This window comes from Eptesicus fuscus, chromosome 25, assembly GCF_027574615.1.
Source record: "Eptesicus fuscus isolate TK198812 chromosome 25, DD_ASM_mEF_20220401, whole genome shotgun sequence".
Classification (NCBI taxonomy): domain Eukaryota; kingdom Metazoa; phylum Chordata; class Mammalia; order Chiroptera; family Vespertilionidae; genus Eptesicus; species Eptesicus fuscus.
Genome location: NC_072497.1, coordinates 1379465 through 1521051, shown reverse-complemented (window position 1 = coordinate 1521051; position 141587 = coordinate 1379465). Strand labels below are relative to the sequence as shown.

Sequence of the window (141587 nt, the reverse complement as noted above, 5' to 3'; positions counted from 1 at the left end):
GGCCAGCCCCACCCCCCGGTCAAACGCCTGGCCCAGGGGACAAATTGCATATTAGCCTTTTATTATATAGGATCTGTATTCCCTAGATCATTTGCTTAAGCCTGAACGTGATTAGGATGGGCAATAACCTCCTCAAATATTAAACAACTCCTTCGAATCAATAGAAACACCTTTTCCTGTGAAATGCAATGTCATCACCTGTATCTCTATTTACCTGCTATGCTCCTGTGACTATTTCTATGGGACGATGACAGACGATGATGGACTATGAACCGTCCCTCCATGTCCTGTGCTCCTGAGCCTCGTCGTTCCGTTATCCTATCTAATAAAAGAGTAATATGCAGATTGACCATCACTCCAACACACAAGATGGCCGCCCCACATGGTCAAAGATGGCTGCCCCATGTGGACAGTAGAAGGCCGCCACAAGATGGCCAGCAGGAGAGGGCAGTTGGAGGTGACCAGGCCTGCAGGAGAGGGCAGTTGGGAGTGACCAGGCCTGCAGGGGAGGGCAGTTGGGTGGACCAGGCCTGCAAGGGAGGGCAGTTAGGTATGACCAGGCCTGCAGGGGAGGGCAGTTAGGGGCAAAGAGGCTGGCAGGAGAGCAGTTAGGCGTCAGTCAGGCTGGAAGAGGGTGATCAGCCTGGCAGGCAGAAGTGGTTAGGGGCAATCAGGAAGGCAGGCAAGCGAGTAGTTGGGAACCAGCAGTCCTGGATTGTGAGAGCGATGTCCGACTGCCCGTTTAGGCCTGATACCACTGTGATTGGCCTAAATGGGCAGTCAGACATTCCTCAAGGGGTCCCAGATAGGAGAGGGTGCAGGCTGGCCTGAGGGACACATATACACACACACACACACACACACCCGTGCAGCGGCCTTAAGTCCTATATGATAAAAGGCTGATATGCAAATTGTCCCCTGACCTGGAGTTCAACCGGGAGTTTGACCAGGGGGCAGGGCTGGCCGGCTAACCTCCTGCAGCTCTGCCTCCCAGCCGGCCCGGCGGCCTAATCGGCCCGGATTGGGGTGGGTTGGCGGGACGCCACCCGCCGACGAATTCATGCACCAGGCCTCTAGGTAAGTATATTTTCCCATCATCTGCCAATGCTTTATAATGTCCCCCCTCCCCCCGGTAGGCACTAGCTTAAGCTATTTTTTTACTAAGCAACTGTGTGTGTGTGTGTGTGTGTGTATAAGATGTTTTTATTTGTATGTTTTGTTTCTATTTCAGAGAGGACAGGAGAGGGAGAGAGAGAGAAAACATCCATGATGAGAGAGAATCAAGGACCGGCTGCCTCCTGCATGCCCCTCACTGGGGATCGAGCCCACAACCTGGGCATGTGCCCTGACTGGGAATTGAACCCTGACCTTCTGGTTCATATGTGAATACCCAGTCACTGAGCCTCGCAAATGGGGCACAACGTGTATATCCTATAGATAAAAGGCCGATATGCAAATCAACCAAACAGCTGAACGACCGGTTGCTATGACTTGCACTGACCACCAGGGGGCAACGGCTCAAAACAGGAGCTGCCCCCTGGTGGTCAGTTCGCTCCCACAAGGGGAGCGCCGCTCAGCCAGAAGCTGGGAACACGGCTGGCGAGCTCAGCGGCGATGGAGGTAGCCTCTCCCACCTCCACAGCAGGCGGACATCCCCCGAGGGCTCCTGGACTACGAGAGGGTGCAGGCCAGGCTGAGGGACCCCCTCCCCCCAAGCCAGTGCATGAATGTTGTGCACCGGGCCTCCAGTTTTTAATAAATCAAACCTAGACATCGACTCCTTGCTGGTCTCAAGCAGCAACGGTAACAGCTCTGTTCTGGGGAGAACAGGGTGCTGAGCCAGCGCAGGGGGTGGGGGGCCTGGATCCCACTCGGGGCCGGGAAAACCCTTCTCGATGTCAGAGCCTGGCGGGAGGGAGGCTTCCCGTCTGGAGTCTCCTTCCCTGGAACCCTCTGTACCTGCCGAAGCCGGTGTCTCCGTCCTTTCCACCCTCCCCGGCTCCAGCTGCTCTTCCTTCTCCCGTGGGAATTTGAGGATTCCCGCCCCCGCTGCTGTGGCTCAGTGGTTAGAGCGTCAGCCTGCAGACTGAAGGGTCCCGGGTTCAATTCCGGCTCGAGGCATATGCCCGGGTTGTGGGCTCCATCCCCATTGGGGGGCGGAGGGGGGTGGGTGTGCAGGAGGCAGCCGATCCACATCGCTAGATAAAGCTCCGATGCCGAGGATGCTTTTTGGAGTGTGCACCCGTCCGGTGAGCACGATGAGCATTGATCTGCCCTGGCCGGGTGTCTCATGCAGGCGGCAGCAGGTCGGTGTTCCTCACTCTCTTCCCCTGTCTCTCTCCCCCTCGCTTCCTCTCCCGCTAAATGCAATAAAAGATCTTTTAAAAAGAAAAAGAAAAACGAGAGTATATTTGAGTTCCTCCTTAAAAAAAAAAAAAAAATGCCCATTTGTCCAAAAGCTTTACCACCAACAGCTATTATGGCTTTCAATATCTGTATCAACTTTATAATTCAAAATGGCATTTTATTGTTTAAATCTGTTTATTTGATGCTAGAGGCCCGGTGCACGAATTCGTGCACGGGTGGGGGTCCGGCCAGCCCCGCTCCCTGGTCAAACTCCTGGCCCAGGGGACAAATTGCATATTAGCCTTTTATTATAGAGGCTATGTATTCACTAGATTGTTTTCTTAAGCTTGGAAGTGATTAGAATGGACAATAACCTCCTCAAATATTAACTCCTTCGAATAAATAGATACACCTTGTCCTCTGAAATGCAATGTCATTACCCGTATCTCTATTTCCCTCTATGCTCCTGCGGCTGTTTCTATGGGACGATGACGGACGATGATGGACTATGAACCGTCCCTCCGAGTCCTGTGCTCCTTGGCCCCGTCATTCCTTTATCCTATATAATCAAAGGCTGATATGCAAATTACCCCCTGACCGGAGTTCAACCAGGAGTTTGACCAGGGGGCGGGGCTGGCTGGCCAACCTCCCACGGCCCCTCCCCCGGCAGGCCTAGGGATCTGATCAGCCCCGATCAGGGGGGTTGGCTGGACCCCACCCATCCACGAATTCATGCACCGGGGCTCTAGGTAAGTATATTTTTCCAACATCTGCCATATGCTTTTTTTCTTTAATATATTTTATTGATTTTTTTTACAGAGAGGAAGGGACAGGGATAGAGAGTTAGAAACATCGATGAGAGAGAAACATCCATCAGCTGCCTCCTGCACACCCCCCACTGGGGATGTGTCTGCAACCAAGGTACATGCCCTTGACTGGAATCGAACCCGGGACCCTTCAGTTTGCAGGCTGACGCTCTATCCACTGAGCCACACCGGTCAGGGCTGCCATATGCTTTATAATGTCCCCCCTCCCTCCGGTTGTCATTAGCTTAGGCTATCTTTTTACTAAGCAACTGTGTGTGTGTGTGTGTGTGTGTGTGTGTGTGTGTGTGTATAAGATGTTTTTATTTGTATGTTTTGTTTCTATGTCAGAGAGGAAGGGAGAGGGAGAGAGAGAAAAACATCCATGATGAGAGAGAATCAAGGACCGGCTGCCTCTTGAACACCCCGCACTGGGGATCTAGCACGCAACCTGGGCATGTGCCCTGACTGGGAATTGAACCCTGACCTCCTGGTTCCCCTGTGGATACCCAATCACTGAGCCTCGCCAGTGGGGCACAACTTGTATAGCCTATAGAATAAAAGGCCAATATGCAAATCGACCAAACAGCGTAATGACCGGTCGCTATGACATGCACTGACCACCAGGGGGCAGACGCTCAACACAGGAGCTGCCCCCTAGTGGTCAGTTCGCTCCCACAGGGGGAGCGCCGCTCAGCCAGAAGCTGGGCACACGGCTGGCGAGCTCAGCGGCGGTGGCGGGAGCCTCTCCCACCTCCACGGCAGAAGGTCATCTCCCAAGGGCTCCCGGACTGCAAGAGGGCGCAGGCCAGGCTGAGGGACCCCCCCCCCCCCCCGCCAGTGCATGAATGTTGTGCACTGGGCCTCCAGTTTTTAATAAATCAAACCTAGACATCGACTCCTTGCTGGTCTCAAGCAGCAACGGTATCAGCTCTGTTCTGGGGAGAACAGGGTGCTGAGCCAGCTCAGGGGGTGGGGGGCCTGAAAGCCCCTCTGGGCCAGGAAGACCGGTTCCGATGCCAGGGCCTGGCGGGAGGAAGCCTTCCCGTCTGGACACCCCTTACCTGGAACCCTCTGTGCCTGCGGAAGCCGGTGTCTCCGTCCTTTTTACCCTCCCGGGCCCCAGCTGCTCTTCGTTCTCCTGTAGAAATTTGAGGGTTTCCACCCTGGCCAGTGTTGCTCAGTGGATAGCACGTCGCCCTGTGGACCGAAGGGTCCTGGGTTCGATTCCCAGCCAAAGGCACATGCCCGGGTTGCGGGCTCAATCCCCAGTGGGGGGGCGTGCAGGAGGCAGCCAATTGGCAATTCTCTCTCATCATTGATGTTTCTTTCTCTCGCTCCCTCTTCCTTCCTCTCTGAAACCAATAAAAAATATAATTTTTTTAAGTTAACACACACACACACACACACACACACACACACACACACACACATTTGAGGATTCTGTTGTCAGGTTCTCCAGAAAAGCCTGTTGTGGGTTAGATGGGAATCCCACTAGCCTTGCCGACATATAGGAGCCATCACGGACCTTGTCGTGTCTAAACCTGGTACAGGGTTCGAACGTGTCTCATATGGACGTGGCGTTAAGTTCCCCGCAGGTACGTAATATATTTCGGGCTGTTTTAAACGGTGTCTCTCTTTTTTTAATTGCATTTTAAAACCTCTGACCCGACTCATCAAAGTAAGGTTGGCTTTTCATATCCTGGTTTTGTGCCCAGCCACCCGGCCGCGTTATTACATTGAGTAACCGGTAGCTAGGCGGGCCCCGATGAGCGCCATTCATTGCACGTGAACTCGGAGGAGGAATTTACCTGCTGAGACAGACTCTCCGTGGTCAACCGAGGTCCTAAGTATTATCTATACTAATAAAAGGATGATATGCTAATTAGACCGGGAGACCTTCCAGAAGACCTTCCGGACATCCTTATGGACAAAGCCATGGTGGCGGGGTCAAGGGTTAGGGAGACCTTCTGGACATCCTTCTGGTCAAAGCCATGGTTGCAGGGACAAGGAAGAGGCAGTTAGGGGTGATCAGGCCAGGAGGGGGAGGACAGTTGGGGGCAAGCAGGCTGGCAGGTGGGGGAAGTTGGGGGCAAAAAGCCAGTGGGGGGGGGCAGTTGGGGGTGAGCAAGCCGGCAGGCAGAGTTGTTAGGGGCAATCAGTCAGGCAGGCAGATGAGTGGTTAGGAGCCAGTGATCCCAGATTGCGAGAGGGATGTCCGACGGCCAGTTTAGGCCTGATCCCTGTGGGGGGGCAGTTGGGCGACTAAACAGGCAGTCGGACATCCCCCGAGGGGTCCCAGATTGGAGATGGTGCAGGCTGGGCTGAGGGACATGTCCCCATGCACACATTTCGTGCACATGGCCACTAGTCTTTTATAATAAAAGGGTAACATGCTAATTAGACCGACGTCTTCCGGAAGTCATTCCAGCCATCCTTCCTGATGATGCCAGGCCTGGAGAAAAGCCAGCCTGGGTGCTGGGTGCTGGAGGGAAGCCGGTGTCGGCAGCCAGGGGAAGGAAGGACTACTCTTGCACGAATTTTCGTGCACAGGGCCTCTAGTCAACATACAATCAACCAAATCATTGTATTAAGCAGCGGCTAAGCCTCCCTTTGGGGAAATAGCAATCCCGTCTCCTTTTCCCGCTGCAAGCAAATAAAACTACCTTGCAACAACCACGTCTCAGTTTTTTAAAAAATATACATATTTTATTGATTTTTTACAGAGAGGAAGGGAGAGGGATAGAGAGTTAGGAACATCGATGAGAGAGAAACATCCATCAGCTGCCTCCTGCACACTCCCCGACTGGGGATGTGCCCGCAACCAAGGCACATGCCCTTGACCGGAATCGAACCCGGGACCCTTCAGTCTGCAGGCCAACGCTCTATCCACTGAGCCACACCGGTCAGGGCCACGTCTCAGTTTTTAATGGAACGCCCCAGGCTTCGGACCCCTTGAGTACGGTCACAATGCAACGTTGCTGTATTCGTTTCAGGTTAAAATTCTTCTTAAGGTACAATCTATACTAATAAAAGGGTAATATGCTAATTAGACTGGGAGACCTTCCGGACGAAGCCATGGTGGCGGGCCCGAGGCAGAGGTGGTGAGGAGCAATCAGGCCAGGAGGGAAGGGCAGTTGGGGGTGAGCAGGCTGGCTGGGGGGGGCAGTTGGGGGCAATCAGGCCAGCGGGGGTGGGGGGGCGTTGGGGACAAGCAGGTTGGCGGGGAGGTGCAGTTGGGGGCGATCATGCCAGCAAGGGGGGCAGTTGGGGGCAAGAAGGCCAGCAGGCAGAGTGGTTAGGGGCAACCAAGCCGGCAGGCAGGTGAGCAGTTAGGAGCCAGCAGTCCTGGATTATAAGAGGGATGTCCGACTGCCGGTTTAGGCCCGATCCCTAAACCGGCAGTCGGACATCCCCCGAGGGGGTCCCAGATTGGAGAGGGTGCAGGCCGGGCTGAGGGACAACCCCCCCTCCTCCGTGCACGAATTTTGTGCACCGGGCCACTAGTCTATCATAAACTCCGCCCCTTTTATGGGCACATCTGAGTGATTTTTCTGGAAAATTTAGTGAGTTGTGAAACTACAATAGCCTGGTTTTTAGACCACATTCATCCCTTTCCCCCCGCCTTATACAGTGTTCGTTGTTTCGACCCTCCTGCACGTGTGCGGGGCTTTGTGGAACGTTGAGGAGACGCGAGGGAGGTGGGTACTCAGGCCCAAACTCCATCTACACTGGAATAATGGCCCTGACCGGTGTGGCTCAGTGGCTAGAGCGTCGGCCTGGGGACTGAAGGGTCCCGGGTTCGATTCCGGTCCAGGGCATGGACCTTGGTTGCGGGCACATCCCCAGGTGGAGGCGTGCAGGAGGCAGCTGATGGATGTTTCTCTCTCATCGATGTTTCTAGCTCTCTCTCCCTCTCCCTTCCTCTGTAAAAAAAAAACAAACAATAAAATATATTAAAATCAAAATAAACTGGAATAACTCGCCCCCTGTTGAGCCACTCGCGGCCATGCTCGTTGTGAGGTCATCTCTCTGTCTGTTCCCATCTCGTCCTCGTGGGAGAAGAGTTCTGTTTGGTTTCTAATTGCGAGCGGGACATGGAGGCCCCATCCACTAACCCCTTGGAGTCTATCAAGGTGACCGCCTCATGTCCCCCTAAAAGCGGCCATTGTCCAACTCCTCTCCCCTCCCCGGAGGGAGCGTGAGGATTGGGCGTCAGTCCCCTGAGCTCCACCGGACAGGAAACCTGGTTCGGCCAATTCCTCCCAAGAGAAAACAGGTTTCAAAGCACCTCTTCCCCCTGGTTCCCAACTCTACTTGGCACGTGCCCTCCACCCCGCCCTTAGCCTTTATTTCCTCACCAGCTCAGGCATCCACTCGGGAAGATTTCCTCATTTTATTCGGTGGCCTCAGGGTTTTTTCCACCCGAAGCGTTGGTCCATGTCCCAGAATGCACTGCCTACCCTACGTGGGTTCCACCTGCCCTTTCCTGCTAGCCTACCTAATAAAAGAGCAATATGCAGATTGACCATCACTCCCACACAAGATGGCCGCCCCCATGCGGTCAAAGATGGCCGCCCCCATGTGGACACAAGATGGCCGCCACAAGATGGCCGGCAGGGGAGGGCAGTTCGGGGAAACCAGGCCAGCAGGGGAGGGCAGTTGGGAGGGACCAGGCCTGCAGGGGAGGGCAGTTGGGAGGGACCGGGCCTGCAGGGGAGGGCAGTTGGGAGGGACTGGGCCTGCAGGGGAGGACAGTTGGGAGGGGACCAAGACTGTGGGGGAGGGCAGTTGGGGGAAACCAGGCCAGCAGGGGAGGGCAGTTGGGAGGGACCGGGCCTGCAGAGGAGGGCAGTAGGGGGTGACCAGGCTGGCAGGGGAGGGCAGTTGGGGGTGACCAGGCCTGCAAAGGAGGGCAGTTGGGGGTGAGATCAGGCTGGCAGGGGAGGGCAGTTGGGGGTGACGAGGCCAGTTGGAGGCAACAGGGCCTGCAGGGGAGGGCCATTGGGGGTGAGATCCGGCCTGCAGGGAAGGGCTATTGGGGGCAAACAGGCCGGCAGAGAAGGGCCATTGGGGGTGACCAGGCCAGCAGGGAGGGCAGTTGGGGGCAACCAGGTCAGGAGGGGAGGGCAGTTGGAGGCCGTAGGCAGGCAGGCAGGTGAGAGGTTAGGAGCCAGCAGTGCTGGATTGCGAGAGGGAGGTCTGACTGCCGGTTTAGGCTGATTCCTGAGAGGGATCAGACATCCTCCAAGGGGTCCCAGATTGGAGAGGGTGCAGGCCGGGCTGAGGGAAACCCCACCCCCGCCCATGTGTGCACGAATTTCGTGCACGGGGCCTCTAGTATTATAAAAAACCTGTGGTCGTGACAACCACATGCCGTCACGACCGATCATCAGGAGGCTGCGTGCGCAGCAGGCACGTGCAGGTGGGCGGGGCTGCGTGCACAGCAAGGCGCACATGGGTGGGCGGGGACTTGACACTGCGTCCCCGCGGGCGCCAATGGGGACTTGACCAGTAGGTACATTGGGGGAGTCCCACATGGCACCGGCGGGCGCTTGACGTTGCATCCCCACGGGCGCGCCAGGTCTCTGTCTCGTGTGATTTCGCTCGCTGGGTCACTAGTATATATATATGTTAGAGGCCTGGTGCATGGACTCATGCACCGGTGGGGTCCCTCAGCCTGGCCTGCACCCTCTCATAATCCGGGATGCCTGGGGGAAGTCGGGCTGCCAGTTTCGTCCCGAGCCCCGTGGGCCAGGCTGAGGGACCCCACCGGTGCACGAATCCGTGCACCGGGCCTCTTGGATGCATATAAGATTTTTGGTTAATCTCTTCACGCCCTCCCCACCTTCCCTCTGAGATTCATCAGTCTGTCCCACGTTTCCATGCCTGTGCATTCAGTGTCTGCCCCCTGGTGGTCAGTGCGCATCATAGCTACCGGCCGAATGGTCACTTAGGCTTTTATATATATACTAGAGGCCCGGTGCACAAAGTTCAGCCCAGCCTGCACCCTCTCCAATCCAGGATCCCTTGGGGGATGTCCAACTGCCAGTTCAGGCCCGATCCTGCAGGAATAGGGCCTAAACCGGTAGTTGGACATCCCTCAATGGGACCTAAACCGGCAGTCAGACATCCCTCTCGCAATCCGGGACCACTGGCTCCTAACCATTCACCTGCCTGCTAGCCCGATTGCCCCAACCCCTCTGCCTGCCTGATCGCCCCTAAGCCCTCTGCCTGCCTGCCTGGTCGCCCCTAAGCCCTCTGCCTGCCTGCCTGGTCGCCCCTAAGCCCTCTGCCTGCCTGCCTGGTCGCCCCTAAGCCCTCTGCCTGCCTGCCTGGTCGCCCCTAAGCCCTCTGCCTGCCTGCCTGGTCGCCCCTAAGCCCTCTGCCTGCCTGCCTGGTCGCCCCTAAGCCCTCTGCCTGCCTGCCTGGTCGCCCCTAAGCCCTCTGCCTGCCTGCCTGCCTGGTCGCCCCTAAGCCCTCTGCCTGCCTGCCTGGTCGCCCCTAAGCCCTCTGCCTGCCTGCCTGGTCGCCCCTAAGCCCTCTGCCTGCCTGCCTGCCTGGTCGCCCCTAAGCCCTCTGCCTGCCTGCCTGGTCGCCCCTAAGCCCTCTGCCTGCCTGCCTGGTCGCCCCTAAGCCCTCTGCCTGCCTGCCTGGTCGCCCCTAAGCCCTCTGCCTGCCTGCCTGGTCGCCCCTAAGCCCTCTGCCTGCCTGCCTGGTCGCCCCTAAGCCCTCTGCCTGCCTGCCTGGTCGCCCCTAAGCCCTCTGCCTGCCTGCCTGCCTGGTCGCCCCTAAGCCCTCTGCCTGCCTGCCTGGTCGCCCCTAAGCCCTCTGCCTGCCTGCCTGATTGCCCCTAACCCTCTGCCTGCCTGCCTGGTCGCCCCTAAGCCCTCTGCCTGCCTGCCTGGTCGCCCCTAAGCCCTCTGCCTGCCTGCCTGATCGCCCCTAAGCCCTCTGCCTGCCTGATCGCCCCTAACCCCTCTGCCTGCCTGATCGCCCCTAAGCCCTCTGCCTGCCTGCCTGATCGCCCCTAAGCCCTCTGCCTGCCTGATCGCCCCTAACCCCTCTGCCTGCCTGATCGCCCCTAACCACCTCTGCCTGCCTGATGCCCCTAACCACCTCTGCCTGCCTGATGCCCCTAACTACTCCCCTGCAGGCCTGACCGCCCCTAACCGCCTCTGCCTCGGCCCACGCCACTGTGGCTTTGCCCGGAAGGACGACCGGAAGATGTCCGGTCTATCCGGTCTAATTAGCATATTACCCTTTTATTAGTATGTATATATATTTTGAGCTTTATCTTTCATTTCAATTTATTTTTACTTTTTTTTTTTATTTCAGAGAGGAAGGGAGAGGAAGAGAGAGATAGAAACATCCATGATGAGCGAGAACATCCATCTGCTGCCTCCGGCATGCCCCCCCCTACTGGGGATCGAGCCCGCGACCCGGGCACGTGCCCTGATGGGGAATCGAACTGTGACCTCCTGGTTCCTAGGTGGATGCTCAACCCCTGAGCCACACCGGCCCGGGCCCGCTATGCTTTTTCTCTCTGAGCTTCTTCCAAAGACTTCTAAACTGTCTTGTCCGACCAACGCCTCTCCATCCCTTCAGGGCGGCAGCGGACTGTGGAAGCCCCAAGGGTTTCCTCGACATCGGGACAGGACGCATGGCTCGTCGTCGTTACTGTTCTCAGAGGGCGAGAAGGAAAACGCAGGCACGGGCCCAGCCTCTGATCCATGCATCCTTTATTCCGTGACCTGCAGCCGCCGAGCCGCGTCCGAGCCACGGGGCGCGGCCCGGCGACCGGCCGCGGTCCCGCTTTATCACGGCCGGAGGCTGACAGTACATTTAAGGCTTTTACATTTGAAAAAACAAAAGAGGAAAAAAAAAAAATCAAAACGAAAACCCCCCAACACACCTCCAAACCCAAACCCCCTCCCAAGACGCGCGTGCGGCCACGGCAAACGTCTCCGTGTCTGACGCGTACAAGGTGCCGCTCCAGTGTCAAAACCCACCACCCGGCTGGAATCCAAAGATGCGCGTCGTGGAATTTTAGGGGCATAAATTCTTCAACGCGTCAGCTGGTCCTTTTCTTATTTTCTTTTCTTCTTCCTGTTTGTTTTGTTTTGTGTTTTTTTTTTTTTGGTCTTGGAAATGGTATAAAATTTTTTTTTTTAATAGCAAAACCGAGGAATAAAAACCTATTAACAAAATGTATCCAATCATTTACATTACAAAGGAGGGACCCGCAGTTCATGGACGAATCCTGACGGGGGCGGGCGGGGCGGGGGGGAGGGGGGTGGGGCCAAGTACCCATGAAGGGATCGATGCGTAAGGTGATAGCACATACCCACAGGACTGTGTCACACGCCGACGGGAGGGTCTGCTGGGAGGGAAAGGCGGGCGGGGCTCTGGTTAGGCCAACCCGTCCATCAGCACGGGGAAAGGTCTGTGGACGGGTAACGAACAGACACGTGAAAAAAAATAACAAAACAACAAAAAAAACAAAAAACCACACCCCATTTCTTTCTGTTGACGAATATTCCAGTGTTAACGGCGTGGCCAGGGCGGATCCAGTCGATTGCCCTTACGATGATCCGGTGTTGGGGGGCGGGGAGGGGGAAAGGTCGGCGAAAGTTAAGGGCCCCGGCCGGTGTGGCTCAGTGGGCGGCGCGCCGGCCTGCGGACCGAAGGGTCCCGGGTTCGATTCCCGGTCAAGGGCATGGACCTCGGTGGCAGGCTCCTCCCCGGCCCGGGCCCTGGTCGGGGGTGGGTGCAGGAGGCAACCCATCGATGTGTTTCTCCCACATCGATGTCTCTCTCTCTCTCTCTCTCTCTCTTCCCTCTCTCTAAAAACCAATGGGAAAATAGCCTCGGGCAAGGATGAACCAAAAAAGAGGAGAGGTTAAGGAATTGTTGTCACCAGTGTTCAGTAGCTCTAGCACAACTTCCCCCACGGACGGACCCCGTGAATGCGGAGGACATGGTGGGGGGAGATGGGGGAAGGGGGTCCTGCCCAAATGAACCCCGAGCGGTGCGTGAAGAAGAGACGCAGCTGGGAGCATCCTTACCCAGCATCCCCGCCCCCCAGCCCTCCTTCCCGACCCCCCGCGGGGCCACGGGCTGGGAGCCACAGCAGGACCGTGTCGGGAGGCGTGTGAATTAGTAGAAATTCTCTAGCTACGCGGCCGAGGCCTCGCCGGCTCTCGGGTGAGGTCGCTCGCGTCCCGGCCAGGTGCTTCCTCCCGGTCGCCGGCCGTGACCTTGACCTTGACCTTGACCGTGGCCGTGGCCGCGGCCGCCCCCCGGGGAGGGCGTGTGCGGGAGCGGAGGGCCTGTGCTGGCTGTCACTGAGGTCAGGCAGCGGGGCGCCCTCAGGAGTTGGGGAGCTCGTGGGAGATGAACTGTTTTAGCCGCTCCAGGTACTGAGCGTAGAGTTCGATGTCGTTGTGCCCGGCCCCCTCCACCCACAGCGGCTCCACGGCGCGCGGGCAGCGCTCGTACATGGCCAGGCCGTGCGAGAAGTCGATGACCTCGTCCTCCGTCCCGTGAATGACCAGCACTGGGGAGGTGACCTTAGAAATCTTGTCGATGCTGCGGAGAGAGAGGGGGCGGGGGAGAGAGAAAGGACTCGTTAGTGAAGCTCACAGACGATGTCACCAGCCTCCTCCTCTTTTTCTAGAAATCCTATTTTTTTAAAAATCATTCTTAATACATTTTTACTGATTTTATTTTATTTTTTTACAGAGAGGAAGAGAGAGGGAAAGAGAGCTAGAAACATCGATGAGAGAGAAACATTGATCAGCTGCCTCCTGCACACCCCCCACCGGGGATGTGCCCACAACCAATGTACATGCCCTTGACCGGAATCGAACCCGGGACCCCTCAGTCCGAAGCTCTATCCACTGAGCCAAACTGGTTTCGGCCATTTTTATTGATTTTAGAGAGGAAGGGGGAAGGGAGAGAGAGAGATTGAAGCATCCATGATGAGAGAGAATCATGGATCAGCTGCCTCCTGCACGCCCCCCACTGGGAATCGAGCCCACAACCCGAGCATGTGCCCTTGACCGGGAATCGAACCTGGGACCCTTCAGTCCGCAGGCCGACGCTCTATCCACTGAGCCACACCGGTCAGGGCTAGAAATTCTTTCTTAATGTACTTTTTATTGACATCACAGAGCAGTGGTCGGCAAACTCATTCGTCCACAGAGCCAAATATCAACAGGACGACGATTGAAATTTCTTTTGAGAGCCAAATTTTTAAAACTTAAACTATATAGGTAGGTACATTGTTATTAACTTAATGAGGGTACTCCTCAGCTGGCCTCTGCTAAAAACTCAAGGGGCCAAAGAGCCGCGTGTGGCCCGTGAGCCGCAGTTTGCCGACCATTGTCATAGAGGAAGGGAGAGGGAAGAGAGAGAGAAACATCCACAATGAGAGAGAATCACGGATCGGCTGCCTCCTGCACGCCCCACACGGTGGGATCGAGCCCACCACCTGGGCATGTGCCCTGAGCTGGAATTGAACCCGGGACCCCTCAGTCCACAGGCCGACGCTCTATCCACTGAGCCACACCGGCCAGGGACATTGATATGCAATTTTTAATATATTTTTTTATTGATTTTAGAGAGGAAGGAAGAGAGATAGAGAAACATCCACGATGAGAGAGAATCACGGATGGGCCGCCTCCTGCACGCCCCCCACTGGGGATGGAGCCCCCAACCCGGGCCTGTGCCCTGACCGGGAATCGAACCCTGACTTCCTGGTTTCTAGGTCGACGCTCAACCCCAGAGCTGGGCGTCTTAGGGACCTTTCTCTCCAATAGCTCAGGTGGGTTAAACATTGACCAGAGCCGGGAGCCTTTCGCCCTTTGCACATGAAACCTCGTGGAACGTGGGACGGGGGACGTGGACGAGAAGAAAGGTCACCTGTTTAGCAGGGAGGGACCGAAACTCAGGGAGACAAACCCCATCGCCGGGCCCCCGAGACGGCGAGGGGCTCTGACATCACCCGCATTCCTCCCGCCTGCAAACAGCTGTCCCAGCGAGACGCCAGGAGGATGGCAAAGCCTCGCCCGGGCCGTGTCCCCGGCCAAGATGAGAGCCACGGCGGCGGCAGCCACAGCCTCGCAGGTTAAGAGGCATGTTTATAGTCCTGGCCGGTGTGGCTCAGTGGATAGAGCGTCGGCCTGCGGACTGAAGGGTCCCGGGTCCGATTCCCAGTCAAGGGCACATGCCCGGGTTGCAGGCTCGATCCCCAGTGGGGGGGCGTGCAGGAGGCAGCCGATCCAGGATTCTCTCTCATCATGGATGTTTCTACCTCTCTCTCTCCCTCTCCCTTCCTCTCTGAGATCAATAAAAATATATTAAAAAGAAAAAGAGTCATGTTTATAAACTACCTTCCCCCGCACATAACGTTCAAGGGACTTCTTCTAAGATGTGTGAGTCCGATGACGGTCCATTTAAAAGATGCGTCCCGGCCCTGGCCGGTGTGGCTCAATGGATAGAGCATCGGCCTGCGGACCGAAGGGTCCCAGGTTCAATTCCCGGTCAAGGGCACATGCTCAGGTTTTGGGCGGGATCCCCAGTGGAGGGCATGCGGGAAGCAGCCAATGGATGTTTCTTTCTCATCAATGTTTCCATCTCTTTCGCTCTTCCTTTGTCTCTCTCTAAAAATAAAATAAAATAGTATTTTTTAAAAAAGTGTGGAAGTCCCTGACGGTATAAAAACATTTTTTTTTTAAAAAAAAATCAAGGAATGAATGCATAAGTGGAACAACAAATCGATGTCTCTTTCTCCCTCCCTCCCTTCCTCTCTCTCTAAAACAAATAGGTAAAAAAAAATTTTTTTAAAGGAGGAGGTGGGGCAGGCTAGAAGGGGTCAATGGAATAAAAAAAGAGAGACATTCTAATACTTTCAAAAAAATAAAGATTTTTTAAAAAAAGAAAATGGGGCCCTAACCGGTGTGGCTCAGTGGATAGAGCGTCAGCCTGCAGACTGAAGGATCCCAGGTTCGATTCCGGTCAAGGGCATGGACCTTGGTTGCGGGCACATCCCCAGTGGGGGTCGTGCAGGAGGCAGCTGATGGATGTTTCTCTCTCATTGATGTTTCTAACTCTCTCTCCCTCTCCCTTCCTGATTTTTCCGAGAGGAAGGGAGATGGAGAGGGATAGAAAAACATCGATGAGAGAGAAACATCCATCAGCTGCCTCCTGCACCCCCCCCCACTGGGGATGTGTCCGGAACCAAGGTACAAGCCCTTGACCGGAATCGAACCCGGGACCCTTCAGTCCGCAGGACGGAGCTCTATCCACTGAGCCACACCGGCCAGGGCTGTGGCTGTGTTTTGCGATCCGTGCTCACTGAAGGGTCATTCCAAAACAGCTGTTCCCTCTGTTGCCAGGGCAACCCCTCGCCTGGCTGCCCACACGCACCCTAAGCACCTCCCTTTCGGCCACCGAGCGGCCTCTCGTTCCCAGCTCAGCGCCAACCTGGCGGCCCGGGAGGCGCCCGCCGGCCACTCAGCATTCCGGGCCGCAGCCCTGGAGAGGGCAGAGCCGGGCGCTCCCAGGGCACGGAGTGCACCCAGTCCTGGTACCCACCTCTCGGAACTGCCCCCCCCCCTCCCGAGGGGTCCCCCGGCTCCTGCCTGGGAGCGAGGCAGGCCGTGTCAGGCACAACTTCGTGACCACACTTCACCCCCGGCGACCGCCGAAGGACCGTCGGAACCCTCACACCCGGCCGGCGTGGCTCAGGGGCTGAGCGTCGGCCCGTGCACCAGGAGGTCCCGGTTCGATTCCCGGTCAGGGCACAGGCCCGGGGTGCAGGGTTCGATCCCGGGTCGGGGAGCACGCGGGAGGCAAGCGATGGATGTTTCTTTCTCACATCAATGTTTCTCTCTTGCTCTCTCTCTCTCTCCTGTTCTCTAAATATCTATGAGGCCTGACCGGTGTGGCTCAGTGGATAGAGCGTCGGCCTGCGGACTGAAGGGTCCCAGGTTCGATTCCGGTCAAGGGCATGTACCTGGGTTGCGGGCACATCCCCAGTAGGGGGCATGAAGGAGGCAGCTGATCGATATTTCTCTCATTGATGTTTCTAACTCTCTGTCCCTCTCCCTTCCTCGCTGTAAAAAATCAATAAGATATATTTAAAATAAATAAATGAATATCCATAAAAACGCCCTCAGGTGAGGATTGAAAAAAAAAAAGAAAAGTTTCTCGCAGGTAGTGCTCAGTGCCGAGCGCGCCAGCCCTCGGACGGAAGGGTCCCGGGTTCGATTCTGGTCAAGGGCACGGAGCTTGGTGGTACGAAGGCTTGCTCCCCGGTCTTGGCTGGGGCGCCTGCAGGAGGCAACCTATGGATGTGGCTCTCGCATCCGTGTTTCTCTCTCTGTCTCTCCCCCTCCTCCCCTTCCTCTCTCTAAAAACCAATCTGGCCCTAACCGGTGTGGCTCAGTGGGTAGAGCGTCGGCCTGCGGACTGAAGGGTCCCGGGTTCGATTCCGGTCAAGGGCATGGACCTTGGTTGCGGGCACATCCCCAGGTGGGGGGCGTGCAGGAGGCAGCTAATGGATGTTTCTCTCTCATCGATGCTTCTAGCTCTCTCTCCTTCTCCCTTCCTCTCTGTAAAAAATCAATAAAATCTATTTTTTAAAAATAAGGTAAAAAATGAGTAAAAACCAGCCCGTGGAACAGGGTCCTCGGGGTGAGGGTGAACAACCACAAGCAAACGTGTGGGCGCTGGCCGTTTTCCTCGGCGTGAGCGGCCCACGCTGGGCGCCTCGTCCCACCCCGTCTGCATGCACGTGGCTCCCCCGGGGGCACGAACTCCGACCCCTGGGAGCTCGGCATCCCACACAGACGGCCGGGAGGCGGGTCCGAGCGAGCGAGGCCCTCCGGCGCCACCGGGTCCATCCGGCCGGCGGACCACACCCCGAGGCCCACGTCTCGCCCGGTGGGCGCGTCCCGCTCACCTCCACGGCCGGGGTCGGAGGGGACGGGGACCGGGGGGCGGGCGGGCTCACCTGGGGAACACGTCGAAGCAGTACGTCTTCCGGGTGTCGGGGAAGGCCACGCGCAGGCCGGACATGAGAGGTGAGTGGAGGATGACGGCCGCACACTCGTACCGCGAGGCCAGGTCCACGGTGGGCACGGTGCCGATGCTCTGCCCGTACAGGATGATGTTCTCGGGGCTCACGCCGTACCTGCGGGGCCAGAGGAGCGCGCCGTGAGCCGGCGGAGGGAAGAGGGAGAGACCAAGACCACCCGGCAGCCGGCGCGGCTCCGTGGCGGAGCGCCGACCTGGGAGCCAGGAGGTCGCGGTGCGATTCCCGGTCGGGGCACAGGCCCGGGTGGCGGGCTCGATCCGCAGTGGGGGGCGTGCAGGAGGCGGCCGATCGGTGATTCTCTCTCATCGTGGATGTTTCTCTCTCTCTCCCCCCTCTCCCTTCCTCTCTGACATCCATCTATGTATATAAAAGGCTCATATGCAAAGTGTCCCCTTGGGAGTTCAACTGCTCGCTATGATGTGTGCTGACCACCAGGGGGAGGTGTGGAATGAAGGAAGGGCCCAGCCAGCAGCCAGGGAAGGGAGGCCCCAGCTGGCATCCGGAAGGCCCCAACTGGCCCTGATCGCTGGCCAGGCCTAGGGACCCTACCCGTGCATGGATTTCATGCATTGGGCCTCTAGGAGGAGGGAGAGGAGGGGGAGGAGGAGGAGGAGGAGGAGATGGAGAAGGAGGAGGAGGAGGAGGGAGAGGAGCAGGAGGAGGAGGGAGGAAGAGGAGGAGGAGGAGGGGGAGGAGGAGGAGGGGGAGGAGGAGGAGGAGGAGGAGGGAGAGGAGGAGGGGGAGGAAGAGGAGGAGGAGGAGGAGATGGAGGAGGAGGAGGAGGAGGAGATGGAGAAGAAGGAGGGGGAGGAAGAGGAGGAGGAGGAGGAGAAAGAGAAGGAGGAGGAGAAGGGGGAGGAGGAGGGGGAGGAGGAGGGGGAGCAGGAGGAGAACAAAAAGAAAGAAAAGAAAAGAGAAGAAAAGAAAAGCTATGCCCGACCTAGAAAGTTAACTCGGGGAAGAGGTCACACAGCTGAAGACAGGATGTCGGACAAGCCGGACGGAGAGATGGAGCGTGGCAGGGACGAGGGGAGAACCCAGGAGTCTGGGTGACAGAGGCGGGGAGAGCAGGGCCCGGGGGACCCACCCCCTCCAGGCCGCAGGGGACGCGGGAGAGCTGCGGGGAGGAGGGGAGGCGGGCTCAGGTACGGGAGATCTTGGAGGCAGAGGCGGGATGAACGAGCGCATTACTTAGCATCGCAAAGGCTGCCTGCGGGGACCCAAAAATAACCCTCCGACCCTGGAAATAGCAGAGGAAGCCAGCGGGGAGGGACGGCCAAGATAAACCATCCTGCTTCTCCGCAGAGCGTCAGCCCATGGTACTCTGAAAGCCGCCCGCCCCCGGGTGCTGGGGGAGGGGGGGAGGGGCCACGGTAGCTTTTATTTTATTTTTATTATTTTTTAAAATATATATACTAGTGGCCCGGTGCACGAAATTCGTGCACGGGGGCGGGGGGTGTCCCTCAGCCTGGCCTGCACCCTCTCCAATCCGGGACTGCTGGCTCCTAACCACTCGCCTGCCGGCCTGCTCGCCCCCAACTGGCCCCCCCTCCTGGCCTGATGACCCCTAACCGCCTCTGCCTCAGTCCCGCCACCATGGCTTGGTCCAGAAGGACGTCCGGAAGGACATCCGGAAGGTCTCCCAGTCTAATTAGCATATCACCCTTTTATTAGTATAGATTTTTTTTATTTCAGAAGGAAGGGAGAGGGAGAGAGAGAGAGAGAGAGAGAGAGAGAGAGAGAAACATCCATGATGAGAGAGAATCATGGACCGGCTGCCTCTTGCACGCCCCACACTGGGGATCGAACCCGCAACCCGGGCACGTGTCCTGAGTGGGGAATCGAACCTTGACCTCCTGGTTCCTAGGCCGACGCTCAGCCCCTGAGCCACGCCGGCCGGGGTCTCTGTTAGCTTTTAGTCCTCATTGCTTCTGTCTGACTTATCACGGCGTGAATACGTTATCCGGGTGAAAATGTCAAATTCTGCCGTTAAAATGGAACGCACCTCTCCTGTCATGTTAAGTTTTTTTTTTAATTGATTTGGGAGAGAGAGAGAGAGGAAGGAAGGGGAGAGAGAAACATGGATGTCCGAGGGACGCGTGGATCGGCGGCCTCCTGCACGCCCCACACTGGGGATGGAGCCCGCAACCCGGGCCTGTGCCCTGACCGGGAATCGAACCCTGGCCTCCTGGTTCATAGGCCGATGCCTAACCACTGAGCCACACTGGCCAGGGCTCCCCTCACGCCATTTACTAAGCTGCTCCCTGACACACACGCATCACCGGGTGCCTCGTGACATACCTGACTGTACCTAACGGAGATTTATTCTCCATGATGCCCCACGGGCACTCGAAAAAGGACCGGGTCCTGGCCGGTGTGGCTCAGTGGATAGAGCGTCGGCCTGCGGACCGAAGGGTCCCGGGTTCCATTCCGGTCAAGGGCACGTGCCTCGGTGGCAGGCTCCTCCCCGGCTCGGGCCCTGGTCAGGGCGGGTGCAGGAGGCAACCCATCGATGTGTCTCTCTCTCTCTCACATCAACGTTTCTCTCTATGTCTCTCCCTCTCTCTTCCATTCTCCCTGAAAATCAATGGAAAAATATCCTCAAATGAAGATTAAAATAATCTCTATATATAAAAGCCTAAAGGACCCAATGACCGAGCGCTGTGATGCGCACTGACCACTAGGGGGCAGACACTCAACGCAGGAGCCGCCCCCTGGTGGTCCGTGCGCTCCCAGCAGCCAACCTCCCGCGGCCCTGTTCGCCCGCCAGGCCGAGGGACCTGACCCGTGCATGAATTCGTGCACCGGGCCTCTAGTAACAACAACAACAACAACAATAATAATAATATCACGCGGGGCCGATCTTCCCAGTCCCACAGCCTCAGGACCAGGACGTGAGGCTCAGCCGGGTGCTGAGGGGTGGTGTCTGCGGGGAAGACGGAGGATAGCAGGGGGGGCAGGGCCGGGCCCACCATCCCCACCCACCCCAGCGGGCCAGCGGCCTCGCTCCAGATGGCTCTCTACCACTCTCCCTAAAAATTAATGGAAAAATACCCTCGGGGGAGGATTCACAAGAACAACAACAAAAAACGGTGAAAAAGAATCAGTATTTCCCCCGCCGGAACCATACAAGATGCCAGTACACAGGCCCTGCCCGGCCGGCGTGGCTCCGTGGCTGAGCGTCAACCTAGGAACCAGGAGGTCCCGGTTCGATTCCCGGTCAGGGCACACGCCCGGGTTGTGGGCTCCATCCCCAGTGGGGGCCGTGCAGGAGGCAGCTGATCCGTGATGTTTCTCTCTAGTCACGGATGTTTCTATTTCTCTCTCCCCCTCTCTCTCTCTCTCTCTCTTCCTCTCTCTCCCTCCTTCTCCCTCTCCCTTCTTTTCTGAAATTAATAAAAAATGCATTAAAAAAAACACGCAAGACTCCAATCTGGGATTCCGTGGATAAACCCTTATGAGAACGGCTAATGCCAAGCTCGCGAGCAGCTGGCGTGATGAATCGCACGTCCCTGGGCGGGCACGGCTCGGGGAGCCCCCTTCCTCGAGGCCCCACGGACATGGGAGGGGGGGCGGGCGGGGGTGTTAGGGATGTTCACTCCCCATCGCGAAAGGGAACTCCTGCCATTCGGGAGGAAACGCTGGCCCGATTTTATTATTTTTAAAAATATATATATTTTATTGATTTTTTACAGAGAGGAAGGGAGAGGGAGAGAGAGTTAGAAACATCCATCAGCTGCCTCCTGCACGCCCCCTACTGGGGATGACCCCACAACCAAGGTACATGCCCTTGACCGGAATCGAACCCGGGACCCTTCGGTCTGCAGGCCGACGCTCTATCCACTGAGCCACACCGGTTAAGGGCCCGCTGGCCCGATTTTAAATGCACGGGCCGACGCGTTTAAAATAGGTCACCCTGGCTCTTTAAGACCCACTTCAGGAGGGACTGACGGGGGAGTGAGAAATAAAACTGAACAGCACGGAGGGAGGGAGGGAAGTCCCGGAGGGAGGGAGACGCGGCTGGACCGCGCGCACACAGCGGACCGAATCATTCGAAAGCCGCGGCTCACGTGCGAAAACACTCCAACCTGCAGAGGGTTTTCTGTGGGTTTGTTTGAGCCGACAACTGCCGGGAAGCAGAATTCTCAGCGGATGGGGGGGATGACGCTCCGGAGAATGGCTGTGTTCCGCCTATTTTTACACATTGCCATCAAAGGAGGGGACGTAGGTGGGTGACAGGAAATCCACAGGGGATGGATGAGGGAGGCGGGAGGAAGCAAAGCGGGGGAACCCCTGGGATTGGATAAAAGGTAAGATGATGGACACCTGCTTCTTTTTCTTAGGTGGGCGCGGGAGAGTTAACAGTCAGCAATCCAACCCTATGTAATAAAGAGGTAATAGGCAAATTGACCATCACGCCCTCACAAGATGGCTGCCTACGACCAGGCCGGCTTGGGGGGGGGGGGGCGGTTAGTGAGGGACGACCAAATGACTGAACAGCAGGCTGCATGGGGCGACCAGGCTGGTGGGGGGGGGGGGCATGAGGGGCGATTAGGCCAGCAAGAGGGGCAGTTGGGGGCGACCAGGCCAGCAGGGGGGGCAGTTGGGGGTGACCAAGCCGGCGGGGGGGGGAGGGTAGTTGGGGGCGACCAGGCTGGCATACAGAGGCAGTGAGCGATTTCGAATTATTATTATTATTATTATATAACCTATATAATAAAGAGCTAATATGCAAATGGCCGTCACACCCTCACGCCCTTGTGCTGGAACTGCTCAGACACTCAACACTGGGGAGAGAGGAATGGGGACCAGCCGGGCTGTGGCCTGGGAGAGGGACAAGCCACCCGCCCCACAGTCCTGGGTGCCTGCAGCCGTGGCTGGCCGCAGGGAGGGAAGCCGGGGTCCCGGGTGCCTGCAACCAGCTGGAGGAGGAAATCCTGGGTCCCAGATGCAGGGCAAGGCAGAGGTGGTTAGGGGCAATCAGGCCAGCAAGGGAACAGTTAGGGGCGATCAGACAGGCAGGGGAGCAGTTAGGGGCGATCAGGCAGGCAGGGGAGCAGTTAGGGGCGATCAGACAGGCAGGGGAGCAGTTAGGGGCGATCAGACAGGCAGGGGAGCAGTTAGGGGCGATCAGGCAGGCAGGGGAGCAGTTATGAATGATCAGGCAGGCAGGGGAGCAGTTAGGGGCGATCAGGCAGGCAGGGGAGCAGTTAGGGGCAATCAGACAGGCAGGGGAGCAGTTAGGGGCGATCAGGCAGGCAGGGGAGCAGTTAGGGGCGATCAGGCAGGCAGGGGAGCAGTTAGGAATGATCAGGCAGGCAGGGGAGCAGTTAGGGGCGATCAGACAGGCAGGGGAGCAGTTAGGAATGATCAGGCAGGCAGGGGAGCAGTTAAGGGCGATCAGGCAGGCAGGGGAGCAGTTAAGGGCGATTAGGCAGGCAGGCAGAGGTGGGTTAGGGGCAATCAGGCAGGCAGGCGAGCAGTTCGGAGCCCGAGGTCCCCGATGGCGAGAGGCAGTCGGACATCCCCTGCGGGGTCCTGGATTGGAGAGAGTGCAGGCTGGGCTGATTTTTCTTACAGAGAGGAAGGGAGAGGGATAGAGAGTCAGAAACATCGATGAGAGAGAAATATCCATCAGCTGCCTCCTGCACGCCCCCCACTGGGGATGTGCCCGCAACCAAGGTCCATGCCCTTGACCGGGAATCGAACCCGGGACCCTTCCGGTCCGCAGGCCGACGCTCTATCCACTGAGCCACACCGGCCAGGGCTAAATATATTTTTATTGATGTCAGAGAGGAAGGGAGAGGGAGGGAGAGAGAGAAACATCCATGAGGAGAGAGAATCACGGATTGGCTGCCTCCTGCACGCCCCTCCACTGGGGATCGAGCCCACAACCCAGGTACATGCCCTTGACCGGAATCGAACCCGGGACCCTTCCGTCCGCAGGCCGACGCTCTACCCACTGAGCCACACCGGCCGGGGCTTATTTGTTGATTTGAGAGAGAGAAGCATCGCTGTGTTGTCCCCCTTTCCGATGCGCTCACCGGTTGATCCTTGTCTGTGCCCCGACTGGGCATCGAACCCGCCACCCTGGCGTATTGGGATGAGGCTCTAACCCCTGAGCTCAGGGCCGGGGGGCTGACATTCACTTTTTCACGTGCCAATATCGGCACCTGGGGAACAGTTCCTCGCTAGTGTTGTTCACAGCCAACGCGACCTGTCCGTTCACCGGTTTACAGAAGGGTAAACCGAGGCACAGAGCAACAGCAAGGGCGGGGGATTCAAACCCAGGCGCCGCCCCCCCCCCCCCCCCCCCGCCCGGAGGTCCTCCCTCCCCCCCAGCCCCAGGGCTCCCTGGACTAATCCTTTGCCACCTGCATCTTATCAGACCTCAGGGGACAAAGGGCAAACTCCGCAGAGCCATGGGGGGCGGGGAATCCCCCCCAAAGGCATTCCAGGGGCCACCTCCTTAGAAAATTCCTTCCCTCCCCTTTCAATGGATTTGCAGGGGTTCACCGGGCATTCTTCTCCTTCAGAAAACCCTTGAGACAAAAACACGGAATTCCATCGGAGGGGGAGGGGGGACGCGGCTCTCCAAGGGTATTCAAAGTCATCTTTCAAATGCAAATTGGAGATTTTTTTTTTTTTGTGCCATAGAAAACCTGGGAACAATGAGAGACTTTGCAAGCCATTAGCCCAGCACCCAATGCCCGCCCGCCTGCCTGTGCATCAGGGGCTGGGTTTGTTGGAGGACTGAAATGTGTAAGATCTTTCATGCCTCCTCACGCTCAGATCCTGGGATTCTGAGAAAAGAAACCCAAAAAAAATATTAGGGAGCCCGGCCTCTGAGCGTCGACCTAGCAACCAGGAGGTCAGGTGTGGACGAAAGGGGCCACGTGCTGACCTGACAGCTCAGGGGAGGCCTGCGTGGCGGCCTTGCAAACTCAGAGACCTCACGTCACCCCACAGGATGGTCTGAAATTAAACTTGAACGAGAAGCAGGGATGGTGGGGGGTCGCCTCCTAGGCCGGTGTCTTCCCGGACAAGGTCAGCCTTTGCCCTCACGGAGCCTGTCCCATACATACTAGAGGCCCGGTGCACAAATTCATGCATGGGTGGGGTCGGGCCGGCCCACCCCGATCAGGTGTGTGTGTGTGGGGGGGGCGATCAGGGGTGGGGCCGGCCAGGGGAAGGGCCGTGGCAGTAGGCAGGCTGGCCCCGCCCCCTGGTCAAACTCCCGGCTGAACTCCCGGTCCGGACTCCTGTTCAAGGGGACAATTTGCATATTAGCCTTTTATTATATAGGATTTTAATGTTTTACTTATTGGCTTTAAAGAGGGATGAAAGGAGAGCGAGAGGAACAGGGATGTGCTGTTCCACTTACTGATGCATTCGTGCTTGTACGTGGGCCCTGACCGGGGGTCGAACCCACCACCTGGGTGTATGGGGACGACGCTCTAACCAGCTGAGCTACCGGCCAGGGAAGGTGTACAGATGCAAATGGCAGGAACGTTTCATGTTAGGAGGACGCCAGGGATCACTGAAAAACGCAGCGATGACAAGCACAGACCCCCGAGACTTCCTGGAGCTCTTTCTGACAACGGGGATAAATCAGGAAGTCGAACCCGCGCACAACCATCTGGCATCGCACAACTTTGCCGTCCACCTAATTACACGCCCCCTACCCCTACCTCCCCTACCCCCGTCTGGTTCTGCCCAGGACAGCCCCTAAAAACAGCTTTGGAGCAAGACGGATCTTACACCCTGGCCAGTGTGGCTCAGTGGATAGAGTATCGGCCTGCAAACTGAAGGGTCCCGGGTTCAATTCCAGTCAAGGGCACATGCCCAGGATTGTGGGCTTGATCCCAAGTAGGGGGCGTGCAGGAGGCAGCCGATCCATGATTCTCTCTCATCATGGATGTTTCTATCTCTCTCTCTCTCTCCCTCTCCCTTCCTCTTTGAAATCAATACAAATATGTTTTTAAAAACCTATACTGATAAAAGCGTAATATGCTAATTAGACTGGATAGACCGGACGTCTTCCGGTTGTCCTTCCGGACAAAGCCATGGTGGCGGGGGCCAAGGCAAAGGTGGTTAGGGGCGATCAGGCTGGCAGGGGAGAGCAGTCAGGGGCGATCAGGCTGGCAGGCAGAAACAGTTAGGGGCAATCAGGCCAGCAAGCAGGCAGAGGGGTTAGGGGTGATCAGGCAGGCAGGCAGGCAGAGGGGTTAGGGCGATCAGGCAGGCAGGCAGGCAGAGGGGTTGGGGGGATCAGGCAGGCAGCAGGCAGAGGGGTTAGGGGCGATCAGGCAGGCAGGCAGAGGAGTTAGGGGTGATCAGGCAGGTAGACAGAGGCAGTTAGGGGTGATCAGGCAGACAGGCAGAGGCAGTTAGGGGCGATCAGGCAGGCAGGCAGAGGGGTTAGGGGCGATCAGGCAGGCAGGCAGGTGAGCCGTTAGGAGCCAGCGGTCCTGGATTGCGAGAGGAATGTCCGACTGCTGGTTTAGGCCCGATCCCTGGGGGTCCTGGATTGGAGAGGGTGCAGGCCGGGCTGAGGGACCTCCTTCCCCGCTCACCCCTGTGCATGAATTTCATGCACCGGGCCTCTAGTAAATAAATAAAAATAAAAAGCAATGGAAAAAAATATCCTCGGGTGAGGATGAACAAAAAAAAAAAAGGAAGACGGATCCTGCTATAGTTGCCGCCCGCAGCCTCCCTCTGTGGCTGTGGCCTGAATACAGGGCTTGCTGGTCCCTTCAGCTCAGCGTCTCCGCCCGCGTTTCACCGTAACCCTTTAACGAAAAGGCGGGCGGAGGAGCCGTGGGATCACGCGTGTCCTGGACGCCGTCGGGGCTCCCTGTTTCATTCCCGTGAACGAGACGCCCCGAGGCGGCGGGTAGCCGCTCGCCTGCGCGTGAATGGCCGGGGCTTCCCAGAAACAGGCGGTTTCCAGGTTCCCGCGGAGCTCCGGCCTTGAACACGCTCCGGCTGATCAATACCGAGGAAGTTATCAATGAGCGGCAGGCGGTCCAGGAGCCCCGAAGACGCGACAGGAAGCCGAGGGACCAGGCATCGGGGGAGCATTCGTAGATTTGTACAAATCATATATATATATTTTTAGCCCTGACCGGTGTGGCTCAGTGGATGGAGCGTGGGCCTGCGGACTGAAGGGTCCCAGGTTCGATTCTGGTCAAGGGCATGGACCTCGGTTGCGGGCACATCCCCAGTAGGGGGTGTGCAGGAGGCAGCTGATCGATGTTTCTCTCTCATCGATGTTTCTCACTCTCTGTCCCTCTCCCTTCCTCTCTGTAAAAAAGTCAATAAAATATATATTTTTTAAAAAGTTACTAATGCATAGCCCTAGCCAGTTTGGCTCAGCGGAGAGAGCATCAGCCTGCGGACCGACGGGTCCCGGGTTCGATTCTGGTCAAGGACACATGCCCGGGTTGCAGGCTCCATCCCCCGTGGAGGGCGTGCAGGAGACACGGATCGATGATTCTCTCTCCTCATGGATGTTTCTCTCTCTCTCCCTCTCCCTTCCTCTCTGAAATCAATAAAAAATATATATATTTTTTAAAAATACGAATGCGTCGGCCGTGCCCCAAAGCTAAAACAGGACAGGCCGGGCTCACTCAACGACGCTCTTTCCTCTTCACTGCAAATGAAGCAAACATCCATCGGGCCCACACCCACCGAGCGAGGCTCGCCCTGGTATTATCTGCATGTGTGTGTGTGTGTGTGGGGGGGGGGGGGGGTGAAGGAAGGAAGGAAGCGATTTCTTTAAACACTAGTGGCCCGGTGCATGAAATTCGTGCACGGTGGGGAGGGGGGGGCTCCCTCAGCCCGGCCTGCACCCTCTCCAATCGGACATCCCTCTCCCAATCTGGGACCGCTGGCTCCTAACCGCTCACCTGCCTGCCTGCCTGATCGCCCCTAACCGCTCTCCCCTGCCGACTTGATCGTCCCCTAATTGCCTCTGCCTGCCTGATCGCCTCTAACTGCCTCTGCCTCGGCCCTCGCCACCATGGCTTTGTCCGGAAGGAAGCTGGACGTACGGGAGATGGCCGGTCGACCCGGTCTCATTAGCATGTTACCCTTTCATTAGTATAGATTCCTTCAGATGGAAGCACCCGGTGCTCCCCGTGATCGGAGCATGCCGCCCCCACAGCCCTAATTATCTAATAAGAGGATAATGTGCAAATTGGTCGGGACGAGTCGCGTAACGACCGATCAGCAGGCTGTGTCCCCGCCCCCTGTGCCGGCCCAGAGACATGAGGCTCGCATCCCCGACCCCCTGCGCCAGCCCAGGGGTCTGCAGGCCTCCTGCACTGGGACGGGGCACAGGCCACGCTGGGGGATCCCCCACCCGCCGCCCCGAGTGCACAAATTTCGTGCACCGGGCCACTAGTTGTACTGATCACGCTAAGCAACGCTGACAGCCCACTGCGCTCTTACTAAGTGGAAGGCATGTGCTGGAGCATGCATCAGGAGGCGGTGGTGGTTATTATTTATCACCAGAGGCCTGGTGCACGACATTCGTACACTGGGGGGGAGGGGGGTCCCTCCGCCCGGCCAGGGCCCTCTCGCAGTCCAGAGCCCCTTGGGGGATGTCCGCCTGCTGGCTTAGGCCTGCTCCCCGCGAACCCGGCTTCTAGCTGAGCGGCGCTCCCCCTGTGGGAGCGCACTGACCACCAGGGGGCAGCTCCCGCATTGAGCGTCTGCCCCCTGGTGGTCAGTGCGTGTCATAGCGACCGGTCGTTCTGCCATTCGGTCAATTTGCATGTTAGCCTTTTATTATATAGGATTATTATTACTGCCATTATCATTTTTTTAAAATATATTTTTATTGATTTCAGAGAGGAAGGGAGAGGGATAGAGAGATAGAAACATCCATGATGAGAGAGAATCACGGATCGGCTGCCTTCTGCACACCCCCTACTGGGGATGGAGCCCGCAACACAGGCATGTGCCCTTGGCCAGAATGGAACCCAGGACCCTTCAGTCCACAGGCGGACGCTCTATCCATTGAGCCACACCGGCTAGGGCCATTATCATTTTTTCAAATACATTTTTATTGATTTCAGAGAGGAAGGGAGAGGAGAGAGAAACATCAATGATGAGAGAGAATCATTGACCGGCTGCCTCCTGCACGCCCCACACTGGGGATCAAACCTGTAACCCAGGCATGTGCCCTTGACCAGAATCGAACCCGGGACCCTTCAGTCCTCAGGCCGACGCTCTATCCACTGAGCCAAACCGGCCAGAGCATCATTTTAAAAAATATATTTTTTTATTGATTTCAAAGAGAAGAAGGGAGAGGGAGAGAGAGAGAGAGAGAGAGAGAGATAGAAACATCCATGGTGAGAGAGAATCATGGATCGGCTGCCTCCTGCACGCCCCACACTGGGGATGGAACCTGCAAACCAGGCATGTGCCCTGACCGGGAATCGAAGCGTGATGCCGCAACCTTTTACGGCGGGGGTTCAGGATCTGAAGACGGGGCCGTGAACCAATGAAAACACTCGACAAGAAATGCGAATTTAGAAGGCACGGGGGGCGGGGGCCAGTTGAAACCTCTCTCTCGGAGAGGCACGGCCAGCAGGCAGCAGACAGACCGACTCAAAGGCCAATAAAGATCAGTAAACATTTACTTCGGGGCTATCAGGTCGGGGACATCGCTTCGAGCCACCGCTATCTCAGCACGGAACAACCCGGCGCGCCGCGCTGGCCCTGCCAAAGCTCAAGGTCCATCAGCCTTCCGCGTCCCTCGGTGCACTCTCACGACGGCCCGGACCATGGACGGACGGCTCCCCGCCGCGTGACCTCCCGGCCCACAGGTCGACGCCCAGCCACGGAGTCACGCCCACGGGGCACCTCCCTCCGTCTCCACGCACCTGGCTTTAACGTTAAGCTCTTCCTCGCGGGCCGGTCTCGTACAGGGCGTCGCCTGTTTTCTTTCCGGAAGGATCCGCGTGCTTTCTCGCCGGACGCCGGACGCCCTTCCTAACAGGTTCCCTTGCCCATTCGGAGTCCGTAGATTCCCGGCACTCTCCCCTCGCTGGCCTGGCCGGTCCCTCGGAGACCACAGGGCCTCAGAGATGCCAGGTCATTCACTCCAGCACGTCCAGAGACGCCAACCCCAGAGAGCCCTAACGGTAAACGTCGCTGGCCACCGACAGACGCTCTTCCGACCCGGGGTACCCGGCCACCGTCCCGGGACTCACGGGTTTTCCTATTCCGGATCCCACGAAATCACACGAACGCCGCGACACGGCCCCGCGTGGTGACAGATTCAAAATGCCGCTGAGATCGAACCCGCACTTTCACAGCTCGCAGGGTCAGCGTGGGGTTCGGGACCCTCCGGGGGACCTACCACAGTGTCCTACCACACGGAATCGCTACATGTGTGCTTAACGGATCATGGCCGGCTGGTCCCATGAATGAATGAATGAATGAATGAATGAATGAATGAATGAACGGGAAGATGAAATGTTAAACCTTCCGAAATCTGCCTTTCGCACTCAGGCCATGAGTCTCTTGTTTATCAGCGGTGAGCGGAATCGCGAATGCCCCAGCTCTCTCGTTGCTCTAGATCCGTGGTCGGCAAACGGCGGCCCGCGAGCCACAGGCGGCTCTCTGGCCCCTTGAGTGTGGCTCTTCCACAAGACACCACGGCCTGGGCGAGTCTATGTTGAAGAAGTGGCATTAGGAGAAGTTTACGTTTAAAAAATGTGGCTCTCCAGAGAAATTTCGATCGTTGTGCTGTTGATATTTGGCTCTGTGGGCTAATGAGTTTGCCGACCACTGCGCTAGATTAAAACATTTACATTGGACCCTGGCTGGTGTGGCTTGGTGGGTAGAGCGTCGGCCTGCAGACTGAAGGGTCCTGGGTTCGATTCCCGGTCAGGGCACATGCCTAGGTTGTGGGATCGATTCCCAGTGCGGGGCGTGGAGGAGGCAGCCGGTCCGTGATTCTCTCTCATCATGAATGTTTCTATCTCTCCCTTCCTCTCTGAAATCAATAAAAATATATATGTGGTTTTTTTTTAAATGTTTCATCAGAAATACTCTCAGCTTCGTTCTCCAGGTTACTCACCTGCGTGGGTTTATACTTTCAAACTAGTTTGATCTGCTCCCTCTGGAGCCACAGGTCCCAGTTCCTTTTTTTTGTTTGTTTAAATATATTTTATTGATTTTTTTTTACAGAGAGGAAGAGAGAGGGAGAGAGAGTTAGAAACATCGATGAGAGAGAAACATCGATCAGCTGCCTCCTGCACACTCCCTACTGGGGATGTGCCCACAACCAAGGTACATGCCCTTGACCGGAATCGAACCCAGGACCCTTCCGTCTGCAGGCCGACGCTCTATCCACTGAGCCACACCGGTTAGGGCTTCTATTTTTAATCCTACCTAATAAAAGGCTAATATGCACATCGACCAAACGGCGGAACGACCGGTCGCTATGACGCGCACTGACCACCATGGGGCAGATGCTCAACGTAGGAGCTGCCCCCTGGTGGTCAGTGCGCTCCCACAGGGGGAGCGTCGTTCAGCCAGAAGCCGGGCTCCCGGCTGGCGAGCTCAGCGGCGATGGCAGGAGCCTCTCCCGCCTCCACAGCAGTCGGACATCCCCCGAGGGCTCCCGGACTGTGAGAGGGCGCAGGCCGGGCTGAGGGACACCCCCCCCCCCACTAGTGCACGAATTTCGTGCACCGGGCCTCTAGTGTGCAATAAAACAGAACATATTCTGCCATGTGCACCGCCCTAGGAAACATCAAATACTGTGTTGAACCACTTGCTTCAGATCTAGAGACATCCGTGTGTGTGTGTGTGTGTGTGTGTGTGTGTGAATCAAGATATAAAAATGTGTTTCTTACTGTGGGGGGTCACCATCCAAAGGGTCTGAGGCCCTGGCCGGGCAGCTTAGTCGATTAGAGCATCGTCCCAATACGCCGAGGTTAGGGGTTTGACCCCCCGGTCAGGGTACATACAAGAATCGGCCAGTGAATGCAATAATCCTACATAACAAAGAGGCGATATGCAAATTGACCCTCATGCCCTCGTACAAGATGGCCGCCCCCATGTGGTCAAAGATGGCCGGCCGGGGAGGGTAGTTGGGGGCGACCAGGTCTGCAGGGGAGGGCAGTTGGGGTGACCAGGCCTGCAGGGGAGGGCAGTTGGGGGCGACCAGGCCTGCAGGGGAGGGCAGTTGAGGGGGACCAGGCCTGCAAAGGGGAGGGCAGTTGGGGGCAGTTGGGGGTGACCAGGTCAGCAGGGGAGGGCAGTTGGAGGGGACCAGGCCTGCAGGGGAGGGCAGTTAGGGGCGACCGGGCCTGCAGAGGAGGGCAGTTGGGGGTGACTGGGTCAGCAGGGGATGGCAGTTGGGGGTGACCAGGCCTGCAGGGGAGGGCAGTTCGGGGTGACCAGGCCAGCAGGGGAGGGCAGTTGGGGGTGACTGGGCCAGCAGGGGAGGGCAGTTAGGGGCCAACAGGCTGGCAGGGGAGTGGCTGGGGGGTGATCAGGCTGGCAGGCAGGGAAGCAGTTAGGGGCAATCAGGCAGGAAGGCAGGTGAGCAGTTGGGAGCCAGCAGTCCTGGATTGTGAGAGGGGTCCCAGATTGGAGAGGGTGCAGGCTGGGCTGAGGGACACCCCCCACCCATGCACGAATTTCATGCACCGGGCCTCTAGTAATAATAATAATTTTAGAAGGTGTGACAAGCCCAGGACAAGAAGTCGTGTACGATTTCTTCGAATCCTAAGACCCTCCAGTTGGACAGGCGTGCCTGGCAGTCGAGGGTGGCGTTCCGGCTTCATGTTAAACACATCGTGTGCAAAATGTAGATACATCATCAGATAATTCAGAGCGAAGCCCTATTCCAGAACCACGCCATGCGTTCAACTGAGCGTGACCCGAGCCTCCAGGAAGCAGCTACGCCTCACAGATGTTGTAACGCAGACACACCTGCCTCCGCGGGCAAAGGGCGGGCCTGGTCCCTCCATGCGGACGCTCAGGTAGGGAAGGACAGGGCGCTACAGGCATCTTATTATAAAACCTACTCAAGGGAGAACTTCACTCTCTCAATTAAGAAAGCCTAATGCCAAACCCTTATTTCATATCCATATATATATATGTATATATACTAGTGGCCTGGTGCACGAAATTCGTGCACTGGAGGTGGGGTCCCTCAGCCCGGCCTGCACCCTCTCCAATCCGGGACCCCTCAGGGGATGTTTGACTGCCGGGATCGGGCCTAAACCGGCAGTCGGACATCCCTCTCGCAATCTGGGACCGCTGGCTCCTAACCGCTCACCTGCCTGCCTGCCTGATTGCCCCTAACCACTCTGCCTGCCGGCCTGCCAGCCTGCTCTCCCCCAACTGCTCCCCCTGCCGGCCTTCTCGCCCCCAACTGCCTCCCCTCTGCCAGCCTGCTCCCCCCCAACTTCCCCCTCCCCTCCTGGCCTGATTGTCCACAACTGCGCCCCCCTGCCGGCCTGCTCGCCCCCAACTGCCCTCCCCTCCTGGCCTGATTGCCCCTAACCGCCTCTGCCTTAGCCCTGCCACCATGGCTTTGTCTGGAAGGATGTCCGGAAGGTCTCCGGTCTAATTAGCATATTACCGTTTTATTCGTACAGATTGATTTCAGAGAGGAAGGGAGAGGGAGAGAGAGAAACATCCATGATGAGAGAGAATCATGGATCGGCTGCCTCCTGCACGCCCCACACGGGGGATGGATGCTCTGACCGGGAATCGAACCCTGACCTCCTGGTTCCTAGGTCGACGCTCAGCCACGGAGCCACGCCGGCCGGGCCCAACCCCTTCTTTTGAATACCTTCGTCACCGACAGCAACGCACAGACCGTGTGCAAAACATACCTTTGACACCCTTTCCCGGAACAGGTGGCTCTGAACAACCTGTGGCTTCTGACTCAACGTATTTGCATACGACATCCGTGTCTGCCCGGAAAAGCCGGGATCCCAGTGACACGGGACTTCAGCACTCGGAGAGGCCACATGCATGACATCTTAAGGACTTCCTGGTGTCCAAGCCATTTTTTCCCCCCCCAGAACAGCAAAGGGTATAACGTACGAGCTCCTTTAGGCTCAGGAATGGGGACAGGGTCTCCTGAATAAGTCCCGCAAACACATTTTATTTTTATGTTTATTTTTTTTTAATATATTTTTACTGATGTCAGAGAGGAAGGGAGAGGGAGAGGGAGAGAGATAGAAACATCCATGAGGAGAGAGAATCATGGGTCGGCTGCCTCCTGCACGCCCCCCACTGGGGATCGAGCCCGCCACCCGGGCATGCGCCCTTGGCCAGGAATCGAACCCGGGACCCTTCCGTCCACAGGCCGGCGCTCTACCCACTGAGCCTCAGCAAACACGTTTTAGGGAAAACCTGTGTAGGGAGGGGTTAAGGCCACAGGGGTGCCCACAGACATATTCTGCGACCCTGTCCCCTGAGGATGTCCCCGCAGACACCCTCCCCGGTCTGTCCACCCACCTCTGACCTCGGGCGGGGGAGGGAAGGTCACAGACAGAAAAAAGAAAAAAGAAAAAAAAAAAGGGCGCCAGGTGAAGTGACTGGCCCAGTTTTGTCCAAGCGGAGAATGGAACTCAAGTGTTCTGTTTGCCCTGGCGGGATGGCCCTCAACTTGAGCCTGGCCCCGTCCAGGGCCCTCCCTCCGGTGGATGCCAATCCAAGGTAAAGAGAACCCCCAAACCCCTGGAACACCCATGAGCACCCTGAGTTGCTTGCCCAGGCTCAGGGAAGGCTGCCAGGCGGCGGGGGGCAGGTGGGCACCCCTCGCGTCCTGCCCGCGCGGCTTCTCTGCCCACCAGGGCACCAACTTCACACCCCCAGCCAAGCCTTTGGGGGGCGCGGGGGGGGGGGGCGGCCCATCTCACTCCAGAGCTTCCCGGGAACCAGGCAGGCAGAGGTCTCCAGGCGCCCTGTGCCCGGCCCAAGGTCACGGGAGCCCCAGGGACCTTCCGTCTCCGGGCTGCAACTCACACACACACACACACACACACACACACACACACACACACTCCACGCCAACCCAGCCGCCTTCTTCCAGCCGGGGAGCACCCCACGCGCCACTTGGGGTGACCAGAGCCACAGAAGACGCAGCCAGGGGGAAAGGCCGGGGGCACCCAGCTGTGCGCGCCCAAGCGGGCAAAACCCTCCGGAGTCCGGGCTCTCCAGGAACCTCAGGGGTGATGGAAGGGGGGGGGGGGGACAAGGCCAGGACGCACCAGGAGGCGAACGCACAGCCCAGGAGGCACCCCCCTACCCGACCCGTCTCCCTGCCCCGCACGCAGCCCAGGCCGGGCCGGGCCGGGCCGGGCCAGGCCGGACCGTCTCTCCGCCGCCCTCCCCCTGCCCCCCCCCCCGGGGGCGCGCGCGCGCGCGGGGGCTCACCGGGTGCGCAGCGCCTGCCAGGCGGCGTCGATGTCCGCGTAGAGGTTCTGCTCCGAGGGCCGGCCCGAGCTGACGCCGTAGCCCGAGTAGTCGTAGGAGAAGATGTTGCAGTTGATGCGCGAGCCCAGGCCGATGTAGAAGCTGCACATCTGGCCCAGGTCCACGGCGTTGCCGTGCGAGAAGAGCAGCGTGTAGCGGCCGGCGGGCGCGCAGCGCACGAACATGCAGCCCAGCCGGTTGTCGCGGGCCGTGCGCGAGAAGAAGACCTCGACGGCGTCCAGCTCGCGCTGCGAGTACTGCCAGTCGGCGCGCTCGCTCAGGTGCAGGGAGCACGCGCCCGCGCCCTCCTCCGCCGCCGGGCTGGCCGCGGGGATCGGGGTGGCCGCGTGCGCCGGGGCCGGGGCCGGGGCCGGAGCCGGAGCGGCCGGGGCGGCGGGGACCGGAGTGGCCGAGGCGGCCGGGCCCGGGCCAGCGCGCTGCTCGGGCGCCAGCACCGTGTAGGTGGGCTCGGGCGGCAGGAAGGCCAGCTTGGCGGCGATGCGGCTCGGGCAGGGCGGGCAGCAGAAGAGCCAGCACAGCTCGCCCAGCGAGAAGCCGTTCATCCTGGGGCCGGGCTCGGGCATCGGGGCGGCTGGGCCCCCGCCGGCCGGGCAGGCGGGCAGGAGCGAGGCGGGCGCGCGGGCGCGGGGAGCGCGCGGAGGGAGGCGGGGCCGGCGGGCGCGGCGGGGCGGGGCGGGGCGCGGCGGGTCAGCGGAGGCCCCGGCGCCGCTGCCGCCGCCGCCCGGGGGAGGCGCGGACGGCCCGGGCCCGCGCGCGGCGCACAAAGCCGGCGGCCATGGCGGAGGCGCCCCGTTCCCCCGCGCGCCCTCCGCCCTCCCTCCCCCGGCCACTTCCGGGGACCGCGCGGCGGCGCCGCCCCGGGACGCGCTCAGGGCGCGCGCCCTCCCCGCCTGGGAACCGGCCGCCGGGGGGGATCCCAGGGCGCCCGCGTGAAGGGGAGCGGGTGGCCTCCGGGGAGGAGGTGGCCCCGCGCTGCCCGCCCCCTGGGGTTCCCTTCCCGGATCCCCAAGTTCTGTGCGGCACGGAGGCCCTGGGGAATCCAGCCGAGCAATGGCTGGGAGAGCGTGGGAAGGGCCTGCTGCGTTCCGGGCCGCCTCTTCCTGGGTCTCTGTCCCGGGAGGCGTGGGTCGTGGGGCCGGGGGGTCGTGGCTGTTTCCTCCCCGCCCCCCGACAGGGTCCCCGAGGCAGCGAAAGGCAGGCGGGCCCGCGTGCGCCCGGCAGCCAGCCTCCCCGAGTTGCCATTCGCGCGCCCACGCGCACGGGACACCCTGCGGGTAACTCCAGGCCCTTGGCGGGGCGACTTCCTGCCCCCCGGTTTCGGGCCACGGTTTGGAAGCGGTCTGAACCGCCAACAAGATTTCCTTCGGCGATTGAAATCCACCGCGTGCGCCCCGGCCGGTGTGGCTCAGTGGATAGAGCGTTGCCCTTGGACGGAAGGGTCCCGGGTTCAATTCCGGTCAAGGGCACGTACCTCGGTTGCAGGTTTGGTGGAGGTGCGTGCAGGAGGCAGCCAATGGATGGGTCTCTCTCGCACATCGATGTTTCTCTCCCTCTCTCTTACACTCTCTCTAAAAAATCAATGGGAGGATCGACAACAACAAAAAAATACAAATGAAAAATAAAATAAAATGGAGACACCTTTATAAGGTTAGTTAAAATAAATTAAATGGCCCTGGCCGGTGTGGCTCAGTGGATAGAGCGTCGGCCTGCGGACTGAAAGGTCCCAGGTTCGAATCCGGTCAAGGGCATGTACCTTGGTTGCGGGCACATTCCCAGTAGGGGGTGTGCAGGAGGCAGCTGATAGATGTTTCTCTCTCATCGATGTTTCTAACTCTCTCTCCCTCTCCCGTCCTCTCTGTAAAAAAATCAATAAAATAAATACTAAAAATAATAATAAGTAAAAAAATAAAATAAATCCACTGTCATCTTGGCACTCACCTTTACGTGACATTTTTTTTTATTATTTTTACAAAATACAAAATACACTGAGTGGCCAGATGATGATGATCTCTGAACGCATAATAATCTGGCCATTCAGTGTAAATCTATTACCAGATTGTAGATACAAGATAATTGCCATTTACATGCAGCAAACATTAATATTTCAAGAAAAACTTTTAAATATAATAATATTACATGCAATAAACAATATTTCAAGAAAGACTTTTAAATATGACTTTTTGACATGTTGCCCTGGCTGGTGTGGCTCAGTGGATAGAGAGTCGGCCTGCGGACTGAAGGGTCCCGGGTTCGATTCCAGGTCAAGGGCATGTACCTTGGTTGCGGGCACATCCCCAGTGGGGGGTGTGCAGGAGGCAGCTGATCGATGTTTCTCTCTCATCGATGTTTCTAACTCTCTCTCCCTCTCCCTTCCTCTCTGTAAAAAAATCAATAAAATATATATATTTTTAAAAACAAACAATCTGACATGCAATAAACAGTCATATTTCATAGGTGACTTTTTTAATCGAACTCAGCGCCTTGACCCTGAGCATGCCCCGTGCCAACTGCCCGGAGCCTCCTGGGCGCCCTCATGCTTCCTGGCCTGGCAGCCAAATTCCCTCTCAGGAAGGGGCAGGAGGGACTCGCCTGGATGGACAGCAGGGCGGCTGCGGACGGACAGGGGGAGCCAGGCCCATCGCCTCTCTGGCCCTTCTGCTGTCACTCACGGGTGCCCAGAGAATTAAATTAACTTTTATTGTGGCTCCTTGGAGGCCTCCCCTACCTGGACTCGCCCACACTGATCTCAGTAACCCGGCAGACCTGCCTTTCAAAGACCATTTCTTCATTAAAATAATCCTAAGCCCGGCCAGTGTGGCTCAGTGGTTGAGTGTGGACCTAGGAACCAGGAGGTCACGGTTCCATTCCCGGTCAGGGCACACGCCCGGGTTGCGGGCTCGGTCCCCAGTGGGAGGCGTGCGGGAGGCAGCCGATCCGTGATTCTCTCTCATCATGGAGGTTTCTCTCTCCCTCTCCCTCTCCTTTCCTCTCTGTAACCAACAAAAATATTTGTACTTCTTTAAAAAATATATTTTATTGATTTTTTTACAGAGAGGAAGGGAGAGGGAGAGTTAGAAACATCGATGAGAGAGAAACATCCATCAGCTGCCTCCTGCACACCCCCTCCTGGGGATGTGCCCGCAACCAAGGTGCATGCCCTTGACCGGAATCGAACCCGGGACCCTCCAGTCCGCAGGCCGACGCTCTGTCCACTGAGCCACACTGGTCAGAGCCCGTGTATTTATTTTTCATTTCTTTTCTTCTTTTGTGCAAATACGTTTATTTTGGTGCTTATTCTAAAGCAAACATGGTCACAGCAAGAAATCTGGCAAGCGCAGAAAAACAAAGAAGAAATAGAAGTCACCCGTTCATTCCACCATCCGGAGGCACCCTCCGGAGGCTGTTACTGCCACGTGGCCTGGCGTGTGGGCAGCATACCTAGGTGGACAGAGCCCTTGACTAGGGACAATAAAGGCATTCGGTGTTCCGGGTCAGACAAGACCGCTTCCTTTAAAAAAAAAATCCTATATAATAAAAGGCTAATATGCAAATTAACTGAACGGCAGAACGACCGGTCGCTATGATGCGCACTGACCACCAGGGAGCAGACGCTCGACGCTAAGCCGGGCTCATGGCAGGTGGGTCGAGCAGCGGTGGACTCCGACCTTAGTGCTGCGGGGAGCGGGCCTAAGCCAGCAGTCAGACACCCCCCATGAACTCTCAGACTATGAGAGGGCACAGGCCGGGCTGAGGGACCCCTCAAGTGCGTGAATTTCGTGCACCAGGCCTCTAGTGTATATGTATTTATATACACACTGAGTGGCCAGATTATGATGATCTCTGAACACATAATAATCTGGCCACTCAGTGTGTGTGTGTGTGTGTGTGTGTGTGTGTGTGTGTGTGTGTATGAGAGGCCCGGTGCATAAATTGGTGCATGGGTGGGGTCCGGCCAGCCTGGCCAGGGGGAAGGGACATGGGCAGTTGGCCAGCCTGCCTTCTGGTCGAACTCCTGGTTGAGGGGACAATTTGCATATTAGCCTTTTATTCTATAGGATGTACACTGAGAGGCCAGATTATTATGCGTTCAGAGATCATCATCATCTGGCCACTCAGTGTATATATTTTTTAATTGATTTCAGAGAGGAAGGGAGAGGGAGAGAAACATCAGTGATGAGAGGCTCATCGATCAGCTGCCTCCTGCACACCCCCCACTGGGGATGGGGCCCCCAACCTGGGCCTGTGCCCTGACCAGGAATCGAACCCTGACCTCCTGGCTCATGGGTCGACGCTCAACCACTGAGCCACACAGGCTGGGCAAGACCATCTCCACATACAAGGTAACACCAAGTCAGCCATAAGCAGAATCCTATTTTTTTTAAATATATTTTTATTGATTTCAGAGAGGAAGGAAGAGGGGAGAGAGAGAGAAACATCCATGATGAGAGAGAATCACTGATCAGCTGTCTCCTGCACGCCCCCCACTGGGGATCAAGCCCACAACCCAGGCATGTGCCCTTGACCAGAACCGAACCTGGGACCCTTCAGTCCACAGGCCAACGCTCTATCCACCGAGCCAAACCGGCTAGGGCCCTATTTTTTTTTTTTTTTTAAATCCTCACCCCAGGACACGTTTTCCTTGATTTTAGAGAGAGAGGAAGGGGAGAGAGAGAGAGAGAAACATCGATGTGAGAGAGAAACATCAATCGGGTGCCTCCTGTACATGCGCTGACTGGGGACCAAACCCACCACCTTTTGGTGTACGGGGAAATGCTCTAACCATTGAGCCACCCAACCAGGGCACGGATGCTCCCCCGCCCCCCTTTTTTTTTTAATTGATGTCAGAGAGGAAAAGAGAGGGAGGGAGAGATAGAAACGTCCATGATGAGAGAGAATCATGGATCGGCTGCCTCCCGCACGCCCCGCACTGGGGATGGAGCCCGCCCCCCGGGCCTGTGCCCTTGACCGGGAATCGAACCCTGACCTCCTGGTTTGTTTTTTATTAACCGGAGGAGAAGAACATTCGTGCTTAAGACCGGCTCCGGCTGTTTGGACGGGAGGTCAGACAAGCCTGAGGTGCACTTCCCTGCTTTGTGCTCGTGTTTATGTCGGCCCGGATGCTCTGTGAAGGCCCGGACGCCGGGTGAGTATACATGAGGCGGGTGAATGAACGCGGGAATGGGCGACGCGGTGCGTGCACAGGAGGCCAAGCCTGTTCCTTCCTGGGGTGGAGGCGGAGGCACAGCAGCCCCGGCAAGTGCCGGCAGCTCCGGGCGTGGGTCTCCCGCACACGTCCTCTGGCTCAGCGGTGGCATCGTCTGATCTCTCTCTCCTTTTTTATTATATACATATCTATATAGATATATATATACACTCTAAAGGCCCGCAGTATATAGTATATTATAAATAGAGTCCCTCAGCCCGGCCTGCACCCTCTCACAATCCGGGACCCCTCGGGGAATATCCGACTGCCGGTCTAGGCCCGATCCTGCAGGGACATGCCTCAGTCGGACATCCCTCTTGCAATTCGGGATTGCTGGCTCCTAACCGCTCACCTGCCTGCCTGCCTGATCGCCCCTAACCCCTATGCCTGCCTGCCTGATCGCCCTAACCATTATGCCTGCCTGCCTCATCACCCCTAACCACTCCCCTGCCTGCCTGATCGCCCCCTAACCCTCTGCCTGCCTGCTTGATCACCCCTAACCCTCTGCCTGCCTGCCTGATCACCTCTAACTGCTTGCCTGCCTGCCTGATCACCTCTAACCCTCTGCCTGCCTGACTGATCTCCCCTAATTCCTCTGCCTGCCTGCCTGATTGCCCCTAACAGCTCTGCCTGCCTGCCTGATCAGCCCTAACTGCTCGCCTGCCTCATCACCCCTAACCACTCCCCTGCCTGCCTGATCGCCCCCTAACCCTCTGCCTGCCTGCCTGATCGCCCCCTAACCCTCTGCCTGCCTGCCTGATCGCCCCTAACTGCTTGCCTGCCTGCCTGATCACCTCTAACCCTCTGCCTGCCTGGCTGATCTCCCCTAATTCCTCTGCCTGCCTGTCTGATCACCCCTAACTGCTCACCTGCCTGCCTGATTGCCCCTAACCACCTCTGCCTGCCTGCCTGTTCGCCCCTAACTGCTCGCCTGCCTGTCTGATCGCCCCCAAACCCTCTGCCTGCCTGTCTGCCTGATCTCCCCTAACGGCCTCTGTCTCTGCCCCCGCCACCGCGGCTTCATCCGGAATGACGTCCGGAAGGTCGGTCGGCTGTCCGGTCTAATTAGCATATCCCGCTTTTATTGTTATAGGTGCCTGCAGAGCGGGGAGAGTCTCAGGGGGATGTCTACGAAAGGCACCCGTCTGGAACGTACGGGAAGGAGAGCGGACCCTTCAAAAAGAGCGTGAACGGCGCTTGGAGGCTATGGGGGGGGGGGGGTCTGTGTCAGGGTTAACTGAGGAGGGCCCTGCCATTCCACCAAGACCTGTTCTTGGCAAAATAGCTTTTTCCCCAGAACCTTTCTCAGCCTGAGGGCTCTTAGCAAACGTGTTGTGAGAATGAGGTCAGCGGAGGCCCCCGGGGACAGCTCCCAGCCACAGCGAAAGGTGGTAAGGCACAGGGGTGGGGGGTAGGGGGACGGGGGGAATTAAAACCCCAGCCGCCCACATGCAGCGTCCCGCCGTCCCACCCACCCCACGCATAGGGGTCCCCCAACCTGCACGGCTTCCTCGGCCCATCCTGCCACCTGCTCCTGGGTTCCGAACGGGAGGCCCGGCGCCCCTGAAACCGATCACCGAATTCGGGGTTTGGTCAGCGACTTGAACACAGGGGCCGTGTCCACGCTGGCTTCCCCTGCGCCGTCAGCAAAAGCGCTACGTCCCAGCAAGATCATACGAACCCAACCCGTACGGGTCAGTGGGTTGAAATTCCACTTTTGGTCATTTCTTTTTTAAAAAAATATATTGATTTCAGGGAGGGAGAGGGAGAGGAGAGATAGAAACATCCATGATGAGAGAGAATCATGGACCGGCTGCCTCCTGCACGCCCCCTACTGGGGATCGAGCCCGCAGCCCGGGCGTGTGCCCTTGACTGGGAATCGAACCTGGGACCCTTCAGTCGCAGGCCGATGCTCTATCCACTGAGCCACACCGGCCAGGGCTATTTTATTTTTTAAAATATATTTGTATTGATTTCAGAGAGGAAGGGAGAGAGAGAGAGAAACATCCATGATGAGAGAGAATCATGGATCGGCCGCCTCCTGCACGCCCCACTACTGGGGATGGAGCCCGCAACCCAGGCCTGTGCCCTGAGCGGGAATCGAACCCTGACCTCCTGGTTCCTAGGTCGACGCTCAACCACGGAGCCACGCTGGCCAGGCTCCAATCCCTTCTTTAAATGTGCACAGATGTACCAGTTAGACTAGGTTACGCAGTAATATATATTTTTTAAAAATATATTTTATTGATTTTTTACAGAGAGGAAGAGAGAGGGACAGAGAGTTAGAAACATCGATGAGAGAGAAACATCGATCAGCTGCCTCCTGCACACCCCCTACTGGGGATGTGCCCGCAACCAAGGTGCATGCCCTTGACGGGAATCGAACCTGGGACCCTTGAGTCCGCAGGCCGACGCTCTATCCACTGAGCCAAACCGGTTTCGGCAGGTAATATTTTTAATGTAGAAACTGCTGAGCTTGCAAACCTAATTTTAACGTGATAACGAACAACCGCGTGGCATCCATTTTAAGGCTTTTGTGAGTTTTGCTTTTTAAGGATTTGGGTTGACAGTTTTCTTACAGCACTTTTAATAAAAAACACAAAAACATGAGTTTATTGAGTTGAGAGAGAGAGAGACAGGGAGAGGGGGAGGGAGAGAAACATCCACGAGAGAATGAAACACCCATCGGTCGCCTCCCACACGCACCCGAACCCGGGATCGAACCCCCGCCACCTGGGGATGCGCCCTGACCGGGAATCGAACCCGCCCGCCACCCTTTGGCGTACGGGACGACGCCCCAACCAACGGAGCCACACGGGGGCGGGGCAATTTTACGGATTTTTTTAAAAAAATAATTTTGGATAGCGGCACCTTAAAGCGGTACACATGGATGATTCGCCCACACGGTTACTCCGCGGCGGCGTTGACGGTAACACATGTTAGACAGCAAACTCCCCAGGGTCGGGGATGCCGGCAGAGACCAGCCAGGCCTCGCTGTGTGTGAGTCCTTCGTGGACGACTCATCAGGAGGGATCCCGTTCATCTCCCCACCCGGGTGCAGAAGACGCTTCATTGAAATCTGGGGACGAGAAGAGAGATCTGACCACATGTTGTTTTCCGGGGGGAGGGCACTGCTTTATCTTAAAAATATATTTTATTGATATTTTTTACAGAGAGGAAGGGAGAGGGAGAGAGAGTAAGAAACATCGATGAGAGAGAAACATCCATCAGCTGCCTCCTGCACGCCCCCTACTGGGGATGTGCCCGCAACCAAGGTACATGCCCTTGACCAGAATCGAACCCGGGACCCTTCAGTCCGCAGGCCGACGCTCTATCCACAGAGCCAAACCGGTTTTGGCTGCATTGCTTTTTTTAAGATAAAGTTTGACACGAGGTATTTTGCAGACACAGTGAGAAGGAACTGGAGAATCACAAGGGGATGGGAGGAGGACGGTAGAGATTTAAAAGCACCAAGGGTCTGGCCAGCATGGCTCCGCGGTTGAGCGTCGACCTAGGAACCTGGAGGTCAGGGTTTGATTCCCGGTCAGGGCACACGCTGGGGTTGTGGGCTCGATCCCCAGTGTGAGGCGTGCAGGGGCAGCCGATCCATGATTCTCTCTCATGACGGATGTTTTTCTCTCCCTCCTCTCCCTTCCTCCCTGAAATCAATAAAAAATACCCTATACTAGAGGCCCGTTGCAAGAAGATTCGTGCAAGAATAGGCCTTCCTGCCCCTGGCTTCACTCTCCGCCACCTGGGAGCCTGCAAGTCCTCGCTCCCGACCAGAGCGTCACTCCTGTAGCTCCCTCCGCCCCCCCCACCCTCCCCCTCAGAGCAGGCATCCTGCCCCGCCCAGCCGCTCTGCGCCTGCGTATGCAAATTAACCCACCATCTTTGTTGGGTTAATTTGCATACTCACTCCTGATTGGCTTGTGGGTGTTGTGGAGGTACGGTCAATTTGCATATTTCTCTTTTATTAGTGTAGATAATAAAAGGCTAATATGCAAATCGACTGAACAGCAGAACGACCGGTCGCTATGACGTGCACGGACCACCAGGGGGCAGGTGCTCAATGCAGGAACTGCCCCCTGGTGGTCCGTGCGCTCCCACAGGGGGAGCGCCGCTCAGCCAGAAGCCGGGCTCACGGCTGACATGCGTGGTGGGAGCCTCTCCTGCCTCTGTGGCAGTCGGACATCCCCCGAGGGCTCCCGGATTGCGAGAAGGCGCAGGCCAGGCTGACGGACTCCCCCTTCCATCAGGGCATGAATTCCATGCACCAGGCCTCTAGTATTTAACATGAGAAGCCAGCCTGGCTGAAGGCCCTGTGAGCCCCGTGGCCGCTCTGGGTGGACAGAAGAGTGGCTGCCAGACCCAAAGATTCCACCGATCGGACCTGGCAAGGCTGGTCCTCCGACATCAACCACAGCATCCTTCTGCTCGGAGCCCAGCGTCTTGGCGTCCCCACGACCTCCGCGTGTCCCGCAGGCCTCGACTTTGGTACGAACGCCTCACCACCGCCGGCCTGCCCGTGTGACCCCGGCGTCACGCCCAGGTGCTGTTTGTGGGCACAGGTGCACAGGAAGGCAGCCCATTCGCAGCAGGGATGAAGAGCTGTGAGACCGGCAGACGCCGTGAACACGGGTCATATCCCGAGAGCCGAGGGGCAGGGGGAGGCCCAGGCCCCTTCCCACACCCCTCCAGGCAGCTGGCCTCCCATCCTGAGTGTCACACGTTTCTGGGACAATCCCTAGTTGTGGGGGAGAGAGAGAGAGAGAGAGAGAGAGAGGAGAGAGAGAGAGAGAGAGAGAAACATCAATGATGAGAGAGAATCACAGATCGGCTGCCTCCTGCACGCCCTCTACTGGGGATCGAGCCCGCAACCCGGGCCTGTGCCCTGACCGGGAATCGAACCGTGACCTCCTGGTTCCTAGGTCGACACTCAAATCACTGAGCCACGCCGGCCAGGCTGTTTTCAATTTTAAAAATTTCTTGATTTGAGAGAAAGAGAGAGAAACATCAATTTGTTTTCTCCTTATTGGTTGAATCTTGTATGTGTCCTTGGTGTATCCAGACGAAGACCTAACCAACTGAGCTACCCTGGCCAGGGCCAAAAAGTCCATTTTATTTATTTTTAAAATATATTTTATTGATTTTTTTACAGAGGAAGAGAGAGGGATAGAGAGTTAGAAACATCGATGAGAGAAAACATCGATCAGCTGCCTCCTGCACACCCCCGACTGGGGATGTGCCCGCAACCAAGGTACATGCCCTTGACCGGAATCGAACCCGGGACCTTCAGTCCACAGGCCGACGCTCTATCCACTGAGCCACACCGGTCAGGGCTCTCCATTTTATTTTTAAAATAATACCTGAGATACTTTTTGAAACTCTAACGAGATAAAGCTTATTTGTTCTCTTCAATAATCTCGGAAGGAATCACTAAATCCATCAAATTCTAAGCCACATGTTATCAGGGAAATCATGTGCACAGTATCTCGCTCTTTGCCATGTCAAATAAAGAGAGATTTTTTAACCCTCGCCGAGGATATTTCTCCATTGATTTGTAGGGAGAGTGGAAGAGAGAGGGAGAGACAGAGAGAAACATGGATAAGAGGGAGACACATCGATGGGTTGCCTCCTGCACGCGCCCAGACCAGGGCCCGGATCGGGGAGGAGCCTGCAACCGAGGTACGTGCCCTTGACCGGAATCGAACCCGGGACCCTTTGGTCTGCAGGCCGACGCTCTATCCACTGAGCCACACCGGGCAGGGCAAGGAGAATTTTTATTAAAATATAATCTTATTGATTTCAGAGAGGAAGGGAGAGGGAGCGAGAGAGAAACATCCATGAGAGAGAATCGCAGATCGGCTGCCTCCTGCACACTCCACACTGGGGATGGAGCCTGCAACCTAGGCATGTGCCCTTGACCGGGAATCGAGCCCTGACCTCCTGGTTCCTAGGTCGGCGCTCAGAGGCCACGGAGCCACGCCGGCCGGGCTGAGGAGAAATCGTTTAAATAACACACCCACACCCTCCACGAATGCGGAGAGGGAAGTCGTAACAGAGTCACTTTAGAGGCCAAAGGCTTCGAGGACCGAGAGGATGGAGATGCTGGCGTCGAGCAGGCGATGCCATCGGAGGGAGAGGACTTTAAGAGGTTCTGGTCTCGCCCTGACCGGTGTGGCTCAGTGGACAGAGCGTCGGCCTGCGGACTGAAGGGTCCCGGGTTCAATTCCGGTCAAGGGCACATGCCTGGGTTGCAGGCTCGATCCTGGGAATGCAGGAGGCAGCCAATCCATGATTCTCTCTTGCTGTCTTGCTGATAAGGGATCTCAAAGTCTCAAAGTCTCGTGGGGCCACCCCCAGACACTCGCTCAGACCTGCCCCCTCCTTCGAAAGGGGACGGAGTATCTTGGGCCACAGCGCACTGTATCTGGGTGAGATCTGTCTCTCTAGGGGGGGCCGTTCGTTCCTCAACGGGCCCTCCGTCCCGCTCTGGGGAGGAATGCCTCCACCTTCCGCTCCCCGCAGCCTCCTGAGCGGCCCTCAGGTCCCCAGCCCCAAAGCCAAGCACCCAGGCCCCCTCGGGGCAGGGCCGAGTGGCCGAGCCTCAGCGAGCAGGGGGCCTCTCTCCACTGGCTCCCCAGAACCGTGGCGCCCGCCCGCACCCAACGTCCAGGCCTGGCTGCCTCCACGGGGAACGTCCACGGGGAACGAGGAAGGAGACTCGCGGGCGGACTGAGGGTCCCCGCCACGCGGCCTCAGGTGCTGTGGTTCCTGCCGGGGATGCTCAGCTCCGTGTCCGAGAACAAGGGAGGCGGGAGCTGGCGTGTGGCTGGGGCTGGGGGTGAAAGGTCAGGGAGACCAGAACCTCTTTCTTTTTTAATATGTTTTATTGATTTTTCACAAAGAGGAAGGGAGAGGGAGAGAGAGCTAGACACATCGATGAGAGAGAAACATCCATCAGCTGCCTCCTGCACGCCCCCCACTGGGGATGTGCTCGCAACCAAGGTCCATGCCCTTGACCGGAATCGAACCCGGGACCCTTCAGTCCACAGTCCGACGCTTTAGTGTCACTGAGCCACACCAGTTAGGGCTTATATATTTTTTATTTTTAGAGAGAGAGGAAGAGGGAGAGAGAGAAACATCGATGATGAGAGTCGTGGATCGGCTGCCTCCTGCACGCCCCCTGCTGGAGATTGAGCCCGCAACCCAGGTATGTGCCCTGACCGGGAATCGAACCCTGATCTCCTGGTTCCTAGGTCGATGCTCAGCCCCTGAGCCACACCGGCCGACCCCAGTCGTCTCTAAAGCACCTTGAGTTAATGTAATGATTGCCTACCCTCTTCCATCCCCTTGCCCCCTCCCCTCCAAAGTTAAGATGCTGTTTCTGTGCCCTGGCCAGTTTGTTTTTAATTAGTTAATTTATTTTTATTGCTTTCAGAGAGGAAGGGAGAGAGAGAGAGATAGAAACATTAATGACGAGAGAGAATCACGGATTGGCTGCCTCCTGCATGCCCAGGATTGAGCCTGCAACCCAGGCATGTGCCCTTGACTGGAATCGAACCCGGGACCCTTCCTTCTGCAGGCCGACGCTCTATCCACTGAGCCACACCAGCCAGGGCACAGTAGCTCAGTGGGTAGAGCGTCGGCCTGCGGACCTAAGGGTCCCGGGTTCGATTCTGGTCAAGGGCATGTACCTGGGTTGCAGGCTCCTCCCTGGCCCGGGCCCTGGTCGGGGCGCGTGCAGGAGGCAACCCATCGATGTGTGTCTGTGTCTCTCCCTCTCTCTCCCACTCTCTAAAGATCAATGGGAAAATATCCTTTCAGAAAACAAAAAATTAAATAAATACCAAAAAATAAAAATAAAAAACAGCTTTATAAAAGAAAAAGATGCTGTGTTTGTAAGCGGCTCTGCCGGGAGCGACCTCGGTTGACAAAGTCCTGAGAGGGCAGGTTTCACAAAGAGGCCTGCCTGTTCCCAAGGTCAGTCATACCTCCTGCCCCCCTCTTACTTAGAGACCCCTAAGCACAATAGTTAGTAATCACACGTGCAGCCCCCTAAAGCTTAGTTAACCTTCAAGCACAGTTAATGTATAAGCGTAATTACCCTTCAGCAAGAAGCATGGCTAGACTACAGGATGGTAAGGAATTTAGGGGGCGTCAGAGGTGTGTGCAGAGGTATAGCTGTTAGGATCTTAGACAAGATAAGGGGCTTTGTGTAAAGGTCAGTGGGAAACCTTAAACAAAGGGGTACAATCACGCTTACATTATAGGAATGATGTAATGTATGGAATGTAACTGGCCCTGTATAAAAGTGTGGAGAAAAATAAACTCAGGATGGCAAGCGGGAAGTGCTTCCGTCCTCCCGATCCCATCCTGTTCTCTGTCTGTCATTTCTCATCCTCACCCCCCTTGCAGGCACTGTGCGACGGATGCCGGCAGGCTCCGGCATGGCTCTCCACTGATTTTTTTAAAAATATATTTTATCGATTTGTTTACAGAGAGGAAGGGGGAGAGGGAGAGAGAGTTAGAAACATCGATGAGAGAGAAACATCCATCAGCTGCCTCCTGCACGCCCCCCACTGGGGATGTGCCTGCAACCAAGGTACATGCCCTTGACCGGAATCGAACCCGGGACCCTTCAGTCCGCAGGCCGGCGCTCTACTCACTGAGCCACACCGGCCAGGGCTCAACTGATTTCGTTGGGGGTGAATATCTGGGTCCTCAAGGAAATCCAGACTCTGCCAGCGCGTTGCCCCCCACATCCCCACACCCCGCACCCCCCCCCCCCGCCCCCCTCCCTGCAGCTGGGCCAGACGCCGGTTCCGCCCTGCGATTCCGGGCCGGGCCCAGCATCCCGTGGGAGAATCCGTCCACAATCCACGGAGGAAGGAAGGACGACTCCCAGAAGACGTGCTGTGTTTACGGGCCGAGGCCTCGCCGGGGCCCTCTGGCATCGCTCCGCGCCCGCGCCGAGCCCGGGGTCCCCCCTTCTCTCTCTCCGTCACAGGAAGGCGGTGAGTCACGGCATCTGACCGTGTCGCTGGCAGGGCTCCCGCAGGGGCCCCCCGTGTGCCCACGGCCCTTTGCGGGGACGAGGGGGGGCGTGTTTGTGTTTATGTCTCGTTTCCGTCACGCCCCTGAGGACTGTGGTTTCCGGGGGGGAGTCAGTTCCGCTGGACGAAAAAGTGGAAAATCCGATGGTTCGTGCCGTGACGAACCCCGGCTCTCGTAAGAGCTTCTTCCCAAAGCCAGTGAGCTGTTCGGCCCCCCACGAGGGTGCCCTTCCCCCGAGAAACGCCGGCCCCCCACCTCCCTCCCCCTGGCATCTCTGCCCGTCTTGTATGTGAACAAATAAGGAATCAGCCGGCCGGCGTGGCTCCGCGGCTGAGCGTCGACCTAGGAACCAGGAGGTCACGGCTTGATTCCTGGTCAGGGCACATGCCCGGGTTGCGGGCTCCATCCCCAGTGTGGGGCGTGCAGGAGGCAGCCGATCCATGATTCTCTCTCATCATGGATGTTCCTCTCTCTCCCTCTCCCTTCCTCTCTGAGATCAATAAAAATCTATACTAATAGAAGGGTAATATGCTAATTAGGCCGGGAGACCTTCCGGGATGTTCTTCTGGACACAGCCATGATGGCGGGGCTAAGGCAGAGGCGGTTAGGGGTGATCAGGCCTGCAGGGGAGGGCGGTTGGGGGCGAGCAGGCCGGCAGGCAGTGTGGTTAGGGGTGATCGGGCAGGTAGGCAGGTGAGCGGTTAGGAGCCAGCCGTCCTGGATTGTGAGAGGGATGTCCGACTGCCGGCAGTCGGACATCCCCCGAGGGGTCCCAGATTGGAGAGGGGGCAGGCCGGGCTGAGGGACAGCCCGCTCCTCATGCATGAATTTCGTGCACCGGGCCTCTAGTCTGTCTATAAAAGCAAAACAAAAACACACTTCCCTCCTTTCATGTATTTCGGGGTGAGGCACATGGACTGACATCCCCGGGCACGGCGGGAAGGCGGCTCTGTGAGGTCTGAGCTCCGCACGCGGAAGACCGGCCCACGGGCCTCGCAGAGCCGCTGCCTGGAAAGGCAATGAGCTCACGGCTGCAGCAGACACACTAGGGGGGGCGTCAGAAAAGGGGGTGTCTCCAATCTCCGGGCGCCAGGATTACGGGAATCGGAGAACTCAGGGGCTAAGGGGCAGCGTCCGGGGGACCCGGACACGGGACGCAGAGGCGAAGGGCGTGGGCTTTGAGGTCAGCGCTGAGCGAGGTCCAGTCCCGGCTCCGTGGCTTCCCGGCCGCTCCCTCGGTCACGCCCGTCGGGGTGCATCAGCTCCCCCCTGGGTAACGTGCAGAGCGGGGTCCTGGCCCCGTCGAGGTCCCGCGAGGGGTGAGCATCCCGTGGGAGAATCCGTCCACAATCCCGTGCACAGTTAGCCGCGACACCTGGTACCTGTTCCATTTGTTACAAGAGACCGGGGCCCCGGCCCGGAGGGCAGCTGGTTGGAGCATCGTCCCGAATGGCCAGCGTGGCAGGTTCGGTCCCCGGTCGCGGCACGTCCAAGCATCCACCAAGGGGAGCATAGATCAGTGCGACGAATCGGTGTTTCTCGCCCGGGCCGGTGTGGCTCCGTGGATAGGGCGTCGGCCTGCAGACGGAAGGGTCCTGGGTTCGATTCTGGTCAAGGGCACACGCCCGGGTTGTGGGCTCAACCCCCAGTAGGGGGCGTGCAGGAGGCAGCCGATCCATGATTCTCTCCCATCGTGGATGTTTGTCTCTCTTTCTTCCTCTCCCTTCCTCTCTGAAATCAATAAAAACATATATTTTTAAAAATCTATGTTTTTTTCTCTCTCTCTGAAATCAACAATTTTAAAAAATTTTTTTAAAATATATTTTATTGATTTTTTTACAGAGAGGAAGGAGAGGGACAGAGAGCTAGAAACATCAATGAGAGAGAAACATCCATCAGCTGCCTCCTGCACACCCTCTATTGGGGATGTACCTGCAACCAAGGTACATGCCCTTGACCGGAATCGAACCCAGGACCCTTCAGTCCGCAGGCCAACGCTCTATCTACTGAGCCAAACCGGTCAGGGCAAACAATTAAAAATTTTTTAAAAAAAAATCTTGCCCTCCCCGGTGTGGCTCAGTGGATAGAGCGTCGGCCCGCAGACGGAAGGGTCCCGGGTTCGATTCCGGTCAAGGGCACGTACCTCGGTTGCAGACTCGATCCCCGGTCCCGGTCGGGCAAGTGCAGGAGGCAACCCACCGATGTGTCTCTCTCACATCGATGTTCCCATCTGTCCGTCTCTCCCCCTCCCTTCCGCTCTCTCTCTAAAAATCAATGGAGCCGGGCCGGCGTGGCTCAGGGGCTGAGCGTCGACCTAGGAACCAGGAGGTCACGGTTCGATTCCCGGTCAGGGCACAGGCCAGGGTTGCGGGCTCTCTCATCGCTGATGTTTCCATCTCTCTCCCTCTCTGAAATCAATTTAAAAAAAAATGTTTTGTAAATAAATAAGTAAATATCAATGGAAAATGTCCTCGGGTGAGGATTAAAAACACACACACACAAAAAAAAAACCCACAAAAATCTCCCTGGGTTGCTGACTGCCTTCGGCACGGTGACTCCCAAAATGGGAAGGAAAACTTCTCTTTCACTCTTTTCCAAAACTCCCTCAGGGACAGAGGACATGAAGAATAAATGGCCCTGGCCGGTGTGGCTCAGTGGATAGAGCGTCGGCCTGCGGACTGAAGGGTCCCGGGTTCGATTCCCGGTCAAGGGCATGTACCTTGGTTGCGGGCACATCCCCAGTGGGGGGTGCGCAGGAGGCAGCTGATGGATGCTTCTCACTATCCCTCTCCCTCTCCCTCCCTGTCTGTAAAAAAATAAATAAAATGCATTTTTTTTAAAAAAAAAAAAAAAAAAAGGAGAAGAAATAAAACAGCTCTCCTGGATGAAGCACCAGCCCCGAGCAGGAGGTGGCAATGGTCCCGTGTGTGTGTGTGCGTGCGTATGTATGTATGTGTGTGCACATGTGTTCATATGTGTGTATGTGTGCATATGTGTATGTGTGTGTCTGGCGTGCGAGTGCGTATGTGTGCACGTGTCTATGTATGCGTGTGTGTCTGTCTGTCTGTCCTGCTGGGTCAGTGACATCAGCGTGCACCTCGGTGGAAAGTCGGCTCCATCGGGGGCCGGATCGCTGGCCAGGACTTATCTAGGCCGTCGGATGCCAGGCTGGCAAATCCATCCGCACAGAGGACGGCGTGCGGCTTCATCGGGGTTTTTTCTTTGTTTGTTTTGGTTGTGTTTCCCCCGAAATGCGTGCCAGAACTGCTCATCCAGAAACCGGCTGGCGGACGGACAGCTGCTGGCGGTGAGTCAGGGGTCCCGGCTGCCGTCACATCTGCCCTTTTCTGGGAGTTTCCGAAGTTCGGGGCCGGGTGAAGCTAACCCCCCACCCCCAAGCCCCACCCCCGGGGAGGGAGGCCTTTTGGTTAATCCGCACCTGAGGATAGATGTTTCTATTGCTTTTCACAGAGTGGAAGGGAGGGAGGGGGAAAGAGGGAGAGAGAGAGAGAGAGAAACATCCGTGATGAGAGAGAATCATGGATCGGCTGCCTCCTGCACGCCCCTCACTGGGGATCAAGCCCACAACCCGGGCATGTGCCCTGACCAGGAATCGAACCCTGACCTCCTGGGTCCTAGGTCGACGCTCACCACTGAGCCACGCTGGCCGGGCTGGAGCCGGGTTGACAAGCACAGCCCTCGGGGCAGAAGGAGACGGCAGCCGTCCGGGTGGGTGGCTGTGGGGGCGGAACCGCGGTCCCCACAGGTGCCCCCCTGCTGCCCCCGGAACCCGTGGCCGTGTCACTCACCTTGCGTGAAATAAGTCGCTGGCAGGTGTGATTAAGGATCTTGAGACGGGGTGTCCCCCGGGTCCTCTCAGTGGCCAGATGGAACCCCAGACCCTACGAAAGGGAGGAGGGAGTCGGGGTCAGCGTGGCAGCAGATGTGACATGGGAACAAGACGGGGAAGGATTCGAGGAAGGGCCAGGAGCCACGCATGCAGGAGGCGGCCGATCAACGTCTCTCCCTCTCTTCCTCTCTTTCTAAAAAAAGTCAGTAAAATATCTCTTGCCCTGACCGGTGTGGCTCAGTGGATAGAGCGTCGGCCTGCGGACTCAAGGGTCCCGGGTTCGATTCCGGTCAAGGGCATGTACCTTGGTTGCGGGCACATCCCCAGTGGGGAGTGTGCAGGAGGCAGCTGATCGATGTTTCTCTCTCATTGATGTTTCTAACCCTCTCTCCCTCTCTGTTAAAAATCAATAAAATACATATATTTTAAAAAAAGGTCTCATGGGAAATAGTTGGACTTACAAAAATCAAGGTGGGGGGTATGAGTGTGTCACACACCGCACACGCGTGTCCTCTTACCGGTCTTCTCGTGTGTGCGCGGGAGCTCCCTGGGTCAGGTGCTCTGAGCAGGCACCGCTGAGTCACACGCCAGTCCGTCCATGACGTCCCGGGATGTTGCCCAACATGCTCTGGCGCCGCCGACCCGTGTCCACCGGCCGGAGTTCCCGCCGCCCACATCCTCAGGCCCAGACTCGGCGAACGCCAGCGACACCCTCCCATCCTGCCGCGGGGACCGGGGGGGGGGGGGGGGGGGGGTCTGACACCCCCCCCCCCGACCGTGATTTCCCGGGAATGCACGGGCAGACCCCGCAGCCACACGTCCAAGGAGCCAGCTTTCCTCGCTGGTCTGCATGACGCTTTTCTCCCGACACGGCTGGAACCTAAGCCCCGTACTTCCGGCCACGCTATGGGCCGTCACTGCGTTTCTTCACGCAGAACTTTATTTCTTTTTGTGAGTGTAAACAGAGCCGTGTTCTATTTTGTCTTGTGCAATTGGTGCCTCGTTTAAGAAATCCCTCCTCGCTCAGCTGGCGTGGCTCCGTGGTTGAGCATTGACCTCTGAACCAGGAGGTCAGAGTTCAATTCTGGTCAAGGGCACAGGCCCGGGTTGCGGGCTGGATCCCCAGTGGGGGCGTGCAGGAGGCAGGCGACCCATGATTCTCTCTCATCATGGATGTTTCTCTCTCCTTCTCCCTTCCTCTCTGAAAATCAATAAAAATATATATATTTCAATCCCGCCCGAACCGGATTTCATGAATCTGTTGGTGATTTCCCCCTAAATGTTTTACAGACTCGGCTTTTGAACACTGAGCTGTTTCGATCCCCAGGGAGTTGTGTGTGTGCGTGTCCTGTTCCACATGTGAGTGAGGCCGGGACTGCCTGCTGCTTCTCACGCTTCCCCGCCAGCGCCCAGTAACAGCCTCTTTCCTGAGTGTGTGAGTGCGTGTGTTTGCATGAGTGTGTGTGCATGTGTGCATGAGAATGTGTGCGTGTGTGTATGCCTGTGCGCATTTGTCCGTGTGCGTGTGTATGTGTGTATTTGTGTTGTGCATGCGTGCATGCATATGTGTTTGTGTGAGTGTATACATGTGTGTTTGTGAACGTGTGTGTGAATGAGTATGTGCTTGCGTGTATGTGTGCATATGTGTGCATGTATGAGTATGCGTGTATGTTTTTGTATGTATGAGTATGTGTGGGTTGTGTGTATGAGTGTGCATGCGTGTGAGTATGTGTGCATGTGTGTGCGCGTTTGTGTATTTGTAAGTGCATGTATGAGTGTGTATTTGTGCTTGTGTGTATGAGTTTGTATGTGAGTGTGTATGCACGTGTGTGCACGTGTGTTGTGTGTATGCGTGTGAGTGTGTTTGTGTGTGTGCGTGTGTCTAGGCCTCTGTGGCTGTAGGTCCTACAGATCCGCTCCCCGTATCACACTTATAATCCGAGGGCCCAGCAGGACCCCTGCCTTCCCTACAGGACCCCCCCAGCCCCCCCACGCACAGGTCCCCCTCACTCAGGCACCCCCTGCCCAGGGCCCCCCCCACCCAGGCACCCCCCGCCCAGGGGCCCCCACCCAGGCCCCCCTCACCCAGCCCCCCCCCCCCGCCCAGTCCCCTCCCCCCCCACCCAGGCACCCCCCGCCCAGGGGCCCCCACCCAGGCCCCCCTCACCCAGCCCCCCCTCCGCCCAGGCGCCCCCGCCCAGGGGCCCCCACCCAGACCCCCCTCACCCAGCCCCCCCTCCGCCCAGGCGCCCCCGCCCAGGCCCCCGCCCCCCCCCCCCCCCCCGCCCAGGCCCCCGCCCAGGGCCCGAAGGACGACAAGGCAGCCAGCCGGTCACAGTTCCGAGCGAAGAGGCTTTTACTGCAGACGTGTCAAAGGCCGTTACATTCGCGACACACGTGCACCACGGACGGAGTAACAGCCGTTAGTCACCGAGAACGTTCCAGCAACACCGATGGGACGGGATCGGGGGCGGGGGTCACAGCGCACACGCGGAGGGAGGACAGTGAGCAGAGACCAGGGGGGCTGAGCCCGTCCATCCCGTCCCGTCGGCCGAGGCTCGTCCGGAAGCGACCGGCTTGGGAGGAAGGAGATGGTGACACGGAGCAGCTGTCCCGTGGCGGCCACTTCCCCGCCGGCCACCAGCTCTGCCACGGGCCCAGGCACACGGGGGGGGGGACACGGGGTCCAGGCACACGGGGGGGGGACACGGGGCCCAGGCACAGGGAGGGGGACACGGGGCCCAGGCACAGGGAGGGGGGGACACGGGCCCAGGCACAGGGAGGGGGGGACACGGGGCCCAGGCACAGGGGGGGGGGACACGGGCCCAGGCACAGGGTGGGGGGGACACGGGTCCAGGCACAGGGAGGGGGGGACACGGGGCCCAGGCACAGGGAGGGGGACACGGGGCCCAGGCACAGGGGGGGGGGACACGGGCCCAGGCACAGGGAGGGGGGGGACACGGGGCCCAGGCACAGGGAGGGGGGACATGGGGCCCAGGCACACGGGGGGGGGGGACACGGGCCCAGGCACAGGGAGGGGGGGACATGGGGCCCAGGCACAGGGAGGGGGGGACACGGGCCCAGGCACAGGGAGGGGGGGACACGGGGCCCAGGCACAGGGAGGGGGACACGGGGCCCAGGCACAGGGGGGGGGGACACGGGCCCAGGCACAGGGAGGGGGGGACACGGGGCCCAGGCACAGGGAGGGGGGACATGGGGCCCAGGCACAGGGAGGGGGGGACACGGGGTCCAGGCACAGGGAGGGGGGGACATGGGGCCCAGGCACACGGGGGGGGGGGACACGGGCCCAGGCACAGGGAGGGGGGGACATGGGGCCCAGGCACACGGGGGGGGGGACACGGGCCCAGGCACAGGGAGGGGGGGACATGGGGCCCAGGCACAGGGAGGGGGGGACACGGGGTCCAGGCACAGGGAGGGGGGGACATGGGGCCCAGGCACACGGGGGGGGGGGGGACACGGGCCCAGGCACAGGGAGGGGGGGACACGGGCCCAGGCACAGGGAGGGGGGGACACGGGGTCCAGGCACAGGGAGGGGGGGACATGGGGTCCAGGCACAGGGAGGGGGGGACACGGGGTCCAGGCACAGGGAGGGGGGGACACGGGGTCCAGGCACAGGGAGGGGGGGACATGGGGTCCAGGCACAGGGAGGGGGGGACATGGGGTCCAGGCACAGGGAGGGGGGGACACGGGCCCAGGCACAGGGAGGGGGACACGGGGCCCAGGCACAGGGAGGGGGGGACACGGGGTCCAGGCACAGGGAGGGGGGGACATGGGGACCAGGCACAGGGAGGGGGGGACACGGGCCCAGGCACAGGGAGGGGGGGACACGGGGTCCAGGCACAGGGAGGGGGGGACATGGGGTCCAGGCACAGGGAGGGGGGGACACGGGGTCCAGGCACAGGGAGGGGGGGACACGGGGCCCAGGCACAGGGAGGGGGGGACACGGGGCCCAGGCACAGGGAGGGGGACACGGGGACCAGGCACGGGGGGGGGGGACACGGGGCCCAGGCACAGGGAGGGGGACACGGGGACCAGGCACGGGGGGGGGGGACACGGGGCCCAGGCACAGGGAGGGGGGGACACGGGGCCCAGGCACAGGGAGGGGGGGACATGGGGTCCAGGCACAGGGAGGGGGGGACACGGGGCCCAGGCACGGGGAGGGGGGGGGACACGGGGCCCAGGCACGGGGAGGAGGGGACACGGGTCCAGGCACAGGGAGGGGGACACGGGGCCCAGGCACAGGGAGGGGGGACCCGGGGCCCAGGCACAGGGAGGGGGGGACACGGGGTCCAGGCACAGGGAGGGGGGGACACGGGGTCCAGGCACAGGGAGGGGGGACACGGGTCCAGGCACAGGGAGGGGGACACGGGCCCAGGCACAGGGAGGGGGGGACACGGGGTCCAGGCACGGGGAGGGGGGGGGACACGGGGCCCAGGCACGGGGAGGGGGGGGGACACGGGGCCCAGGCACGGGGAGGAGGGGACACGGGTCCAGGCACAGGGAGGGGGACACGGGGTCCAGGCACAGGGAGGGGGGGGACACGGGCCCAGGCACAGGGAGGGGGACACGGGTCCAGGCACAGGGAGGGGGACACGGGTCCAGGCACAGGGAGGGGGGGACACGGGTCCAGGCACAGGGAGGGGGACACGGGGTCCAGGCCCCAGGATTGGGGGACACGGGGTACAGGCCCCGGGACTGGGGGACACGGGGACACACAGCAGGGGTTGGTGGAGGAAGGAGAGACGGGGAGGCCCCTGGCCGGTCAGGGCGCAGCGACCTCGTACCGAACCCCCACTTTCGGGTAAAACGCACAGCGTTTGGGCCTCTCCCGGGCCCTGTGACTGCCGGGCTGCAGGGACCCGCGTGGCCTTGCTCGGGGCCAGGCCCCCACCCCGCTCTCGGCAGCACCCCGGCTGCAGGAAGTGGGGGTGCCAGACAGGATTCACCCCGAAACTGTCCCACTGTTAGCGAGCCGGCGGGTGAGAATCCCGTCACGTCCCGGCCCCATGAGGACACGGACGAGATCATCACTCATTCCCCGGGGCCTCCCTCCCTCCTCCCTCTCTCCCTCCCTCTCCCTCCCTCCATCCTCGCCTCCAGGACGGAGACCCCAGCTGTCCGCACCCCGACCTCCTCCTCCTGCTGCTCTCCCCGCTCCCCCTCAAAGCCAAAGGCTCCTACGGGAGACCCACAGCCCCTGCCTCGAACCCGGGACCACTCGGCCCGATGCACACAGGGCTCGGGCCCTGGCCGGTGTGGCTCAGTGGATAGAGCGTCGGCCTGCGGACCGATGGGTCCCGGGTTCGATTCCGGTCAAGGGCACGGACCTCGGTGGCAGGCCCCTCCCCGATCCGGGCCCTGGTCGGGGGGCGTGCAGGAGGCAGCCCATCGATGTGTCTCTCTCCCATCGACGTTTCTCTCTGCCTCTCCCTCTCCCTTCCTCTCGCTCTAAGAATCCACGGGAACATGTCCTCGGGGGAGGATTAACCACACACACACACAAAACCCCACAAAGCCACCCTGGAAGCTAAAATCCGTGTTAATTTGGAGGCAACCCGAGGGCACCCCACCCACCAAACCATCGCTGGGCCTTAGACGTTACAGCTCCCCACGCCAGCTGGGCCCCCGGGGGTGCAGACAGGCCTCACCCCGAAACTACCTCCAGAGCCACTGAGCAGATGCACCCCACCTCACCCCACCCCCAGAGGCTGGTCGGGAAGCTGCCTGGCGTCCCAGGTTCTGGCACCCCCTGGTCCCGTCCGCACCCCCGTCTGCCCCCCGCACCCCCCCCCCACACACACACAAGGGCCTCTGTGACCCCAGGCGCCTCCTGCAGGCTCCGGCGGCGGGGTGAGGTCCACTCCCATCAGTGGAGCACGGAGGAGACGCCCCGGCCCCCCTGCCCGGCTCCTGGGCCCCCCTCCTGCAGCCGGGGTGCTGCCCTGTGCAGGGGGGCGGGGCGGGGGGGACACCTCGGGGCTCACTCACACATGCCCTGGACTCAGACACTCACTCAGCCCACACACAGCAGACACAGCCACAGACGGAGGGCACGCGGGCTGGGGAGCCGGGGCGTGGGGTGCGCCCACCCCCCGACCTGTGCCCTCCCGTCGGGTTCACGGAGCACAGGCTGTATACACCCCCCTATCGGGCGCCCCTGATCCCCACGTACCCACAGAAGACAAAGGCCAGGAGAGCTGGTCCCAGCCTCCTGGGCGGGCCCTGGGGTGGGGGTCCAGAGTGGGGTACGGGGGGCGGGGCGGGGGGGAGGCTGTAAGCGAACATTTACAAGTGAGAACGGTCGGCGGCGAGGAGATCAAACACAACCGGATTCTGGGTACCCACAGAGACAGCACAATAAATACGAGGGACCCCCAACGTCTCCGGGGGCCCCGGGCGGCGGGGAGGGAGGGCTGAGCGGTGCAGGGCCGGGCGCACGCGGGTGGGGGTGAGGTGCCTCGCTCTGCCCCCCGCTACTCAGAGAACGGCGGGAACATGCCCAGGTCGGCGAAGTCCTCGATGTTGTAGCTGCCGGTCCCCTGGGCGGGGTCCCCCGGCATCGGCAGCATGTCCTGGGGGGGGAGACGGGGGGCGGCAGGGCAGTGGGCACCCCACGGCCCACTCGGGCTCTGGGGCCAGTCTCTAACGTGGGGGGGCAGGGCTCCCCGATGTCTGAGACCCGGGGGGACCCGTCCTTCCCACAGTGAGCAGCCTTTGTCAGTGTGAGGCCGAGCCAGGACGCAGGGGGGGCAAGACCCCACAGGGCCCGGCCGGCGTGGCTCAGGGGCTGAGCATCCACCTGTGAACCGGGAGGTCAGGGTTCGATTCCCGCTCAGGGCACAGGCCCGGGTGGCGGGCTCCATCCCCGGTGGGGGGCGTGCAGGAGGCAGCTGATCGATGTTTCTCTCTCATCAATGTTTCTAACTCTCTCTCCCTCTCCCTTCCTCTGTGTAAAAAATCAATAAAGATATATATATATATATATATATATATATATATATATTTCTTTTTTAAAATATATTTTGTTGATTTTTTACAGAGAGAGAGAGGGATAGAGTTAGAAACATCGATGAGAAAGAAACATCCATCAGCTGCCTCCTGCACACCCCCCACTGGGGATGTGTCTGCAACCAAGGTCCATGCCCTTGACCGGAATCGAACCTGGGACCCTTGAGTCCACAGGCCGACGCTCTATCCACTGAGCCACACCAGTTTCGGCAATAAAGATATATTTTTTAAAAATTAAAAAAAAAAAAAAGAATCACCACGTGGCCCTGGCTGGTGTGGCTCAGTGGATAGATCGTCGGCCTGCGGACTGAGGGGTCCCGGGTTCGATTCCCAGTCAGGGCACATCCCCGGGTTATGGGCCCAATCCCCAGTAGGGGGCGTACAGGAGGCAGCCAATCCATGATTCTCTCTCCTCATAGATGTTTCTATCCCTCTCTCTCCCTCTCTGTAAAAAAAATCAATAGAATATATTTTAAAAAAAAAGAAAAGAAAAACCGACGGAGACTGCCAGGTGCCCAGCCTCCCTCACCCGGACCTTCCAGCCCAGGGCACCCTCATCGGGGGCAGGGTACCCACCGTGGCCGCAGCGGCAGTGACGGGGGGGTTGGGGGGGCGGGGAGGAGGCGCGGGGACGGAGGGAGGGGCGCCGGGTGTACCTGGAACACTTCGGTCTGGCCCGGCTGCGGGTGGGCGTGCTGCTCGCCGCTCGGCTGCCCGTGGTGCTGCTGGCTCTGCCACTGGGACCAGACTTCCGACGGCCGGCCCTGGAACTGCCCGCCGCCCTGGCCGCCCTCAGCTGCCAGACCGGGGGGAGCAGGACACGCGTCACGGGGAGCTTCCGCAGCCCCTCCCTCCTGCTGGGGCCTGGATCTGCGCCCCCCCTCCCGCCCCCCATTCACAGAAGGAAGCCCTACGGCCCAGCTTCTCAGAATGGAACTGTACTTGGAGTTAGCGCTTTTAGTTTATTTATTTTCATTTTTGGGGAGAGGCAGAGAGAGAGAGAGAGAAACATCGATGTGAGCCCCGCTGGTGTGGCTCAGTGGATAGAGCGTCGGCCTGCGGACGGAAGGGTCCCGGGTTCGATTCCCGGTCAGGGCACATGCCCAGATTGCGGGCTCAGTCCCCAGTGCGGGCCGTGCAGGAGGCGGCCGATCCATGATTCTCTCTCATCACTGATGTTTCTCTCTCTCTCTCCCTCTCCCTTCCTCTCTGAAGTCAATAAAATATATTTTTAAAAAGAGAGAGAGAGAAGTGCCCTGACCGGTTTGGCTCAGTGGATAGAGCGTCGGCCTGCGGACTGAAGGGTCCCGGGTTCGATTCGGTCAAGGGCATGTACCTTGGTTGTGGGCACATCCCCAGTAGGGGGCGTGCAGGAGGCAGCTGATCGATGTTTCTCTCTCATCGATGTTTCTTTTTTTTTTTTTATATATTTTATTGATTTTTTACAGAGAGGAAGGGAGAGGGATAGAGAGTTAGAAGCATCGATGATAGAGAAACATCCATCAGCTGCCTCCTGCACACCCCCCCACTGGGGATGTGCCCGCAACCAAGGTACATGCCCTTGACCGGAATCGAACCCGGGGCCCTTGAGTCCGCAGACCGACGCTCTATCCACTGAGCCACACCGGCCAGGGCTCTCATCGATGTTTCTAACTCTCTCTCCCTCTCCCTTCCTCGCTGTAAAAAATCAATAAGATATTTTTTTTTTAAAAAAGAGAGAAAACCCCACCGCGTGTACCACTTACACACCTGGCCATCGCGGTAACGATTCTCTCGTTTTCCGAAACGGGGCGGCAGGGTTTTGGACGTGGGGGTCTCGAACGTCCTCGCCAAGGCCCACGGAGGGTAAGGTAGCGATCAGACCACACGGGGATGGAGCCCGGGGGCCTTGACCCCGGCGCCTCAGCCCACCGCCCAGGTCTACGCAGCCAGTCGCTGAGGCCCCCCCCCCCCACCCGGGCCGCCTCAGAGCCAGGGAGAAGAGGCGCTGAGAGGCCGCCGCCAGGATTCCGGGGCGCGGGGCACGGCCCCCCGAACTCGGGATGCTCCAGAGGCATGACTGCACGCTCTCCCCGGATCCCCGCCCCGGCCCCCACCTACCGAAGCTGGGGGTCCTGCTGGCCAGGCCGGAGTAGGCGTTGCCGCTGGGCGAGGAGGTGGCCGGGCTGGACAGGGGGCTGTAGGAGGCGGGGTCGGCCGGGTAGCTGTGGCTCGTCCCGATGCCGAAGGGGGACGACTGGGCCTTGCTGGCCTGAGGGGGCACGGGCCGCGGTCAGGGCGACGCGGAGGGATGGACGCGTCCCCGCAGGTGTGGGAGCCCCGACAGGGCCTGCTCCGGGCTGACGGGACCCCCCCCTGGGCCCTGCTGGCCGGCCGGGCCCACGTGGACGGGCCGCAGAGCAGCAGGACGTGGCCCCGGATCTGGGGGGCAGGTCAAGGTCACCCCGGGCCTGCCGTGGCCTGGCCCCTCTGGCTGCCGGCGACCGGGCCTCGCCGTCTCGGACACGGACCGCCGTGGCGTGGGGTGCGGGCGCCCGGCCGTGTTCAGCGCCGCCCAGGGCCGGGATTCCGGGCGCCCCGTGGGGTGCTCCGCCCGGGGCAGCCGTGGGCGCCCTCCCAGGCCGTACCTGTCCGGGGAAGGGCGGCCGGCTCCCCGTCCAGGCCACCTGGCTCTGGCTCAGCTGCCGGGAGATCTGGGACAGGTTCTGGCCGGACGAGGACGAGGACTGGATGTCGTTCACGCCGGGCACGTGCACCCCGGAGGAGCTGCCGGGAGAGCACGCGTGTGTCCCGGGTGCCCGGCCCGGCCCGGACCACCCCACGCCCCGCCCTGCCCAGACCACCTGCCCCCTCTCTCCTGCCCGGACCACCTGCCCCCTCTCTCCTGCCCGGACCACCTGCCCCCTCTCTCCTGCCCGGACCACCTGCCCCCTCTCTCCTGCCCGGACCACCTGCCCCCTCTCTCCTGCCCGGACCACCCCACGCCCTGCCCTGCCCGGACCACCTGCCCCCTCTCTCCTGCCCGGACCACCTGCCCCCTCTCCTGTCCCACTTGAGCATCTCAACTCCTCATAGGTTGAGCGCCAACCTCTGCAGCAGGAGGTCCCGGTTCGATTCCCGGTCAGGGCACATGCCCGGGTGGCAGGCTCAGTCCCCAGTGCAGGAGGCAGCCGATCCATGATTCTCTCTCATCGTTGATGCTTCTTTCCCTCTCCCCCTCTCTCTCCCTTCCTCTCTGACATCCATAAAAAAGATATAAAAAAGGAGTCAATGGACCCACAGCGTCACGCCATCACGCCATCACGCCACCTCCTGGGCTCTGCTCAGCCTCCCGGCGACCTCCCCAGTCCAGGCTCCGGGTCCCCCCACGGGCCCGGGCTCCAGGCTCCGCCGGGGCCTCCTCAGGGCTGAAGTGCCACGGGGCCCGGCCGGGAGGCTCAGTGGCCGAGCGTAGACGTAGGAGCCAGGAGGTCGCCCACTCGATTCCCAGGTTGCGGGCTCCATCCCCAGTGGGGGGCGCAGGGGGCAGCGGATCCATGCTTCTCTCTCATCATGGATGTTCCTCTCTCTCCCTCTCCCTTCCTCTCTGAAACCCATAAAAACGTATTTAAAAATAAAATAGAAAAGCGGCCTGGAGGCCAGGACCCCGCCGGGGAAGGAAGGCCGACCGCAGGCCTGACGGGCCGCGGGGTCCCCTCCCCCTCGGCGGAGGCTGCGGCCTCCGGGGCCATGCAGTGCCTCCTCCAGAGTGAAACGGGCACCTCGTCTCCATGGGAACCGGGCCCCCGGGGCCTCAGCCCACCCCGGCCTGCCGCCGCCCTCCTCTGAGATGTGAGGGGCACCCCGCCCCACCGCCCCGCACGCACCTGAAGGCCTTGCCCGCGTGTCCGGCCGGGAAGGGGCTGCCCTGGGAGTAGATGGCCTGGCTCCCCGCCGCCGAGGCCGAGCCCATCATCTTCTTCTCGGCTGGGGACAGAGCAGGACACTGATCCGGTTCCCGCCGGCAGGCCAGGGCAGGCAGGCCGGGCACAGGGCGGGCGGGGGGGCAGTGGGGGCGCTGGGCCGAGCAGCACATCCCCCCCCCCCGGCCCGCTGTCCCCCCGCCACCTGCTCCGACAGCAGCAGGCCCCCCCACCTGGGCCAGGACACACCCCCACCTGGGCCAGGACACACCCCCCCACCTGGGCCAGGACACCCCCCCCCCACCTGGGCCAGGACACACCCCCCCACCTGGGCCAGGACACACACCCCCCACCTGGGCCAGGACACACACCCCCCACCTGGGCCAGGACACACCCCCCACCTGGGCCAGGACACACACCCCCCACCTGGGCCAGGACACACCCCCCACCTGGGCCAGGACACACACCCCCCACCTGGGCCAGGACACACACCCCCACCTGGGCCAGGACACATACCCCCCACCTGGGCCAGGACACACCCCCCCACCTGGGCCAGGACACACCCCCCACCTGGGCCAGGACACACCCCCCACCTGGGCCAGGACACACACCCCCACCTGGGCCAGGACACACCCCCCACCTGGGCCAGGACACACCCCCCACCTGGGCCAGGACACACACCCCCACCTGGGCCAGGACACACCTCCCCACCTGGGCCAGGACACAGCCCCCCAACTGGGCCAGGACACACACCCCCACCTGGGCCAGGACACACCCCCCCCACCAGGGCCAGGACACAGCCCCCCACCTGGGCCAGGACACACACCCCCACCTGGGCCAGGACACACCCCCCCCACCAGGGCCAGGACACACCCTCCACCTGGGCCAGGACACAGACCCCCACCTGGGCCAGGACACACAACCCACCTGGGCCAGGACACACCCCCCACCTGGGCCAGGACACACACCCCCCACCACCTGGGCCAGGACACACACACCCCACCTGGGCCAGGACACACACCCCACCTGGGCCAGGACACACCCCCCCCACCTGGGCCAGGACACACACCCCCCACCACCTGGGCCAGGACACACACACCCCACCTGGGCCAGGACACAGCCCCCCACCTGGGCCAGGACACACCCCCCACCTGGGCCAGGACACACACCCCCCACCACCTGGGCCAGGACACACACACCCCACCTGGGCCAGGACACAGCCCCCCACCTGGGCCAGGACACACACCCCCACCTGGGCCAGGACACACACCCCCACCTGGGCCAGGACACACCCCCCACCTGGGCCAGGACACACACACCCCACCTGGGCCAGGACACACACCCCACCTGGGCCAGGACACAGCCCCCCACCTGGGCCAGGACACACACCCCCACCTGGGCCAGGACACACACCCCCCACCAGGGCCAGGACACACCCTCCACCTGGGCCAGGACACAGACCCCCACCTGGGCCAGGACACACCCCCCCACCTGGGCCAGGACACAGACCCCCACCTGGGCCAGGACACACCCCCCCACCTGGGCCAGGACACAGACCCCCACCTGGGCCAGGACACAGACCCCCACCTGGGCCAGGACACAGACCCCCCACCAGGGCCAGGACACACCCTCCACCTGGGCCAGGACACACCCCCCCCACCAGGGCCAGGACATACCCTCCACCTGGGCCAGGACACAGACCCCACCTGGGCCAGGACACAGACCCCCCACCTGGGCCAGGACACACCCCCCCACCTGGGCCAGGACACACCCCCACCTGGGCCAGGACACAGACCCCCCACCACCTGGGCCAGGACACACCCTCCACCTGGGCCAGGACACACCCCCCCCACCAGGGCCAGGACACACCCTCCACCTGGGCCAGGACACAGACCCCCACCTGGGCCAGGACACAGACCCCCCCCCACCTGGGCCAGGACACACACACCCCACCTGGGCCAGGACACACACCCCACCTGGGCCAGGACACAGCCCCCCACCTGGGCCAGGACACACACACCCCACCTGGGCCAGGACACAGCCCCCCACCTGGCCAGGACACAGCCCCCCACCTGGGCCAGGACACACACCCCCCCACCTGGGCCAGGACACAGACCCCCACCTGGGCCAGGACACACACCCCCCACCACCTGGGCCAGGACACACACGCCACCACCTGGGCCAGGACACACACCCCCCACCTGGGCCAGGACACACACACCCCACCTGGGCCAGGACACACACCCCCACCTGGGCCAGGACACACACCCCCACCTGGGCCAGGACACACCCCCCCCACCTGGGCCAGGACACACACCCCCACCTGGGCCAGGACACACACCCCCACCTGGGCCAGGACACACCCCCCACCTGGGCCAGGACACACCCCCCACCTGGGCCAGGACATACCCCCCCACCTGGGCCAGGACACACCCCCCCACCTGGGCCAGGACACAGCCCCCCCACCTGGGCCAGGACACACACCCCCACCTGGGCCAGGACACACCCCCCACTTGGGCCAGGACACACCCCCCCCACCTGGGCCAGGACACACCCCCCCCCACCTGGGCCAGGACACACACCCCCACCTGGGCCAGGACACACCCCCCACTTGGGCCAGGACACACACACACACCCCCACCTGGGCCAGGACACACACCCCCACCTGGGCCAGGACACACACCCCACCTGGGCCAGGACACACCCCCCACTTGGGCCAGGACACACCCCCCCCCCCTGGGCCAGGACACACACCCCACTTGGGCCAGGACACACCCCCCACTTGGGCCAGGACACACCCCCCCCACCTGGGCCAGGACACACACCCCACCTGGGCCAGGACACACCCCCCACTTGGGCCAGGACACAGACCCCCCCCCACCTGGGCCAGGACACACACCCCCCCCCACCTGGGCCAGGACACACACCCCCCCACCTGGGCCAGGACACAGACCCCCCCCCTGGGCCAGGACACACCCCCCCACCTGGGCCAGGACACACCCCCCCACCTGGGCCAGGACACAGACCCCCCACCTGGGCCAGGACACACACCCCCACCTGGGCCAGGACACACCCCCCACTTGGGCCAGGACACACCCCCCCACCTGGGCCAGGACACACACCCCCACCTGGGCCAGGACACACCCCCCACTTGGGCCAGGACACACCCCCCCCACCTGGGCCAGGACACACCCCCCCCACCTGGGCCAGGACACACACCCCCACCTGGGCCAGGACACACCCCCCACTTGGGCCAGGACACACACACACCCCCCCCACCTGGGCCAGGACACACACCCCCACCTGGGCCAGGACACACACCCCCCACCTGGGCCAGGACACACCCCCCACTTGGGCCAGGACACACACCCCCCACCTGGGCCAGGACACACCCCCCCCACCTGGGCCAGGACACACACCCCCACCTGGGCCAGGACACACCCCCCACTTGGGCCAGGACACACACACACACCCCCACCTGGGCCAGGACACACACCCCCACCTGGGCCAGGACACAAACCCCCACCTGGGCCAGGACACACCCCCCACTTGGGCCAGGACACACCCCCCCACCTGGGCCAGGACACAGACCCCCACCTGGGCCAGGACACACACCCCCACCAGGGCCAGGACACACCCCCCCCACCTGGGCCAGGACACACACCCCCACCTGGGCCAGGACACACACACACCCCCCCACCTGGGCCAGGACACACACCCCCCACCTGGGCCAGGACACACACCCCCACCTGGGCCAGGACACACACCCCCCACCTGGGCCAGGACACACACCCCCACCTGGGCCAGGACACACACCCCCACCTGGGCCAGGACACACCCCCCCACCTGGGCCAGGACACACACACACACCCCCACCTGGGCCAGGACACACACCCCCACCTGGGCCAGGACACACCCCCCCACCTGGGCCAGGACACAGACCCCCACCTGGGCCAGGACACACACCCCCCACCTGGGCCAGGACACACACACACCCCCCCACCTGGGCCAGGACACAGACCCCCACCTGGGCCAGGACACACCCCCCCACCTGGGCCAGGACACAGACCCCCCACCTGGGCCAGGACACACACCCCCCACCTGGGCCAGGACACACCCCCCCCACCTGGGCCAGGACACACACCCCCCACCTGGGCCAGGACACACCCCCCCACCTGGGCCAGGACACAGACCCCCCACCTGGGCCAGGACACACACCCCCACCTGGGCCAGGACACACCCCCCCCACCTGGGCCAGGACACACACCCCCACCTGGGCCAGGACACACACACACCCCCCCACCTGGGCCAGGACACACACCCCCACCTGGGCCAGGACACACACCCCCACCTGGGCCAGGACACACCCCCCCCACCTGGGCCAGGACACAGCCCCCCACCTGGGCCAGGACACACACCCCCACCTGGGCCAGGACACACACCCCCACCTGGGCCAGGACACACACCCCCACCTGGGCCAGGACACACACCCCCCACTTGGGCCAGGACACACACCCCCCACTTGGGCCAGGACACACCCCCCCCACCTGGGCCAGGACACACACCCCCACCTGGGCCAGGACACACCCCCCACTTGGGCCAGGACACACCCCCCCCACCTGGGCCAGGACACACACCCCCACCTGGGCCAGGACACACCCCCCACTTGGGCCAGGACACACACACACCCCCCACCTGGGCCAGGACACACCCCCCACTTGGGCCAGGACACACCCCCCCCACCTGGGCCAGGACACACCCCCCCCACCTGTGCCAGGACACACACCCCCACCTGGGCCAGGACACACCCCCCACTTGGGCCAGGACACACACACCCCCCCCCACCTGGGCCAGGACACAGACCCCCACCTGGGCCAGGACACACCCCCCACCTGGGCCAGGACACAGTGATGTGTAAACACCCTGGAACAGCCGAGATGAAACAGCTCACACACTGATGAGAAGTTTCGGCCTCGCACCGCAAGCCCCAAACAGGCCCAGGTCTTCGCCGAACTGATTTGATTCCGTTATTTTTAATCGAATGGAAAGACTCGGTTTTAAAACTGATTCTGCTCCTGACCGGTGTGGCTCAGTGGGTAGAGCGTCGGCCTGCGGACTGAAGGGTCCCGGGTTCGATTCTGGTCTAGGGCATGTACCTTGGTTGCGGGCACATCCCCAGTGGGGGGCGTGCAGGAGGCAGCTGATGGACGTTTCTCTCTCATCGATGTTTCTAACTCTCTCTCCCTCTCCCTTCCTCTCTGTAAAAAAATCAATAAAATATTTATATGTTTTTTTTAAAAGAGCGATTCTGTCCAGGTGGTGGCCAGCAGGCCAATTTTGTCTCCCTTTTCCTTGCAGATTTCTCTTCTACAACGTGGTCTGCTCCAGGTGAGGGGTTACGCTGAGGTGTTTATTTTTATCTTTTACAGGGACCCCCCTTCTGCCTCATAACGCGAAAATGTCCCTCCCCTCCCCCCCCCCCCCCCCCGCCGCTCCCCCGCCATCCGTCATCACAGCTCGCTTATTCCAGAACTTCCAACGTCGATCTGAGAGGGGACGGTGGGAAGAGGCCAGGCCTGGGGTGACAGGACCGGCCGACCCCACCCTGCACCGTCCGTGGGCGCTGCCCGTCCGGGCCCTGGCCCCACGGCGGGGCGGGGGGGGGGGGCTGTCTGCGTCTCTCCCAGGCCAGGCACACGCACCACCTCCGCCCCCCACCCCGTCCGGGCACTCACATGCTCCGATCCCCGCGAACATCTCCGCAAACCGGGGGTCGCGCTCCTGGGAGAAGAGGGCGTCGGCCTTTTCCACGCCCTTCCCGGCCTCGTGCACGCCCGCCGGCAGGCTGGGGACCGGCACCTGCTGGCATCAACCCCCGTGGGAGGCTCTGATGGTCCGCTGGCCAGCCCCAGCCCCCACCCATCCCTCAATGGCCAGGGCCCGGTCTCTGGAACCACCCATGACTCAGGTGGCAGAGAGGAGAATGGGGTCACACGGGTGACTCAGAGGAATAAAAATAATCCACGTACTCTACCGGGAAAATTGCATTTGAAGTTTAAATTAAAAAAATATATATTTTTTAATTTTATTATTATTTATTAAAGTATTTTTATCGATTTGAGAGAGGAAGGGAGAGGGAGAGAGAGAGAGAAATATCAATGATGAGAGAGAATCATGGATCAGCTGCCTCCTGCACGCCCCACTACTGGGGATGGAGCCTGCAACCCAGGCCTGTGCCCTTGGCCGGAATGGAACCCAGGACCCTTCAGTCCACAGGCCGACACTCTACCCACTGAGCCACACCGGCCAGGGCTAAATATATTTTTATTGATTTCAAAGAGGAAGGGAGAGGAGAGAGAATCATGGATCGGCTGCCTCCTTCACGCCCCGCACTGGGGATGGAGCCCGCAACCCAGGCATGTGCCCTGACCGGGAATCGAACCCTGACCTCCTGGTTCATAGGTCAATGCTCCACCACTGAGCCACACCAGCTGGGCAGTTTAAATTTTTTTTGTTTAATTTATTGCTTTTAGATAGAGAAGGGAGAAAAGAGAGAGAGAGAGAGAGAAAGAAACATCCATTTGCAGCCCTGGCTGGTTTGGCTCAGTGGATTGAGTGTCGGCCTGTGGACTGAAGGGTCCCGGGTTTGATTCCTGGTCAAGGGCATGGACCTCGGTTACAGGCTCAATCCCGGGCCCTGGTCAGGGCCCCTGCAGGAAGCAACCCTTCGATGTGTCTCTCTCTCTGTCTCTCCCTTCCACTCTCTCTAAAAATCAATGGGGAAAAAATACCCTCGGGTGAGGATTAAAAAAAAATAAAAAGGGGGGAGTGGCAGGTGCCGGGTGGGGGGGGCACTCGGACCGCTGCAGTGTGGGCGGAGGGCCACAGCACCTGCTGGGTGAGGGGCGGGGCTGAGCCGAGTCCCGCCCTCAGCCCCAGGCCCCGGGTTCGAGGCGGTCCCGACACTCACCTGTGCCAGGTCGTAGGAGGACAGCCCGTCTCTCTGGTGGACTTCCAGCTCGGCCTGCTGCTGCTGGAGCTGCCTGCGGACGGAGGGCGGTCACTGCCGGGCCAGCCGCCCAGCACGGGGGGCGGGGGTGTGGGGAGGGCAGGTCTCCAATGTTCATTCATTATCATTCATTTTTTAAAATACACTGAGTGGCCAGATTATTATGATCTCTGAACAGCATAATAATCTGGCCACTCAGGGTGTGTACATATATGAGAGGCCCGGTACATGAATTCGTGCATGGGTGGGGTCCGGCCAGCCTGGCCAGGGGGAGGGGGCATGGGCGGTTGGCCGGCCTGCCTGCTGGTCGAACTCCTGGTCGAGGGGACCATTTGCGTATTAGCCTTTTACGATAGAGCAGTGGTTCTCAACCTTCCTAATGCCGAGACCCTTTAATACAGTTCCTCACGTTGTGGTGACCCCCACCCATGAAATTATTTTCGTTGCTACTTCATAGCTGTAATTTTGCTACTGTTAATGAATCGTAATGCAAATATCTGTGTTTTCCGAGGGTCTTAGGTGACCCTGCTAGCGGTTCTCAACCTGTGGGTTGAGACCCAGAGGCTGAGAACTGCTGCTGTAGAGCAAAATTACAGTTATGAAGTAGCAACGAAAATAATTTATGGGTGGGGGTCACCACAACGTGAGGAACTGTATTAAAGGGTCGCGGCATTAGGAAGGTTGAGAACCACTGCTCTATCGTAAAAGGCTAATATGCAAATTGTCCCCTCAACCAGGAGTTCGACCAGCAGGCAGGCCGGCCAACTGCCCATGTCCCCTCCCCCTGGCCAGGCTGGCCGGACCCCACCCATGCACGAATTCATGCACCGGGCCTCTAATATACACACACACACACACTGAGTGGCCAGGTTATTATGCGTTCAGGGATCATCATAATCTGGCCACTCAGTGTATATTTTTATTGATTTCAGAGAGGAAGGGAGAGGGGGAGAGACTCCTGCACACCCCGCACTGGGGATGGAGCCTGCAACCCGGGCATGTGCCCCGACCAAATCGAACCCTGACCTCCTGGTTCCTAGGTCGATGCTCAGCCCCTGAGCCATGCCAGCTGGAGGGGTCTTCCCCCACGTTCCCTCACGAGGCTGCCTACGGCCAGGGAAGGTCAGTGGGGACCGTGGGAAGGGCCGGGCTGTGGGGCTCAGGGCTGGCACCTCTGGCCCTCCTTCCGTGCAGCAGTGTGGGAGAGAGAGTGGGGTGCCAGGCCCCCGCATGCACGCCTGGGGGAGCTCAGGCACGGGATGGGGAAGTTAGGCCGACGGAAGGACCAACAGGGGAGACAGGGCAGGATCCTGCGAGCAGGCAGCTCTCGCCAACACCCAGGCCACACACGGGCACCGAAGGGGGAACGTTCTAGAACAGTGCCGGGCCCGCATGCGTGACGAGGGGCTCGCCCATTCCCAGGGCTCCCGCACGGGCAGTGAGGGGCTGTGACGGGCGGCAGGAGTCTGGGGGTGGGGATCCCGCGGCCTGAACAGGGGCCCAGCCGATGGGCGGGAATGTCCCCCAGCCTCCCCCTGCAAGGAGCCATGTGAAGGCGGAGAGCGGGGACAGAGACGGACACCCTCCGGACAGGAGGGGTCCACGGGGGCCTGGGAGACCCCAGGACCCGGCCAGAGTGAGAAGAAAGCGGGGCAAAGGCCCGGCCGGCGTGGCTCCGTGGCTGAGCATCGACCTAGGAACCAGGAGGTCAGGGTTCGATTCCCGGTCAGGGCACATGCCCGGATGGCGGGCTCCATCCCCAGTGTGGGGGGCGTGCAGGAGGCAGCAGATGGATAAGGGGGAGCAGCAGAGACCCTGGGGGTACCGTGGGCTCTCGCTGTCCTGCCCGGCTCAGTGGGACCCAGGACCCTGGCATCACCCTCAGGGGACGGGAGGCGGATGGGACCAGGGCACCCTGGGCCCACTGAGGCGGGGTCCTCCCTGCGCCTGGGGTCTATGGACCTGCCAGTGAGGGAGGGGCCCACGTCCCAGGTCCCTGCTCTGGGCCTGCAGGGGTGCTGAGGGGAGGGGCCCACGTCCCAGGTCCTTGCTCAGTGCCTGCAGGGGGGGCTGAAGGGAGGGGCCCACGTCCCAGGTCCTTGCTCAGTGCCTACAGGGGGTGCCGAGGGGAGGGGCCCACGTCCCAGGTCCCTGCTCAGTACCTGCAGGGGGGGCTGAAGGGAGGGGCCCACGTCCCAGGTCCTTGCTCAGTGCCTACAGGGGGTGCCGAGGGGAGGGGCCCACGTCCCAGGTCCCTGCTCAGTGCCTACAGGGGGTGCCGAGGGGAGGGGCCCACGTCCCAGGTCCCTGCTCAGTGCCTGCAGGGGGGGCTGAGGGGAGGGGCCCACGTCCCAGGTCCTTGCTCTTCGCCTGCAGGGGGGGGCCGAGGGGAGGGCCCCACGTCCCAGGTCCCTGCTCTGGGCCTGAAGGGGTGCTGAGGGGAGGGGCCCACGTCCCAGGTCCCTGCTCAGTGCCTGCAGTGGGGGGGCTGAGGGGAGGGGCCCACGTCCCAGGTCCCTGCTCAGTGCCTGCAGGGGGGGGGCTGAGGGGAGGGGCCCACGTCCCAGGTCCTTGCTCAGTGCCTGCAGTGGGGGGGGCTGAGGGGAAGGGCCCAGGTTCCTGCTCTGGGCCTGCAGGGGGGGGCTGTGGGGAGGGGCCCACGTCCCAGGTCCCTGCTCAGTGCCTGCAGTGGGGGGGCTGAGGGGAGGGGCCCATGTCCCAGGTCCCTGCTCAGGGCCTACAGGGGGTGCTGAGGGGAGGGGCCCACGTCCCAGGTCCCTGCTCTGGGCCTGCAGGGGGGGGGCTGAGGGGAGGGGCCCACGTCCCAGGTCCTTGCTCAGGGCCTACAGGGGGTGCTGAGGGGAGGGGCCCACGTCCCAGGTCCCTGCTCAGGGCCTACAGGGGGTGCCGAGGGGAGAGGCCCACGACCCAGGTCCCTGCTCAGGGCCTGCGGGGGGGGGGGGGGCTGAGGGGAGGGGCCCACGTCCCAGGTCCCTGCTCTGGGCCTGCAGGGGGGGGGGGGGCCGCGGGGAGGGGCCCACATCCCGGGTCCCTGCTCTGGGCCTGCGGGGGGGGGGGCTGAGGGGAGGGGCCCACGTCCCAGGTCCCTGCTCTGGGCCTGCAGGGGGGGGGGCTGAGGGGAGGGGCCCACGTCCCAGGTCCCTGCTCTGGGCCTGCAGGGGGGGGGCTGAGGGGAGGGGCCCACATCCCGGGTCCCTGCTCTGGGCCTGCAGTGGGGGGGCCGAGGGGAGGGGCCCACATCCCGGGTCCCTGCTCTGGGCCTGCAGGGGGGGGCTGAGGGGAGAGGCCCACGTCCCAGGTCCCTGCTCTGGGCCTGCAGGGGGGGGCTGAGGGGAGGGCCCACGTCCCAGGTCCCTGCTCTGGGCCTGCAGGGGGGGGCTGAGGGGAGGGCCCACGTCCCAGGTCCCTGCTCTGGGCCTGCAGGGAGGGCCGCGGGGAGGGGCCCACGTCCCAGGTCCCTGCTCAGGGCCTGCAGGGGGGTGGGGGGGGGCCGAGGGGAGGGGCCCACGTCCCAGGTCCCTGCTCAGGGCCTGTGGGGGGGGGGGGGGGCGAGGGGAGGGGCCCACGTCCCAGGTCCCTGCTCAGGGCCTGTGGGGGGGGGGGGCTGTGGGGAGAGGCCGACGTCCCAGGTCCCTGCTGGGGCCTGCGGGGGAGGGAGGGCCGCGGGGAGGGGCCCACGTCCCAGGTCCCTGCTCTGGGCCTGCAGGGGGGGGCTGAGGGGAGGGCCCACGTCCCAGGTCCCTGCTCTGGGCCTGCAGGGGGGGGCTGAGGGGAGGGCCCACGTCCCAGGTCCCTGCTCTGGGCCTGCAGCGGGGGGCTGAGGGGAGGGCCCACGTCCCAGGTCCCTGCTGGGGGCCTGCGGGGGAGGGAGGGCCGCGGGGAGGGGCCCACGTCCCAGGTCCCTGCTCTGGGCCTGCAGGGGGAGGGAGGGCCGCGGGGAGGGGCCCACGTCCCAGGTCCCTGCTCTGGGCCTGCAGGGGGGGGCTGAGGGGAGGGCCCACGTCCCAGGTCCCTGCTCTGGGCCTGCAGCGGGGGGCTGAGGGGAGGGCCCACGTCCCAGGTCCCTGCTGGGGGCCTGCGGGGGAGGGAGGGCCGCGGGGAGGGGCCCACGTCCCAGGTCCCTGCTCTGGGCCTGCAGGGGGAGGGAGGGCCGCGGGGAGGGGCCCACGTCCCAGGTCCCTGCTGGGGGCCTGCGGGGGAGGGAGGGCCGCGGGGAGGGGCCCACGTCCCAGGTCCCTGCTCTGGGCCTGCAGCGGGGGGGCTGAGGGGAGGGCCCACGTCCCAGGTCCCTGCTCAGGGCCTGCGGGGGGGTGGGGGGGGCCGAGGGGAGGGGCCCACGTCCCAGGTCCCTGCTCAGGGCCTGTGGGGGGGGGGGCGAGGGGAGGGGCCCACGTCCCAGGTCCCTGCTCAGGGCCTGCAGTGGGGGGGCTGAGGGGAGAGGCCGACGTCCCAGGTCCCTGCTGGGGGCCTGCGGGGGAGGGAGGGCCGCGGGGAGGGGCCCACGTCCCAGGTCCCTGCTCTGGGCCTGCAGGGGGGGGGCTGAGGGGAGGGCCCACGTCCCAGGTCCCTGCTCAGTGCCTGCAGGGGGGGCCGAGGGGAGGGGCCCACATCCCAGGTCCCTGCTCAGGGCCTGCAGGTGGGAGGCCGAGGGGAGGGGCCCACGTCCCAGGTCCCTGCTGGGCGCCTGCAGGTGGGAGGGAGGAGAGGAGGGGGGGCTGAGGGGAGGGGCCCACATCCCAGGTCCCTGCTGGGCGCCTGCGGGGGGGGGAGGGAGGGCCGCGGGGGGGGGCGGCACGCACTTGACGTTGGTGTTGGTGCAGATGAGGTACTCGATCTCGTCCGAGTACGGGTTCTGGAAGGTGAAGCTGCTGGTACGTAGCAGCAGCCACTCACGGTTCTTGGTGCGGAAGCGGTACATGACGGACAGCACCTGGCCCTTGAGCTTCACCACCTGCGGGCGGGCGGGAGGCGGGGTCAGCGGGGGGGACGGGGCCGCCCCGGGCACGGCGAGGCCAGCGGGGGCTCAGGGCCGGGCGTCGCAGCCCAAGACCAAGGCCCGGCCGGCCTGGCTCCGTGGCTGAGCATCGGCCTGTGAACCAGGAGGTCAGGGTTCGATTCCCGGTCAGGGCACAGGCCCGGGTTGCGGGCTCCATCCCCAGTGGGGGGCGTGCAGGAGGCAGCCGATCCATGATGTTTCTCTCTCGTCGATGTTTCTCTCTCTCTCGTCTCTCTCTCTCTCTCGCTCCCTTCCTCTCTATCTAAAACATCAGTAAAAACCTAAAAAAAGCCCTGGCCGGTGTGGCTCAGTGGATAGAGCGTCGGCCTGCGGACTGAAGGGTCCCGGGTTCGATTCTGGTCAAGGGCATGTACCTTGGTTGCGGGCACATCCCCAGTAGGGGGTGTGCAGGAGGCAGCTGATCGATGTTTCTCTCTCATCGATGTTTCTAACTCTCTGTCCCTCTCCCTTCCTCTCTGCGAAAAATCAATAAAATATATTTTTTAAAAAAACATTGGCCCAGCAATGTGGCTCAGTGGTTGAGCATCCTATATAATAAAAAGCTAATATGCAAATTGTCCCCTCGACTGGGAGTTCGACTGGGAGTTCGACCAGGGGGCGGGGCTGGCCAACCACCCGTGGCCCCACCCCCAGCCAGCCCCGCCTGTTTGGTGCCAGGCCTCTAGTTGAACTATATGACCCAGGAGGCCAGGGTTCGATTCCCGGTCAGGGCACAGGCCCGGGCTGCGGGCTCCATCCCCAGGAGGGGGCGTGCAGGAGGCAGCCGATCCAGGATTCTCTCTCATCATGGATGTTTCTCTCTCTCTCTCCCTTCCTCTCTGAAATCAATAAAAATTAAAAAAAAAAAAAAAAAAAAAAAAAAACACGGTGGACTGGGGTTCCCGGCCCCGGGCAGGCTGTCACCACCAAACTCAACATTCCTCACGCACGTGACCCGGGCCCTTCAGTACTTGTGTTTAAGTGCCAAGTTCAAGGGCTCACCGAGCGCCTTCTAAACTTTTGCAAAAATAAACCACTTCCCTTTGTCAGCATCTGTGGCCCCCGGTGGCTGGAGCTCAGAGAACATGAGCCTAGGGCACACACTTCGGGGTGTCCCGCGGCTGCTCGGCTCCCCCCCCAACCCCCCGCTGACCCTGTGACCCCGGATTGTGGCTCTCGGGGTTTCTGCGTGGCCTTGGCCTCCCCTCTGAGGGGTGGGGAGGCGGCTCACAGCACGGGAGTTCCTGAAGCCGGATGCCAGGCGGGACCCGATGTTAAATTCCTTCCTTCTCTTCCCAGAAGCACCGCGGTTCGGACCGCGCCGGGCCTTTCCCTGGGGCCAGAGCGGGACATGGGGGCTTTGGGAATCTGCCGTCTCCCTCACCAGAGGGGACCTGGGCTCAGGCGGGAACGGGTGCTCCCAAGATTCAGGGACGTTTACGCAGAAGGGTTCCCATCGTGCAGGCACACAGTAGGTGCTCAGCTGCACATAGTAGGTGCTCAGCAGACAGCAGATAAGCCCTGGCTGGTGTGGCTCGGTGGATAGAGCATCGGCCTGCGGACTGAAGGGTCCCGGGTTCGATTCTGGTCAAGGACAGGTACCCTGGCTGCAGGTTCCCTGGCCCTGGTTGGGTTGCATGCAGGAGGCAACCAATCGATGTGTCTCTCTCACATCGATGTTTCTCTCTGTCTCTCCCTCTCTCCCACTCTCTCTAAAAATCAATGGGAAAATATCCTCGCGCCCTGGCCGGTGTGGCTCAGTGGATAGAGCGTCAGCCTGCGGACTGAAGGGTCCCGGGTTCGATTCCCGGTCAGGGCACATGCCCGGGTTGTGGGCTCGATCCCCAGTAGGGGGCGTGCAGGAGGCAGCCAATCGATGGTTCTCTCTCATCAGTGATGCTTCTATCTCTCGCTCCTTCTCCCTTCCTCTCTGATCAATAAAGAAATATATTTAAGCCCTAACCGGTGTGGCTCAGTGGATAGAGCGTCGGCCTGCGGACCGAAGGGTCCCGGGTTCGATTCCGGTCAAGGGCATGTACCTTGGTTGCGGGCACATCCCCAGTGGGGGGTGTGCAGGAGGCAGCTGATGAATGTTTCTCTCTCATCGATGTTTCTAACGATCCCTCTCCCTCTCTGTAAAAAAATCAATTAAAATATATTTTAAAAAATAGAAATATATTTTTAAAAATAATAATAAAAATAGATTCCCTCCCGGGTCACGTCAGTGAGATTCCTGGAGTTCCGGCAGAGCCGTGCTTTCTGGAGAAACGGTGCTGGCAGCCGGGTCTGCCCTCCGAGGAGAAATGGGGGAGGTCAGGGGGAGGAGGCGTGCGGGGGGCTGTTCTGATGCCCAGAGAGAGGTGTGGAGGCGGGAGGGTGGGGGCGGTGGCGTCTGAGGAGGAGGCAGCTGCTGGGTGAGGGCTGCCTGGGGAGAGACTGAGGGTCTCCCCATCCCCCCCATGATTGCATCATGACCATCGTTATTAGCGGCTTTTTTTTTAATTTTTTTTAATCCTCACCTGAGGACATATTTTTTAAAATATATTTTTATTGATGTCAGAGAGGGAGGGAGAAGGAGAGAGAGAGAGAGAAACATCAGTGATGAGAGAGAATCATGGATTGGCTGCCTCCTGCACACCCCACACTGGGGATCGAGCCCACAACCCAGGCTTGTGCCCTGACCAGAATCGAACCCAGGACCCTTCGGTCCGCAGGCCGACGCTCTATCCACTGAGCCACACCGGCCAGGGCGCGAGGATATTTTCCCATTGATTTTTAGAGAGAGTGGGAGGGAGAGGGAGAGACAGAGAGAAACATCGATGTGAGAGAGACACATCGATTGGTTGCCTCCTGCATGCAACCCAACCAGGGCCAGGGAACCTGCAGCCAGGGTACCTGTCCTTGACCAGAATCGAACCCGGGACCCTTCAGTCCGCAGGCCGATGCTCTATCCACCGAGCCACACCAGCCAGGGCTTATCTGCTGTCTGCTGAGCACCTACTGTGCGCCTGCACGATGGGAACCCTTCTGCGCAAACATCCCTGAATCTTGGGAGCACCCATTCCGTCCTGAGCCCAGGTCCCCTGTGGTGAGAGAGGGAGAGGGATCGTTATCAATATTTTAATTGATTTCAGGAAGGAAGGGAGAGGGGGAGAGAGAAACATCAGTGATGAGAGAGAAACATGAACCGGCTGCCTCCTGCACGCCCCGCACTGGGGATCGAGCCCGCCACCCGGGCCTGTGCCCTGAGCGGGAATCGAACCGTAACCTCCTGGTTCCTAGGTTGATGCTCAACCACTGAGCCACACCAGCCCCATTTCATATACCCCGCCCCCCGCCAAGGCCTCCCTAGGAGCCGGCCACCCACACACACTTATTCTCCCACAGCCCTCGCCCTCGCCACGTCTGGGGCTGCCCCGCCTGCAGAAGGTCCTGCCATTCCTCCCACGCTCACCCGCCAGGACCCGCCCCACCCCGTGACCCCCGTCCTCTGCCGTCGTCTGAGCCGGGGTCACATCATCCTCACGGGTTCCCCCCCCCCGCCCCCACCCCCCGCCCCAGAAGGAAGCTGCGAGCTCCTTGGCGATGGGGCCCCGGCTGCCCGGGGCGTGGCGTGGGGCTGGCACCCCGCTGGCCCCGCTGCTGCCTCCTCCCCCGTCGCCGTGGCAACGGCGGCATAGGTACCTGCTGCAAGCTCTCCCGCAGGTGGCTCTGGTCCTCCGAGTGGCAGAATTCCAGGATGTCCTTCCCCAGAAGGTCCTGCGGGAGGAGAGACGCTTTAGGAACCCCGGGCCCCTCTCGCGCTGTGAGAGCCCCGGCCGGTGTGGCTCAGTGGTTAGAGCGCCGGCCTGCGGCCCGAAGGGCCCTGGGGGTTCGATTCCAGTCAAGGGCACGTTCCTCGGTGGCAGGCTCCTCCCCGGGCCCCTCTCGCGCTGTGAGAGCCCCGGCCGGTGTGGCTCAGTGGTTAGAGCGCCGGCCTGCGGACCGAAGGGCCCCAGGGTTCAATGCCAGTCAAAGGCATGGACCTCAGTGGCAGGTTCCTCCCCGGCCCGGGCCCTGGTCGGAGAGCGTGCAGGAGGCACCCATCGATGTCTCTCTCCCATCGATGTTTCTCTCTGTCTCTCCCTCTCTCTTCCGCTCTCTCTCAGAGTCCCCCTCACCCCGTCTCTAGCTCAGCCCAGGATGAGGGGGGGAAGTCGGTGAGCGTTACGTACCCTGGCACCACCACGAAGCCGGCGGCGGGACCCCCATCCCAGGCCCCCTGGCCTCGCCGGCCCCAAAGTCTCACCTCGCTAAGGCCCCAGGTCCGCAGCGTCGGGATACAGTTTTATTTTAATTTAATTTTATTTTTTAAGATTTAGGTGAGGCTTAGCCAAACTGGTTTGAGCGTCGGCCTGCGGACTGAAGGGTCCCGGGTTCGATTCTGGTCAAGGGCATGTACCTTGGTTGCGGGCACGTCCCCAGTAGGGGGCGTGCAGGAGGCAGCTGGTTGATGTTTCTCTCTCATCGATGTTTCTGGCTCTATCCCTCTCCCTTCCTCTCTGTGAAAAATCAATAAAATATATTTTAAAAAAAAGATTTAGAATAACCCTCTCATTTTATTTTTTCAGTTTTTATTTGTTGCTAATCCTCACCCGAGGACATTTTCCCATTGGTTTTTAGGGAGAGCGGAAGAGAGAGGGAGAGACAGAGAGAAACATCGACGGGAGAGAGACACATCGATGGGTTGCCTCCTGCACACGCTCTGACCAGGGCCCGGGCCGGGGAGGAGCCTGCCACCGAGGTCCGTGCCCTTGACCAGGATCGAACCCAGGACCCTTCGGTCCGCAGGCCGGCGCTCTAACCACTGAGCCACACCGGCCAGGGCTCCCACGTCCGCACAGGGACACGGGCTTCCGTGCCGTGGGCCCTCCACCCCGTGACTGAGTTGTGTGCCGAGGGAAGGCGACGAGGACGCTGTACAGGACGCTCCATCGCTGCCAGGGGCCGTGAGCCCGGGGCGACCTACCTGGGGCTGGTAGCCGATGACGCTGATGCAGCGGGGGTCCACGAAGGTGATGACCCCGTCGGCGTTGTGCCGCGACAGGAACTCCGTGGGCACCGCCATCCCGCTCATGTCCACGCACACGGGGGAGCTGGTCACCTGCAGGGCACAGGACCTACGCTGAGGGGCTAGGACGCGGCCGGAGCCGGGAGGCGCCCGCGGGGACGGAGGCCGGTCCGCAGAGCCTTCCACGCCGTTAGCGCAGCGAGTTTACAGCGAGCACGTCAAACGCACGGCCCGGGGCCCGCGTGCGGCCCACAACGGATATTTCTGAGGCCCAGCCAATATCCCGGAATGTAAGGAACGTTTTAATAAAATGTTGTCAGCTAATTTTTACAATATCCTGTTGTACATAATCTATCTTATATAATAAAGAGGCAATATGCAAATTGACCGTCACTCCAACACACATCTTGTGGACACATGATGGCCAGCAGGGGAGGGCAGTTGGGGGGAACCAGGCCTGCAGGGGAGGGCAGTTCGGGGCGACCGGGCCTCCAGGGGAGGGCAGTTGGGGGTGACCAGGCCTGCAGGGGAGGGCAGTTGGGGGTGACCAGGTCTTCAGGGGAGAGCAGTTAGGGATGACCAGGCGTGCAGGGGAGGGCAGTTTGGGGCAATTGGGTAGTCAGGGGATCAGTTAGACGTTGATCAGGCTGGCAGAGGAGTGGTTTGGGGGCAATCAGACAGACAGGCAGGCGAGCAGTTGGGAGCCAGCAGTCCTGGATTGTGAGATGGATGTCCCAGCTGAGGGACACCCCTCTGTGCACGAATTTCGTGCACTGGGCCTCTAGTATATATATAAAAGCCTAAGCAACTGAACGACCAGGCGACCGGTTGCTATGACGTGCACAGACCACCAGGGGGCAGATGCTCAATGCAGGAGCTGCCCCCTGGTGGTCAGTGCGCTCCCACATCCAACCTCACGCGGCCAGCCAACCTCCTATGGTCCCTCTCACTGGCCAGCCAACCCCAATCGTCCCCGATCACCGGCCAGGCCGAGGGACCCCACCCGTGTACGAATCCATGTACCAGGCCTCTAGTTATGAATAATGAGCTACAACGCTCGCTAATGACTGATGACTGTCATCGAGTTGCATTCACGTCCCTCACGCGCCTTACGCACAGGCCCACCATCTCTCCCCACTGACACCGGCAGCGAACGTTCTAGCAGCCGATGGCCACGTCCTTCGTCTCGGACTGACCGGCTTGGTGTGCGCAACAGGAAATGCCTCGCTTTCGGAGAACGAGAAAAATGGGTTTGTTTGCGTGACGTGTATTCATTTGTGCAGTTATTCAGGGCCTGGTAAGTTAATGTTCAAAAATACTAATTTTTATTAAAATTTTTTTATAAATATAAATAAAATTTATGTTAACGACTAGAAGCCTGGTGCATGAAATTCGTGCACTGGGGCGGGGGGGGGTGTTGTCCCTCAGCCCAGCCTGCACCCCTCTCCAATCCGGGGGACCCCTTGGGGAATGTCCAATTGCTAGTTTAGGCCCGATCCCTACCAGCAGTCAGATATCTTTCTTACAATCTGGGACCGCAGGCTCCTAACCGCTCGCCTGCCTACCAGCCTGATCACCCCTAACCACTCCCCTGCCAGCCTGATCGCCCCCTAACTGCTCCTCTGCCGTCCCGATTGCCCCCAACTGCCCTCTCCTGCCACGACCCGCCGCCTCCGCGCCGCACGGAGCCGCGGGACCCTCAGGCCTCACCGCGCGGAGCAGCTGCTGGGCCCCGCCTCCGCTGTGCGCGCGGCCACCTTGTGGCGGCCATCTTGTGATGACATCGCGCACGAGGCCCACCGAGGCTTTTATTAGTATAGATCACCCGATTATCTCAGCCCTTTGGAGTCGGCACGTCTCCATCGAAACAAACCTACGTGTCCATGAAAATGGGAGCTTTCGTCTTTTTGCGGCCACATCCACGCAAACCTTGTTTATCTGGCCCGTGTTCGCCTCTGCGTGTGACGTGTTTGCTCTAAAATATTCCAAAGCCCGGATCACACCTGAGACCGGGGGAGGGGAACGTGTGGCCCGAGGGCCGTGTAAAGTCCCCTAAATCCTTCGGCCTGGCCCTGCCACGGCATTTGGGGTGAGTTCATTCCGAGTTGGAGCAAAGAGAGCCGGCTGATCTTTACGCTGATGCTCTTGTCTGGCCCGAGAATCTATACTAACAAAAGGGTAATGTGCTAATTAGACCGGATAGACCGGACATCTTCCGGACGTCATTCCGGACGTCCTTCCTGACAAAGCCGGGGCCCCGGGCGAAGCCGCCCAGGGTCCCATGTGCCTGCCGGCGGCCGGAGGAGGGAAGCCTGGGTCCCGGGTGCCGGAGGAAAACCAGTGCCGGCAGCCGGGGAAAGAGAAGGAGGCCTCCTCTTGCACGAATTTTCGTGCATCGGGCCTCTAGTGAGGTTATAAATATCCAAATGGGCCCGGCCCGCGTGGCTCCGTGGTTGAGCGTCGACCTAGGAACCAGGAGGTCACAGTTCGACTCCCGCTCAGGGCACAGGCCCGGGTGGCGGGCTCGATCCCCAGTGTGGGGCGTGCAGGAGGCAGCCGATCCATGATTCTCTCTCATCATGGATGTTTCTCTCTCTCTCCCTCTCCCTTCCTCTCTGGAATCAATACAAAAAGACATTTTAGAAAAATGAAAAGAGAAGAGGAGTAGGAGAGACGGGGTAGAAGGACGGGGCGGAGGAGGGGCCGTGAGGGCTGGGCCGTGGGAGGGGGGTGCTGCGTCTGGGGACAGGGCCAGGCGGGGCGGGGACGGGAGGAGGGAGGGGGGACGAGGAGCTCTGGGTTTGTCCTTGTGAAAGGCCTGCGTGCCCTCTCCCTCCACTCCCCTTTGTCCCGTTCGAGCACCGCCCAGTAACTCACAACGACAGCGTGTCTCCCACGGACACCGCCCCCAGCGAGGTACACCGCCGGACGGCAGCTCGGACGTGTCTTAACCGGCGAGCGGCCAAAACGAGACCGGCCCCACACGCCACGGCGTTTTGAATTTCATTTGAGAAATCCATTTGCGCCCTGGCTGGTGTGGCTCAGTGGATAGAGCGTCAGCCTGGGGACTGAAGGGTCCCGGGTTCGATTCTGGCCAAGGGCACATGCCCGGGTTGTGGGCTCAACCCCCAGTGGGGGGCGTGCAGGAGGCAGCCAGTCAATGATTCTCTCTCATCATGGATGTTTCTATCTCTCTCTCCCTCTCCCTTCCTCTCTGAAATCAAAAAATATTTTTTTTTAAAAAAGAAATCCATTTGCAATGAATATTATAAAAATAAACATATGACTTGCCATTTGGGTGTCCTTGAATATTTTCAGCGGAAAAATTCTCATAAAGAGGGATTTTAAATTTGGTCAGGGCGGCCACTTAGGGAAAACATTTTTTTAAATATATTTTATTGATTTTTTACAGAGAGGAAGGGAGAGGGATAGACAGTTAGAAACATTGATGAGAGAGAAACATCCATCAGCTGCCTCCTGCACACCCCTCACTGGGGATGTGCCCGCAACCAAGGTGCATGCCCTCGACCGGAATCGAACCCGGGACCCTTCAGTCCGCAGGCCGACGCTCTATCTACTGAGCTATACCGGTTTCGGTAGAAAACATTTTTTTTTTTTAATTTTTATTGATGTCAGAGAGGAAGGGAGAGGGAGAGAAAGACAGAAACATCAACGATGAGAATCATGGATCGGCTGCCTCCTGCACGCCCTCTACTGAGGATCGAGCCCGCAACCCGGGCATGTGCCCTTGACCGGGAATCGAACCCGTGACCCTTCAGTCCGCAGGCCGACGCTCTATCCACTGAGCCACGTTTTTTAATAGACGCTCATGGCGTGCCATGGATTAAAAGGGGTCCAGTGGGAAGTGTCTGACGCAGCAAAGGATCTGAATGAACTCGTTCCTGGTCGGACGCCGTCGGCGAGCGGCCTCAGCACAAAGACATGGACACTGACCGTGACCGTGACCGTGGGCAGGAAGGCTCGGCTCTGAGCCAAGAACCATGCAGGCGGGCAGGCAGACGTGGCTGAACAAACACCACCATCCAAGCTTACAGCAGTCGGCCCTGGCCGGTGTGGCTCAGTGGATAGAGCGCCGGCCTGCGGGCCGAAGGGTCCCGGGTTCGATTCGGGTTAAGGGCATGTGGTACCTCGGTTGCAGGCTCCTCCCCGGCCCGGGCCCTGGTTGGGACGCGTGTAGGAGGCAACCCATCGATGTGTTTCTCTCACGTCGATGTTTCTCTCTGTTTCTCCCCCTCCCTCCCACTCTTTCTAAAACTTAATGGAGCCCCACCTGATGTGGCTCAGTGGATAGAGCATCGGCATGCTGGCTGAAGGGTCCCGGGTTCGATTCCAGCCAAGGGCACATGCCTTGGTTGCAGGCTCACTCCCCAGTAGGGGGCGTGCAGGAGGCAGCCAATTCATGACTTTCTCCCATCATTGATGTTTCTCTCTCTCTCTCCCTCTCCGTTCCTCCCTGAGATCAATAAAAATGTATTTTTTTAAATCAATACAGAAATATCCTCAGGAGAGGATGAACAACACAAACCAAACAGGGTTACAGTGGTTAGGACGGCGGCCCATCCACGGAAGGGAACATCCATGTTTGCAGACCAGGAGGAAGTGCCCAGAGTGACACCCAGGGAGGGTGTGAGGGAGACTCTGCAGGGAGGAGGAAGTGAGGGAGACTCTGCAGGGAGGAGGGTGTGAGGGGGACTCTGCAGGGAGGAGGAGGTGAGGGGGACTCTGCAGGGAGGAGGAGGTGAGGGGGACTCTGCAGGGAGGAGGGTGTGAGGGAGACTCTGCAGGGAGGAGGGTGTGAGGGGGACTCTGCAGGGAGGAGGGTGTGAGGGGGACTCTGCAGGGAGGAGGGTGTGAGGGGGACTCTGCAGGGAGGAGGGTGTGAGGGAGACTCTGCAGGGAGGAGGGTGTGAGGGGGACTCTGCAGGGAGGAGGGTGTGAGGGGGACTCTGCAGGGAGGAGGAGGTGAGGAGGACTCTGCAGGGAGGAGGTGAGGGGGACTCTGCAGGGAGGAGGAGGTGAGGGGGACTCTGCAGGGAGGAGAGTGTGAGGGGGACTCTGCAGGGAGGAGGAGGTGAGGGGGACTCTGCAGGGAGGAGGAGGAGAGGGGGACTCTGCAGGGAGGAGGAGGTGAGGGGGACTCTGCAGGGAGGAGGAGGTGAGGGGGACTCTGCAGGGAGGAGGAGGTGAGGGGGACTCTGCAGGGAGGAGGAGGTGAGGGGGACTCTGCAGGGAGGAGGAGGTGAGGGGGACTCTGCAGGGAGGAGGGTGTGAGGGGGACTCTGCAGGGAGGAGGTGAGGGGGCCTCTGCAGGGAGGAGGAGGGTGTGAGGGGGACTCTGCAGGGAGGAGGTGAGGGGGACTCTGCAGGGAGGAGGAGGTGAGGGGGACTCTGCAGGGAGGAGGTGAGGGGGACTCTGCAGGGAGGAGGAGGTGAGGGGGACTCTGCAGGGAGGAGGAGGTGAGGGGGACTCTGCAGGGAGGAGGGTGTGAGGGGGACTCTGCAGGGAGGAGGTGAGGGGGCCTCTGCAGGGAGGAGGAGGGTGTGAGGGGGACTCTGCAGGGAGGAGGTGAGGGGGACTCTGCAGGGAGGAGGAGGTGAGGGGGACTCTGCAGGGAGGAGGAGGTGAGGAGGACTCTGCAGGGAGGAGGAGGTGAGGGGGACTCTGCAGGGAGGAGGGTGTGAGGGGGACTCTGCAGGCAGGAGGGTGTGAGGGGGACTCTGCAGGGAGGAGGGTGTGAGGGGGACTCTGCAGGGAGGAGGAGGTGAGGGGGACTCTGCAGGGAGGAGGATGTGAGGGGGACTCTGCAGGGAGGAGGAGGTGAGGGGGACTCTGCAGGGAGGAGGGTGTGAGGGGGACTCTGCAGGGAGGAGGGTGTGAGGGGGACTCTGCAGGCAGGAGGGTGTGAGGGGGACTCTGCAGGGAGGAGGAGGTGAGGAGGACTCTGCAGGGAGGAGGAGGTGAGGGGGACTCTGCAGGGAGGAGGGTGTGAGGGGGACTCTGCAGGGAGGAGGGTGTGAGGGGGACTCTGCAGGCAGGAGGGTGTGAGGGGGACTCTGCAGGGAGGAGGAGGTGAGGAGGACTCTGCAGGGAGGAGGAGGTGAGGGGGACTCTGCAGGGAGGAGGGTGTGAGGGGGACTCTGCAGGGAGGAGGTGAGGGGGCCTCTGCAGGGAGGAGGAGGGGGTGAGGGGGACTCTGCAGGGAGGAGGTGAGGGGGACTCTGCAGGGAGGAGGAGGTGAGGGGGACTCTGCAGGGAGGAGGAGGTGAGGAGGACTCTGCAGGGAGGAGGAGGTGAGGGGGACTCTGCAGGGAGGAGGGTGTGAGGGGGACTCTGCAGGGAGGAGGGTGTGAGGGGGACTCTGCAGGCAGGAGGGTGTGAGGGGGACTCTGCAGGGAGGAGGAGGTGAGGGGGACTCTGCAGGGAGTAGGAGGTGAGGAGGACTCTGCAGGGAGGAGGAGGTGAGGGGGACTCTGCAGGGAGGAGGAGGTGAGGGGGACTCTGCAGGGAGGAGGAGGTGAGGGGGACTCTGCAGGGAGGAGGGTGTGAGGGGGACTCTGCAGGGAGGAGGGTGTGAGGGGGACTCTGCAGGGAGGAGGGTGTGAGGGGGACTCTGCAGGCAGGAGGGTGTGAGGGGGACTCTGCAGGGAGGAGGAGGTGAGGGGGACTCTGCAGGGAGGAGGAGGTGAGGAGGACTCTGCAGGGAGGAGGAGGTGAGGGGGACTCTGCAGGGAGGAGGGTGTGAGGGGGACTCTGCAGGGAGGAAGGTGTGAGGGGGACTCTGCAGGCAGGAGGGTGTGAGGGGGACTCTGCAGGGAGGAGGGTGTGAGGGGGACTCTGCAGGGAGGAGGAGGTGAGGGGGACTCTGCAGGGAGGAGGGTGTGAGGGGGACTCTGCAGGGAGGAGGAGGTGAGGGGGACTCTGCAGGGAGGAGGAGGTGAGGGGGACTCTGCAGGGAGGAGGAGGTGAGGACTCTCACGTATGATGTGAGTGGGACTTTCATGTATGATGTTAGCGGGACTTTCATGCATGATGTGAGGACTTTCATGTGTGATGTGAGTGGGACTTTCATGTATGATGTGAGTGGGACTATCATGTATGATGGGAGCGGGACTTTCATGTATGGTGTGAGGACTTCCATGTATGATGTGAGGACTTTCACGTATGATGTGAGGACTTCCATGTATGATGTGAGGACTTTCACGTATGATGTGAGGACTTCCATGTATGATGGGAGGACTTTCACGTATGATGTGAGGAGGACTTTCATGTGTGATGGGAGCGGGGCCTGACCTGCAGCGAGTGCACACGTGAGGGGGTCAGAGAGCTCCAGGCCCAGGGCGGCCGAGCGGTCTGCAGCTCCCAGCTCCCAGCTCCCAGCTCCCTCCGCTCCCAGCCCAGCCTCCCCGTCTCCCAGAGCGAGACCCGCACCCCACACCCCGTCCCAGCGACAGGAGCTGGGCGGGGCCCCCAGACCCGCAGGCCCCTCTGCGCCATGCCAGCCTGGAGGAGGCGGCCGGCCGCCCGCGCTCTCACCTGCAGCCTGCCGATGGCCACCAGGCAGTACTTGCTGCCCTGCCCCACCTCGGCGTCCTCCTCGGGGATGGTCATTCCTGAAAGAGAGGGGGGCGTCAGGCACACGGGCCCCGGGCGAGCGGAAAGGGGCGACGGGCCTGTGATTTCACTCCGGCCTTCAGAACGCGGGTCCAGGCCGGCCTCTCAGTGGGTATCTGAGCCAGGCCACCAGCCCTCACCCCCTGCCCACTCCTCTCTCTGCCTCACGTTTCTTTTTTAAATATATTTTTATTGATTTCAGAGAGGGAGGGGAGAGACAGAGAGAGAGAGAGGGAAACATCCATGATGAGAGAGAATCACGGATCAGCTGCCTCCTGCACGTTCCCTACTGGGGATGGAGCCCGCCACCCTGGCATGTGCCCTTGGCTGAATGGAACCTGGGACCCTTCAGTCCAAAGCCGGATGCTCTATCCACTGAGCCACACTGGCCAGGTCTATTTTATTTTTTAAATATATTTTATTGATGTCAGAGAGGAAGGGAGAGGGAGAGAGAGAGAGAAACATCCATGATAAGAGAATCATGGATCGGCTGCCTCCTGCACGCCCCCCACTGGGGATGGAGCCCACAACCCGGGCGTGTGCCCTGACCGGGAATCGAACCCTGACCTCCTGGTTCACAGGTCGACGCTCACTCAGAGCCACGCCGGCCGGGCCGCCCCACATCTTTCGATAACTTCGCGGTCCGGTCACCTGCGCGTGTGGGCGACGCAGAGGAGTTGAGGGAAGATGAACTGTGGGCGATTTCTTTACGCATTTGCCACGCGGGTCCCCACGCCAGGCCAGGGTGCGGCTGTGAGATCGGCCACGTGTGACCTGGTTTCTGAGCACCTACTGAGCGCCCGACTGAGTTTCAGCTCGGGACCAGGGCCTTTGCTGGCCGTGCCAGGGACCCGGCGCCTCCTGGGGGGTGGGGTGGGGTTCACGGCAGGCGGGGGAGGGACCGTCACGATGCCAGATGCCATCGGGTTAGGGTTAGGGTTAGGGCCAGACGCCAGGGCCCGGAGGGACGGGGTTATCAGAGTGGGGTTTTTTGTTTTTAAATATATTTCATTGCTTTTTTACAGAGAGGAAGGGAGAGGGAGAGTTAGAAACATCGATGAGAGAGAAACATCGATCAGCTGCCTCCTGCACACCTCCTACTGGGGATGTGCCCGCAACCAAGGTACATGCCCTTGACCAGAATCGAACCCGGGCCCTTCAGTCCGCAGGCCGACGCTCTATCCACTGAGCCACACCGGTTCGGACCGTAGCGGGTTTTAATAGGAACACGAGCTTCCTGGCCACTGGAGCAACATTCCGACGATTCCCTGGTGGGTTTCCTAAGCTCAGTGGGCCCTTCCTTAACCCACCTTTGCTTGGGGTCTGAATAAACCCCAGTAAGACACACACACACACACACACACACATAGAACACAGACACACACACAGAACACAGACACACACACACAGACACACACACACAGAACACAGACACACACACACACACACACACAGAACACAGACACACACACAGACACACACAGACGCAGACACACACACACACACACTCAGACACACACAGAACACAGACACACACACACACACACACAGAACACAGACACACACACAGACACACATAGACACACACACACAGACACACACAGACACACATAGACACACACACAGAGACACACACACACATAGACACACAGACACACATAGACACACACACAGACACAGACACACACACACAGAACACACACACAGACACACACACATACACACAGAGACACACACAGAACACAGACACACACACAGACACACACACAGACACATACACACACATAGAACAGAGACACACACACAGACACACACACATACACACAGAGACACACACACAGACACACACACAGAACACAGGCACACACACAGACACACAGAGACACACACAGAGACAGACACACACACACACAGAACACAGACACAGACACACATAGACACACACACAGAGACACACACACAGACACACACACAGACACACACAGAGAACACAGACACACACACGGACACACACAGACAGACACACACACACACACAGAACACACATACACAGACACATATAGACACACACACATAGACACACACACAGACACACATAGACACACACACAGAGACACACACACATAGACACACAGACACACATAGACACACACACACAGACAGAGACACACACACACAGAGACACACACACAGACACACACACATACACACAGAGACACACACAGACACACACAGAGACACACACAGAGACACACACATACACACACAGAACACAGACACACACAGAGACACACACAGAGACACACAGAACACAGACACACACACAGAACTCAGACACACACACATACACACACAGAGACACACACAGAACACAGACACACACATACACACACACACACACACACACACACACACACACACCAAGTGGAACTAGAAACTGCTCTTCGGGAGAAAATTGGGCACCAGCCAGGAATGCTTCTCAGGCCCTGGCCAGTGTGGCTCAGTGGATAGAGCGTCGGCCTGTGGACGGAAGGGTCCCGGGTTCGATTCCAGTCAAGAGCATGCACCTTGGTTGCAGGTTCCCCGGCCCCAGTCGGGGCACGTGCAGGAGGCAACCCATAGGTGTGTCTCTCTCACATCGATGTTTGTCTCTGTCGCTCCCTCTCCCTCCCACTCTCCCTAAAAATCGATGCAGCCCTGACCACTGTGGCTCAGTGGACAGAGCGTCGACCTGCGGACTGAAGGGTCCCAGGTTCGATTCCGGTCAAGGGCATGGACCTTGGTTGCGGGCACATCCCCAGTAGGGGGTGTGCAGGAGGCAGCTGATGGATGTTTCTCTCTCGTCGATGTTTTTCTCTCTCTCCCTCTCCCTTCCTCTCGGTAAGAAATCAATAAAATATATATTTTTAAAAATCAATGGAAAACTATCCTGGGGTGAGGATTAAATAAAGAAGTGTTTCTCCGATCCTCGCACGGGGTCGCGCTCGCCCTGCGCACACTCGCGTGGGAGGCCTGGCCCTGGCCGCCCCGGGGAGTGTGACCCAGGACTCACGTCCTCACGTGCGAATGAAGACACATTTTCCCCGCATTCCGCCACGCGCGGGCGGAGGGAAAACCACCTCCGCTGTGAGGAATTCAGGCCACTGGTTCCCAGCGCCCGCCCAGCATCCTCTCTGGGGATGGCAATCACTTTGGGCAAAAAATAAAAAAAGTTTATTTGGCCAAATGCGTTCGGGAAGCATAGTTTAAACAGTGATGAAAAGGAGGGGACCGTGGCTCCGTGGTTGAGCGTCGACCTAGGAACCAGGAGGTCAGGGTTCGATTCCCGGTCAGGGCACTGGCCCGGGTTGCGGGCTCCATCCCCAGTGTGGGGCGTGCAGGAGGCAGCTGATCCGTGATTCTCTCTCATCATGGATGTTTCTATTTCTCTCTCTCCCTCTCCTTCCTCTCTGAAATCAATAAAAATATATTTTAAAAAATCATTTAAGCCCTAACCAGTGTGGCTCAGTGGATAGAGCATTGGCCTGCGGACTGAAGGGTCCCGGGTTCGATTCCGGCCAAGGGCATGTACCTTGGTTGCGGGCACGTCCCCAGTAGGGGGTGTGCAGGAGGCAGCTGATGGATGTTCCCCTCTCATCGATGTTTCTGACTCTCCCTCTCCCTTCCTCTCTGTAAAAAATAAATAAAATATATTTTTTAAAAATCATTAAAAAAGAAAAGGCTTCTTTAAAAATAAAAAAAGGAAAGTGTCATTGCCACCCGGCCGGTGTGGCTCAGTGTTTGAGTGCCGACCTATGAACCAGGAAGTCACGGTTCGATTCCCGGTCAGGAACTGATGTTTCTACCTCTTTCTCCCTCTCCCTTCCTCTGAAATCAACTAAAAAAAAAAAAGTGTCGTTGCTTAAAAAAAAGAAAAGAAAAGAAAATTAACAGGAACCGTGAATAGCAGGTTGGGATTGAGAAACTCTCCAGGGATTTGTAAGAAAAGAACCAGGAAATTGGAGCCAAACTGTCCGTGGCAGGGAACACAGATCCGAGAAATCGAGACGGGGCTCCCGGGTGTGAGCGGAGAGGGCTGGGAGTGGAGTCACTTGGAACCATCTAGATAAATTCCACGCCCCCACCCCTCCGCCCCCTGCAAAGAGACGCCGGAGCCTGCCAAGCGGAGGGCCGGCCCAGCACCAGGCAAAAGGCGTGCAAACAGGTCCTGACTGGTGCGGCTCAGTGGACAGAGTGTCGGCCTGCGGACGGAAGGGTCCTGGGTTCGATTCCGGTCAAGGGCACGTGCCTGGGATGCGGGCTCGATCTCCAGTGGGGGGCGTGCAGGAGGCGGCCGATCCATGATTCTCTCCCATCGTGGATGTTTCTCTCTCTCTCCCTCTCTCCCTTCCTCTCTGAGATCAATAGTAATAATAATAATAATAATAATAATAAAATGCATGAAAACAGACCCAGCCTAGACCTCCCTGGGGGAACCTCGGAACTCCCAGGGTAAACTCCACACGACCCACAAGAGTCGTGGCGGGAGAACAGGAAAAGGAAGCTGGTCTGCCCCCCGCCCCCGCCCCCGGCCCAGCACGGGTGTCTGGGGGTGTCTTCGGCACTCTTCTTCTTTTTCTTCTTCTTCTTCTTCTTTCCTTTAGGGATTCTTCTTTTCACTCACACTCCCCACGGGGCTGACGGAGAACCCCCCACCCGAGGGCCCCCCTGCAGCCGCACAAGAGCGGCAGGACGGAGTCCTCAACGTTCGAGGGACCACGAGGTGAAGCACCCACGCACCCTCCTCCTTTACATAAATACTAGAGGCCCGGTGCACGAAATTCATTCACGGGGGTGGGGGGTCCCTCAGCCCGGCCTGCGCCCTCTCGCAGTCCGGGAGCCCGCGGGGGATGTCCGACTGATGGCTTAGGCCCGCTCCCCTAAGCTGGCAGCCAGACATCCTTGGCGCTGCCGGGGAGGCGGGAGAGGCTCCTGCCAGCGCCGCTGCGCTTGCCAGCCGTGAGCCCAGCGGTGAGCGTCTGCCCCCTGGTGGTCAGTGCACGTCACAGCGACCGGTCGTTTCGCCATTCGGTCGATTTGCATATTAGCCTTTTATTATACACCAAGTGGCCAGATTATGATGATCTCTGAATGCATAATAATCTGGCCACTCAGTGTGTGTGTGTGTATACATATACTAGTGGCCCGGTGCATGAAATTCGTGCACATCAAAAGGGGATTAATTAGAGGAAATAATTTAATATTGCTATTTGCCCTTTCTCTATAATAGAAGTGTCAGAGGTGAAAGAAAATTAGTAAAATGTATATGAAAACCTCCCTCCTTTCAGAGTCTGGGGCGCACCACGAGACCCAGAGTCAAGTCCCTGCCCACCCACATGCACCTCAAAATCACGTGAGATCCAGACCCAGCTGCCCACCCCCCCACATTGGGCTAGATCCAGACCCGGCCGGCCCCCCCCACCCCCCCATTGGGCTAGATCCAGACCCGGCCAGTCCCACCCTTGTCAAGCCCCGCCAGGCAGGGGGCATAGCCTCAGGTCCCCTGGCCCAGCGCTAGGATGGGGAGCGTGGCCTGAGGTCCCCCAGCCCAGACTGGGGCAGGGGCATGCCTTGAGGTCCCCCATCAAGCCCTGCTGGGTGGTGGGCCGGCCTGAGGTCCCCCATCAAGCCCCACCAGGTGTGGGACACGGCCTGAGGTCCCCTGTCAAGCCCCATGGGAGCGGGAGAGGGCATAGCCTCAGGTCCCCGCTGATGGCTCCTTAAGGCTCCTTATGGGAACTTGGCCTCAGCTGTGTGTGCAGCCATCTTTGTGACAGAGTGATGGTCAATTAGCATATTCCCTCTTTATTCGATAGGATTGACTTCAAAGAGAGGGAGGGAGAGAAACATCAATGATGAGACAGAATCATGGATCGGCGGCCTCCTGCACGCCCCACACGGGGGGATCGAGCCCACAACTCAGGCACGTGCCCTTGACCGGAATCCAACCCAGGACCCTTCAGTCTGCTCTATCCACTGAGCCACACCAGCCAGGGCTCATCACTGATGTTTCCATCTCTCTCTCCCTCTCTCTTCCTCTCTCTGAAACCAATAAAAAAAATGCCTATTTTTAAAAAGGGGGGGACGTTAGCATGGGGTCACCCTGCCTGAGAACAGGGGGTCAGAATACCCTACCCACCACTGCTCTCCACCGAAGGCGCTAAGGCCGCGGCTTCGGGGTCTCCCCAGGACAGTGGTCAGCAAACCGCGGCTCTCGAGCCACAGGCGGCTCTTGGGCCCCTCGAGTTCTTAGCAGAGGCCAGCTGAGGAGGACCCTCATGAAGGTAATAACCATGTACCAACCTACATAGTTTAAGTTTAAAAAATGTGGCTCTCAAACGAAATTTCAATCGTTGTCCTGATATCTGGCTCTGTGGACGAATGAGTCTGCCGACCGCTGGCCCAGGACATCTTGGTGGGTCCTGAGCAGAGACCAGGCCTGCTCTGCACACGCTCCACGGGCCAGGGCCGGAGCCAGGGGTTGGGGGGGGGTTTTAGGGGGAGCTGGGGCCAGCGGGCTCCAGGCACGGCCCTGTGGGACGGCGGCCTCCTTCCGGACAGGCAACCTTTGGCGATTCCCGAAAGAAGGAAAAACAAACATACCGTGTCCGACAAGCCCCTGGGGATGAGCTGAGGGCAGGCAGGGCTGAGCCGCCTGGGGAGCCGGCCACAGCCCCACAGCGCCCTCAGGCGGCGGCTGGGGCTTCCTGGGGGGGGGGGGGGGGGAGAGGAGGGGATGTCACACGCTCCTGGGCCAGCGCCCCTCCCCCGGCCCCACGCTGGCCGCCCCGGGCAGCCCCACTGCCAGTGACCCAGAGATTTTCCACGGATGTTTAGGGGATGAACCACACAGAGCCGATGCCAGCGCCTGGACAAAGAGGCCTCGCCACGGAAACCGCCCCCGGCTGGAGGCTGGATGTCAGCCTGTGTGTGCCACGCCGGGTGCTGGGCGATGTGACCCAGGGGGAGGGATGGGGGGGTGGAGGCCACTCACATCCCCAGATGGTCACAGTCTCCGGGGCGCTGGCCGCACCCCACAGCGTATACAGCACAGGCCGACATGGGGGGCTGCCTTCCTCCTCGCATGTTGAAGGAACTGTACATGTTTCTTCAGACTGAACCCCTTAAGGGTCAGACACGGGAAGGAATGGTCTGGGCCAGCGGTCGGCAAACTCATTCGTCCTCAGAGCCAAATACCAACAGGACGACGATTGAGATTCCTTTTGAGAGCCACATTTTTTAAACTTAAACTATAGAGGTAGGTCCATTGTTATTAACTTAACGAGGGTACTCCTCAGCTGGCCTCTGCTAAGACCTCGAGGGGCCGAAGAGCCGCCTGTGGCTCGCGAGCCGTGGTTTGCTGACCACTGGTCTGCGGCACGCTTCTTCTCCTCCTCCTCCTTTTTTTTTTCCCCTTAGGGGTTCTTCTTTTTCTCACACTCCCCCCAACACGCTGAGAATGAAACCTATGGAATGAACCCTAGCCCTAGCCGGCGTGGCTCAGTCGGTGGAGCGTAGACCTAGGAACCAGGAGGTCCCGGGTTCGATTCCCGGTCAGGGCACATGCCCGGGGTTGTGGGCTCGAACTCCAGTGGGGGGCGTGCAGGAGGCAGCCGATCCGTGATTCTCTCTCATCACGGACGTTTCTCTCCCTCTTCCTCGCTCTCTCCCTAAAATCAACAAAAACATATTTTAAGAAATAAAAATGTGCCCTGACTGGTGTGGCTCAGTGGATGGAGCGTCGGCCTGTGGACCGAAGGGTCCCAGGTTCGATTCCGGTCAAGGGCATGGACCTTGGTTGCGGGCACATCCCCAGTGGGGGGTGTGCAGGAGGCAGCTGATGGATGTTTCTCTCTCATCGATGTTTCTAACTCTCTATCCCTCTCCCTTCCTCTCTGTAAAAGATCAATAAAACATATATTATTTTAAAAATGAAATGCTGTCAGGCTCCCTGGAAAGGCCACGGTGTCCCTGGAGGGGCTTCTGGAATAGACCAGAATGTTCCGTGATGTGTATGTTTAACTCGGACTCAGCTCGGCTAGCAGACTCAGGAGGGAGCACGGGTGTGGCCAGTGGGCTGTCAAAGACTCTTTTTTAAATTTTTTTTTTTTTGCCCTAACCGGTGTGGCTCAGTGGATAGAGCGTCGGCCTGCCGACTCAAGGGTCCCAGGTTCGATTCCGGTCAAGGGCATGTACCTTGGTTGCGGGCACATCCCCAGTAGGGGGTGTGCAGGAGGCAGCTGATTGATGTTTCTAACTCTCTATCCCTCTCCCTTTCTCTCTGTAAAAAATTAATAAGATACATTTTAAAAATTTTTTTTTTATTGATTTCAGAGAGGAAGGGAGAGGGAGAGAGAGAAACATCCATGATGGGAGAGAATCTTGGATCGGCTGCCTCCTGCACACCCACCCCCCGCCCCCGGGGATCAAGCCCACAACCTGGGCATGTGCCCTTGGCCGGAATCAAACCCGGGACCCTTCAGTCCCAGGGCCTACTCTCTAACCACTGAGCCACATCGGCTAGGACTATTCATTGCTTTTTAGCGAGAAAGGAAGGGAGAGAGAGAGACAGAGAGAAACATCCATGAGGAGAGAGAGTCATGGATCGGCTGCCTCCTGCACGCCCCACACTGGGGATCCAGCCCGCAACCCGGGCCTGTGCCCTTGACTGGGAATCGAACCGTGACCTCCTGGTTCACAGGTCGACGCTCAGCCACGGAGCCACGCCGGACAGACCCTTTTACGAGGCCCTCGCTTGCTCCTGCGTCTTCCGGTCACCGTCCGAGAGGCCGAGGCCGGCGGTGGCTCTCTCTGGCCAGGCTGGTGCGTGGGAAAGTTCATTTTTCCCCGAGCAGGTCATTGTTTACACTGCAGGACGCTGAGCTCATGAGCGAGCGGGGCGGCATTCCTCGTGGCTGTTAACGAGCCACGGAGGAGGCACGAAGTGAGGGGCCGCCCAGAGCTCCGGGCCCCATGACCTGGCGGTGGGGTAAGAGGGCCAGCGGCCTGGAGTCAGCGCTCGGCGGCCGGATGACTGCCTCTGCCATCCTGAAAACGTTCCAGCCCCGGCCGGTGTGGCTCAGTGGTTAGAGCAGTGGTTCTCAACCTTTCCGATGCCGCGGCCCTTTAATACAGCCCCTCATGTTGTGGTGACCCCCAACCACTGTCATTTTGCTACTGTTAATGCATCGTAATGTAAATATCTGTGTTTCCCGGTGGTCTTAGGCGACCCTGCTAGCGGTTCTCACCCTGTGGGTTGAGACCCACTGGATTAGAGCATCAGCGCTGGGACCCAAGGGTCCCGGGTTCGATTCCGGGTCAAAGGCACGTCCGTTGGTTGCAGGTTCCCGGCCTTGGTGGGGATGCGTGTAGGAAGCAACCGATGGATGTGTCTCTCTCACATCGATCTCTCTCCCTATGTCTCTCCCTCTCCCTCTCCCTTCCACTCTCTCTAAAAAAATCAATGGAGCCCTGACCGGTTTGGCTCAGTGGATAGAGCGTCGGCCTGCGGACTGAAGGGTCCCAGGTTCGATTCCGGTCGGGGCATGTACCTTGGTTGCGGGCACATCCCCAGTGGGGGGTGTGCAGGAGGCAGCTGATCGATGTTTCTCCCCCATCGATGTTTCTAACTATCCCTCTCCCTTCCTCTCTAAAAAATCAATAAAATATATATATTTTTAAAAATCTAGGGAAAAATAGCCTTGGGTGAGGATTAACAACAACAAAAAATTTCCAGGAAAATTGATCCTATAGGAAATGCCTTTGGCGAGAAATTCTTCCGTCGGTCCATCCATCCCTTGGGTCTGCTGTTTCCTTGGCCTGAGCAAGAGCTCCGCCCATCTTTCCTTCCTCCTTTCGTCCCGTCCCTCCTTCCCTCCACCCCTCCGGTCTTCATGAAACACCTACTACGTGCCAGGCTGAGCTGAGCACTGGGCAGAGGAAATGCCTGAAGCATGAGGGTCTAAATCAGAGGTGGGGGGCCCGGCCGGCGGGGCTCCGTGGTTGAGCGTCGACCTAGGAACCAGGAGGTCAGGGTTCGATTCCTGGTCAGGGCACAGGCCCGGGTGGCGGGCTCCATTCCCAGTGTGGGGTGTGCAGGAGGCAGTCGATCCGTGATTCTCTCTCATCATTGATATTCCTATCTCTTCCTCATCCTCTCTGAAATCAATAAAAATCTATCTATACTAATAAAAGGGTAATATGCTAATTAGACCGGACATCTTCCAGACGACCTTCCAGAGTCCTTAGGCACAAACCCACGGTGGCGGGGCCGAGGCAGAGGCAGTTAGGGGCGATCAGGCCGGCAGGGGAGAGCAGTTAGGAGGATCAGGTCAGCAGGGAGAGCAGTTAGGAGGATCAGGCCGGCAGGGGAGAGCCGTTAGGAGGATCAGGTCAGCAGGGAGAGCAGTTAGGGGTGATCAGGCCAGCAGTGGAGAGCAGTTAGGAGGATCAGGCCGGCAGGAAAGAACAGTTAGGGGCGATCAGGCCAGCAGGGGAGAGCAGTTAGGGGCGATCAGGCCAGCAGGGGAGAGCAGTTAGGAGTGATCAGGCCGGCAGGGGAGAGCAGTTAGGGGTGATCAGGCTGGCAGGGGAGAGCAGTTAGGGGCAATCAGGCCAGCAGGGAGAGCAGTTAGGGGCAATCAGGCCAGCAGGGGAGAGCAGTTAGGAGGATCAGGTCAGCAGGGAAAGCAGTTAGGGGTGATCAGGCCAGCAGGGAAGAACAGTTAGGGGTGATCAGGCTGGCAGGGGAGAGCAGTTAGGGGGGATCAGGCCAGCAGGGAGAGCAGTTAGGGGCAATCAGGCCAGCAGGGGAGAGCAGTTAGGGGTGATCAGGCCGGCAGGAGAGGGCAGTTAGGGGCAATCAGGCCAGCAGGGTGAGCAGTTAGGGAGGGATCAGGCCGGCAGGGACGGGCAGTTAGGGGCGATCAGGCAGGCAGGCAGGTGAGTGGTTAGGAACCAGCGGTCGTGGATTGCAAGAGGGAAGTCCGAAACCGGCCGTCGGACATCCTCTGAGTGGTCCTGGATAGGAGAGGGTGCAGGCCGGGCTGAGGGGACCGCCCCCCCCCCCCCACTGTCCCTGTGCACGAATTTCATGTACTGGGCCTCTAGTGTATCATAAAAACAAGATTGGCATCTTGTGTTTATGCTGCATAGCCTGCCACTGTTCTAAAACTCCCTGGCCCTCTGCCTCATTCCGACGCGCCCCCTGAACCACGCTCACTTCCCGGCTGGCCCGTGCTCCATGCGACAGATGTGCCAGGCTCGTATTTTAAGTACATTTTTTACTGATTTCAGAGAGGAAGGGAGAAGGAGCGCGAGAGAGAAACAGCAACCCCACACTGGGGATCGAGCCCGCCACCCGGGCATGTGCCCCTGACCGGGAATCGAACCGTGACCTCCTGGTTCCTAGGTCGACGCTCAGCCGCTGAGCCACGCCGGCCGGGTCAGACTACTTTTAACCTGAAGTTCTCTCTTAAGAAGTCCGGATGAATTCAGAGTCCTCCTTAGGATTCACCCCGGCCAGTGCAATCCCTGTATGTTCAGGAAGGCACAGCTTAAGGCACTGAATACACACGGTAGAGCTGTTGTCCAGAAGGTCTCTGCTGGCGTGGATTCCCACCAGCAGCACATACGTATGTCCGTTCTTCTGAATCTCACCAACGCTGTGTATTTTGTCTTTTTAACTTTTTTGCTATTTGGTAGGTGAGAGGAGATGGTATCAGATTATTTCAATTCGCAGTTATGAGTAACAGAAGACCCAATTTTCCCCAAAGGCGTAGCGTGTATGCTCACGTGTTACACATGTGCATGTTACACGTGAGCACATATATGTGCATTGTGTGTGTGTGCGTGTGTGTGTGTACATGCACTTTAATACCCTTTTAATATCCTTTGCTCATTTTGCTTTTTTTCTTTTTAATGTATTTTATTAATTTTTTACAGAGGAAGGGAGAGGGAGAGAGAGTTAGAAACATCGATGAGAGAGAAACATCCATCAGCTGCCTCCTGCACGCCCCCTACTGGGCATGTGCCCGCAACCAAGGTACATGCCCTTGACCGGAATCGAACCCGGGACCCTTCAGTCTGCAGGCCCACGCTCTATCCACTGAGCCACACCGGCCAGGGCTCCTTTGCTCATTTTTCCCTTCGGATTTAAAAATCTGCTTTTTGGTCACTTTTTTTTTTTTTTTTTCATCCAAATCGTCCATACGGCGCCTCCTGGCACCACGCTAAGCAGGACGCATTCCTCCTCCTCCTTCCTGCGACTCCCCCTCAAATACCTCCAGGCAGAAATCACGTCTCTCCTCCTCCAACACAAACACCCGGCTCCTGCTACCGCGCCTCCCGGGGCCAAGTTTCCAGGGCGGGCGGCTGCTGAAGACCTCGCGCGTCCCACGGCCCACGGCCCTGCCGCCCCGTCCCCGGGACACTCCGGCGCAGAGCTCCCTGCAGCCCCCCGCCAAGCCCGCCCCGAGCCGCCCCTGCCGGCCCCCGGCCCAGCCCCCGCCTCCTGCTCAACCACAGGGCCCCGCGCGTTAGCCTGAGGACGACTATCGAGGCGTTGCCGGTGGGGTATTGTGCGCCGGGAGCCCGAATACAGTGGTGAGAGCGAGCAAGCGAGCTCATGGAGGCCAGAAACAGGAAGAGGAACTGGCCGGGTGCAAGGACAGTGATTAACTCAAATGAGGAAAGCGTTAAGAAGGGGATGGTCAGCCCGGCCTAAGCGACCGAACAACCAAACAACCAGTCAACCGGTCGCTATGACAACCAGTCAACCGGTCACTATGACATGCACTGACCACCAGGGGACAGACGCTCAATACACAGGATCGGGCTCCCTCCTTTCTGGATCGGGCCTGCGGGGATCGGGCCAAAACCAGCTCTCCGACATCCCCTGAGGGGTCCCGGATTGCGAGAGCCTGCAGGCCAGGCCGAGGGACCCCACCAGTGCACGAATCCATGCACCGGGCCTCCAGAATGAATATATATGTATTACAATTTGCAGATTACTCTTTTATTTGATAGATAGATTTAATATCTATCTAATTAAAGAATAATCTGCAAATTGACTGTCACTCCAACACATAAGATGGCTGCCCCCACGTGGTCAAAGATCCTGCCCCCATGTGGACACAAGATGGCCACCACAAGATGGCCAGCAGGGGAGGGCAGTTGAGAGGGACCCAGGCCTGTAGGGGAGGGCAGTTGGGGGCGACCAGGCCGGCAGGGGGAGCAGTTAGGGGCCACCAGGCCTGCAGGGGAGGGCAGTTGGGGTGACCAAGCCTGCAGGGGAGGGCAGTTAGGGGCAAACAGGCTGGCAGGGGAGTGGTTATGGGGTGATGCAGGGGAGGGCAGTTAGGGGTGACCAGGCCTTCAGGGGAGGGCAGTTGGGGGGGGAGGGGGGATCCAGGCCTGCAAGGGAGAGCAGTTGGAAGGGACCCAGGCCTGCAGAGAAGGGCAGTTGGGGGGGACCCAGGCCTGCAGGGGAGTGCAGTTAGGGGTGACCAGGCCTGCAGGGGAGGGCAGTTAGGGGTGACCAGGCCTGCAGGGGAGGGCAGTTAGGCATCAATCAGGCTGCCAGGGGAGTGGTTAGGGGGTGATCAGGCTGGGAGGCAGAAGCGGTTAGGGTCAATCAGGAAGGCAGGTAGGCGAGCAGTTGGGAGCCAGCAGTCCTGGATTGTGAGAGGGATGTCTGACTGACCGTTTAGGCCTGATCCTACTGGGATTGGGCCTAAACGGGCAGTCGGACATCCCTCAAGAGATCCCAGATTGGAGAGGGTGCAGGCTGGGCTGAGGGACAGACACACACACACCCCATACACGAATTTCATGCACCAGGCCTCTAGTATATAATAAAAGTGTAATATGCTAATTAGACCGGACATCCTTCCGGATGACCTTCTGGATGAGGCCAGAGCTGCAAGGGAAGCCCAGGTCCCAAGTGCCTGCCGGCAGCCAAGGTAAGCCTGAGTCCCGGGTGCCGGAGGGAAGCCAGTGCCGGCAGCCAGGGGAAGGAAGGCCCACTCCTGCAATAATTTTGTGCACTGGGCCTCTAGTCTACACTAATAAAGGAATAAGATGCAAATTGACCGTATCTTCACGACGCCCACCAGCCAATCAGGAGCAAGTATGCAAATTAACCCAACAAAGATGGAGGGTTAATTTGCATACACAGGCGCCGAGCAGCCAGGGGCGTTCCCCGTGGGAAGGTGGAAAGGCGGCTCCAGCCGGAGTGAAGGCGGTGCCGGCAGCCAGGGGAAGGAAGGCCCATTCTGGCACGAATCTTCATGCATTGGGCCTATAGTATATATATATATATATATATATATATATATATATATATATATATATATATAAATAAATACTAGAGGCCCGGTGCATGAAATTCTTACATGGGTACGGTCCTTAGGCCTGGCCTGCGATCTGGGCCATCTTCCCCAGCTGCACGCAGCCGGCCCCGCCCCCTCACCACCATCCACCCCCAGTTCCCCGTTCGCCATCGGGTGATCGGAGCCCACTGGCTGGGGGGAGGAACCAAGAGGTCGGCTGTTCTGCCTGCTCGCCGGCCCCGCCCCCACCACGGGTTGCCCTGTGTGTGGGGGGCAACTGGTGGGGCGGGGGCCTTGGCCTGGCGCCACCCACTCCCAGTTCACCGTTTGCCATCGGGCGACGGGAGCCTGCCGGCCGGGGAAAGGGACCGAGAGGCGGTCAGTAACCTTCTTGGGCGTATATTCAGGAGGGAAGTTGCCGGGTCAGTCATAACGCTTAACACCTGAGTAACTCAGACTGTTTTCCAAGGAGCTGCACCGTTTTACCTTCCCGCCAGCGATACGTGAAGATTTGAAGCATTCTCCATCCTCGCCAACCCTGGCTATAGCCCGTTTTCACCATCCGAGTGCCAAGAGCACCGTGTGGTTCTGACTTGCGTTTCTCTGACGCCTTGGACACAACCGCCGTTTCACGTGTCCCTCGGGTTTTACGAAACGTGGTGGGTGACGGACGGCGGACGGGACGACCCGGCACGGGGGGGGGGGGGGGGGGGGAACGCCCGTCCCCTGGTGCGTAGGCGGCTTCTGCTCACCTGCCGGCGGCCAGGCCTTGATGTAGCCGGTGCAGTGGACCACGGCGTACTGGGCCTCCCCTTCCTTCACAGGCCCCAGGCCATTCCTGCGGGAAGAACGGCAGGGACGTGGCGTCCAGCCCCCGGGGGTCAGGCGAGGGTGCCGGTGGCTCCTCCCGTACCCAAGCCACCGGCGTCCCTGGTTCGCCTAGAGGTTTTGAATCTTGACTGTTTCCCCTCCTTCCACAGAGTCTGAAAGTCCAAAACAAATACCCCCCCTCCCCCAGCTCCCTTTCTCATCTCAGCCCCCGGGACCCGACGTGCTGGGTCTCCTGGTCCTCCCCACACTCAGCCCCTCCCCACGTCCAGCTACTCCTCTCCACCTCCAGCTACTCCTCTCCCCATCCAGCTACTCCTCTCCCCGTCCAGCTACTCCTATCCCAGTTCAGCTACTCCTCTCCACACCCAGCTACTCCTCTCCCCGTCCAGCTACTCCTCTCCACGTCCAGCTACTCCTATCCCAGTTCAGCTACTCCTCTTCATGTCCAGCTACCCCTCTCCACACCCAGCTACTCCTCTCCCTGTCCAGCTACTCCTCTCCACATCCAATAACTCCTCTCCACGTTCAGCTACTCCTCTCCACATTCAGCTACTCCTCTCCACACCCAGCTACTCCTCTCCACACCCAGCTACTCCTCTCCCAGTTAAGCTACTCCTCTCCACACCCAGCTACTCCTCTCCACACCCAGCTACTCCTCTCCACACCCAGCTACCCCCTACACGTCCAGCTACTCCCTTCCACATTCAGCTACTCCTCTCCACGTCCAGCTACTCCTCTCCACATTCAGCTACTCCTTTCCATGTTCAACTACTCCCCAGCTCAGGGCACTCAGCTACCACCCAGCAGAGCCCAGAAACACCATCAAAAAAACCCCTACGAACCTGAACCTCTTCCTCATGGTGGTGATTCTGCTCAGAGGCAGGTGGTCCAACGGAGCGTTTCCACACCTGAGAGTCGACAAACACGTCGGAGTGAGTGAAGGACCAGGCGAGTTTATAAAACAGACAGGGCCCGGCCGGCATGGCTCAGGGGCTAAGCATCGACCTGTGAACCAGGAGGTCACGGTTCGATTCCCGGTCAAGGGCACATGCCCGGGTTGCAGGCTCGATCCCCAGTGTGGGGCGTGCAGGAGGCAGCCGATCCATGATTCTCTCTCATCATGGATGTTTCTCTCTCTCCCTCTCTCCGTCTCGCTCTCTCTCCCTTCCACTCTGAAATCAATAAAGATATGTTTAACAAAAGAAAAGATGCGAGTCCATTATACCCTGAGACCGGGGACAGCGCCTGCCCTAGCATGGGCATAGGATGGCAGGGACAATCCCCGACTGGCTGCCCAGGACGCTGGCACAGCCCTCCGCCCTCTGGCCAGCGTCTCGCTGACACTGAGCTGCTTTGGTCCAAGAACAGAGCATGCTCTCGTCAGAGGGCAGAGCTGCTCACATCACCGGTAAACCCAGGTGGACAGGCACCTGGAGACCCACCTGGAGCAGAGCGTCCGGGGCAGGAGGGGCCCGCCTCGGAGGGCGCGCAGGAGCCGAATAATCCGTGTGTCTCTCTGGCATGGATGTTTCTCTCTCTCTCTCCACCCCCGCTCCCTCCCTCCCTCCATCCCTTCCACTCTCTCTAAAAACCAACGGAAAAAATATCCTCAGGTGAGGGTTCAACAGAAAATAAAAAAGAAGAGGAAGCCACAGGAGTGAACCCCAGGTGGCCTGTGTGCCCGCCGCCCGCCAGCCCGTGGAGGCGATCCCCCACCGCAGCCACGCCCACCGCCCTCCCAGACAGACCTCATCCTGCAGATGAAGGACCGCCTGGAACCCATGCACATGCGCATGGAGGACTGCTGGCCCTCTTTCTTCACCGTCCCAGTCTTCAGGTCCAGGATCCGGCCTGAGAGAGAGAGAGAGGGAGAGAGAGAGGGAGAGAGAGCAGGGCGGGTGCATCAGCCTCGGCCTCTGCCTGGGGGCACGGGTGCCGGGGCAGGGGAGCTCGCTGCACCCGCTCTGCAATGAGGACCCACAGGGTCCCGCACGCCCCTCCTTCCTGCGAGTTCCCAACATCCTTTGCCGGGAAACGCCCGGGGCGATGCACTCCATACAATCCCAAAGGCCCGTTTTCTTTTTTAAAAAAATGCCAGAGGCCCGGTGCACGAATTCGTGCACAGGTGGGGTCCCCAGGCCTGGCCGGCGATCAAGGCCATCTCACCCAGTCCCGATGGGTTGGGCCGGCTGGGGCAGGGAAAGGAGGAGAGGGGGAGGGACCATGGGAGGTTGGCTGTGGGAGCGCACTGACCACCAGGGGGCAGCTCCTGCATTGAGTGTCTGCCCCCTGGTGGTCAGTGCACGTCATAGCGACTGGTGTCCCGGTTGTTTGGTCAACTGCTTGTAATGGTCGCTTAGTCTTTTATATAAAGAGGTATTTCTTTATATAAAGGTAGCTCTGACCAGTGTGGCTCAGTGGATAGAGCGTCGGCCTGCGTACTGAAGGGTCCCAGGTTCGATTCTGGTCAAGGGCATGTACCTTGGCTGCGGGCACATCCCCAGTGGGGGGTGTGCAGAAGGCAGCTGGTCGATGTTTCTCTCTCATCGATGTTTCTAACTCTCTATCCCTCTCCCTTCCTCTCTGTAAAAAAAAATCAATTATATATATATATATATATATATGTATACATTGATTTCAGAGAGGAAGGGAGAGAGAGAGAGAGAGTTAGAAACATCCATGATGAGAGAGAATCACGGATCGGCTGCCCCCTGCAGGCCTCACACTGGGGATCGAGCCCGCAACCCGGGCATGTGCCCTGACCGGGAATCAAACCCTGACCTTCTGGTTCTTAGGTCGGCGCTCAACCACGAAGGCTTAGCTTTTTATATTTATTTTTCACAAAGAAGAATCATAAGTTTGTCTCAGATAAAATCATCAAGGAAGGCTGTGCGCTCCTAAAACGGCTCCCCCAGGCTACCGCCGAAATACAAGAGAGATTAGGATGATTTCATCAAAGGAGTCCTGGTGAGTACAGGAAACATCTTATCTTGTCCTGTTTTGTTTTGTTTTAAAAAAGGAGGCAAACCGCCCTGGCCGGTGTAGCTCAGTGGATAGAGCATCGACCTGTGGACTGAAGGGTCGCGGGTTCGATTCGGTCAAGGGCACATGCCCAGGTTGCGGGCTCAGTCCCCACTAGGGGGCGTGCAGGAGGCAGCCGATCCATGATTCTCTCTCCTCATTGATGTTTCTCTCCCTCTCCCTCTCCCTTCCTCTCTGAGATCAATAAAAACATATTAAAAGAAAAAAGTGTATTAGAGGTCACTGGTTTGATTCCCAGTCAGGGCTCCATCCCCAGTGTGGAGTGTGCAGGAGGCAATCGATCCGTGATTCTCTCTCCTCATGGATGTTTCTCTCCCTCTCCCTTCCTCTCTGAGATCAATAAAAAATATGTTTTTTTAAACACTATTGTCTAAAGGGTGCATGGAGGCTCAGGGACATACAGAGGCTAGAGGGGAGCAAGAATGTACTGACTCTGTTAGACAGAAACTTCCGGACTCTGTCCCCATCTCACTACAGGGGGACCTCCTTTCTCCAACGTCTCCCGTCGAGAACAACCTACTTCCTGTAGGATCAGTCACGCGCCTCCCCAGTGACAGACAGAGAAAATGCGCGAGCAGGAGTCAGTTCGCCACCGTTAGAATCTCAGGAAGCTGTGCTGTGACCATTCTGTTGATCTTTTTGCTTTTGTGGCTGCTTATCATTTTTGTTAAATTTTCTTTTTTTTTTCACCGTACATTTCTCTTTCCTTCTGGTTAAATTTCCATTGACATTTCATGTCCTTTTGCTTTTGTTTATTTATTTTAATACACTAGAGGCCCAGTGCACGAAATCCGTGCACGGAGGGGGGGTGTCCCTCAGCCCAGCTTGCACCCTCTCACAATCTCAGACCGCTGGCTCCTAACCGCTCACCTGCTTCCCTGCCTGATCGTCCTTAGCCCCTCTGCCTGCCTGATCGCCCCTAACCACTCACCTGCCTCATCACCCCTAACCACTCACTTGCCTGCCTGCCTCATCGCTCCTAACCCCTCTGCCTGCCTGCCTCATCGCCCCTAACCACTTGCCTGCCTGCCTCATCGCCCCTAACCACTCTGCCTGCCTGCCTGATTGCCCCTAACCACTCACCTGCCTGCCTGATTGCCCCTAACCACTCACCTGCCTGCCTGATCACCCCTAACCACTCACCTGCCTGCCTGATCACCTCTAATCACTCTGCCTGCCTGCCTGATTGCCCCTAACCACTCACCTGCCTGCCTGATCACCCCTAACTGCTCACCTGCCTGCCTGATCACCCCTAACCACCTCTGCCTTGGCCCCCACACCTGAGACCCAGGCTTCCCTCCTCTGGCCAGCTGCAGGAAACCGGGACCTGGGCCTCCCTCCCTTTGGCACCCGGAACGCTGGGCGGCACCCCCCGGGCCCCGGCTTTGTCAGGAAGGACATCCGGAATGACGTCCGGTCTATCGGTCTAATTAGCATATTACCCTTTTATTAGTATAGATGTTTATTGATTTCAGAGAGCAAGGGAGAGGGAGATGGAGAAATAGAAACATCCACGATGAGAGAGAATCATGGATCGGCTGCCTCCTGCACGCCCCCCACTGGGAATCGAGCCCGCAACCTGGGCCTGTGCCCTTGACCGGGAATCGAACCCTGACCTCCTGGCTCATAGGTCGACGCTCAACCACTGAGCCACACCCGCCGGGCCACCCTCTCCCTTTTGTGACCAATAAAGATGGAGGCTGGGGTTTGGGTTGGGATCTTGGACCTGTGGCCCTGGAGTTACAACAGAGGCAAGACTCCCAGCCCCTGAGCTGGGCTGGCCCCTGGCCCCGCGGACACTCAGAGGCGCCTGCCTGCCAAGCAGTGTCCTGCGTGGACATCTCCCCGCCCCGCCACATGGGGAGGCGCTAACGAGACGCTAACGAGGCGGCGAGGGCAGCCAGGGCTGCACAGACCCTCAGAGAGAATCATCTCAGGCGACGACGTGGAGGTGAGCCCTGGCCAGGGTGGGTCAGTGGATAGAGCGCCAACCTGTGGACCAAAGGGTCCCGGGTTCGATTCCGGTCAAGGGCACGGACCTCGGGGGCAGGCTCCTCCCCGGCCCGGGCCCTGGTTGGGGCGCGTGCAGGAGGCAACCCATCGGTGTGTTTCTCTCACATCGATGTTTCTCTCTCTCTCTCTCCCTCTACCCTCCACTCCCTCTAAAAATCAATGGGAAAATGTCCTCGGGTGAGGATTTAAAAAAAAAAAAAAAGGACTGGGGGGTGTGGGGAGGAAGCCAGGGCACAGAGCCCCAACACGGGTGACAGGGCACGGCCCCCCGCCCGCCCCGACCGCTGGGCCCCACGGGCACGCCCCCCCCGCCCCCCCAGCACTCACATTCCAAGCGTGACACAGAGTCACGCGAGCACCCCGTGCCGGGCCGCGGGTCTGCTGTTCATTAAAAAGTCATCACCCCCTCGTCCCCCCCGGCCGGCACCTCTTCTGCTATTTCATCTGCAGACACAAGTACAAATCCCCCATCCTGTTTAGAATACCCCGGAGTGTGATTTAAAGAGATACATTCCTCTTCGGGATCATGCTCCAGGAATGCCAGCAATTCGGGCCCGGAGGGGGTGACTGATTAGTCTCCCTCCCCCTCCGCCCCCCCCCCCGTCCGATGGAGGGGGGCCAGGCCGACATGGGGTTCAGGAAGGCAAGCTGAGGCCATGCCTGGCCTCGCCTCACCTGCGAACGTCCCGAGACGATCAAAAAACTGGCAAGTAGCAGGAATAACCTGCCTCCGTGCAAAAAAGCCTTAGAAGGGGCTCGAAGAGATCGGGAATACTGAGGGAGCCCGGCCAGCGTGGCTCCGTGGTTGAGCGTCGACCTATGAACCAGGAGGTCAGGGTTCGACTCCCGGTCAGGGCACAGGCCCGGGTTGCGGGCTCCATCTCCAGTGGGGGGCGTTGCAGGAGGCAGCCAACCCGCGATTCTCTCTCATCACGGATGTTTCTCCTTCTCCTTCTCCCTTCCTCTCTAAAATCAATTAGAAAAATTTTTTTAAAAAAATGAGCCTTAGCCAATTTGGCTCAGTGGATAGAGCATCGGCCCCAGAACTGAAGGGTCCCGGGTTCGATTCCGGTCAAGGGCGCGTACCTCGGTTGCAGGTTCCCCGGCGCTGGAAGGGGTGCGTGCAGGAGGCAACCCACGGATGTGTCTCTCTCCCATCGATGTTTCTCTCTGTCTCTCCCTCTCCCTCCCACTCTGTCTAAAAATCAATGGGAAAATATCCTCGGGGGAGGATGAACAACAACAACAACAATAATAATAATAAACAGAAAAGATGAAAAGGTGAGGGAAGGCAAGGTTAGCGCGTGGAGACTCGGTTTACGTAAAATCTATAATAATGAATGCGTTAATATGCTAATTAGACCGGACGTCCTTCCGGATGTCCTTCCGGACGACCTGCTGGACGAAGCCGGGGCTGCAAGGGAAGCCTGGGTCCTGGGTGCCAGTGCCGGCAGCCGGGGGAAAAGAAGGCCTGCTCTTGCACAGATTTCGTGCACTGGGCCTCTAGTAATAATCCTATAGAAGAAAAGAGTAATATGCAAATTGCCCGTCACTCCAACACACAAGATGGCCGCCCCCATGTTGACACAAGATGGCCGCCACAAGATGGCCAGAAGGAGAGGGCAGTTGGGGGCAACCAGGCCTGCAGGGGAGGGCAGTTGGGGGTGATCAGGCCTGCAGGGGAGAGCAGTTGGGGGTGATCAGGCCGGCAGGGGAGAGCAGTTGGGGGCAACCAGGCTGGCAAGGGAAGGCAGTTAAGGGTGACCGGGCCGGCAGGGGAGGACAGTTAGGGGCGATCAGGCCAGCAGGGGAGCAGTTAGGCGTCGATCAAGCTGGCAGGGGAGTGGTTAGGGGGTGATCAGGCTGGCAGGCAGAAGCGTTTAGGGGCAATCAGGCAGAGGCAGGCGAGCGGTTGGGAGCCAGCAGACCTGGATTGTGAGAGGGATCCCAGATTGGAGAGGGTGCAGGCTGGGCTGAGGGACACACCCTCCACCCCCGGGCACGAATTTCATGCACCGGGCCTCTAGTAATAAACATAAAAGATGAAAAGGTAAGGGAAGGGAAGGTTAGCACGTGCAGAGACCCAGTTTCCGTAAAAAGAAAGCGATCTGGGGCTCAGAACCACCCCACACACACTCCGGGAAACATCGCGGGATAGCCCATCTCAGAGGCGGGAGCGAAGGTCGCGGACCAACGAAAAGAGACGCGTCTGAGGCCGGGAAAGATGGCTTTTAGATGCAAACCCGATGCCCGCAGTAAATCCTGAGGCCACGGAGAGCTGCGTCGTCGCCGAGTCGGGAGAAATCACCCCAGGAATCATCGCAGGGCAGGAGCGAGGAGGGGAGCGCGATGAGCACTCGGCTCACATGCCAGGGGATCGGAGCCAGGAGACCCGTCTCCGGGGCCAGCGGAGGGGATGCGGGAGGGGCGGGCAGAGGAATAGCACACGGACGCCTGCTTCCAACCGAGATGGGGTAACCGGGGGACGGGGGACAGGGGGGGTAAGACGTGCCTTCCCTTCAAAAGAATCCAAGCAGCCCGGGCCGGTGGCTCAGTGGTTAGAGCGCTGGCCTGCAAACTGAGGGTCACAGGTTCGATTCCCGGTCAAGGGCACGTACCTCGATTGTAGGTTCGATCCCCGGCCCTGGTCAGGGCCCATGTGGGAGGTAAGCAATGGATGTCTCTCTCACATCGATGTTTCTCTCTCTCTCCCCCTCCCCCCCCAACACACACACCTTCCACTCTCTTTAGAAATCAATGGAACCCGGCCTGCGTGCCTCGGTGGTTGAACATCGACTGATGAACCAGGAGGTCAGGGTTCGATTCCCGGTCAAGGGCACAGGCCCGGGTTGTGGGCTCCATCCCCAGTGTGGGGCGTGCAGGAGGCAGCTGATCCGTGATTCTCTCTCATCATTGATGTTCCTCTCTCTCTCTCCCTCTCCCTTCCTCTCTCTGAAATCGTTACAATTATATTTTTTAAAAATCAATGGGAAAAATATCCTCGGGTGAGGATTAAAAGCAACAACAATAAAAAACAGTGGTGGCCCTGACCAGTGTGGCTCAGTGGATAGAGCATCAGCCTGCGGACTGAAGGGTCCCGGGTTCGATTCTGTCAAGGGCATGTACCTTGGTTGCGGGCACATCCCCAGTGGGGGGCGTGCAGGAGGCAGCTGATTGATGTTCATCTCTCATCGATGTTTCTAACTCTCTCTCCCTCTCCCTTCCTCTCTGTAAATAAATCAATAAAATACATTTTAAAAAAGAAAAAAAGAAATGTGTGTGTGTGTGTCTTTTTTGTTTTGTTTTGTTTAGTGAAACTAAAGGAAACTATTTTAATCTTCCCGATCATGCTGAGGTTTTCACAATCCGGCTATTTTTAACTGAAGCCATCACAAAGCAGGACCGTGGTCACGTGAGAATGTTCCGGAAACCGAAATCATTGCAGCCGCAGGAAGCGATGATGCGACGTGTGTTTGGAAATGTTCTAAAGTGACTCCGAACCACTCGGACCTGCCTAAACACAGCATGACTAAGTTATTTTGGGGACTGTGGCTTTTTATAGATGCGGGGGCGGGCGGGGGGGTGAGGGGTGGGGGGTATCTTTGTCTGTTTACTTCTCCAGCATCAAAATTAGGAGAAAAGATGAAGAAATCGGGGCTGTTGCAAAAAAGAAAAATATCGCTGTAGCTGCTCACGGCTCCACGGTGCTGCGAGCTGCTTACACGTGTCACATTCTGTTCCCCTTTCGTGGTGATGTTGCTGGAATTGCTCTCCTGGCCTGAACCGATGGGGTTGTGCTCTTTTATCGGGAATACAGACCGTCATTCCCAGCCTCGGGCTGGTCACGCTGGGATGGCCAGGATTGCTTTTATTTTTCATTTTTTATATATACACTGAGCGGCCAGATTAATACATATATATTAGAGGCCCGGTGCATGAATTCGTGCATGGGTGGGGTCCGGCCAGCCTGGCCAGGGGGAGGGGACATGGGTGGTTGGCCGGCCTGCCTGCTGGTCGAACTCCTGGTCGAGGGGACCATTTGCATATTAGCCTTTTATGATATAGGATATACACTGAGTGGCCAGATGATTATGTGTTCAGAGATCATCACCATCTGGCCACTCAGTGTATGTTTTTATTGATTTTGGAGAGGAAGGGAGAGGGGGAGAGACGGAAACATCCATGATGAGAGAGAATCACGGATCGGCTGCCTCCTGCATGCCCCACACTGGGCATGTGCCCTGACCGGGAATCGAACCCTGACCTCCTGGTTCCTAGGTCAACGCTCAGCCACGGAGCCACGCCGGCCGGGCCAGGTAGCTCGGTTAGTTGGAGTGTCGTCCCAATACACAAGGTTGTGAGTTCGATCCCCAGTCAGGGAACATACAGGAACAACCAGTGAATGAGTAGAACAATAAACCTCTCTCTCCCTCTCTCTCTCAAATGAAAGAAATAAACAACGTACACACCTGGGCTTCACCACAACATGGCAGAGTTCAGAGAAGCGGGCTGGAGACCCGTTTCAGCGTTTTGTAAAGAAGCACCAACATTCTGCGTTAGGGACTCGGCTTTTATCTGTCTACCTATTCCTACATAATAAAAGGCTAAGATGCAAATCGACCCTTACACCCTCGCACAAGACGGCCGGCAAGGGAGGGTAGTTGTGGGCGATCAGGTCTGCAGGGGAGGGCAGTTAGGGGTGACCGAGTTGGCAGGGGAGGGCAGTTGGGGGCGACCGAGTCGGCAGGGGAGGGCAGTTAGGGGCGACAGAGTCGGCAGGGGAGGACAGTTGGGGGCGACCGAGTCAGCAGGGGAGGACAGTTGGGGGCGACCGAGTCAGCAGGGGAGGGCAGTTGGGGGCGACCAGGCTGGCAGGGGAGAGCAGTTAGGGGCAATCAGGCCAGCAGGGGAGGGTAGTTGGTGGCGACTGGGCTGGCAGGGGAGGACAGTTGGGGGCAACCGGGCCAGCAGGGGAGGGCAGTTGGGGGCGACCAGGCCGGCAGGGGAGGGCAGTTGGGGGCAACCGGGCCAGCAGGGGAGGGTAGTTGGTGGCGACTGGGCTGGCAGGGGAGGGCAGTTGGGGGCAATCGGGTCAGCAGGGGAGCAGTTAGGCATCGATCAGGCTGGTAAGGGAGTGGTTAGGGGGTTATCGGGCAGGCAGGCGAGCAGTTGGGAGCCAGCAGTCCCGGATTGTGAGAGGGATGTCCGACATCCCCTGAGGGGTCCCAGACTGGAGAGGGTACAGGCTGGGCTGAGGGACAACCCCCCTCCATGCATGAATTTCGTGCACTGGGCCTCTAGTCCAATATAATAAAAGGCTAATATGCAAATTGACCAAATGGCAGAACTGAACAACCAAAGTGTGATATGCTAATGATATGCTAATGATATGCTAAGGCTGCTCAGCTGCTTGCGATGACATGCACTGACCACCCGAGGGCAGACAGTCAACCGGTCGACCAGTCTCTGTGATGTGCACTGACCACCAGGGGGCAGATGTTCCGACCAGTAGGTTAGCTTGCTGCTGGGGTCTGGCCAATTGGGACTGAGCAAGATGGGCTGGACACACCCTGGACCCCTCCCATGGCCCCTCCCCGGCTCGATCGTGAACCGGTGGGGTCCCTCAGCCTGGCCTGCGCCCTCTCGCAATCCGGGACCCCTCAGAGAATGTGGGAGAGCCGGTTTCAGCCTGATCCCACAGGCCACTCCCCTCGGGAGGGCGTCAGACACGGGGCTCATGGCTGGCGAGTGCTGCTGCAGCAGAGCGAGCCTCTCCTGCTGGGGACCGATTGGGCGTGAGCCTGCGGCAGGCACAGTGGGGCCGGGACGAGCCAGAGCGGCAGGGTGGAGCTGCAGGAGGCGTTGGACTGCGGGTTTCGGCCCAATCCCTGCAGGCCACCCAGAGGGACCCCACCCATGCACGAATTCATGCACCGGGCCACTAGTCTTAGGTAAAAAAGAAAAACAGGACTCCCAGTTACATAAGCTTCACACCCCACCTAACCATTGTGGTGGGCTAGACATTTTTTAAAAAATATACACTGAGTGGCCAGATGATGATGATCTCTGAACACATAATAATCTGCCCACTCAGTGCATATCCTATATCATAAAAGACTAATATGCAAATGGTCCCCTAGACCAGGAGTTCGACCAGCAGGCAGGCCGGCCAACCGCCCATGTCCCCTCCCCCTGGCCAGGCTGGCCGGACCCCGCCCATGCACGAATTCATGCACCGGGCCTCTAATATATATACATATATATATATATATTATATATATAATACATATATATAATATATATATATAATATGTTATATATATATAATATATATAATATATATGTTATATATATAATATATATGTATAATATATATATATATATTATATATATATATTATTAATATATATATATTATACACACACACACACACACAAACACACTGAGTGGCCAGATGATTATGCGTTCAGAGATCATCATAATCTGGCCACTCAGTGTGTATTTGCATTGATTTCAGAGAGGAAGGGAGAGGGAGAGAGAAACATCCATGATGAGAGAGCATCATCAATCGGCTGCCTCCTGCACGCCCCCCACTGGGGATCGAACCCGCAAGTCGGCTTCAATACAGTCCTGTAGGGATCCACGACTGTCTGCATTGACCTGAGGGGAAACTGAGGCCGGGGGAGGGCAGGTCCCATACCCAGGTAGAGAGAGCCATGAGCTGTAACTGCCCTTCTGACTGGGAGTGCAGACACACACACACACACACACACACACACACACACACACACACACGCGGCAGGCCCTGCAGCCGGCGAGCGTCGGGACACAAGGGCTCCGAGGCCTCCGTCTGCCGGCCCACACGGAGACCATGACCCCGGCGGCCGGGCTGCAGACCCGTCCACACACGACACATCTTTCAACAGGACACACGAGAGGAGAACACAGGCCAGTGCGTGGCACGGAGCACAGCAGGGCAGGCTGTCCAGTATCTCCCGTGTTTCCCGGGGACGGAGCGGGCGCCGGGGGAACATCTGGAGCAACAATGGGGCGTGTGGGCCGCGTGGGCCGCGGAAAGGGCCAGGGACGAGGCGGGAAATCGCCGGCCCGCCACGCTCCGGTCTCCCACGCGCCTGCACTCACCAGGCCGGACACGAAACGCTTTCTTTTTTCCTGGGGAGAAAGTATTTTCTACACGATCGCTCCATTCCCAATTGGCCCCGTCACATCCACATGCTTTTCTCTCCTTTATTCCTTTTAAATATGTTTTATTGATTTATTTACAGAGAGGAAGGGAGAGGGAGAGAGTTAGAAACATCGATGAGAGAGAAACATCCATCAGCTGCCTCCTGCACGCCCCCTACTGGGGATGTGCCTGCAACCAAGGTGCATGCCCTTGACCGGAATCGAACCCGGGACCCTTCAGTCCGCAGGCCGACGCTCTATCCACTGAGCCACACCAGTCAGGGCTTTTCTTTTTTCTTTTTAAAATATATTTGTATTGATGTCAGAGAGGAAGAGAGAGGGAGAGAGAAACATCCAGGATGGGAGAGAATCCTGGATCGGCTGCCTCCTGCACGCCCCACCCTGGGGATGGAGCCCACAACCCGGGCATGTGCCCTGAGCGGGGATCAAACCCGGGACCTCCTGGTTCCTAGGTTGACGCTCTACCCCTGAGCCATGCTGGCCAGGCCTAAACACTGGATTTTTCCCTCAGACAACAGAAACCCAGTAAGAACGCGGTAAAGCTGACTCAGATAAAAATCAGCATTTTTATTTTTACTTTTTGGCCACGGGGATCGGTTACCTAATATGGCAAGAAACGGACTGTCCGGGGAGCGAGGTGGCCCGCCCCTGGCCTCAGCCCAGAGCCGGCGCTCGGCCTTCCCAGGAAACAGGCGATGGTTGAGCAAGTCCAGTTTCCATGAAGTCACCTTCCAGGCGGACACGGGGCAATAGGCCATCTTGCCCTGGCCAGTGTGGCTCGGTGGATAGAGCGTCAGCCTGCGGACTGAAGGGTCCCGGGTTCGATTCCGGTCAAGGGCATGTACCTTGGTTGCGGGCACATCCCCAGGAGGGGGTGTGCAGGAGGCAGCTGATGGATATTTCTCTCTCATCGATGTTTCTAACTCTCCCTCCCTCCCCCTTCCTCTCTGTAAAAAAAAACACCTCAATAAAATGTATTTTCTTTTTAAATAAGCCCTAGCTGGTGTGGCTCAGTGGATAGAGCATCGGCCTGCGGACTGAAGGGTCCCGGGTTCGATTCTGGTCAAGGGTACATGCCCGGGTTGCAGGCTCGATCCCCGGGGGAGCGGGGGACGGGGGGCGGGCAGGAGGCAGCCGATCCATGATTCTCACTCATCATGGATGCTTCTATCTCTCTCTCCCCCTCCCCTTCTCTGAAATCAATGAAAAGATATTTTAAAAAAGAGAGAAAGTCTCTCTCTTCTCCCCTCCCTTCCACTCTCTCTCTGAAAAAGTAAATCCACGGGGAAAATGTCCTCGGGTGAGGGATAACAGACGAACACAAGGCAGCCATGCCCGCCCCACATCCTGGCACCTGGGCGGGCGCCTGCCCCTCCCCCGTGGACGCTGCTCCTGAGCCAGGCGGAGCCCTCCCACGAGGTAGAGGGAAGGAGGGCACGGGAGTGCGTCGTGGCTCCCTGTCGGGGACGAAGGAAGTGCAGCGAGATGTGCCAGCGCCCCCAGGGGTGCCCGCACCATCTGGGCCTCTCAAGCAAGGAGGTGGGATGGCAGGTGGGAGCAGAGCTGCTAGGCCGCCCCCTGGTGGCCGCTCTCAGGAAGTGCAGCCACCTGTGCCTGGACCAGGATCCTGACCCGAGACCCTGACCCCGGACCATGACCCCAGACCATGACCCCGGACCATGACCCCAGACCATGACCCCAGACCACAATCCTGGACCATGACCCCAGACCACAATCCTGGACCATGACCCCAGACCACGACCCCAGACCATGACCCCAGACCACAATCCTGGACCATGACCCCAGACCACGACCCCAGACCATGACCCCAGACCACAATCCTGGACCATGACCCCAGACCACAATCCTGGACCATGACCCCGATCCACGACCCCAGACCATGACCCCAGACCACAATCCTGGACCATGACCCTGGACCATGACCCCAGACCATGACCCCAGACCATGACCCCAGACCATGACCTGGCCGAAGGCTGTGACCCCAGGCCTGGAGCATCCATGGGCTGGGGCGAAGCGCTCACTCGGGGGCTGGGGAAGCCGCACCACGGAGTGGGGACCAGGGCCTGTGAGTCACGCAGGGGCCTCTGGCCAGAGCCCTCGGACCGGCCTGCCTGGCTCCCCTCCCCCCCCCCCTCGAGTTATCACCCAGCATCTGGGCTGGGACTCTCAGGAAATGAGTTCTGAGCCTTGGGAGCAGCTGGGACACCCGCCGGCGATGAGGGAGGGAATGCGCGTCCCGGCGGGCAGCCAGGCATGTGAGGAATGATGGACGCGTGATGAACCGAGCACCGAGAAGATAAAGGAGATTTGGGCGGGGAGCGGGCAGGGGAGGAATCCGCTCACTCCCTTTCCACCTCCTTGCTCACTTCGCCCCTACGCTGAGCCAGAAAGCCACCCCGATTCTCCGCAGGGAGGAAGTGCTGAGAGAAACAGAGGGAGAAAGAAACATCCCCCGCCCCTCCACGTGCCCCGACCGGGGCCCCGCCACCTAGCTATGTGCCCTGACCAGGAACTGAACCCGTGACCTTTCGGTTCACAGGCTCCAACCCAGTGACCCACACCGGCCAGGGCCGGCACCTCCCTCCTTTTAGCAACAGCGCCCCCATGGCCGCCAGGGAAGCCCCTCTCCCTGGCCTGGGGGTCCTGGGCCCCGAGTGGGGAGGCTGCCCCCACCCCTGCAGGGACGCCCTGGCCACCGGGCAGGGGCCGGACAGGCGGGCGGAGGGGGCCGGGGACGCCAGCCCTGGGGTACTTGCCATACACCTTTGTCGTCACGAGGAGAGCCTGCCTGAGACGGAGCCCTGCCCGGGAGGGGGTAGCGTGCACCCCAAAGAACTGAAAGCGGGGTCCCCGAAGAGGTATCTGCGGTCCCCACGTTCCCTCAGCGTCGCTCACAGTAGCCAAGACACGGAGACCACCCCGGAGCCCACGGACAGAGGAACGGCTGAAGAAGATGCGGTCCGTGCCGGGGTGGAATATTACTTAGCCCCAAAAAAGGAGGAGAGCCTAGCCTTTGCTGCGATACCAATGAACTTCCACGCCCTTCTGCTCGGCGATGTGAGCCGCCACAGAAAGACAAGTCCCGCGTGATTCCAGTTCCATGAGAGACAGAAAGCAGCCAGGGGGCGGAGCGCAGAGGGGTGGGGGCCAGGGACTGGGGGCGGGGGGAGACAGGGATTGGTGCTGAGAAAGTATGAAGTCCCGTTTTCAGAATGAATACGGTCTAGAGTGAGCGACAGCCCCGTGCCTACAGCTAACGAGTCAGTAACGCTCACTTACAAAGTGCCAAGAGGATAGAGGCCTCATCTACACTAATAAAAGAGAAATCTGCAAATTGACCATACCTCCGCGGTGTCCACCAGCCAATCAGGCGTGAGTATGCAAATGAACCCAACAAAGCTGATGGGTTCATTTGCATACGCAGGCATGGAGCAGCTGGGCAGGGCGGGACGCCTGCTATGAGGGGGAAGGAGGGGGGCGGAGGGAGCTACAGGAATGGTGCTCCAGCCAGAACGGAGAAGACTGAAGGCTCTGGCCAGAGCGAAGATGGAAGGCAGCGGCCATAGCGAAGGCCTGGGTCCCGGGTGCTGGAGGAAAACCGGTGCCAGCAGACAAGGGAAGGAAGGACTATTGCACAAATCCTTGCACAAATGGGCCTCTAGTGTAGAAAAAAGGAGGGAGGGAGGAAGGGAGGGAGGGAGGGAGGAAAAAAGAGGCACAAAAGCCCTAGCTGGTGTGGCTCAGTGGATAGACCATCAGCCTGCAGACCAAAGGGTGCTGGGTTCGATTCCTGGTCAGGCCACATGCCCAGGTTGCAGGCTCCATCACTAGAGTGGGATGTGCAGGAGGCAGCAAATCCATGATTCTCTCTCATCACTGATGTTTCTCTCTCTTTCTCTCTTCCTCTCTGAAATCAATAAAAATCTATACTAATAAAAGGGTAATATGCTAATAGACCGGACATCTTCCGGACGTCTTTCCGGACAAAGCTATGGTGGCAGGGGCCGAGGCAGAGGCAGTTAGGGGCGATCAGGCTGGCAGGGGATGGCAGTTAGGAGGCGATGTGGTCGGCAGGGTGGGCAGTTAGGGGGCAATCAGGCCGTCAGGCAGAGTGGTTAGGGGTGATCAGGCAGACAGGCAGGCGAGCGGTTAGGAGCCAGCCATCCTGGATTGCGAGAGGGACGTCCGACTGCCGGTTAAGGCCCCATCCTGCGGGATCGGGCCTAAACCGGCAGTCGGACATCCCCTGAGGGGTCCTGGGTTGGAGAGGGTGCAGGCCGGGCTGAGGGACCCCCCCTCCCTCCCTGCACGCTCTCATGCACCAGGCCTCTAGTATGACAATAATCATGAACGAGGCACATAGGAACACAAGGAAATTTCTGGAGGTGCTGGGTCTATTTGTCCCTCAATTGTGGTGGGTCTCGCCCCCTGGCTGGGCCTGGAAGGAAATGCGCCCGGGACAGGGGAGTGTGAGGGACCCCCGTCCCCCATCGAAGGCTTCAAGTCGTCTCTGGGGATTTTTTTAGTCCATGTTTTTATGACACGTTTTTATGACATGTTTTTATGACACGGTGGCTGCTTACGGAGCCCTGTCCTGAGTCCCAGCGAAACCCGAGGCCTGTCCCGGAGGCGGCCTCGCTGCCGGGCGGCCACATCGCGACCCAACGGCTCCGAGGCGGGCCGGTCCTCCCTCCGCCCCGAGGACCCGGTCCATGTCCCCCATCCACCATGTCCTCCTCAGAGCAGCCCGCCTCCCTGCTCCCCGTCCACCGGCTCCGGCCGCCACGGCCACGATGCCCCACCCAGCGTCCACTCTTGTCCGAATGTGGGCCGTGCTGCCCTGCCCCGCTGCCAGACACACGGACAGTTCCCACGGACAGCAGTGCCCGCCCGGCCCTGGGAGCCGCTGAGCTAAGCTCTTGGCCCCTGACCACCCCCTTCCCCGGCCACCCGCCCAGCTGGCCCCCTGACCGGGTGTCCGGAACCACATCCTGTGGTCGAGATGGACCGCGGGGCACGAGCCAGCAGTTCCTGGGTGAGCTCACTTCCCCGCCGCACCCTCCCGGGTCACACTCCCTTGGGCGTGGCCTTCTCCAGGGCACCGCTCTCATCTGATTTATTGATTTACGTATTTATTTTAAAATCAAGTGTATTTAAAGCCCTGGCTGGGGTGGCTCAGTGGGTAGAGCGTCGGCCTGCAGACCGAAGGGTCCCAGGTTCAATTCCCGTCAAAGGCACGTACCTCGGTTGCAGGCTCCTCCCCAGCCCGGGCCCTGGTCGGGGATTGTGCAGGGGCCAGCCCATCCATGTGTCCCCCTCACGTTGATGTTTCTCTCTGTCTCTCCCTCTCCCTTCCACTCTCTCTAAAAATCAATGGGAAAATATCCTCAGGGGGGGGGGGGATTGAAAAAGAAAAAAATATATCCTATATAATAAAGAAGTGATATGCAAACTGACCGTCACTTTAACACACAAGGATGGCCGTCCCCATGTGGACGCAAAATGGCCGCCACAAGATGGCCGGCAGGGGAGGGCAGTTGGGAGGGATCAGGCCTGCAGGGGAGGGTAGTTGGGGGGGGGGGGAAGACCAGGCTGGCAGGGGAGGGCAGTTAGGGGCAATCGGGCCGGCAGGGGAGCAGTTAGGTGTCCATCAGGCTGGCAAGGGAGTGGTTAGGGGGTGAACAGGCTGGCAGGCAGAAGCGGTTAGGGGTGATCAGGTAGGCAGGCAGGCAGGCAAGCGGTTGGGAGCCAGCAGTCCTGGATTGTGAGAGGGATCCCAGATTGGAGAGGGTGCAGGCTGGACTCTGGGACACCCCCACTCTGTGCACGAATTTCGTGCACCGGGCTTCTAGTATATTTATAAGCATCAAAGTTTTTTATTTTTATATAGATAGATAGATAGATAGATAGATCTTTTTTATGTCAGAGAGGAAGGGAGAGGGAGAGAGAGAAACATCAATGATGAGAGAGTGAATCATGGATCGGCTGCCTCCTGCACGCCCCACACTGGGGATGGAGCCCCCAACCCAGGCATGTGCCCTGACCGGAATCGAACCCTGACCTCCTGGTTCCTAGGTCGACACTCAGCCACTGGGTCACGCCGGTCGGGCTCTCTGATCTGTTTAATCGTCGAGGTTTTACACGCACGAGGAGCTCAGGGCCAGGCCACATCCCCGATCCCGGGAGGCAGACACGGAGGTGAGACGCAGCCCCCTCCCCCCCTTTTCTACCAACACGGCCCACGTCACCGCCATCGCTCACAATCACCTGTGCGTCGGCCACGTTCACCCACCTCTGACTTGGCCTTAGCCTAAAGGGGTGGTGGGCTGGATTGCGTCCCCCCCAAATCCACATGTAGAAGCCCCAACCCCCGGGACCTCAGAATGGACTGTGCTGGGACCGGGCCTTTCTTTACAGAGGGATGGAGGTTCAAGCTGGGCTCCCGTTTTTATTAGCTTCCTGTGGTTGTCTGTCACTCACACACAGGTGAGTGCTGGGGGGCTGCTACCCCACTTTTCTTTTCTTTTTTTCACACTAGAGGCCCGATGCACAAAATCCATGCAAGAGCAGGCCTTCCTTCCCCCGGCTGCCGGCTCCAACTTCCCCCTGGCACCCGGGACCCGGGCTTCCCTCGCAGCCCCAGCTTCGTCCAGACAATCGTCCGGAAGGATGTCCAGAAGGATGTCCAGTCTAATTAGCATATTATGCTTTTATCATTATAGATATTTTCATTGATTTCAGAGAGAAAGAGAGAGGGAGAGAGAGACAGAAAGATCCATGATGAGAGGGAATCATGGATTGGCTGCCTCCTGCACGCCCCCCACTGGGGATCTAGCTCAAAACCCAGGCACATGCCCTTGGCCGGAATCGAACCCGGGACGCTTCAGTCCGCAGGCTGACGCTCTATCCACCGAGCCACACCAGCGAGGGCTACTAGCTCTGAGGCTTTCACTTCTGTTTTGTACACTGTAGGTGTGTGTTTGTGTGTGTGTGTATGTGGGTGTGTGTGTGTGTGCGTGTGTGTTTTTAAATAACACGTATGTTACTATAGCAGAACTGACTGCATTTAAATGCTTTCACAGGGCTTGGCCGGCGTGGCTCAGTGGTGGAGCATCGACCTATGAACCAGGAGGTTACGGTTCGATTCCCGCTCAGGGCACATACCCGGGTTGTGGGCTCCATCCCCAGTGTGGAGTGTGCAGGAAGCAGCCGATCAGTGATTCCCTCTCATCATGGATGTTTCTCTCTCTCTACCTCTCCCTTCCTCTCTGAAACCAATAAAGACATCTATTTAAGGGCTTCAACAGGGAACTTCATCTTAGGCACCTGAGGCTTGGGTATTAAAATGCCTGGCACCAAGATCACAAAGAGTCACGTACAGGAGGCACAGACCTCATTACAGAGCATGTAGTTCCGACTAATCTGCAGCAACAGCGCCTCCTTATGGCACCCATCTCTAATTGCAGGTAAAACGAGGGAGGGGAGAGTGATCTATCCCATTCTAATAAAATCCTAGTATGCTAAGTGTCCGGTCGTCTGTCCAACCAATCAAAGCGTAATATGCTAATGAGATGCTAAGGCCGCTCAACCACTCCCTATGACGTGCACTGACCACCAGGGGGCAGACAGTCAACTGGTCGCCCAGTCGCTATGACGTGCACTGACCACCAGGGGGCAGACGCTCCAACTGGTAAGTTAGCTTGCTGCTGGGGTCCGGCCAATCGGGACTGAGCAAGTCAGGCTAGATGCGCCCTGGAGCCCTCCCGCAGTCCCTCCCCGGCCCCGATCGTGCACCAATGGGGCCCTCGGCCTGCCCTGCACCTTCTCGCAATCCGGGACTCCTCGGGGGATGTCGGAGAGCCGGTTTCGGCCCCATCCCGCAGGCCAGGCCGAGGAACCCCCCACTGGTACACGAATTCGTGCACCGGGCCTCTAGTTAAAAATGAATGAAAATGAATTTTTGCAACACGATAGGGCCCGTGAGCCTGTTACACAAGCCAAGTCAAATACACCCCCACACACACACCTTCCGCAGCTGCCTCTCACCTGCAGCTTCTTAAGCCGTTTCTTGAAAGAAACCTGAGTCGAGGGTCCCTCAGTCCCACGGGGAGGGAAGGGGGGAGGCGGGGAGGGAAGGGGGGAGGCGGGGAGGCGGGGAGCCCCACTGACCTGTCATGGAGTTCTCCGAGGTGCACAGCTGCTCTCGCAGCTTCTCCACGTCGTCGGGGTGCACCTGCTCGTACAGGGTGCTCCCGAACCACTCGGACTGCGGCTGGTTCAGCACGGGCGTGACGGAGTCCGACACGTAGATCACCCGCCCCGTCTCGGCCGCCACCACGAACAGAAACCCGTCGGCCGCCTCCAGGATGAGGTGTTTCAGCTCCTGGGAAGGGAAGGCCCTCGTCAGGGAAAAGCAGGCCCCCCCCTTCGCCCCCCCCCCACCCCCACCAACTTGTTTTTTTTCTTTTCTTTCTTTTTCATGTATTCGTATTGATGTCAGAGAGGAAGGGAGAGGGAGGGAGAGAAACATCCATGAGGAGAGAGAATCATGGACCGGCTGCTTCCTGCACGCCCCACACTGGGGATCGAGCCCACAACCCGGGCCTGTGCCCTGACCGGGAATCGAACTGGGACCTCCTGGTTCAGTGGTCGGCAAACTCCTTAGCCAACAGAGCCAAATACCAACAGTACAACGATTGAAATTTCTTTTGAGAGCCACATTTTTTAAACTTAAACTTCTTCTAATGCCACTTCTTCAACATAGACTTGCCCAGGCTGTTGTATTTTGTGGAAGAGCCACACTCAAGGGGCCAAAGAGCCGCATGTGGCTCGCGGGCCGCGGTTTGCTGACCACTGTCCTGGTTCATAGGTTGATGCTCAACCACTGAGCCACACCGGCTGGGCCAAATCGGTTTTCTTATTGGCAACCTTCAACATTTCCTCAGAAATTTCTAATATCCACATAGTTTTGGAAACTCTGATAATGTTTTTAAGAAGTTATTTTGCTTTAAAAAAAATTTTTTTTGGTAATTTATTGACTTGAGAGAGAGAGGAAGAGATGGAGGGGGAGAAAGAGAGAGAGATTGATTTTGTTGTTCCACTTATTTGTACATTCATTGGTTGATTCCTGTATGTGCTCTGACTGGGGATCGAAGCGGCCACCTTGATGTACTGGGACAACGCTCTCATCAACTGAGCTACCTGGCCAGGGTTTGATGGCTTCTTTTTTTAAATATATTTATACTAGAGGCCCGGTGCATGAAATTCATGCATGGGGGCATCCCCTCAGCCCAGCCTGCACCCTCTCCAATCCGGGACCCCTCAGGGGATGTCCGACTGCCGGTTTAGGCCCAATCCTGGGGATAGAGCCTAAACCGACAGACATCCCTCTCATAATCCAGAACCACTGGCTCCTAACTGCTCACCTGCCTGATCGCCCCTAACTGCCCCCCCTTGCAGGCTGGTCACCCCCAACTGCCCCCCCCACCCCCGCCGGCCTGGTCACTCCACGCAGCCTGCTGTATGGTTGATACTGTTACTGTGATGGTGTCCCGGATAATTTGCATATTCCTCTATTATTAGTCTAGATCAGGCGTCCTCAAACTGCGGTCCGCGGGCCACATGCGGGTGTTTTTGCCGTTTTGTTTTTTTACTTCAAAATAAGATATGTGCAGTGTGCATAGGAATTTGTTCTATAGCTATTTTTAAACTATAGTCCGGCCCTCCAACGGTCTGAGGGACAGTGAACTGGCCCCCTGTTTAAAAAGTTTGAGGACCTCTGGTATAGATTGATTGCAGAGAGGAAGGAGAGGGAGAGAGAGAAACATCCATGATGAGAGAGCATCATGGATCGGCTGCCTCCTGCACGCCCCCCGACTGGGGATCGAGCCCGCAACCCGGGCACGTGTCCTGACCGGGAATTGAACCCTGACCTCCTGGTTCATAGGTCAACCCTCAACCACTGAGCCATGCCAGCTGGGCCAAGATCAGCTTGCGTAGGACCCTCTGCAACACAGATGAAGGGCCCGCTGCCTGGGGCCCTGCCCAGCGTCGGTCCCCAAGGACTAGAACCCGTGGCCCTGCTGGTGAGGGGACCTGGGGGGCTTCCTGAGGGTCCCTGTGCCCGTGACGGGGTCGGACTCCGCCACCCCCGCCTGGGAACCGAGGGCGGAAGTGGGCGTGGAAGGAAAGGGTTAGTGGGTGCGTTTCTCTTGCCCCGCACGTCCGCCTTGTGTGTGTCCCGGACGCTGACATAACCCACAGGACGGGGTCAGCGTCTTCATTCCCAGCTGTGGGCGCACCCTCCCGACAGGAAGGACGGGGGACGTCGGCACAGGGTGCCTGGGAAAGGAGACGATCCCGCCGCTGGGCGAGGAGGCGGGGGCTCACGCCGCCATTCAGGTTTCCCAGCCTCCTCCCGTGTGCTGCCCGTGGGAAGGCCTCCGGGGACAGAGCCTCACGCTCAGACGCCCCACCGACCATCTCCTCCTCCCCGTTCCTGTCTCCCGGGAACACGGCGCCCACGACCAAGGTCCCTCGCCTGCCCGGAAAGCAGAACTGCCTTTGACCCCGGCCGGTGTGGCTCAGTGGCTAGAGCGCCGGCCTGCAGACTTGAAGGGTCCCGGGTTCGATTCCGGTCAAGGCCACGTGCCCAGGTTTTGGGCTCGATCCCCAGTCGGGCGGCGTGCAGGAGGCAGCTGATCTGTGATTCTCTCTCATCATGGATGTTTCTCTCTCTCTCTCTCCCTCTCCCTTCCTCTCTGAAATCAATAAAAATATATTTAAAAAGCAAGAGCCCTAGCCAGTGTGGCTCAGTGGATAGAGCATCACCTTGCGGACTGAAGGGTCCCAGGTTCGAGTCCGGTCAAGGGCACATGCCCGGGTTGTGGGCTCGATCCCCAGTGCGGGAGGGGGGGGGCATGCAGGAGGCAGCCGATTGTGATTTGCTCTCATCATTGATGTTTCTCTCCCTCTCCCTCTCTCTCTGACATCAATATATATTATATATTTTTAAAGGCCCAGAGGAGCCACACAAACAGAGGACCCAGGCTGGACCCCCAGCCCCTGAAGGGCCCGTCCCGGTGAAGAGCGAGGACGGAATGTGTCCACCGGTCCGTCCTCCCTCCGCCCTGAGCCCCACGGCCCCCGACGGAGCTCGGCCGGCGGCCGGCCCGGCCTGCCCCGGGGACACGCAGGGCGGGCACCTGCTCGGTGAGGAAGGAGGGCTTGTAGGCGCCGTCGGTGGACTTGTTGCCGGTGCCGCGCATGGACTTCATGTGGGACACGGCCATGCGCAGGATGGTCAGCTTGTCGGGCTTGCGGGCCAGCGCGCTGCAGGTGGGCACCATGTCCGACAGCTCCGTGATGTACTGCGTCATCTTGTTCCGCCGCCGCCGCTCGATCTCACTGTGGTTCTCTCTTCCCAGCAGGAAGCAGGCGGTGGGGGTGGGGGGAGAGAGAAGCGTCAGACCGGGCGGGGTTGCCAGGCAACAGGAGGGAGCTAGAAGCCAGACCTGGCGGGGTTGCCAGGCAACAGGAGGGCGGGAGAAGCGTCAGACCTGGCGTGGTTGCCAGGCAACAAGAGAGAGAAGCGTCAGACCTAGCGTGGTTGCCAGGCAACAGGAGGGAGGGAAAAGCGTCAGACCTGGCGTGGTTGCCAGGCAACAGGAGGGAGAAGCGTCAGACCTAGCGTGGTTGCCAGGCAACAGGAGGGAGGGAAAAGCGTCAGACCTGGCGTGGTTGCCAGGCAACAGGAGGGAGGGAGAAGCGTCAGACCTAGCGTGGTTGCCAGGCAACAGGAGGGAGGGAAAAGCGTCAGACCTGGCGTGGTTGCCAGGCAACAGGAGGGCACAAGCAGCCCATTGGTGACACCAATAGATGGAGGAGGAGCAGGGACCGTCCCTGAACACACACTGGGCAGAGCGGCTCCCTGATTCCCAAGCGAGCTTTGTGGGGGTCTTGGGGGGGGGGCTCCCTGACATGCGAGAGCTTTGTGGGGGTCTCTGGGGGGACACAGGCTCCCCGACACCCGAGAGCTTTGTGGGGGTCTCTGGGGGGGGCACAGGCTCCCCGACACCCGAGAGCTTTGTGGGGGTCTCTGGGGGGGGGCACAGGTTCCCCGACACCCGAGAGCTTTGTGGGGTCTGGGGGGGGCACAGGCTCCCCGACACCCCAGCGACGTTGCCATGAACCTAGGGACTTTGCAGGAGCATCAAGCATTCAGACACTGTCCCTGCGGCCGGCGTGGCTCAGTGGTTGAGCGTTGACCTAGGAACCAGAGGTCAAGGTTCGATTCCGGTCAAGGGCACATGCCCGGGTTGCGGGCTCGATCCCCAGTAGGAGGCGTGCAGGAGGCAGCCGATCCATGATGCTCTCTCATCATGGATGTGTGTGTCTCTCTCTCCCTTCCTCTCTGAAATCAATTTAAAAAAACGAATCCCCTTCTGCTGGCAGGAGACAGCCGGAAGCTGACTCCACACCCCTCGCCTGGGGCAGCAGCCACGGCCACGGCTAAGCCACCAGGTGTGGGTCGGCCTCAGACGTGTCCCCAACTCTGAGCAGCTCCATCAACTATCCCACAGGCCAGAGTCCGGTGGCCGGCTCCTACACACTCAACATAGGGGAAGCCCGTCTGTCTCTCTCATTTTTTAAAAAATATATTTTTACCGATCTCAGAGAGAATAGGAGAGAGAGAGGGAGGGAGAGAAACATCCATGAGGAGAGAGAATCATGGACCGGCTGCCTCCTGCACACCCCCCACTGGGCATCGAGCCCACAACCCGGGCATGTGCCCTTGACCGGGAATCGAACCCTGACCTCCTGGTTCCTAGGGCGATGCTCTAACCACTGAGCCACCCTGCCCGGCTCTCTCTTGCTTAACCTGTGGGGGATGAGCAGAAGCCGCGCTGTGAAACGGGCTCGGACGGGCTTGGGGAAGAGCAGCTGGGGGTCGAGGCGTCCCCTCCCTCCCCGCGGGGACCTCACTCAGCAGCTCTTGGTCACCCCGCGGGGCTGGCTCATCACCGACACTGACCCCGGAGGTCGAACCAACATCGCTCCCCAGGCCTCTTCCTCTTTCTGTCCCTGGACCCCCGCAGCCAGCACGTCCTGAGTGAACACGCTCGCTCCGGAATGTTCTCTCAGCGGGGGCGGGGGGAAGGGGGTTGAACCAGAAACACTGAGAACCATTGTTTTGCCATCCCGGGGAGAGGGGCGGGGGTCTGGGGGAGGCGTCACGCAAAAGGCACGGTCAGTCCTGGCCGGGTGGCTCAGTGGGTTGGAGCGTCCATCATCTCAGGCACCATAGGGTTGTGGGTTCGATTCCCGGCCAGGGCCCGAGCCTGGGTTTTGGGTTTGGTGCCCCCGCCCCGGGGCAAAGCAGGAGGCACCCGGACAGTGTCTCTCTCATCGACGTTTCTCTCTCTCTCGCTCGCTCTCCTCCCCCCCACCCCCACCTGCTTCCACTCTCTCTAAAAATCACCGGGTGAGGATTAACAAGAGAGAAACCCCCTTAACGTGCACAGACCCTGCTCTGGAAAAGCCACCAGAGGGACTGGCGTGTCGCGGAGCGGTGGAGCGTCCGGGCGGGGACGTGGAGCGGCTGCGGCCCACTTCCTGTCACCGGCCCGCGCGAGGGCCAGGTGTGGGGGCCAACCACGGGCAGCGGCTTCGCCGGGGTGGAAAGACGTGTAAACTGCAGGGGGCGTGCGGGAGGCAGCCGGTCCGGGATCCTCTCTCATCGTGGATGTTTCTCTCTGCCTCTCCCTCCCTTCCTCGCTGACAACAAAAATATATATTTTTTAAAAGACATTTCGATCCGTGCGCATCCCAAGGAGGGGCTGGCCGGCGACTGGCTTCTCCGAGTCACGTAAACTCACCTGGAGAACTTGCTGGGGCCTTCGCCGTCTTCATCGTCAAAGTCCATCCTGAAAAGCCAAAGGTCACAGGTGAGCAAGGTCAAAGGTGCGCAAGGTCACGGGTGTGCAAGGTCACAAGTGAACAAGCTCACAAATGTGCAAGGTCACAGGTGAGCACCCTCACAGGTGCGCAAAGTCACAGGTGCATAAGGTCAAAGGTGCGTAAGGTCACAGGTGCACAAGGTCACAAGTGTGCAAGGTCAAAGGTTCACAAGGTGACAGATGAGCAAGGTCACGGGTGCACAAGGTCATAGGTGTGCAAGGTCACAGGTGAGCAAGGTCACGGGTAAGGTCACGGGTGTGCAAGGTCACGGGTGCCCAAGGTCAGGGATGCACACAGTAACGGGTGAGCATGGTCACGAGTGTGCAAGGTCACGGGTGCACAAGGTCACAGGGGAGCAAGGTCACGGGTGTGTAAGGTCACAGGGGAGCAAGGTCATGGGTGTGCAAGGTCACAGGGAAGCAAGGTCACAGGGGAGCAAGGTCACGGGTGTGCAAGGTCACAGGGAAGCAAGGTTACAGGTGCGGAAGGTCACATGTGTGCAAGGTCACAGGTGAGCACCCTCACAGGTGGGGAAACAGTCTCTCTCCCTGACCATCACACAGGTTCCAGACAAGAAAAGGTCAAATGAAAGGTCATCCGAGTGACAGCGTTCATTACACGGCTGGGCCCGTGTGCAAACGTGGAGGAGTTCCCATCAGCGTCCCCCGGGGGGCGCTACCGCGGACGCTTCGGGCTGTGTCAGAAGAATCCATGCTCCCCGTCTCCCCCCATCGTGGGGGCACTGCTCCCCCACATCGCTTACTCTGCAGCGAGATTTCCCTTTTTACTGAACTCTGTGTCGCATTCACAGAGTACCAGCACTCAAGGGGCCGGGCCGGCCTGGCTCAGGGGCTGAGCGTCGACCTAGGAACCAGGAGGTCAGGGTTCGATTCCCGCTCAGGGCACAGGCCCGGGTTGCGGGCTCCATCCCCAGGGTGGGGCGTGCAGGAGGCAGCCGATCCATGATTCTCTCTCATCATGGATGTTTCTCTCTCTCCCTCTCCCTCTCCGTTCTCTCTGAAATCAAAAATAAATAAAATAAAATAAATAAAATGAAAACCACAGGCCTGCCACTGGGAGGGACGGAGGTGCCCCCGACCACGCAGCTGGGCATCGGGCACCAGCCAGGAGCTGCCGAGAGCCTGCGTGATGGGGGAGCGGCCGGATGCAGGACTTGCTAAGTGAGGTAGAGCCATCCCCTGGCCTTGCTGAAAGTCACCGCTGGGTCCTGCACAGCCCAGCCGTGGAGCCACAGCGCCACCTGGTGGCCATCCCGGGAACTGTCACTAACATTTCAGGGTTCAGGGGAAAGAAAAAAAAAAAAGAGATGGAATTCTCAAAACTCCTAAAAGGATCTGGGGGCAAGCACTGGGGCCAAACCTCAAGCGGGTGTGGGAGGCAGAGTTATCTTTAAAATGTCTTTGAGCTCTCCCTGGCCGGTGTGGCTCAGTGAATAGAGCGTCGGCCTGCAGGCTAGAGGGTCCCAGGTTCGATTCTGGTCAAGGCACATGCCCCAGTTGTGGGCTCGATCCCCAGTGTGGGGCGTGCAGGAGGCAGTCGATCCATGATTCTATCTCATCGTGGATGTTTCTCTCTCTCTCCCTCTTCCTTCCTCTCTGAGATCAATAAAAATATATTTAAAAAATAAAAAATGAAATAAAATGGCCCTGGCTGGTTTGGCTCAATGGATGGAGCGTTGGCCTGTGGACTGACAGGTCCCGGGTGGAATTCCGGTCAGGGGCACGTGCCCGGGTTGTGGGCTTGGTCCCAAGGGGGCATGCGGGGGACGGCTGATTGATGATTCTCTCTCATCATTGATGATTCTATCTATATCTTCTCCCTTTCTCTCTCTGAAATCAATAAAATATTTTAAAAAATAAAAAAATAATAAAATGCCTTTGAGCTCTCCCTAGCTGGTGTGGCTCAGTGGATAGAGTGTCAGCCTGCGGACCGAAGGGTCCCGGGTTTGATTCCGGTCAAGGGCACGGACCTGGGTTGCAGGTTCCTCCCCGATCTGGGCCCTGGTCGGGGTGCGTGCAGGAGGCAACCCATCGATGTGTCTCTCTCCCATCGATGTTTCTCTCTGTCTCTCCCTCTCCCTTCCACTCTTTCTAAAAATCAATGGGAAAATATCCTCGGGGGAGAAACAAACATACATACATACATACATACATAAAGGACCATGAGACTGCCTCCCACCTGCACGTATGATCACACGTGGGCAGCCATCAGATTTGGTCATCGGGCCAGCATGACGCGGGGTGAGCCCAGGACAGACAGCAGGACAAAGACTGTTAACATCCACAAGATGACACCTCCCCCTGGGACCCCAAAAATCTCACTGCCTATTGGCAACACAGAAAAAAACCCAAGTCCTCAGGACACAGTACCTGCCACTTTTTAAAAAATATACACTGAGTGGCCAGATGATGATGATATCTGAACGCATGGACACTCAGTGTGTGTGTGTGTGTGTGTGTGTGTATATATATATATATATATATATATATATATATACACATATATTAGAGGCCTGGTGCATGAATTCGTGCATGGGTGGGGTCCGGCCAGCCTGGCCAGGGGGAGGGGACATGGGCGGTTGGCCGGCCTGCCTGCTGGTCGAACTCCTGGTCGAGGGGACAATGTGCATATTAGCCTTTTATTCTATAGGATATATACTGAGTGGCCAGACTATTATGCGTTCAGAGATCATCATCATCTGGCCACTCAGTGTATTTTGATTTAAGAGAGGAAGGGAGAGAGAGAAACATCCACGAGGAGAGAGAATCATGGATCAGCTGCCTCCTGCACGCCCCACACTGGGGATCGAGCCCGCCACCTGGGCATGTGCCCTTGACCGGGAATCGAACCCGTGACCTCCTGGTTCCTAGGGTGGATGCTCAGCTACTGAGCCAGCCAGCCCCGGCGAGCAAAGACTTTGCCACCCAAGCGGCTGAAGCTTGGGATGACAGGGTGGGGCGGGTGGGAAGGGGGGTTTTGCGGGGGGGGGGAGCCCCTCTCTGGGAGAGCTCTCAGAGCTCACTCTCCCCACCCCGACGAGCAAACAGCAGTTCCCAGCTGCCTGCTGGAGCCGAAAACACGTGGAGGCCCGTCTCTCGTGCTGTGTCAGGATCTTACAAACGCCACACAGGATGCCCACGGCCGAGTTTTTCTTCTCTGGGGCCCGGGTCGCAGCCTCTCCCCGACGGGGCGAGCATGCGAGTCAGCACGCAGGGAAGCCGGTGCCCGGCCACGCGAGGGTGCTTACCCGGAGCGCCGCTTTCCCCCGCGGGCGGGCACGGCCCCGGCCATCCGCACCTGGCCGGCGGCCGCCATGGGCGCGACGGGCAGCGTCACCGATCCGGGCAGGTCTGAGGCCATTTCTGGAATGCAGCAAAGACGAGAGGTTCAGTCAATCCCAGGAAAGCAACTGGGGGGGGGCCTGAGGGCCCCGGAGACCAGACCCCGAGGACCTGGGTCAGGGGGCTGCCCTGACCGTGTCACATAGGGGTATATAAGGGCTCCCCCACCCCAAGCGGTACGCCAGCATTGAGTACAGGCTGTGCAAAGAGCAGCGCGGCTGGTGTTGCTCAGTGGTTAGAGCGTCGACCTAGGAACCAGGAGGTCAGGGTTCGATTCCCGGTCAGGACACATGTGCGTGTTGTGGGCTCCATCCCCAGTGAGGGGCGTGCAGGAGGCAGCCCATCCATGATTCTCTCTCATCATGGATGCGTTTTAAAATATTTTTTTTATTGATTTCAGAGAGGAAGGGAGAGGGAGAGAAACATCCACGATGAGAGAGAATCATGGGTCAGCAGCCTCCTGCACGCCCCCTACTGGGGACCGCGCCTGCAACCAAGGCATGTGCCCTTAGATGGGAGTCGAACCCGGGGACCCTTCAGTCCAAGGGCCAACGCTCTAGCCACTGAGCCACACCAGCCAGGGCCTTCACTGATGTTTCTATCTCTTTCTCTTGCCCTCTCCCTTCCTCTCTGAATTCAATAACAAATATATATATATATTTTAAATATATTTTATTGATTTTAGAGAGGAAGGGAGAGGGAGAGAGAGATAGAAACATCAATGATGAGAGAATCATGGACCGGCTGCCTCCCGCACGCCCCGCACTGGGGAATCGAGCCCACAACCCAGGCATGTGCCCTGATCGGGAATCGAACCTGGGACCCTTCAGTCCATACGCCAACGCTCTATCCACTGAGCCACACCAGCCAGGGCAAAAATATATTAAAAAAAAAAAAAGAGGTAACAGAGCTTAGCAGCTTCCTGAGGGACACGGTCTCCGGGTCACCGGGAGGCAGGTGAGACGTACCGGAGGCCCAGGACATGGGAGAGCCACGCCCGGTACCAAGGATGGGTAACTCAGACGGGCAGACCCACCGAGAGGCCACACCTCGTCCCTCCGCAGAGTCCGGCCCCTGGGCCTGTGTGACCAAGCGGATAGGCTGTGCCCAACCCTCAACGTGGACTCAGAACCCTGACCACAGAGCCCCCGGGCCCTGCATTCACAAGGAGCACAGTGAGCTGGTGACAATGGCGCCCCCACCAGGCAGCTTCAGGAATTACTACTAATTTAAACAAGAAAGTTTGGCATTAGCAGAAGTACCTGTGCCGTGTGTCATTACCTTATATATAAAACTAGAGGCCTGGTGCACGAAATTCGAGCATGGGAGCGGGGTGTCCCTCAGCCCGGATTGCAAGAGGGTGCAGGCCAGGACAAGGGACCCCACCGGTGCACTATCAGGGCCAGGGAGGGACCACGGGAGGGCTCCAGGGCGTGTCCGGCCCATCTCACTCAGTCCTGATCAGCCGGACCCCAGCAGCAAGCTAACCTACCAGTCAGAGCCCCTGCCCCCTGGTGGTGAGTGCACGTCATAGCGAGCCGTTGAGCGGCCTTAGCACATCACTCGCATATTACGCTTTTGATTGGTTGAATGGCTGACTGGACACTTAGCATATTAGGCTTTTATTATATACTAGAGGCCCGGTGCACGAAATTCATGCACGGGGGAGGGGGTGTCCCTCAGGCCAGCCTGCACCCTCTCCAATCTGGGACCCCTGAGAGATGTCCGGCTGTCAGTTTAGGCCCGATCCCTAAATGGGCAGTCGGACATCCCTCTCACAATCCAGGACTGCTGGCTCCCAACTGCTCGCCTGCCTGCCTTCCTGATTGCCCCTAACCGCTTCTGCCTGCCAGCCTGATCACCCCCTAACCACTCCCCTGCCAGCCTGATTGACGCCTAACCGCTCCCCTGCCAGCCTGATTGACGCCTAACTGCTCCCCTGCTTGCCTGGTCGCCTCTAACTTCCCTCCCCTGCCTGCCTGGTCGCCCTAACTTCCCTCCCCTGCCTGCCCGGTTGCCCCTAACTGCCCTCCCCTGCTGGACCAGTAGCCCCCAACTGCGACCACATGGCGGCGGCCATCTTGTGTGAGGGCATGACAGTCAATTTGCATATTGCCTCTTCATTATATAGGATTTCTTATAAGTAAGACAGTTGTTTTTAATCCTCACCTGAGGATATAGTTTTGGTTGATTTCTGGAGAGAATGGAAGGGAAGGGGGAGGGGGAGAGAGAGAGAAACATTGACGAGAGAGACACATCGATGGGTTGCCTCCCGCACGGATCCCTACCAGGGCTGGGGAGCCTATAACCGAGAGACGTGCCCTTTACTGGAAATCGAACCCGGGACCCTTCGGTCCTCAGGCCGACGCTCTAACCACTGAGCCACCGGCCAGGGCGAGACACTTTTTTTGAACAAAAAAAAATGTATTGATTTTTACTTTTTTAAAAATATATCTTATTGAGTTTTTACAGAGAGGGATAGAGAGTCAGAAACATCCATCAGCTGCCTCCTGCACACCCCCCACTGGAGATGTGCCCGCAACCAAGGTACATGCCCTTGACCGGAATCGAACCCGGGACCCTTCGGTCCTCAGGCCGACGCTCTAACCACTGAGCCACCGGCCAGGGCGAGACACTTTTTTGGAACAAAAAAAAAATGTATTGATTTTTACTTTTTTAAAAAATATATCTTATTGAGTTTTTACAGAGAGGAAGAGAGAGGGATAGAGAGTTAGAAACATCAATCAGCTGCCTCCTGCACGCCCCCCACTGGAGATGTGCCCGCAACCAAGGTACATGCCCTTGACCGGAATCGAACCTGGGGCCCTTCAGTCCGCAGGCCAACGCTCTATCCACTGAGCCACACCAGTTTCAGCAATTTATTGATTTTGAGAGAGAGAGAGAGAGAGAAACATCAATGTGAGAGCGACATGTCGATCGGTTGCCTCCCGCACCCAACCCCAAGTGGAGCCAGAGATCAAACCTGCAACCCAGGTATGTGCCCTTCACCGGGAATCGAACCCGCAACCCTCTTGGTGCTCAGCCCGTGCTCTAACCATTGAGCCACACCAGCCAGAAGCCCCTCCCCCCCAAAAAAATCCCTTTTTAAAAAAAATATATTTCATTGATTTTTTTACAGAGAGGAAGAGAGAGGGATAGAGCGTCAGAAACATCGATGAGAGAGAAACATCCATCAGCTGCCTCCTGCACACCCCCTACTGGGGATGTGCCCGCAACCAAGGTACATGCCCTTCACCGGAATCGAACCTGGGACCCTTGAGTTCGCAGGCCGACGCTCTAACCATTGAACCACACCAGCCAGGCGTGCCCCACACACACACACACACACACACAAACACACACACACACACACACACAAAATCCCTTTCTTAAAGTGATCCTCTCCCCTTTCCACCATGACTGGGACCGGGCGGCCGGACAATGAACCGTGACGCCCGAAACCTTAGCGCCAGCTCCCTTCCGACGAGAAACCTGCAATTTTGGGCTGACACGGAGGCTAATGCGTGGTAGGTTCATGAAGCCCCCCAAGACCCACCACTTCCCGAAACAAGTCCCACGGGACACCCCGGCCCTCAAGACTCCGCAGGAGAAGGGCTCTGGGGTCCACAGGCCACCCCCCCTCAGGTATCCCCACGTCCCCCCAAGACCTCCGGGGGGTTCTGGACACGGCAGCTCCCGCAACGCCGATCACCCCGGCGCTCCGTAAAGGTCCTCCGGGCGGAAACCTGTGAAATGTACGGTCTGCACGGCCCAGGCACCACGCAACACGCGTGCCTGTTTTTAAAAATGTTTTCACTGATGACAGAGAGAGGAAGGGAGAGAGAGAGAGAGAAACATCCATGATGAGAGAGGATCACGGATCGGCCGCCTCCTGCACACCCCACACTGGGGATGGAGCCCGCAACCCGGGCATGTGCCCCTGACCGGGAATCGAACCCTGACCTCCTGGTTCGTAGGTCGACACTCAGCCCCTGAGCCGCGCCGGCCGGGCCCATTTTCGTATTTTAAAGCCGCTGCCTCACCCGTGGAGTCCAGACCCCCCTCCCAAGGTGCCGCGCCTGGAAACCAGAACCGGCCGTCGCCTGTTCTCCCAGGAAGTGCAGCCCATGACCCTCACCCTGACCCCTGCCCCATGCACCTGAGGGCTGACCACGTGTGAAAAGGAGAGGGGTCCCGTGGAGACAGACGTGAGCGCATTCTGCTGACCCGAAGGCCGCATGCCAAAACCCTACAAACCCCGCAGAGAGGCATGGCATTCCCAGGGGTGCCAGAGACCACCTGCCGGGTGGGGCAAGGTCATGAGGAGGCCAGGTCACAGAAAGACAAGGTCACAGGGGGCAAGGTCATAGGATAGGGGCAAGGTCATGGGGAGGGTAAGGTCATGGGGAGACAAGGTCACAGGGGAGACAAGGTCACAGGGGGCAAGGTCACAGAGGGCAAGGTCACAGAGGGGCAAGGTCATGGGAGGCAAGGTCACAGGGGAGGGGCAAGGTCATGGGGAGACAAGGTCACGGGGGAGCAAGGTAACAGGGAGCAAGGTCATAGGATAGGGGCAAGGTCATGGGGAGACAAGGTCACAGGGGAGGGGCAAGGTCCCAGGGGCCCCCACAGTCTCGCCGGGAGGTCTCACCGCCTACCCTCCCTGCCCTCTGCCCTGTCACCCCACCCGGGAGCTGACATCGTCACAGGCTCACTTCCTGTGAAAGCAAACGCTCCCTTCCCTGCCCCCCTCTCTATGGGTGTGGCTCCCCGCCCCCAGCACCCCCGCCCCATCGCCAGCATCCTCTCCTGGTTTCTCCCCCCACCCCCCGCCCGCTCCTGCCCGCCTCACAGTCCCCGGGCCAGCGCCCTCCGCACCAGACCCGGGGCCAGCTCCCTCCTGGGGCCCCTCACAGCTCCTCTGCTCCATCCTTTCTGGGTGCCGCTGCTCTCACTCAGGCCTTGGGCACCAGCACCGTTTCCTCGCCGATTCCCACGCCCAGGGCCCCCCGCCCCCCTCCCCCCCGCAAGACCTGCTGTGACCTCCGAAAGGTCACCCTTCCCCCGGCTTCCACTGCCGGCAGCGCTCAGGGCCTCCATGGTCTCCCGCGTCCACTCCTCCCCTCCCACGCATTCTCCGCCCGGAAGCGAGACCTGACCAGTCCAGCCCTTGCTGGTCTCCTCTATGGCTACTCTTCCCGCTCAGCACAAACGGGGGGCCGGGGGGTCCCTGCCATGATCCCCCAGCTCTCATGTGGTCAGGCTACTGCCCACCTCTCCAGCTCCGGCCACACGGCCCTGGACACACCACAGTCCCTCCCGCCCCAGGGCCTTTGCACGTGCTATGCCCTGGGGCAACAAAGCTCCCTTCCCTCTCTTCACCAACTTAATGTCCTAGCAGGCTTTTTAAAATATACACGGAGTGGCCAGATTACTATGATCTCTGAACGCATAATAACCTGGCCACTCAGGGTGTGTGTGTGTGTGTGTGTGTGTGTGTGTGTGTGTATGTATTAGAGGCCTGGTGCATGAATTCGTGCATGGGTGGGGTCCGGCCAGCCTGGCCAGGGGGAGGGGACATGGGTGGTTGGCTGGCCTGCCTGCTGGTCGAACTCCTGGTCAAGGGGACAATTTGCATATTAGCCTTTTATTATAGAGGATATACACTGAGTGGCCAGATGATTATGCATTCAGAGATCATCATAATCTGGCCACTCAGTGTGTGTGTGTGTATGTGTGTATGTATATGTATATGTACACACACACACACACACACACATACACACACACATATATATGTATATATATACACACATATATATGTATATATATATATTGTGTATGTATATGTGTGTGTGTGTATATACACATACACACACACACACACATATATATACACACACACACATACACTAGAGGCCCGGTGCACGAAATTCGTGCTCATTAAAAGGGTATTAATTAGAGGAAATATTTTAATACTAGTGGCCCGGTGCACAAATTCATGCACCAGTGGGGTCCCTCAGCCCGGCCTGCAGGATCGGGCCGAAACCGGCTCTCCGACATCCCCCGAGGGGGTCCCGGATTGCGAGAAGGCGCAGGCCAGGTCGAAATGCCCCACCGATGCACAATCAGGGCCGGGGAGGGATGCGGGAGGTTGGCCAGCCTGGGAGGGACTGCAGGAGGGCTCCAGGGCGTGTCCGGCCCGTCTCGCTCAGTCCCGATCAGCTGGACCCCAGCAGCAAGCTAACCTACCGGTCAGAGCATCTGCCCCCTGGTGGTCAGTGCATGTCATAGCGATCAGTTGAGCGGCCTTAGCATATCATTAGCATATTACGCTTTGATTGGTTGAACGGCTGACTGGACCACCAGACACTTAGCATATTAGGCTTTTATTATATAGGATTGCTATTTGCCCTTTCTCTATAATAGAAGGGTCCAGCCGGCCCCACCCCCATTGGGCGACACCAAGACCCGGCCGGCCCCACCCCCGTCAAGCCCTGCCGGGTGGGGGACACAGCCTCATGTCCAGGCGTCAGGGGGCGTGGCCTCAGGGGGCACGGCCTCAGGTCCTCCGGCCCCACCCCAGCGCCATGCAGCTTCAGGTCCTTGCTGATTGGTCCTTACAGCATCACGGCATTAGCGTCACGGTGTGACAACCATTTGCATACTAGCCTTTGATTATGACGATTTTTTAGCCCTGGCTGGTTTGGCTCAGTGGGTAGAGCATCGGCCTGCAGACAGAAGGGTCCCGGGTTCGATTCCCAGTCAAGGCCACATGCCCGAATATGGGCTCCATCCCCAGTAGGGGGCGTGCAGGAGGTGGCCAATCAATGATTCTCTCTCATCACGGATGTTTCAATCTCTCCATCTCCCTTCCTCTCTGAAATCTATAAAAATACTTTAAAAAGAAATATATATATATATATATATATATATATAGAGAGAGAGAGAGAGAGAGAGAGAGAGAGAGAGAGAGCGCGCTAAAAAATGGCAACAGACAAGTGGGTGCTACACGGGCATGCTCCCAGGAACAAACTGGAATTACAACTAAAACACAGAAAAATTTCCTCAATAATCAACGGAAAACTCACAGGAGAGAACCCTGAGACCCGAGGACCAAATAAATATATATATTTGTATAAAAATAAAGTAAAATGAATTTAAAAAAGAAAAGAATCAGAACATTAAAATATATATGCAGCATATCTATAAAATACACTGAGTGGCCAGATGATGATGATCTCTGAACGCATAATAATCTGGCCACACAGTGTACATCCTATAGAATAAAAGGCTAATATGCAAACTGTCCCCTCGACCAGGAGTTCGACCAGCAGGCAGGCCGGCCAACCGCCCATGTCCCCTCCCCCTGGCCAGGCTGGCCGGACCCCACCCATGCACGAATTCATGCACCGGGCCTCTAATATATATATACACACACTGAGTGACCAGATTATTATGCATTCAGACATCACGATAATCTGGCCACTCATTGTATATACATATATTTTTAGTTTTATTGATCTCACAGAGGAAGGGAGAGGGAGAGAGAGATGGAAACATCCATGATGAGAGAGAATCATGGATCAGCTGCCTCCTGCACACCCCCCACTGGGGATTGAGCCCACAACCCGGGCATCTGCCCTGACAGGGAATCGAACCCGTGACCTCCCGGTTCCTAGGTCGACGCTCAAGCCCTGAGCCCTGCGGGCCGGGCCCTAGCAGTCTTCTAGATCCAGCTCTAACATCACTGTCCCTGGCCATGCGCTCCCCCACCCGGGCCAGGGCCGCCCCCGGGTGCCCACTCGCCTGGTACCTGCACGTCTGCTCTGAATGAATGGAGGTCCCGGGGGGAGAGGGCAGGGCCTGGGAGACGGAGCCGACTCGAGGGCCTCCGGGAGGGCAAGGGATGATGTCGGCGCCGCACAGACGCCCTGTGTCACTGTCACAGCCAACGGGGGAGGATGCTCACGAGCCTGGTCACCTGACCCTCCCACGCGGAATCTGCTCAGGGCAGGGAAACGCCAGGGGGGGGGGAGGAGGAGGAGGGGAAATGGGGCTGAGTCGTGCCCATCAGATCTGCCCTGCGAGGTGCTGGATCCTGGGGCTGGCAGGGGCGTGGAGGCAGGGGGGGCTGTACCGTCCTCCCTCGTGTATTCCGAGGGCCCCACGCTCACCGCAGCCGGGGGGCGAGGGCTGGCCTCAGCACTATCTACGCTCCAGATAAGAAATGGGGCTGTGCCGGCCGGTGTGGCTCAGTGGATAGAGCGTCTGCCTACGGAGGGAAGGGTCCC

The 141587-nt window shown here is 59.1% G+C and overlaps 2 protein-coding genes across 2 annotated transcripts; both read right to left on the bottom strand.

Moving 5' to 3' along the window:
- Positions 1-11758: 11758 nt before the first annotated feature.
- On the bottom strand, positions 11759-35392 carry ABHD17C (abhydrolase domain containing 17C, depalmitoylase). The gene is made up of 3 exons (XM_054713374.1): positions 34678-35392; positions 17170-17349; positions 11759-12740 (listed from the first exon to the last, which is right to left on the bottom strand). The coding sequence occupies exons 1-3, from the start codon at positions 35298-35300 to the stop codon at positions 12521-12523; spliced, it is 1023 nt and encodes a 340-aa protein (XP_054569349.1). The 5' UTR covers positions 35301-35392; the 3' UTR covers positions 11759-12520.
- Positions 35393-59290: 23898 nt separating this feature from the next.
- Positions 59291-137476, bottom strand: ARNT2 (aryl hydrocarbon receptor nuclear translocator 2). Its single transcript, XM_054713284.1, has 19 exons — positions 137453-137476; positions 133200-133314; positions 129850-129897; positions 127177-127390; positions 124142-124355; positions 105439-105541; positions 104533-104598; positions 103612-103697; positions 88413-88489; positions 80816-80950; positions 79492-79566; positions 75611-75762; positions 70752-70824; positions 69517-69640; positions 63746-63845; positions 62492-62645; positions 61980-62130; positions 60536-60675; positions 59291-59443 (listed from the first exon to the last, which is right to left on the bottom strand). The coding sequence occupies exons 2-19, from the start codon at positions 133310-133312 to the stop codon at positions 59345-59347; spliced, it is 2124 nt and encodes a 707-aa protein (XP_054569259.1). The 5' UTR covers positions 133313-133314; positions 137453-137476; the 3' UTR covers positions 59291-59344.
- Positions 137477-141587: the final 4111 nt, after the last annotated feature.

What these genes read in the sequence shown, in the direction of transcription:
- ABHD17C (XM_054713374.1), bottom strand. Translation starts at nt 35,300, where the DNA reads ATGCCCGAGCCCGGCCCCAGGATGAACGGCTTCTCGCTGGGCGAGCTG. An exon ending in TGGCAGGCGCTGCGCACCCG is followed by an intron (nt 17,350 to 34,677) that starts GTGAGCCCCCGC and finishes CTGGCCCCGCAG; the next exon opens with GTACGGCGTGAGCCCCGAGA. An exon ending in TGCTTCGACGTGTTCCCCAG is followed by an intron (nt 12,741 to 17,169) that starts GTGAGCCCGCCC and finishes CTCTCTCCGCAG; the next exon opens with CATCGACAAGATTTCTAAGG.
- ARNT2 (XM_054713284.1), bottom strand. Translation starts at nt 133,312, where the DNA reads ATGGCCTCAGACCTGCCCGGATCGGTGACGCTGCCCGTCGCGCCCATG. An exon ending in TGCGGGAGAGCTTGCAGCAG is followed by an intron (nt 75,763 to 79,491) that starts GTACCTATGCCG and finishes GCCCGCCCGCAG; the next exon opens with GTGGTGAAGCTCAAGGGCCA. An exon ending in CAGCAGGACCCCCAGCTTCG is followed by an intron (nt 60,676 to 61,979) that starts GTAGGTGGGGGC and finishes CCGGTCTGGCAG; the next exon opens with CTGAGGGCGGCCAGGGCGGC.